General features: G+C 43.0%; 1 protein-coding gene and 1 pseudogene across 1 annotated transcript; one reads left to right on the forward strand and one right to left on the reverse strand.

The window, feature by feature from the left end:
• Window positions 1-12,831: 12,831 nt before the first annotated feature.
• On the forward strand, window positions 12,832-77,918 carry LOC148453756 (carbonic anhydrase 6-like). The gene is made up of 9 exons (XM_088461764.1): window positions 12,832-13,059; window positions 13,882-14,064; window positions 39,019-39,167; window positions 39,270-39,365; window positions 42,624-42,690; window positions 43,894-44,051; window positions 66,296-66,419; window positions 74,859-74,960; window positions 76,691-77,918. Exons 1-9 carry the CDS (start codon window positions 12,981-12,983, stop codon window positions 77,311-77,313), a joined length of 1,581 nt encoding a protein of 526 aa, XP_088317890.1. The 5' UTR covers window positions 12,832-12,980; the 3' UTR covers window positions 77,314-77,918.
• On the reverse strand, window positions 16,130-16,248 carry LOC148453757 (5S ribosomal RNA; annotated as a pseudogene).
• Window positions 77,919-144,179: the final 66,261 nt, after the last annotated feature.

Genomic DNA, 144,179 nt, shown 5'->3' on the forward strand with positions numbered 1-144,179 from the left:
GTCACAAACGAAGCCAATGTCAGAAACAGGTAATGGAATATCACAGAAACACTGGTGTATGGTAAATGAGCCTATACTCTGGCACAGGAATGCTCTCCTAGACTTCCTTAAATAGACAGGGCTTGATTTTGGTGCCTTCTGTGGCTTACACTAAATTGTGTGAATGTCAATTTAAAGCCCATGCAGAGCAGCGAACGCGCTCCTATGGCCGCCGCGGCCGCCTGCACACAGCCACCGGAGGAGGAGGAATTGGACATCTGACAGCGGGCGCAGGGATCCCCCGCCCGCTGTCACACGCCAGCCTGGAGTCCAGCGTTGCCGGACCAGGTAAGAGGGACCTGGATTCGGCGGTGCTGTGACAGCGATTGCGCAAAGGATGTCGGACTGGTGGATCAAGCCCTTGATTCACTTAACCAGGATCCACGAGTCACCAATCTATTGAAATCTGAAACATATATTTTGGCGACCATTCTGGACCCAAGGTATAAGTCCTACCTTGTGAGTTTTTTTCCAACAGACCGAAAACTAAAACTGTGCAAAGAGCTGTTAGTAAAAAAATTGGCAGCTGCAGCCACATGTGAAACGCCATCATCTTCTCCTTCAGTTTCAGCAGCTGCCAGGAAAAAAAGATCAATTTTCTTTACAGAATGCCTGCTGGTCATGCAGATTGTTCACCAAAACATGACATCTGGTCGAGCCTGAGAGAACTGCCTACTAGTGACTTGTCTTCTACTGTGACTAAGGGCCTCATTCAGAGGCGGTCGGAGGATGCAAGTGGTCGCTTAGAAACTGGGCGGCCGCTTGCATCCTGACCGCCCACCTCTGTTTCGGTCGTTAGGCTGTGGGTTAACACCCACAGTTCTAACGATCGCTCCGGTGATGGTCGCGATGGTCAGAGGTCATCGGGGCTTACGACGAGACCCGCGTTCCAAACGGGGCGAGCTGTCAATCAACATCGACAGCTCGCCCCCTTTGGATCGAGACCCGCTACGACCGGCGCTGTCGGTCGTAGCGGGTCTCACGCATGCGCACGACGGCGCTGGCGCCGTCATGTGCATGCTCTGTGGGGGGCCATCGACCCGGTCCGAGCGCATCAGCGCTAACGACCGGGTCTGAATGACCCCCTAAGTGTGATACAGTCTCCATTCACAGAATGGTGGAGGACTATTTCAGAGATAACATCCTAATAGGCATGTCAGACAGTCCCTTTCAGTACTGGCAGGTAAAAGAGGCAATTTGGAGTCCCATACACAAACTGGCTTTGCATTACTTAAGTTGCTCACCCTCCAGTTTGTACTCTGAAAGAGTTTTCAGTGCAGCTGGCAACCTTGTCAGTGATCGGCGTAGGAGGTTACTTCCTCAAAATGTGGAAAAGATGATGTTCATTAAAATGAATTACAAATTCCATGAGGCAGACCTCTTCCAAAAATCACATCCAAAAATTACAGAGGCGCCTATGGTGGATTCCAGCGGGGACGAATTTATATTGTGTGAAGAAGAGGATGTACACACTGATGGGGATGACGAGGACGAGGATGACAACATCTGATGTAATGTAAAGCCAGTTTGTGTATGGGTTCATTTCCATGTCCAATGCATATTGGCAGCTTATTTTAAGGGGGTCGAAACAAACCAATCATTTCAGCCACAAGTGGCAGTCCTTGTCGCTGAAATGATTGGTTTGTTAAACTATGAATGTCCTGTTTCATATACAACATAATTCCAAGGACTATTCCATCTTGCACATTTTTCCTTTCCATTATGTGCTGGTTGGGGCATTGCTTCCTGACATTTTAAATTAATGTTATGGTTGGTTTAGGAACCAATGATTTGTTTTTAAATTAATTTATTATCAATTTTACAGCCAGGGGTTGCACCAATGAATTTATTTTTATTATTAATTATTCAGCCTGGGGCTGCACCACTGAATTGTTTTTTAATTAATTTATTATCAATTTTACAGCCAGGGGCTGCACCAACTATTAACTATCAATTCTTCAATCCTCAAGGGTATCCCAACCATCATCTTTGCACAGTCCTCAACTCTATTAATAATTATATCAAGCAGGATGCAACCTTTTGCCCCTTTAACTAGATGAAAAAAATCAATATTGTGAGCTGTGAGGTGGTCAAAATTGGCTGGAAACGAGTGGAAATAAATGTTTTTGAGGTTATTAATACTGTAGGAACAAAAAAACGCCCATTTTATGTGTTTTTATCTGTTTTTTTTATTTTTTAAGAAAAAATCCTTATCCAAAACCAGAACCAAAACACGAAAACAAAACACGGAGGTTAGGTTTTGGCAAAACCAATCCAGATCCAAAACCAGGGGAGCTCCAGATTCAAAACCAAAACTAAAACACGGGGGTCGGCGCACATCTCTAGTAAAAAGTCTTTAGTGCCTCAGTTCCTGCAGCCATTCTGCGCAAACTATAGGCTTACTGTGAAGGACGATTATTGACTGAACTGCGACTGATGCTGCGTCTTTGTACGCAGTCATCTGGAGTTGCAAAGCCGCCGGTGGACATCTCAATACAATTCCTGGCGGCTGCGACATTTGCATATTTTTGCACAGCCGCTGCGTACAGATTCACAGCTGCAGTGGAATTAGCGTACCTCTCTGAATCAGGCCCTCAATACTCCAAATACTTCAGCTTCAGCGTTAAGCCTCACATCTTAAATCCAATACTCCTCCGTTGCTGTTGATTTCATGTATTTCTGTATTATAATTCCAGGTAATTGCCCCTATTTGGAACAAATGCTAAAATTACTTGGTACTTGATATGTCAAAAATAGATGGAATAGATGTTTATAGACAATCCCGTTGTCTGTAAACATAGAGCAGTATTCGCTGACCTGTCTTTGATGACTATTTAGGTGGATAACCATGCAGATCAGAACATGCCATAAAAAAGGTGCACATAGACACAATCCCTTATCCTGACACCATATGTTTTATTGCAGATTGAGACAGTTATAACAGTAACTAACAAGATAATATTGAATGATTTGCACCAAAATTCTTTTTATGTTTGAAATGTATTAAATAAATCAAATAAAAAATAATAGAGTAACAGTCTTAATACATGATATATTTTATCTGTATAAACCTGTATAAAGTAAATTCTTATATCATTACTTATAATTGTGAATTCACAATTCTTATGTTTTTTATGTATTTTTCCCCCACTATTTACACTTCTCCAGTTACTTATGTCTCTTGCATTAATAACTGGGAAAGTATGTATTCAAAACAGGAAGATAGAACAGCATAGCAATGCCAATGCCTAGTTAAACCCTTGCATTCAAAGAGCCACATAATATCAGTGGTGGGAAGCTTAGTCTAAGCCTGGACTGGCAATCTGGCTTTCACACATCGGTATCCAGGTCCGCATTACCTGGTTCGGCAGTGTCAACTGTATATTTGAGACCAGTAGTCACTTTTCTGTTAATGTGGCAGGGGTTCCACTCCGGTAGCTCCTGCTACTCTGCATCAAAAGCAACACCATCTTGGACTATATCACATGATCCTTTCTGCCTAATCAGCTCCCAACTCTGTGGTCACATGTCTCACCCAGCCTATCAGTACTCAGGGTGTACTATTAAACCAGGAACTGCTTACAGCATATTGCCAGTACAACATCTCTCTCTGAGGATCAGTACCCTGGCTCCTGGTTCAGTAACTGCTCTAGTATTGCTTCACAACTTTCTGTTCCAGTGCAACCCAGAAAATCTGCTCCAGTATTTGCTTCACAAGAATTCTGCCCTAGTGTGTTCCAGCCCACCTGCTCCCATGATTACTTCACAGCATTCTGCTTCAGTGTGTTCAAGCTCACCTACTCCAGTAATAAGTTTCACTGCATTTCTCTCCAGTTTAATCCAGCAAACTTGTTCCAGTATTACTTCACAGCATATATCACAGCACTCTGCTCCATTAGTGCTCCAGGACTTAGGACCTCATTCAGAGGCACTCGCTCGGGAGCGATTGGTAGCACCCAAAGTGATTGAGAATTTGCAAAACAAGCGCTCAGTCGCAACGCACATCGTACGCGCAGAAACACCCACAACAATGAAAGCACACCTCCTATCTCTACGGCCTAATTCAGAGTCGGTCGCAGGCGGCAACCTACGTCAGCACGATTAACACCTGTTACAGTGTTAATTGCCTACAGACATCGGTTGAGGCAGAAACCATCACCTGCACTCGCAATGCTTAAGGTAGACCCTGGGCTACCTTTAGCACTACGAGCAGTAGCATCGTTAGCATCGTTATTGCAACGAGATGACGTGTGTGATGACTCGCTCAGTAAAATATGCACGCCCTTAAAATGCCCTTTTTAAGGTCAACCACGCCTGCATCCGCACCACCACACCCCCTTTCACAAGCACCTTCCCCTGTAACCACCCACAAATGGCACGAAATCTCAATCTCAGTTACGACCTCGTAGTGACTAACGAGCAAGAGGATTGCAGTCAGAAAGACAGGCTTGCGCACTGCAATGTACACGCATGCGCAGTTGAAAAAATCATCACTCGCTACAACCAATCGCTCCGTGTGACTGCCTCTGAAATGAGGTCCTTAGTTCCAGTGTTTTCTGCAGCCTGCTTCAGTTGTGTTCCCGATACCCAGTTCCAGTATATTTGCAGTCTGCTTCAAGATAACCTACTAATGCTACAGACACAGGATATCTTGCTAACCTGCACCTGTTCTCAATACCAGTTCTGCTAATCACTCTTCAGCATCAGTACTTTACTACTCCTAGTGGCCTGCATGTGGAATAGTGTTATTATGCCATCCAGCTTCATTCACACTTCAGCATATACAGCTAGCCCAAAGGGGTCCTGACTGAAACAACAAACCCCTAATGCTGTGACACTAGCTAACATGCATTTGGCTGAAAGGCTGATGTACCTGAGAGTTATAGTGCTCTATTTATAATTCATATAATTAATATAATTCATTCATATCAATGCTATCGCCAGAGAGAATTATGAGAATGGAGATAGTGGCGGAACTTCATTCTCACCGCCTGGAGGCAATAGACAGTGCACGGCCTAAACTACAAAGACTACAAAGATGCTGGACCAATATCCAGTGCCCTACAGTAGGCTGCTGGCCTCGATATTCTGTGTATAAAAATGTAAGCTAATGTGCTTTTTGTGGTACCGCAGTGTATTATTGATAAAAAATATTGATACATTTTAAGTGGTAGTGCAGTGTATTCATAAAAAATATTGTGACACTGTAAGTGGTAGCGCAGTGTATTATTCATAAAATATATTGTGACACTGTAAATAGTAGCGCAATCATAAAAAATATTGTGACACCGTAAGTGAAAGCGCAGTATATTATTCATAAACAATATTGTGACACTTTAAGTGGTAGCGCAGTGTATTCATAAAAAATATTGTGACATTGTAAGTGGTAGCGCAGTGTATTATTCATAAAAAATATAGTGACACTAAGTGGTAGCATAGTCTATTCATAAAAAATATTGTGACACTGTAAGGGATAGAGCAGTGTATTATTCATAAAAATATTGTGACACTAAGTGTAACCGCAGTGTATTATTCATAAAATATATTGTGACACTGTAAGTGGTAGCACATGGTATTATTCATAAAAATTATTATGACACTAAGTGGAACCGCAGTGTATTATTCATAAAACATATTGTGACACTGTAGGTCATTGATACCGCAGTGTAATATTTAAAATTGGTCCAAATTGACGTGTGTGCTGTACCCCAATTCATTCGTGTTTGTTGATATGGTGAATGATCAGTTGGATACTAGTGCTGGGGCTGCTGCCACTACCACCAGTCATGACTATCCAAGTCCATCTACATCATCTACCAAAACCGATGCCCAAGGGCATACAGGGCTTAAATCAAGGCATCTAAAATCAAAAAAACAATCTTTTACTTTGGTAATGAAAAAAACATCAAAGGGAAAGTTAGCTGCAGAGAGACATAAAATTGGCAATATACCTTTCACCACACGAAGTGGCAAGGAAAGGCTAAGGCCTTTATTTATGACTGGTGTTTCTGCCTCTTATGATGATGTAAGCACAAGTGAACATGCTGACATAGAAATCGAGGATGCTTCTGTAGACATGCACTAGGATGAGGTGTAGCTAATGCTAATAAAGGTTTTGGTGATGAGGATGTTGATGATGATGATGTTGTTGATGAGGATGTTATTGACAAGGATGTTGTTTGTGTAAATCAATCACCAGTGGAAGAAACAGTTGTTGCCCATGACAAGAAAAAGCCCATTGTCATGTCTGGGCATAAGACAAATTAATCCACTTCTTATATGTGGAACTATTTCTACCCAAATCTGGACAATTGTAAAGCCATCTGTACCCTTTGTAAAGCCAGAGTAATTTGAGGTAGGGACCTTAAACATCTAGGAACCTCCTCCCTGTTAAGTCATCTGCAGCGCATCCATCCAAAAAGTTTTTGTAAAATTCAGAAACTTTGGCTAAAAAAGTCACAAGCAGTCCAGCAACAGCTAGCTCCATTCTTTCTGCTAGATTGAAGCACCTGCCTTCTTCAACACCAACACCTTCATCAACAACATCCTTAATTATGAAGCGATTGGTTTGTTTGGACCCACAGAAGACAAGCTACCAATGTGCAGCTAATATTGCTGGCAATGATCTCTACATGCACAAACTGGTTTTACAGAGTCGCCATCATCATCCAATTCCTCACCCTCATCAGTGTCTACATCATCTTTCTTCACACAATATCAACTTGTCCCTGCTGGAATCCACCACTGCAGGTTCCTCTGTAAATTTTTGACGTAATTGGCGGTAAAGGTCTTCCTTGTGGAATTTGTAGTTCATTTTGAGAACATCATCTTTTCCACATTTTGAAGAAGTAGCCTCTGACACCTATCATTGACAAAGTTCCCGGCTGTGCTGAAAACTCTTTCGGAGTACACACTGGAGGGTGGGCAGTTCAAGTACAGCAAAGCTAGTTTGTGCAAGGGCCTCCAAATTGCCTTTTTGCTGTTCCTCCATCTGCTGAAGCATATAAATGGTGGAGATCCACCTTGTAACTACCTCTTGCTTCAGCTTGTGGCAGGGCAAATTCAACATTTCTTGCAGGTGCTGCAACCTTCTACATGCACCTGCTGAATGGTGAAAATGTCCAGAATTTTTTCAGGCCACAGAGAGCATCTCCTGCACGGCTCTGTCATTTTTAAAAAAAATTTGCACTACCAAGTTGATTGCGTATGAAAAACATAGGACGTTGGATTCACCCAGCTGTAATACTTTCACAATATTGATGGCGTTGTCAGAAATCACAAATCCTGAGGAGAGTCCAAGTGAGGTAAGCCATTTTGCAATGACTTCCCTGAGTTTTTCTTAAAGATTGTCAGCGGTATGCCTCTTAATGAAACTGGTGATACACAGAGTAGCCTGCCTCTGAATGAGCTGCTGTTTCTTAGATGCTGCAGTTGGTGCCGCTGAAGGCAATACACCCACCAAGTGGGCTGTTAAAGTCATGTAATCTTACATTTGCTGTTCCACTCATTCCCCATATCTGTGGTTAAGTGGACAGTGGGTACAGCGGCACTTTGGAGGACACTAATTTTTTTTAACATCCCTGTACAGGCTGGGAATTGCTTTTCTAGTGAGTGGAATCTAGATGGGATTTGGTAGCGGGGACAGAACCTCAAATAACTGTCTAAAACCCACTGAATTATTGGTGGATATTGGACACACATGTAATACCAGCATAGCTGTTATGGCATCAGTGATCTGCTGTGCAATAGGGTGACTGCTGTCATACTTGCTCCCCCTTGCAAAGGATTGTTTAACAGTCAATTGTTTTTTCTAAAAACTACTAGTAGTGTTCCTAGTCCCCTTCTGGGTTGAAGATCCACTCTCAGTAGCAGCAGGCATAGCACTCAAGGACTGATGTGAATGATTTAAATATTTTTTGTATTTTTTGTAAATGCCTCCCCTCCTCCCTCATAAATTTGCTTCGAAATAAAAAAAATGAAATTAAATTTACTACTAATCAAACTTTCCTTTCCCTGCCTTTAACTACATACATACTTCAACTCCCTCAGGCCTCTTAAATAATAAACAATATGTTTCCTGATGTGCCATGTTGGAAGTTGAACTGCCACAGCTGTTGCAATCCTTGACATGCGGTTGCTGAATGCCGAAAATGTCCACAAATGTTTATGGCCACAGACTGCATCTCCTGCATGCCCCTTTAATTTAAAAAAAAAATTCTGAAGCTGATTTTGTGGGCAAAACAAGGGACATATTATTCACCCATGCTCTCCCTTCCTCCCTCATAAATTTCCTTCCTTTTCCTGCCTTCAACTACATACATGCTCCATCTCCCTTAGGCCTCTTGATCAATGAAAACACTGCCCACTGCTGCCGCTAGTCAGTAAGCTAGCTTGCTGCAATTTTTGGGTCTAAACTGGATTAAAACTATATTGTGAGCTGTGAGGTGGTCAAAATTGACTGACAATGGTAGGAAATTAATGTTATTGAGGTTAATACTGTAAGAACAAAAAAGGCCATATTATGTGATTTTAGCAATTTTTATACATTTTTTAAAGAAAATACAGATCCAAAACCAAAACACTCAAGAGCAGTTTTGACAAAACCAAATCCATATCCAAAACACAAAGGAGATACAGATTTAAAACCAAAACACGGGGATCGGCGCACATCCCTAATATATTATAAGGGCACGGTCATACCCTTATATTAAGGTGGAATAAAAATTCCGAAGGGGGGTCAGGGTGTTAAAGGGGATACACCTCAAAAGCTATTGGAGATAGCGGGGGGAAATTGGGCACGGACAGGTAGAACTGTCGCTCAGTGCTGCTTGCCAAATTTCAGGGCACAAACATAAAAAATGAGGATTTGGGAGTAATCTAAGGCTCCAACTGTCACTTTTTTCTGACATTCTGAGTTAGGACCAGTTTTCTGCTATTCTCTATGGGGGATTTTTGGGAAAGCATAACTCAGGGTAGGGGGCAAATTTAGACTTGGGGTTTGTTTTATTAGGTAGCTATTGTTCCAGAATAGGGCATTTTTTGGTTCAGGTAATTGAGAAAATTACAGTTTTTAAACTATTACCTCACAAATCCGCCATTATACAGATAGGAAGTTTAAATTCCTTGCGCAGCCTTAGTAGGAGCCTTCAGCAGGTGTACTCACTGTGGCTTCACTTGAGTGCACCAAGATGGCTGAACTCTGCGTTGGTAGCGGGGGCCGGGCCCGGGGGGAAGGAAGCCGGCATTTGCTGTGGCTGGGATGTGGGGGAGAGGGGGTATGGGTTAGCGGTGGTGGAGTGGCGACAGTGCAGGCGGCGGTGTAGCAGGCGTTAGGACCCGGGGGAGGTAGCAGCTCAGATCTGGAATGTCCGTAATACCTGCTTCTTTGTTTAAAAAAGCAAACACAGAAGCACTGACGGGATCAATGGTGAGAACCGAGCGTGCCCTTTTCAAAAATGGTGCCTCAGCGATATTTTTTGAGTCTGGTGGTCAGCTGATGAAGACTTCTGGTTGATCCAGTGGTGCTTCTGGCAGTATTGCTAACCCTAACCCCTAAACCTAACCCTCCCCCTAGTGCAGGGGTGGGCAATAAGTTGCTCTCCAGCTATTGTTGAACTACAAATCCCAGCATGCATTGCAACATTTTTAGCATGGCCGAATAGCAAAACTATGACAGGGTATTTTGGGATGTGTAGTTTTACAATATCTGGGGGGCTGCTTATTGCCAACCCCTACCCTAGTGCCTAAGCCTATCCTCTCCTCCCGCAGCCTAAATGTAACCTCCCCTCCTGCAGCCCAGTGGCGGGCAGGGGCAGGGTGCCATCTGCCCCCCGGGCCAGTACGATTTTACTGTTATGGGGCCGCCAGTTGCGTTAGGCACCCGGGAGCAGTGGCGGATCTGACACTTTTTCAGAGAGTTTCTGACACTATTTTTAATCAAGAGAACAGTGTCAGCGAGGCACTGAAGTGCCTGCAGTGGCATTGACAGTGTTACTACTAATGAGTCTGGCTGACCCATACGCTGAGGCCGGCCGCGGGCTGTAACTAAGGAGGAGGTCCAGCCGTAGCAGAGGAAGGTGACCACTTCTGTTTCCTCCCCTCTGCTTAAGCTCCTCCTCTTTTTGACGCAGCTAATTGCCGCGGCTCCGACGTCACAATCTAGTGACCGGCCCCGGCGCAAAAAGGTTTGGAGGGGCCAAGCCGAAATTGACTGCTGCGGCCGCCCCTCTGTAACCAACAACTTTTAGAAGCCACACTAGTCTCTGCCACAACGGTCACCTAAGAGGAGCAGGAGGCGAGCGTAACAGTAACCGGGCACAAGCAGCAACATGCAGCACTGCCCGCGCTGCACATCAATTGCAGCAGCACCGCTGGGCCTGGCACTTACTATACTCCCCACCCATGAGACAGAGGAAGTAGAAGAGATGACCCTGAGTGACACTGCCTGCATCATCAGTGACAGTCCGCTATGTGTGGTAAGTGACAGTGTATCTCTCTCTCTCCCTATGTATTAAGCACACACATATGTTGAGTGCGCCCCTGCTGTTAGCCATTTGACCGTGAGTGCAATATATATATTATCAGGGCCGGCCCTAGCCCAAATTTTTTGGTAAGCAAGTATATTTTTTGGCGCCCCCCTATGCAGTGCCCCTTTTACAGTGCCACCGATAGTGGTCCCCCCTGTGCAGTGCCCCTTGTGCCCCCAGTAGTATTCCCCTTATATAGTGCCCCCAGTAGTAGTCCCCCTATGCAGTGCCCCCAGTAGTGGTACCCCTATGCAGTGCCCCTTTTACAGTGCCCCCGGTAGTGGTCCCCCCTGCCCTGTGCAGTGCCCCTTGTGCCCCCAGTAGTATTCCCCTTATATAGTGCCCCAGTAGTACTCCCCCCCTATGCAGTGCCCCCAGTAGTGGTACCCACTATGCGGTGCCCTTTATATAGTGTCCACAGTAGTGGCCCCCCTTGTAGTGCCCCTAGTAGTAATCCCCCCTTGTAGTGCCCCCAGTAGTATTCCTCCCCCCTTGTAGTGCCCCCAGTAGTAAGCCCCCCCTTGTAGTGCCCCCAGTAGTATTCCCCCCCCTGTAGTGCCCCCAGTAGTATTACCCTCTGTAGTGTCCCCAGTAGTATTACCCCCTGTAGTTCCCCCAGTAGTATTACCCCCTGTAGTGTCCCCAGTAGTATTACCCCCTGTAGTGCCCCCAGTAGTATTACCCCCTGTAGTGTGCCCAGTAGTATTACCCCCTGTAGTGTCCCCAGTAGTAATCCCCCCTTGTAGTGCCCCCAGTAGTATTACCCCCTGTAGTGTCCCCAGTAGTATTCCCCCCTAGTAATCCCCCCTTGTAGTGCCCCCAGTAGTATTCCCCCCTAGAAATCCCCCCTTGTAGTGCCCCCGCAGTAGAGACGTAATGAAAATTAAGAAAAAAACACTTACCTGAAACCCGCTCCTGGTCCCGCCGCAGATACCAGCTCCTCCATCCGCCGCTTTGCATTATGGGAGTGACGTCACGTCATGACGTCACTCCCATTACCCACTGCGGGAGCCGGAAGATGTCCGGCTCTGGCAGTGGGAGCAGCAGCAGCCGATGAGAGTCTGTCTGACTCTCATCAGCTGCTAAAGCAAACACACAGCTGCCGGCGCCGGCGGCTGTGTGTTTGTGCTGTGTAGCGCTGACCGAACTCCATCCGGTCAGTGCTACACACGCGGTGCAGCTGTGTCACAGAGACACAGTCTGCATCGCGGCCCGCATGGTACGCAGCTGAGACGCCCTTCACTATGTGGCGCCTTACGCAGCTGCGTACCATGCGTAACGGGAGAACTGGCCCTGTATATTATATATGTGTATACATATAAATGTACTGTATACATTTTGTGATAAATTAATTGGGGGTCGAGATGGTGGTGTGTGTGTGTGTGTGTGTCCATTGAACCCACAAAGAAACTAAAAGGCTTCTCTGCACTTTTCTTCAAAGTAAATTTCTAGTGGTAGGCTTTCTCCACCACTAATGCTTGACAAAAGTCTGTTTTAAGTTTAATAATTAGACCACTTTGCACCATTTTTTTGTCCATGATTCACCTGTTAACCGTAACCTAACACTTCAGCCCTTTCACGTTCCTGCATATATATATATTTTATATTCATTCACAGGTTGTTGTTTTATTTTTATATAAAGCCTGGGCCACTTGCTTGTGTTGCCCCCCAGGCTGAAAGTTGCCAGCCAGCCCCTGCTGCAGCCCAACCCTGACCCTCCGCTGCCAGTACGAGCAGATCGACGGCATTTCACATGTCGATATTGTGAACATGTCGATGTTCTGCACATGCCGACATTTTAACAATGTTGACATTATAACTGTTGACATTTTCACTACATCCCTTGTCGATTATTGTGGCACTTTACCAGAACAATGGCAGTAATGGCATCATGTAGATGCCCGCCCCCCATTCAGTTAATAAACACACACACAAGATACACAGTCCAAAGGGCGTGTTCTGCATGTTGAAAATGTGTGTCTCTATAAAAGCAATTATCAGTTGCAGTAGATTTGTGCCAAGTAGAGAACAATGAGATGTAGTGAATATTTGGGTACATAAAGTGAAAACTTGCAGTAGAGCAATGTTTGCTGGGTAAATTAATAATAACACAGGGCAGGATGATGACACAAACTCTACAAACCAGGCTGACAAAACCTGACAAGCTTGTGTGTGTCAATCAATAAAAACCTCAGGGCAGCTGTGCAGTTCATCTAATCTGTAGTTCCTCTGGTGTAAGATAAAAGCACACTGGGGTGTGGGGAGAGGTGGTAGGCCTGTTTGTGAAGTGGGAGGGTGAATCTGGATTCATAGACTTTTTAAATTATTATTTACACATATACAGAGCTGTAGATTAAAAGGTAGATCACAACTCCTACCAAAGGCACATGCACAGCACCAGCTGTGGGGAAAACCATGGCTCTCAATGTGTACCTGCTACTATCTCTTTGTTTTATAGTCTGTAGATCCCATGTGGTAGAATGGACTTACCAAGGTAAGCAGACAATCCTGAGCTTAACATTATAGGTGTGGGACCTTTGTGAAATGATCTCTTGCACTATTATAATGCTGCAGTAAATGTCAAGATGTGATACATTAAGACAATGTATCTTTCATACACTTTAATAGTGAGTTCATTATGCATTGGAGATGATTTGTAGTAGTAGATCTTATGGGAATCTGGAAAGATGCTTTTATAACTAGACTCACTGGTAGCTCTAATGATCAGGTTATCAATGTATTCTCACATGCTTGGATTTTACATCTTTGATACTTAAAGTATTCTAGTATGCTTGGATAACTAGAATTGTACATGTTTTTATGTATGTTGCTGTAGACTTTGCAGTTTGGTTGGTCATAGGTTTTGCTTAACATGCACTGTACCCTTGTTTCATGCTCTAGTTTAATATATTACTCTCCCCTGTACAAAACTGTATGTAAAAAGTGCACTTTTTGACCAGCTGCTTTTTTCTTCTGTGTTGTGTGCTATTTTTTTGTTATGAAAAAAAAATGTACAAAAATTCATAAGGTTGATTATTATGCCTTATGGTAGAAATACAACATTTACTAATGATATTTTGTACATAGGTTTTGAATTAATTTTTTTTACAATGGACTGTGACCGAAAGCTGCTTGTTTCTATTTTAAGCTAGTTTGACAAATTTCAAGTTGAAACCGTTAAACAATATTGATGCAGATTGGTTAAAACAATACTCACAAGTACATCATTTCAGCCAAAGAAAGTTAATGTAACTATGAATCGGGGGTAGTTAAGGTATTTTTTTTTCTTATGACATTGACTATGGATTTTACACAGAAGGAGAAGTGGATGAAGCAAACTGGGGGAAAAAGTATCCCTTGTGTGCAGCAAAGCACCAGTCTCCTATTGATATCCAAAGGAAGAAAGTTGTTCATAATAAGGAACTTGCACCTCTGGAGTTAGAAGGCTATGATGGACCATTGCTTGGGACTTTCAAGGTGTCCAACAATGGTCACTCAGGTAAGTTGGTGACTTTAACTAGCTTTACATGATATAATAGGGTCTTTTGTAAAAACAAGTAATAAGGGTAGTGAGATGAGTTTAGGCCCCCATACATCAGACGGATCACTGCGATCCAGAGATGGCAGATCGGTGAAATCCAAAATGTTGGATTTCACAGATTTGCCGATCATGATCGTGATTGGCAGATGACTGACATTTTACATGTAGAATTTCACTGATCATGTGACGAATCGCGGAACACCGATATTCGCCGGTCGGCATTTCCAACCGGCGGATCGGTGTTTCCCGATCGCCGCAATCCATCTGATGTATGGGGGCCTTTACATCTTTCTAATGTGTTTGAAATGTGAAGTTTATAAAGTTACATACAAGATTATAACATGTCACTGCTATATTAAATGTATATTTGTAAAAGTAGATTCAGCCTTTGTCTTCCCAGTTGTGTTGACCATGTAAATTTATGATTGGGTGGAGTGTACAATAACTTAGTAACTAGATAACTTATTAAAGGTGCAGGATATTGGGATAATTCAGCATGTTGTACTCCGTATGTAGATGTTGGGTCAGAATGAGTAAATACATCTTAGGGGTCTATGTACTAATAATAGCGGCACTACCACGATTATTATGTATCTATCTCGCCGGGAATATTTACATTTTTAATGAAAATATCCCGGCTATGTACCAAGGGGAGCTTGCAGGGACAGTGGTTGTGGTAACCAATGTCCTTGCTGAGTTATATCCCCAGCATTTAGATTTCTTTCACAGAAATGAAAGACTTCCCGGGGGAAGCTGACACTGCGCATGTGCACAGTGACCGCTTCCGGGGGCTGTGGGGGAGAGAGAAAGATTTCTCTCCTGCACCTGGAGCCCCCATAGGCTTACAGTAGTTTACACCATCTGAAGATGGTGTAAACTACCAGGGCTAAACTCCGAAAAGCTTTGCTTTTTGGAGTTTAATACATAGGGGCTGAACGTAGTCCCCATTGATGATAATGGGGACTACGATCTCCAGCACTAATTAGCACTCCTGCAATGTGCTATTAGTACATAGGAGCAATACATAAATAATGCAGAAACTGCAGTTTCTGCATAAATTTATGTAAATATAAGCTTGATATATAGGCTCCTTAGTCCCTTTTTAATGTCCACTTTACACAGATGTGCAAGTCAACAGTTACTAAGGTGCATGTTTATCACAGGGCCCTATTGCTGGCAAAAAAACAATATTTTCTCAGGTGACTGTTGTTGTACAACTCCTCAATATGCATACCTGCCAATATTGGGCAAATGCTTATCAGATTGGGGTCTATGACCATATTGTAGGTGCAGCCATGCCTCTAGTTGTTGTTGTCACATCTCCAGTGGGTCTTTTTACAAGTGAAACTCCTTTTACAGTATTCTATTGCCAATGTAAGCTTTCTCCAGCTCTGTGAGGTGGGTGAATAACTATTACATCAAATAAAAATGATCAATGTCTCTGCTTGGTCATAAATGGGACCATTAGTCCTTGTCACTGAATAAAGATATTCTTAATCCACAATGTACACTAAAAATAATGGGCCTATGTACTAAGCTTTGGAGAGAGAAAGTGGACAGAGATAAAGTATCAACTAATCGGCTCCTAATTGCATGTTACAGGTGGTGTTTGAAAAATTAGATACACAAAAAGAGAGAAAAAGAAGGGCTAATTGTTGGGGCACTCTTATGTAATATTATTTAGTGTGAGTATAAAATAAAATAACTTTAATTTGGGTATCTTTAAAAATTGCATAGGGACCCATGCTGCACAAACATTTAATAACACATAGACAAATTGATAATTGTAAAATAAGTATTACATTTATAAGATGGTGAAAATATTTGGAAAGAAGGTAACAAATCTCCTGTAGTTTAATATAATCCTTAAATCATTACGATGTGGGTTATATACAGGCAGAAGAGTACCTAATTATCCCCAGACATGTACCAGCACCATGGTAAGTTATGGATCAGAAGGAATAAACAAAGATAGATGAACCTCTTCTGTGTCACCACTGTATCCCAATACACATTATTATTCAACCTACAATACCTGGTATTCCCTGGTGGTCTCCCATCCAAGTACTAACCAAGCCCAATACTGTATAGCTTCCAAGATCAGACGAGATTGGTCGCATACAGTCTGGTATGGTTGCAGGTATGTGAAAATTCGGGGGAAAGGTGAAATGCCCAGGTAAACACAAAAATTAGGTAATTGTAGGACTTCCCAATGGAAGAGTCCACTTTGTTAAATTTGCACAATTCGAGGAAAAGTATTTGCATGGGCATACTTTAATTGATCCGCAATGCATACAACATGGGTGTTAAATCAGTCAGATTTACTCAATGGTATCACGAAAAATAGTATTGTATAATTGTAGATAGTGGTTTCAGCAATTTAATTATATTACTATATACCGTATATTTATACGTAGGTGCTTAAAAACTCCAAAAGGGGTATATTATATACCTAAAAATCCTGGCTGCAATAGGATTGTCTGAAAAATAGCTAACCATTCAGAATGTCAGAGTAAGTAAAACTTGCTATTGTTAACAGATGTTTAAGCGGCTAATAAGAAAATAACAGTGACCATCTTAATCTTGACGCTGAGTGTGTATAATACTCTTTACATTTAAAGGCTATAACATCAGTGGTAATCCGGCATTTACAACGTCTTTTATGCAGATCAGCATGGTAGCATGTAGAGGGTTAAATACCCTTTCAGTCATATCATATGCTAAGCTACACCATGCATATTAAACGTATAGTGAACAAGCTGAGAATCAAATATTCAAAACAAAAAAATATAATTAACAGGCAGCCCATGCACTGTAATATAGTATAATAGCTTAAACTGGCAAGACGGTCAGTAAGCTGCTGCGAATAGATAATCTCGTCTGATCTTGGAAGCTATACAGTATTGGGCTTGATTAGTACTTGGATGGGAGACCGCCAGGGAATACCAGGTATTATAGGTTGAATAATAAGGTGTATTGGGATACAGTGGAGACACAGTAGAGGGTTCATATATCTTTGTTTATTCCTTCTTTCCAAATATTTGTGCCATCTTATAAATGCAATACTTATTTTAAAATTATTAATTTATCTATGTGTTATTAAATGTTTGTGCAGCACGGGTCCCTATGCAATTTTTAAATCTACCCAAATAAGTTATGTAATATTTAGTGTGAGTATAAAATAAAATATAAGTGCCCCAACAATTAGCCCATCTTTTGCTCTCTTTTTTTTTTTTTTTTTGTGTATATAATTGTACATTTGTACTATGGGAGCACCACCGACGCTTTACAATAATCTATCAGGATAAAGACGTTATAACTTGGTTGGTTTATATCTACAGGGTATAATAAAACCGGTTCTGTGCGGAATCTCTTCTCCTTTCTCCAGTACAGGTGTTTGAAAAATGACAGGAGCGAGGGTAATTTATCTCTCTCCACTTTCTTTCTCCAAGGCTTAATACAATTGTTGGGAGGCTTCCAGCGAAGTCTTGCATGACTCATACCCGTGTAATACTGTAAATTAATATTTTATAAAACTCCATGTACAGTAGGAATCATAGAAAAGTAGACTTTTATTTTATTTTTTTATTAAAGGTACATTTTATTTCTTAGAAATCAATAGAAAGAGAGAACAAAGGAAGACAGCAGGGAGAGGGGAGTATTACAGCCACAGTATGCTTTTATCCAGAGGGAGGGGGGGGGGGGTTGGTGGCTGTATGCCGCAGATCCCTCCCATACCTGTTCCCGCTAGCATCATGTTTCCATAGAGATTTTCAGAAAGATGGCACATGCACAGAGCCAAGAAAAGGCGTTGGAACAGTGCCTCTGCTAACTCTTGTGCGGAGCCATCACCAGAAGATGGTGATGGCTCCGCACAAGAGTGTATGAGTGTAGGTAGGGCACCGCACGGGCAGTCACAATGGTTGATCTTGACGATGGACATGGTACTGCATTTAACTTTAAACTTTAAGCCCGTTCTTCATGCGTTTATATTTGGTGTATATTTCTGGAAATTGCAATTGTATTTAAACCTGAATAATCTCTTGTGTTTTTTTATTTTCTTCCAAGGCATAACAGTGTTGGGTTTGTCAATTTGTGACTGCAAATCTAACAATTGAATTGGCCACAAACTTAAACTACAAATCAGGTTGTAATAGCACAATTTTTACCCATACAGCAATAAGAACCATTAAAGCCAAAATACATATTCCCTTACTTCCCTTTCAGCATTTTAGTAAGCGCACAAATCTCTTACATCTGTCTACCCTATTGAGTACCTATTAGCCCCACACCCAGTCACCTGCACAGTGTTGCAGTTGTCAACTAATAATAATAATGTTGCAGCACTTTCCCAGTCAGTGCGGCTACACTGGAAGTACGGATGGAGGGTAAGGGGGTTTCAGGTCGATAGAAGAACCTATACAAGCCTTAATCCAGCCATGCAGAGTATATCTTGTTTTGATGTTTGATCATTTGCATCACAACAGGGGGGGCTGCTTACCCGCACCAGGTGTCACTCAGAGGGGTTGACTCAAAGCTGGCTCCTTCTCAGTGACCGGGAGCTGGGCACTGCGCTGTGATGTTGTGCAGCTCCCGGTTACTGAGGAGGAGTCGGCGGGAGTGCTGGGCATGTCCCAGTGTAAGTGTGTGTCATGAGACCATTCCCCTTTTTGGACGAGAACACCTTTAACGCGTACAGAGGGTCTATTTTGCGCATTGGGTGTCACTACTCCAGTGATGCCACTGTGTCTGAATACTCCTGACGCACGTTGAAATTATGAATTTCTGATCGGTGAAGGAAGAGAAGGGGGGAGAAGAGGGTCGCACCAAGAAAATATCTATACAAAATCACCCTATTTTAGATATCGCATTGATACTCAAATTTTATCAATACTTATTCTTGTAGGGGTGCTACTCCAGGACAGATCAATATTCACATAAAAAAATGAAAACAAAGAATCCCATATGAGTGCACATTGTCTTGCAATCTATTAAATTAAAACCTAACCTTTATTATTGTTGTTCACTACAGTGGTTACTTAAAACACAGCAAAATAAAGAACAAAAAAAAAAAAAAAAAAATACTCATTAAAATAATCTAAAATCTACAGTTGTGCTCAATCCAGTGTCATTTATACACGTAATAGTGTTATCGCGTATGTGTCCAAGTCTGTATCAATTAAATACAAAGTGACATACCCACTGATGTCTCAATCTTCAATAATAGTCTTTGAATATATAGTGAATTAGATGCCTATGGAATATTTATTTATTTTTTAAATCTTTTTATTAATTCTGAAGCACAAGTATCAGATATGCTGGGCATACACTGCCAGATAAAATGTCTGTCAGACCGACAGACATTTTATCTGGCTGGCTGCCAGCTGCAGATGTCCGCGGCATACACTGTGAGAGAAATCTCAGTGTATAGCCCGACATCCGCGCTCCGCCCCCGGGGGAGGAGACATTTCCCTGTTCCTTCCATAGGAAGGAACACAGGAAATGTCTGTCTGTCGGCCGCGCTGGGCATACACTGCCCGATGCGGCCGACAGTTTCCCGGGTAAATATCGCATCGGACGGGCATGCTGGACAATCCAGCATGCCCGACCGAGCAATATTTAACCCTCGGTCGCCCGCATACACGCTGCAATTATCGCGGCGATCCGCCGATATCGGGCAGATCGTCCCGATAATTGCAGAGTGTATGGCCAGCATAAGTAAAACTGTCAACAATTTTGCAAGGCATACAAAAACAAATATACAGCCACGACACAATGAATGAGTTACATTGACAAAGTACAACAATAGAGCTTGATACAGTATGTACAGTACAGCAACATTCGGTTTGTAGTACAGAAGATAAAAAGGGACAAAAGTATAAATTAAAGGTACTGCAGACGAACAGTACCAGAGCAGAAGTGCTTCAGAATAACGCTTTTTCTTAATTTTCTCAACCAATGAACTAACCTAGTGTGCCAGGGATTACACCGACACACCAGATAAATTAAAACAATTCAAACTGGATGCACCAGAGATCACGTTTTCATACCAGAACAATCTAAACAGTGTGGGTTGATTGGTATAAATTATCCCAGAAGTGTACAAAAACATAACAAAAAGATGTTGAAAACACCAAATGCAATATATAGGCTAAGAATATCAATGTACTGTAACAGTGTGGAATTAAGATGTGTATTTGTAAGCCTCAGTACTGTATATCATGCTGTCGTAATCGTCTCAGTCAATTAACTAACATAAAACACCAGGGATAATGTTGGTTCCCCAAGATAACCTAAGTGGCTCGCATAGTGACCAATAGTAATGATAGGGAGGCATCTACTAATCACTTTGAAGTGGGAAATACTAATTATTTAGAGATAGAAATGTGTCCCCATTAAATTATAGAGTCAGAAAGGCGGAATAATATATGTGACCCTGAAAGCAGTAATAAAGACATCAAGTAAACACTTATGTAATAAAACCTAGGAGGCCAGCGAAAAGGTATAAAGTTAGCTCTGTAATGATTTGCCTTTCCTTTCTGGTATATAAACACACAGCAGTCCTATGGGTAAAGGAGAGATTATAATGTAGGTACCAATAAAACAAAACTTGTAATCGCTGTGTATCCTCCAGTTGGATAAAGAATGGGCAGTGTACAGTAGGTATGTACCCAAATCAATATGTGGAGCTTGATTTTCAAGAAGGGAGTCAGGATTTGCCGCAAGACTAAAATATTCAACCCAGTGGGCAGATGATGCAGGGGCAGTAATAGAGACAGTAGTCTAAGAAATATGCGTAGGCATAGGGCCAACAGCCTCAGTTCTAAGGCTAGAATAGGTTGGGTCCCCAATCTCAAAATCACTTTGTAACTGAATTTGAGTAGTCTGAGAGGAAGCCAGGTCATTCATAACAATAGTCACTGTCTAAAAGAGACATCAAACGATTAAATCTGCTTTCTATGTAGGGTAATAAGATCTTTGATAACTCGAGCGCCAACTGAGTGGCGAGAGCTTCAGTGTCAGACACTGAGTACATGACCTTCACCGCTGGTGAGACAGAGGAGAGGGAAGTTAGTGAGGGGCTCATGTCCAATTCAGAATTCCCATACATGAACATATTACAAAATGCAGTGTAACATATATAACACTATAGATACAGCTGTATAACGGAAGTGAATATATACAGTATACCAGAAATATACATCAATAGGTATCAGTGATGTACAGGTGCAATGAAAATTTGTATAAGATGCTATGTCAAATAAATTTTACTATACAGAATAGTTGCAGATATAGAAAGCGCAGAAATATTTAGTCAGCAGCAGTCACCACTAACAGCTTCAGCACCAGTATACTAAAACAAGGAAGAGGGACAACAGAACAAATAGCCACCATCACTGCACCAGCATCCCTAAGACAATCCACTTCTAATAATTTCCAGTTAGTGTCCAGAGCAGAGGATCAGTGAATATGAGGGTGCAGATAGAGACACGAATGTCAGCTCCAATGTACCAAAAGACGCAGCGCCTCACCTAACAAGAGTCCCAGGGACAAGATGATCGGCACCTGTAGTCCGGCCCTGGTCTTTGATAGGAGCCAGGTATCCAGCCGAATTCCGATGATATGTCCCTGGCAGGGTCAGGAGAAAAAGCACCACTTTGCTCTATGGCAATGATTTGGCAGGGGGACACAGGGAGGAATGCTAAGCTCAGTGGAAGATCAGCGAAGGCAGCAGTATAAAGTAGAAAAGTGCAAGTATTTATCCTAGTCCACCCCTACAGAGGTCAGGTCACTGCAGATAAATCAACTATCCCAGACAGGAAGAGATACAGGAGTCTTTGGCAGTGACGCAGTCAGTGATTTCAAAGAAAACGGGAGCTTCACAGGTCAAACTACGGGACCCGGGTCCTGTGGCAATGGGAGGAATTGTCACGCGAGGTCCCCAGATGCACCTCGTCAGAAATAGCTGCAGACAGGAATCAATACAGCTATCGGGGGTCCATAGGCAAGGGTGAGTATAAAGTTGCAATGACTGGAGAGGCAGAAGAATTTCTCACTCTCTCAATTTTCGTGCCCTAAAAAATAGCTGCGGGCGGTCATGTGCGCCTGAAACTATGCAGGCTCGACTCCAGTGGATAGTAAGTGGCTCCAGACCCGATACCTGGATTAAAATCTGCACCAATGTTTAGGTGTAGTAGTTCTCAGCTGTTTAGAGTAATTACTGGGGTAAATATGCACTTGAAGAGCTGATTTAACAGGGGCAGGAGCCCATATAAAAAGCGGCCACTCTGGGTGCCCTGCCCACCGGAAGTCCGGAATATTTATTATAAGGCAATTTATTTGATGATTTTAATTTTTGCTCAGTGTAACCTGTTGAGACCTATATCACTTCAATAAAAACATGATATGCTCTTCAATGTTACAAAGTTATTGGTAAAGTGATAATTTTAACACTAAGGGCTTTATTTATTAACATTATTTTTACTAAAATAAAGTGAAAAAGGGTGTTTTCACACCATTTTCACATTATTTTAGTATCACCAAAAGTTACTAAAGGGCAATTGGAGTAGAATTCGTAAAATTCTACTCCAAACCCTAATTATCACTTATTTTTAGTAAGCAGATTGCATTTCCCCTAATTGTAATAGGAAATGTGATCTGGCCAAAGTTACTAAAAATAAATTGTGAAAAAATACCAGGGGAAAGCCCTGTGATAATAACTCCACCTGGAGGTGGCATTATCCAAGGTCTTCCACGGTTACCGGACTTCTGCTCTAACAGGCAGAGCAGAGCCCGGAGCCAGCCCCAGTGATCAGCTCTGTGGTCTAAACAGACCACATGCTGATACACTGGAAAGAAAAAAATGTAGTTAAAAAAAAAACAACTTACCAGAGAGTGGGGCTCCGGTGATGTCCTCCCTCCGGTCAGCTGGTCTCCCATCTTGCACTGGGACCCAGTCATCAGCTGACCGGGTCCCAGTGCAGGATGGGATGTCAGCTGACTGGAGCCAAGGATGACATCATCGGAGCACCGATCACCGGAGGTAAGTGTAATAAAGGGAGGGGGATTCGGGGGGGAGAGGAAGGGTCATGGGGGGTGCGATGGCGGGGCTTAGCGGCCGGTCGGCGCATGCACAGGCACTTGTCAAAGGTATTTTTTGCAAAAATACCATAAGTGTGCGGAGGGGATTCGCAGTTACAAACAAACGAATTCAGTCGGTAATATATCACAGTACAATCTGCATTCAAAATGCGAATTGTAGTAAATAGAGCCCTAAATAACCATGCTTCCAAATATAGGACAAACTTATGGTATTTTAATAACTCATGTGTACCACAATAGTCAGGTGATATATAGGTCTCAGGTTGTACATATATTTCATTAAGTGTCTTCAGTTTTTATTTCACTTACATAGCATTCAAAATATTCATTTGATTTACTTTGATCAGATTGTTTAATTGGTTCTGTTTTCACATTTATAACTCCCATACAACACTGACACAGCTCCTTATCGTCCTTTCACTATGGGGCTGTTAGGATAGACAGTAAAGATAAGCAGCTGACTGCTAATACACTTTCTCTCACGGAGCTGTCAGCGTGCCTATCACTCGAACTGTTGGCATGAGCAGCAAGGTAATAACTGCTCGTATTCTTTTCAATACTAACAAAACACAGAACTTAATGGTTTCCTCCTGGAACTCCTTAATGTTGTTCTGACAAAGAACTACTTCACTTTCAATGAGAAGTTCTATCTACAAGTGTGGGGAACCACTATGGGGACTACATGTGCCCCTACATACGCCAACCTATATTTAGGTTGGTGGCAATGTGAGGTAGTATTTACAGAGGACAACTTAATATACACAGAAAATGTGTTAATGTGGTTGAGGTACATAGATGATGTACTCATAATTTGGGAACTGGAACAAGAGACCCTAGAGGAGTTCATAAACAAGCTGAACATTAATGCATTGAATCTGAAGTTGACAGCTGAGGTGGATCCAGTTAAGGTTATTTTTTTGGGATTTAACAATCCAGATCAATGAAGAAGGTAAATTAATAACATATCTACAGAAAACAGACTGCTACAAATAAGCATTTTGCATCACCAGAGTTCTCATTTTCTAGCCACAAAGAAAAGTGTCCCAAAGGGAGAATTTCTAAGAATGAGACAATTGTACTGAGGATGAAGCATTTGATAGAAGAGCCAAAGAACTTGGCGAGAGTTTAAGAGGATATAGTAATACCACTACAAAAAAAGAGCACATCATAATGCAAAAATGACCAACAGAGACCTCTTGATCTTCCCAAACAAGATGAATAAGTCTCAACCCATTCGGTTTATTGGGACTTTTTGTAACCAGTGGAGTGAGATCAAGAATGCATCACAAAAATATTGGCATGTCTTACAAACAGACGAAGATTTGGCTCAGATTATTGGGAATAATGTACACATCAGTTGGAGAAGATCCAAAATGTAAAGGATCATTTCATGAGAAGCCACTTTGTGAGAAACAATAAAAGCAATTAAGATCAGAGGTACTTACAAATGTGGACACTGTAGAGCATGTACATTTATCAATAAGAAAGAAAGCGTAATAGACAAATTTGGTAAGGCGTGGGAAATCAGAGATTTCATTAACTGCTCCACACATGGGGTGATATATTGCCTCATATGTCCTCGCCAGAAATTGTATATAGGAATGACGAAGTGCCAATTAAAGACAAGCATATTGGAACATTTCTATAACATTAACAATGCGAGGAGGGACACTGAGAGAATGAAAACTCTTACCACTGTCTCCAAACACTTTTTATACCATTGTCACATTGTCCCGGACACTGGTCATCACTTACCGGGTCCGGCAGCACTGATTCCCTAATGGGCAGCGGGTGGGGAGAATGGGATTCTGCAATTTCTATCGCCAGTTCATCAAAAACTACTCAACCATAGCAGCCCCAATCACTGCACTCACCAAGAAAGGACAAAATACCCGGAGATGGTCTCACGTAGCTGAAGAGGCCTTTGTTCTATTAAAACAGTGCTTCATGTCAGCTCCTATTCTAAGACAATCTGACTGCAATCTGCCTTTCTTCTTGGAAGTGGACGCTTCCACGGTTCGAGTTGGGGCTGTACTGTCACAAAAGGATAAACAGAGCAAGTGGTACTCCTGTGGGTTCTTTTCCCGTAAGTTTTCTGCTCCAGAGAAGTATGCAGTTGGGGATAAGGAGTTACTAGCTATTAAGCTGGCGTTGCAAGAGTGGAGATATCTGACGGAGGGGGCAAAATATCTGGTGACAGTTTACACAGATCACAAGAACCTCACTTATCTCAAGACTGCTCATTGTCTCAATTATCGCCAGTCCAGGTGGCCGCTGTTTTTTGACCGTTTTAAACTGGTTGTTACCTATCGTCCAAGTTGCAAGAATGTCAAATCTAATGCCCTGTCTCAAGCATTCAATTCTGCCCAGGAAGATTAAGTAAAGGAAGACGACAAATTTTAAATCCGGGGTGCTTTGCTGCAGTTACTAAGGTCAAGATCCCGCCAGGGAAAACATTTCTAGCACCTGAACTCCGATCTAAGGGCCTGATTCAGACACACTCGTATATACAGGACCAGCGATCACAGTAATTAGCCATTAAATGCGGCAGTAGGGCCATCCTGCCTGAGCTGAATGCTTTTATTTTAGATGTGTGCTCCATTCCAGAGTATTAGAGCAAGTTCGGGAGCCTGGGGTAGCAGCAGAAGAACATAGCACTGCCCTGGACATATATGTACATATTGGGCTCTATAGCAGTGCATCCCTAACAGTGCATGTTTTCCAGATCTCCTAGTTGGTGCACAGGTGTATTTATTACTGGCTGATACATGTTAAAAGATCCACAGGTGGTGCTAATTATTTAATTTATGATACTGAGAAGAACATGCAGCGCTAGTAAAATGCCATTATATTACTATTTCTGTTGTGGTTATGGTGTGGGCTGGGGAGGGAGGTTTCCAGGCTGACGTAAACCCCCCCCCCCTGCGTTTGCCTATGGAGTCTGTGTCGACGGTATTCACCAGGGACCCTCGCAAAAAGGTATGGACTTGGCTGTGTCCGACACACAGGTCGCGGCCCTCGGGTAAGGTTTCCCTGTACAGGTTCTGGTGTACTTAGTTGGAGTGCAGAAGATATTAGTGTAGTCGACAAGCCGGGTCAGAACCAAACAGACGAGATGGTACCAGGCGTAATCGGGTCACAGGGAATAGCCGAGGTAAGAACCAGATAATCAGGATATGCACAGGAACGCTGGGGTATGGAATGGAGGGTATGGAATGGAAAAGAGGCAGAACTGGATGACCTGTCAAACATGCCTTAAGTACCTGCAGGGGCGTAGGGTGAGTGGTACCAGTGGAGCGCAAGCTCCAGGCGCCGAAGGTGCATGAAGGCGCCGCCCGCTGTGTACCCGGCAGCTGTCTAAGCTAACAGCCTGCCGGGCAGAGGCAGGCTGGGCCGGGGAGCAGAGTGCCATGTGCCCCCCGGGCTGCGGGCAGTCTGTGTCTGACACAGCTGTACCGCACGTGTAGCGCTGACCGGATGGAGTTCGGTCAGCATTACACAGTGACTGACAAACACAGCCACCGGCGCCGGCAGCAGTGTGGTTGTTTTAATTAGCAGCCAATGAGAGTCTGTCAGACTCTCATTGACTGCTACTGCGCCCACTGCCGGAGCCGCTCCATCTTCCAGCTCCTGCAGTGGGTAATGGGAGAGATGTCATGACGTGTCTCCCATAATGCAGAGCGGGCCGGCCTGGGAGGATGGACAGGCGGATGGCGGCGGGAGCGGTGATTCAGGTTAGTGGGTTTTTTCATTATTACGTGTGTCTACTGGTGGCACTACAAGGGGGAGACCACTACTGGGGGCTCTATATAAAGGGCAATACTGGGGGTATGGCATGGGGGGGCTACAACTGGGGCCACTATTTAATGGGCACTGCATAAGGGTTACCTCGATTAGGGGCACTGCATGGGGGGGCTGCTACTGGGGGCACTATATAAGGGGCACTGCATAGGGAGTACCACTACTGGAGGCACTATATAAAGGGGATTACTACTGGGGACAGGGGGGCACTGCACAGGGGGGACCTCTACTGGCGGCACTGTATAAGGGGCACTGCATAGTAAGGGGGGATCACTACTTGGTGCACTACTGGAGGCCTGCATAAGGGGGTCCTCTCCTGGGGCACAGGGGGCACTGCATATGGGCACCACTACAAGGCTGCCCCCAATCTTTATTTTTACTTCACATTAATCCCATATGGACCCGCCTCCTCCCTGGAACACTTGAGTGAGGGGGGCGCCGTAGCACGCACGTGCTCCGGGCACCCTGGCTACACGCTACTCTTAAGATTATGAGTACTTGCATCCACCTATTACAAGCAATCAGTGTGATTGACATTTTTATCAGGTGCCATATAAAGGATAATAATAATAATAAATAATAATAATATGCCTCTAAGTCACAATATTGAAACAAATTATCCTAATACAGTGGAGCATATTGTCTCAAGATTTCAGTGTGAACTGAAACTAGAATGAACTCAAATCATCATCTGATTATAGTGCCCTTGTAAGTACAAATCCTTATAACAGTAAATAGCCAACTTGTATTACTGCATATATCCATAACTCTATACACTATAATTTCTATACCTCTATAAATTTATCTACCCCACAAGGATTATCTATTATTTAAATATAACGAACATATTTGTCCATTTTATGTTCTTCCCCTGAGATTTTGTATCCAACCCACACTGTATAACACACTGTATCCGTGTTGGAAATTAGAAGCTGAACTGCCACATGTTAGTGCCGCCCACTGTCACTTAGATTAGTCAGCCAGCTAGCTGGATGCAACCTTTTGGCCTTAACTAGATGAAGCAAATAATATTGTGAGGTGGTCAAAATTGATTGGAAATTACTGGAAATAAATGTTATTGATGTTAATTATACTGTAGGAACAGAAACAGGCCAATTTTATGTGATTTTTAGCTGTTTTTATGGTTTAAGAAAAAAATCCACAACCATAACACGAAAACAAAACATCAAGGAAATAAATCCAAAACCAGATTCAGATCCAAAACCAGGGGAGATCCAGATCCAAAACCAAAACACGAGGGTCGGCGCACATCTCTAGTTATTACCTTGCTGTTCATGCCAACAGCCCGGGTGATAAGCCAACAAGAGGGGAATAAATAATGTGCAATTGTTTGTGTTTACTTCTCACACTGACAGCTCCATGAGAGAAAGTCAGCTGCTTATCTTTACTGTCTATATACCAACAGCCCCGTAGTGAAAGGACAATATATGGAGCTGTGTCAGTGTTGTATGGGAGTTATAAATGTGAAAACAGCACTTCTAATTAAACAATCTGATAGCATTCAAAATATTGATTTGATTTACATCTATGTAAGTGAAATAAACTCTGAAGACACTTAATGATATATATGTACAACATGAGACCTATATATCACCTGACTATTGTGGTATGCATGAGTTAGTAAAATACCATAAGTTTGTCCTATTTTTAGATGTATGGTGATGGATGGGCCTATTTATCATACCTAAAAAACTGATGGAGGTAATTAGGTTTAGAACTCGCATGGAGTTCTACCTAATTACCAGAGGAATTCATCATTCCTCCTCCCCATAACTATCTATCATTTTTGCAATTACAGCTTTTCGGGAAATAGTTTTCCCTCTCTACACTACCTTACCGCAGCTGCAATCTATGCTGCGCATGCGCTGTTACATCCGTAAAACCAGTGCATGTGCAGCACTGCCTACAGCTGCGGTAATGTTTGTGTGTCCCCCCCAACCCCTCCTCCCCCTCCGCATACCAGCCCCCTGTCCCCGACTTACCTGGCCACTGCAGCGCCTCTGGCTCCGGAGGCTGCTCTGACACGTGTTCTCCCAGCAGACCACAGTACAGTTTAGGGAAAAAAAGTGTTTTTTTTTTTTAAACTTTATTGTGTTCTGCTGGGAGAACACGTGTCAGAGCAGCTTCCGGAGCCAGACGATGGACCTGAGCGCCGGAGGGAGAAGCCGGGGGACCTGCACATGCTGGCAAGTTTTACCTGCTATTCGCCACCTCACAGTGGCGGATAGTAACTCCATCAAATTCCGGAAATACATAATTTTCGGAATTTGATGAATACCTTAATTTCCATATCCCCATACTAATGTATGGGGAGTGTGGAAATTAACGCAGACTGACTTAACACAGGAGATATCACTGATATCTCCTGTGTTAAGTCTCTTCATGAATACTAAAATAATGTTAATTAAGGAAAATAGCCTTAAAAATGTTATTTTAGTGTTGATGAATATGCCCCTTATTGTTAAAATTATCACTTTACCAATAAACTTTGTAACATTGAAGAGCATATCATGTTTTTATTGAAGTGATATAGGTCTCAATGGGTTACACTGAGCAAAATTAAAATATCAAATTGCCTTAAAATAAATAATCCATAGGCATCTAATTCACTATATATTCAAAGATTATTATTATTATTAATAATAAAGATTGAGACATCAGTGGGTATGTCTCTTTGTATTTAATTGATAGACTTGGACACACATACGCGATAACACTATTGCGTGTATAAATGACACTGGATTGAGCACGACTGTAGAGTTTAGATTGTTTTAATGAGTATTTTTTTTGTATAAAAGTGGACAACAATAATAAAGGTAATGTTTTAATTTAATAGACTGCAAGACAATGAGCACTTGTATGGGATTCTTTGTTTGCCTTTTTTAATTGTGCACCGTGAAATATTAACTCAAGATCCAAAATAGTACAATGGGCCTGATTCATGTTTCTACGCAATTGCGATTCCTAAGCTACGGAACTGCTAATGTTTGCAAGTGAAGCTGATGCTAAATGTAAAAAGACTCCCACCGAAGCTATCACAAAATAATTTGCAATTGCTATACCCATCAATGAGACCAATGGCTACACAGACTGGACAAGGCAGTAACGACGCAGGTGCCATGTTTTTGCAAGGACGAGCTTGCAGCTGACGGCAAATACACACCCCAAAAACTGCCATGACCACTCCCCATTAACGTCTCCAAACTGTCCCTTTCTGTCAATCACACTGCGATTACATCCTCACTACAAGTAACATCGCTAAGGTACTTTGCCGCGTGTGATCACGGTGCATGTGCAGTCGCCTGATCGCTCGGTTGCGTGAACATCGGCATTGTGCACAAACATGAATTGGGCCCAATATCTCTTAATAAGTGATCCCAAAATATGAATATTTAGATTTTTTGAAAGTGCATAAATGCATTTTTTTATCCAATTCACCCAAACATAGGGAAGCCCACTGCTGCCTTCTCATCTCCGTAGATATCGCTTACTTGCGTACTTAGCGGTAACATCGACGCACATCAAGCAGCCATCTTGCCCTTGCAGTAGGTCTGCCTAGCCGCAAACACTGCAGCTCTCCCCACCTGCACAGCAACAGACTGACTTACGCAGAGGCAAATTGCAAGTGGGTCATATGTAAGTGACCACTCTCTGCGGGTTCCAAGTGTCAAATTTGTTGACCAAGGCTATTTTACACATGATCAACTGTAGTTATTCAAATGAATAAAATTAGTACCTGTGCCTTTTTTACTGCCCTATTTCATGCCCAAAACCTTCTTTTGGAAGACAAAATACAATTGAAATTTGTGCATGGGACACAATTTTTAGTTTATACAATGTGAACTTGGTGATCTAACTTGATTGTTTTAATATAACGGTCTAAATAAGAAGCTGGAACATGAATAAGAGAACTTCAGCCTCGTGATAGGAGTTTGTATTAACTAAGAACCTGCTTCTCAATCTGTCATGAGCACAAAGACTGTTACAAGTAACAGTGAGGCAACAGGTGCTTCCATTGAGTTGGGAAGAGATATACTGTATACAGCGGTATGAGGACCTGATTCAGCAGTGCACTCCCGTTGTTTGGGAATCTGCGCAGGACCAATTCTGCGAGTACGCAGACTGGGTCCTAACTCGCTCTCAGACTGTTAGTGATTGACAGTCTGCTGCCGTTTGTGGGAGGGGACAGTGATAATCTTTGTTTCCCAAATCTGAGGCGTGTCACCGCCGTTGCGGGGGAGGGAAGAAGTTGGATTTCTGGGCTCTTCCTCTAAACTGCGGCAGCTGGCTACAGGACCCCATGGGTCACCGCAGCCGGCCGATGTTACGCAGATTATCCACAGTTTTTATATAATTTCTTGTAAGGAGGAATGGCAATGCCTCCTTACATTAGACTACGCCACTTGGCAGTACTCTGGCCCAGTGACGTCCCTCCCTACATTGTCACCTGGTTCGGGAGGGACGTTGTTTGCCCGCTGCAAAGCTGTGCGGTGCCAAAAGGGGCGTGGCCTCACGGCTGAACCCCTGTGGTCCCATTATCACTGGGAGGCAGGGGGAAGGGGGGGGGTGCTGTGCCGGCCAGCTCCCTTAGTGTCAGGAGCCAAGTGCTGCACTTAATTATACAGTGCAGCACCCGACTCCTGTCACTGAGGGAGAACCTGCACCTTGGTGTCACCCGTCGGGTGACGCCGGGGTGTGGTCCGCACCCCCGTTGTGATGCCACTGCCCGGCCAGGCTCTCTACGGTGAAGCTCCCACCGGTACCATGACATTCTTTTAATAGCAACTGCGCAGTTGCAGATTGAATTTATTTAAAGAAATACAAAAAAAATTAATTGCACTGATTGTAATGTCTAACGGTGTTGGCCCAAAAAAATACAGTAAAACATAGTTAAGCCCTTGTTTCTTTGCCTCTCTGGACCTTTGAATATAAAAGTAACAAAACAGTTAAATTTTGCTTCAGATTATAATCCATCAAATCCTACTAATCGGTAGTATGCACTTCACCTTGACGTAGTGCCAGTATCACAACTTTTGTCTAGCCTCCATTTCTCCCAACACAGCACCTAGTAATGTCTTGCATAGTTCATTAGCGCCCTCTCCTGCACATCTTGCAAACTGTTGAATTGGAGATTACAATTGTGTTCAAACTTCATATCTTTAATGAAGCTTTTATTCTTCTGAGGAGTAACACAATAGAGTATTAGAAGCACTTCTGCATAATGTTCTCATGCAAGTTGGTTGATGGAATAAAACCGGGTGCTTACTACTTACAGCGGGGAGGCACTCGGAACTCGGAACACAAGTATTCAGCTGCCGGCTTCACCTCTTCCTTCTCCTTCTGCACACAATTCAGTATTGGTATCTTATGGGAAGATTATTTTAATGTTTGTCCTTCATATAGCATGTGTCTATTGCACACCCAGTAGGCTGTGTAGAGCGCTTTCTGGGCAAAGGTAATCTCCCCCAAGTGTGCCTGAGTAAAAATATATATGCTAAAATTATCCAAATATTGCGACCCACCACCTGTGATCTGGACCCTGCCTCAACCAAGCTTCTCATAGGGTGTATGGACATGATTTCCCTGTAATTGCAAAAATGGTTCAATGCTTTTGGCAGACAGGCATTTTTCCAGAACCACTAGAGCAGTCCCTTACCTCCTGGTGTTGAGACACATCAGAGGCTGCTGCAGGTGAAGATCTCGTCTAACGTTTCCTCACTAAGGCGGCCAGGGCCATATCGTCTGTTGCAGGGGACGGGTGGTAAGACGCACTACAGCGCACTAGTCAACATCTTGCTACCTTGTAGTTCAGCGTACCCGGGCGTCAACATCGCAGTTTAGGGGAGATGAGGCAATCCCCCGGCCGCTCCTCCCCTCCGGATTCCGGGGTCTGGTTTGCTATAAATTGACCACCTCGTGTGTGAGACGTGCGCAATTTAGCGTTGGTCTATCCACAGCTGTAGCATTTGGTCTCGGAGGTTTGGTCTGTCTCTCTATATACATCCTGCCTTGGGTTTGGCATATAGCTCACTCTATATCCTACCATCCCCCTCCGGGGGCCGGTCAGTTGATCCAGAGTCCATATTGCTGTAGCAATTGTGCGTCTTTTTTGCATTGTATGTGACTATGCTAGCTGCTGTATGTACACTGTCTGGTACATCTATTACTGTTTCTCTTTATCCCTCTGAGGATAGGGTGTGTCATTGATAGAAAGTCACATTGCATTTAGACATGCATACCTTATACCATTTATACATTATTATGTCTGAAGGTAAAGATGAGGATGGGAGATATATATCTGGTACACCTGCACCAACACCGGAGCCGTCTTGGATGGCCATCACACCTGTGGTTCTATCCTATTTAATAGGCAGGGCCAGGGAGGTAAGTGCTCCAGCTGCGGTGGTGCCTCAGGCTATGGGGTACCCACAGCATGTACATCCTATGTGCTTGTCCCCCATGAATCCCTATTGGGTTTATGCGGCTGCTTACTCTAGCCAGAGTACACTACCATCTTCAGCCTCTCCGCAGGTGGAAAGACCAGTGGTAGTAAAGAAGCAGGGGCATAAAAGACATTCTCGTCAGGTGTTGCCTCAGTAGTCTGGCTCAACCTGCTCGTCAGACGATGATTCTCAGAGTTCTGGGTCAGTCTCAGTAAAGGAGAATACTCAATCCCTTGTGGATGTTCTCTCTCTAGTAAGAGTGTTAAGGTCTGTCCTCAATATTGAGGAGGTTGCGCTGACATCTAAGGAGGTGGTCTTTAGACGTCAAGCAGTGTCTAAGGATTATTTCCTGCAATTGGGGCAGTTGACAAATCTCATGTCTGAGGCATGGGTACTTACTCCTAGCTAGCATTTCATGCCACAAGGAATGTAACCTCTCGGTTTCCATTCACACCAGGAGCGTGTAATAAATGGGAAATTCCCCCAACGATAGACGCTCATGTCACAAGATTAATCAGGAGCGCTATGTTGCCTATTCCTGCAGCATCCTTTTTAAAGGAGGTTACAGATAGAAGGCTTGATAGTGAAAACATTTGATTTCAGATGACTATCTGGGGCCATTACCAGGCCGGCCATGGCTGTAGTTTGGGTGGCCAAGGCTATGGGACAATTGGACGAAGTCTCTAGGGGAGACTATAGTTGATCCAACAAAAGAGCAGCAGTCTCTTCTGGGCCAGATGCAGGAAGCGGCTATGTATTTGGGGGAAGCTGGTATTGACGCAGGCATCCTGGTGTCTAGGGTCTCGGCTAACTCAGTGGCAGCCCGGAGAGCCCTTTGGCTAAAGACCTGGCAGGTAGATCCAGGATCTAAAAAGGCTCTAAAATATTTGCCTTTCACAGTCAAAGTACTGTTTGGACCAGGATTAGAGGACCCAATGACCTTGTTGGCAACACCCAGGTCTGCTGAATTACCATCTACGTCTGCTTTTAAAAGGCAGTAGTTGTCTCGGTCCTTTCAGCCACACAATAGGACAAAAAAACAGTCTTTGGCCAGACAGGGTCAGTCTCGTAGAATGCAGCCCAAGAGATCTTGGTCAACCAAGCGCCCGGCCTCCAAGCCAGGCGGTAACCCTACTGTCTGATGGGGTGGGCCTCCCCCCTGGAGGATGTCGGGGTCGGAGGCCAACTGTTACAGTTCTCCCAGGCCTGGCAGCAGACAACTATGGATGCTTGGGTATGAGAGCTGGACTCTCAGGGTTATGCCATTACATTCCGAAGGCATCCCCCTCCAGAGGTTTGTTCTTATAAACCTTCCTGCAGACTCGGTCAGAGTGTCGGCCTACCGGGAATCTGTGGGGGCCCTTCTGGACTCGGAAGCCATAGTTGCCAGTTCCTGTGACACAACAGGGAAAGGGTTATTACTCAAATTTATTTTTTCTTATAAAACCCAATGGGTCGCACCGCCCTATTCTGAATCTAAAATCTTTCAACAGATTTGTCAGGGTGCCAAAGTTCCGTATGGAAACACTAAGGTCAATTATGCTGGCGATGGAGCCAGGATACTTTATGGTCTCGCTGGATATTCAGAATGCATATCTGCATGTCCCAATTGAAAGATCCCACCAGGCCTTTCTCAGGTTTGCGGTGGATCGGCAACATTATCAGTTTCAGGCTCTACTCTTCGGTTTGACCACAGCCCCTCGAGTATTTACAAAGATAATGGCAGTTATGATGGCTCATCTCAGGCGACAAGGAATCAGGCTACAGCCATATCTAGACAACCTTCTGATATTTGCCCAGTCTCAGGAGATGTTACAATGTCATCTATGGATGACCATTGTTTGCTTACAGGAGCACAGTTGGGTGATCAACTGGAAGTCTTCTTTCACCAACTCAGCGGATGATACACTTCGGGGTGCTGCTGGACTCTCTGGAACAGAGTATCTTTCTGCCGAATGACAAGATAGTGAACACGAGACTGTAGTGCTACAATCTGCTGTGCAAGCACATGGTGTCAGTTCACTTTGCTATGCAGATACTGGGCTCCATGGTGGCCACATTCGACATGGTGGCTTATGCCCAGTTCCACTCCAGGCCCCTACAGCTGTGGATCCTGGCCTAGTGGGATGGTCCATATTATCGGATAAAGCATCAGATGATTCTTATCTCATCAGAGGTTTGGCTCCCCCTTGCTTGGTGGCTGGAGATGACTCATTTAGACAAGGGTCGTCCGTTATAGATCCTGGAATGGGTACTCCTCACCACAGACGCAAGACTGCGAGGATGGGGAATAGTGATGGGTCGTCACACCTTTTCAGGGAAGGTGGACAGACCAAGAAAGTCATCTACCAATAAATATATTGGAACTTCGGCAAGTGCGCAAGGCACTCATACTGGTGCAGGACCTTCTTCAGGACAGCCCTGTCCAGATTTAGTCCAACAATGCGACAGCAGTGGCCTACATAAACCATCAAGGAGGCACACAAAGTTCAGCGACCATGACGGAAGTGGCAAAGATCCTGCTGTGAAAAGAAGGCCATCTTCCAGCAGTCTCGACAATTTTCATCCTATGTGTTCTCAACTGGGAAGTGGACTTCCTAAGTCGCCAGGACATACACGCCGGTGGTGTTCCAACTCCTGTTGGACAGGTGGGGGTTACCAGATGTAGACCTCATGCTGTCACGTCACAACCACAAGGTCCCTCAGCTGCCTTCGTGGAGGCTCTGCCAGTGAGATGGAACTTCAGATTAGCGTACCTGTGTTCTCCAATCTCCATCCTCCCTAAGAGTCATCAGAAAGTTCAAGCAGAAGGGCAGCAGGATGATACTAATGGCCCCTGCCTGGCCCAGGAGGCATTGGTTGTCCGAGCTGACGCGTTTGTCAGTAGACAGTCCACTTCCACTGTCTCTACGGCAGGATCTGCTAATGCAGGGTCTCTGTCTTTACCAGGATTTACCTCGGCTGGCTTTTACAGCAATCTGTCTTAAAGGCCAGGGGTTTCTCTGCTTCTGTAATTCAGATGATGCTGAGAGCAAGGAAGCCTGCTTCTGCTCGCATCTATCACAGGATTTGGCACTCATATTTTCTTTGGTGCTCCCACAGAAAATATGACCCTAAAGTGTTCAAGGTATCTAGAGTACTTGCTTTTTTGCAGGCAGGATTAGACTTAGGTCTTCGCCTGGCTACCTTGAGAGTCCAAGTTTCGGCTTTGACAGTTTGGTTTCAGCGCAAGATTGCCCCTCTGCTGGATGTTAAATTATTTCAGGGGTTTCTTCGGCTGCAACATCCCATTTATCCCACCGGTGGCACCATGGGATTTGTCTTTGGTTCTCAGGTCACTGCAGGCGCATCCCTTTGAACTCTTAGATAGGGTGGACTTGAGATGGCTGATGGTGAAGACACTTTTTCTCCTTGCCATTTCTTCAGCTCACAAAGTTTCTGTCTTGGCAGCATTGTCATGTTGCTCGCCATATCTGATTTTTCATCAAGATAGAGCTGTCCTCCGTACCAAGGCAAGATACGTCCCTAAGGTGGTTTCCCGTTTTCACATAAATGAAGAAATTGTAGTACTGGTCTTAAGTCTTCAGACCTGTCTACAGGTAAAGCTTCCTTGGATGTGGTTCAAGCTCTTTGTATTTACGTGGACCAGACCAGCTCCATCAGGAAATCTTAGTCTCTTTTTGTGTTATATGGATTTCATAAAAGAGGCTGGTCAGCGAACAAACAGACTTTGGCTCGCTGGCTTCGTATGACAATTTTGCAAGTCTATACTCTGGCTGCTCTCCCTGTCCCTAACAGGGTAACAGCACATTCCACTCGGTCAGTGGGACCGTTGTGGGCAGTAAGACATGGCGCCTCGGCTGAACTCTGTAAGGCAGCCACTTGGTCTTCTGTGAATACGTTTATCAAATTCTATTCTTTTGATACGTTTGCCTCCTAGGATGCTTCCCTTGGGCGTCGGATTCTCCTCTCTGCGCAGTAGCGTCCCCACCTGTAAGGGAACTGCTTTAGGATGTCCCCAAGGTCATTTCTGTGGACCCTATGGAACCCGAAGAAGAAATACAGAAATTATGGTATAACATACCTTTTTAATGAAAAAGAATTGAGGTCCACAGGGTTCCCACCCTGATGCACCTGGCCTCTGTTGGGATCTGTTCTTTAAGCCTGTTTGTTCAGATTCCCTCTTCGGATGATTGAGTGTTTCTTGTGCAATTTTTCTTCCTTCTCCACTCTCCATCTCTTTCTGCAGCAAACTGAATGGCTGGGGGTGGCGTATATAGTGAGGAGGACCAGTGCATGCTGGGAACTCCAAAGCTTTGCTGTTTGGCGCATTGGATGCGATCCAAATACATACCCCAAGGTAATTCCTATGGAACCTGAAGAAATGTGCATTTTCACCTGCTTTTGTAAAAATTAAGTGATGATGAATAAGCCCCTTTTGAGTCCTTTAGGAAAAAAGTGCTCTATAAAAAATTATTAATAATAACTACATTTTCCTTTAAGTTATTACAAGTTTTAGTACTTCCCCCTTGAGCGGCCACTTCCCAATAAAATACTGCAATGCTCAGTGACCTAATGTGGCTCATTCATTTTCTTTATTTTTACCATGGTCAGTGCTGGCCACTGACATTAAGGCCAGAATGTACTAAGGGTGAAAATGCGGTAAAACTCCTGAAAATGAAATGCCGTTTTCGGGGTTTTTACTGCATTCCCCAAATGTACTAAGCACTGGAATGCATTCGTCCCAATAAGTAACGCCACCTTCAGGTGCCATTACCCAATAGAAGCCTATGGGTTTCTTACCGGGATGCTCCATGGTGGGAGGGATCAGATTGGATCCCTCCCATAACCCCCCCTCGGCCTTCTGCGCATGTACACAGATACGCTAGAGGGACTTCTTGGTGTTCAACCTGAAGGTCACTCTGTCCAGGGCCATCGCAAAGGACAGCTCTTAACGGGAGAGTTGTTCTTTGCCATATTCTTGGTACATACTGCGGTAATGAACCGTGGTATGTACCCGAAGACAGGGGGGATGTACCACATCGCGAATACGATGCTTTGTACATCCCGCCCTAAGGGGTTGGCATTGGCAGCGTCTTACCTGTGACACTATTGGCTCCTGCTCCTCATGATGTAATGTGTTAGGTTTAGGCAGCATAGTGGGGTTAGGTTTTTATTGGGAGGGGAGGTTAGGGTTAGGCACCCCTAGGGGGGAGGGTTAGGCACCAATGGGGAGGGTTAGGGTGGAGAGGGTTACCAACAATCAGGATGTCTGTATTTTGACAGGAGGCATCCCGACAGCCGGCATTACGTACCGATTCCTTGCTGACGCCCCTTAGTGTACTCTGTTTGCAGGTAACACCCCTGATAATGTATTCTGTGTTCTAACTTGGATATCTGATATTTATTACAATTCCCCCCCCCCCCCCATCATTCATTTGCATCCATTTACTAGGCTGTGACTATTGTTATCTTTCACTTCAACTGCATTTTAGTCTTCCACTCCCTAAATTTCTCATACATAATGTATTTTCCTCATGTCCAGTGCAAATAGAACTTCCATCTACAATGAAAATTAAGGCTGGACTTCCCCACACCTACACTGCAGTACAAATGCACTTGCACTGGGGCGGTCTTGATCTGGAAACCAGCGGCTCTGAGCACACTATTGATGGGTTGCGGTACATGGCAGAGGTGAGTGCTGCAGCTCTGAGTCCAATGTCTGTTCCTTTTAGCTTCCGTTGTGTTGACCCTGATGTCCCTTTACTTTCTTAACTTGTCATTGACTCATTACAGCTGCACATTGTGCACTATAACTCTGACTTATACGAGACCTTTGATCTGGCCAAGAGTGCGCCCGATGGGCTAGCTGTTCTTGCATTTCTATATGAGGTGAGTAATGCAACAGCTTGTACTGCTGAAAAGAGAGTTCTAATAGACCCATTGTTGTGTCAACCTTTTGTACCTGTCTAGCTTCATCCATGTCGACCTTTTGTTGTGTCAACCTTACTTGTCTATTCCTATATACAGTGTGTGTGTGTGTGTGTGTGTGTGTGTGTATATATATTAGTTTATTAAACAAAATAACAGGATGGACTGCGCTAGTATATTGGAGGATAAATGGATATATAGTACCTAATCAGTAACCCATCCTAACAAGAATTACTATATAAAAAGAATGGAACATAAATTCATCTATAGCATGTGAAGAAATGTCAATACCTCTATAATATAACCGCCAGGCGGAAACTTATCTCCATATTCAATTTTGCCCACTTTTCGCGTAAGCGGAAAGTTAATGCAATTCGCCTCTGAATAGCAGGAGAAAAGAAGAGCAACATTTTTATTTTGGGGTGCAAAGGTGGGGAAACCTCTAAGAACCCTTGGAACAGCCCCCCAAAGGACAACTGCGTCAAATTCCAGAAAAATTAACACCCCAAGAAAGTGTTCATTTTGGGGGCGAAAAAGTACAAAGTGGGGGGACTAACTTAAAAACTAGTGAAATAAGGTTCTGGGGGTGCTCTAAGAAGGGGCCAGGTGTTTTTGGGATTGCAGGTGCTTTTATGATGGAGGAATTTTTACCTTTTTTTTTTTTTTTTTTTTTAACTTTACTTTAGAGACATTAACAGATGCTTGCACCCATTTTCAGAAACCCCAAATTTGGCAGGAATACTTATTTTCTCCAAAAAATACTGCTTTTATGCCATTCTTCACCACTTGTGCAAAGACGCTAATTGGAGGCAATTGTACCAACTGAAGTACCCCAAACTGCTTTATTAGGACTAATTGGGCACTACTACATTGATCCCCAATGTTTTTGCATTCTTTTTGGGGAGGTTCAGGCCGATTTCCCTGATTCTGACACCACTTTCCACCTGTTCTGACTTTGCGTGTCGCCGTTTTTCGCGTCTTTTGGAATTGAATACGGCGAATAGCGGGGGTGCGCACGATAAGTTTACGCAGCCAAAAATGCGATGTAGGCAAAGTCCGGCAGGCGGAACTTTTATCGCAGGTGCGAAACTAATTGAATATCACCCTTATTAAATTGAGAGAGCGCAGTGTTACATTTATTGCTGCATAAAACAAATAACCTATCAAAACATATTGTGCAATGAATATTACAAGTTAAAAAGTAAAAAAGAAAATAAAAAATCATTTAGGTGAGTGCCAAAGCAAACAAAAGGATCCTGTATGGTATCCTGTTAAAAGATCCTAGTCCAAATGGCAATGATTAGTTGCTAAGTATAGTCATTGGCCTCTATAATGGAAAATCCAGAATATTGTTCAGCTATAGTTATAGCATACTTGCCTACTTTTGAAAAAGCATTTCAGCACCTATGAGCGTGGCTGTAAAGTGGGCGTGGATGGCTACATCTGAGGGGCGTGTCATAAAATTGATTTACATACACATGTAAATGAGCCCCAAAGTAGTTAGTAAGATCTACTTGTTGATGAAAACACACTGATCACTTCTCAGAAAATACATGTAACCATAGGGATCATTGTGCCTTTTAACCAATGCAGGGAAATTATACTAATGATCCCATTTGAATGTACATATCTCTGTTTTTTCTTTTATATAACAGTGTCATAATGGGGGGTAAGGTGAAATGAGGGAGATTGGTAGACTCTTCAGGGAGACAGGGAGATTGCTGCTATTTCAGGGAGTCTCCCTGACAATGAGGGAGAGTTGGCAAGTATGAGTCATAGTTACCAGCCTTGAAATGCAGAGGTAAACTAGCAGTAGCTGTGGTACAATTAGTTAGTTACATTCAGAGGTATTTAAAGCCACCATTATGGACCAAGGGGATTATACTATTGAGGAATATGTGGGTCTTCCACAATGAATCGCGTCTAGCGCCCCACTGGTGTCGTCCAGCCACATTGGGACCTCCTTGCGGACCTCCGACTGGCACCTTCTAACTTCACAGCAGCACCACTCCAACTTCACATCTCATGGGCCTTATACTTAAAAGCTAGGATGTAACTTTGCATTACAAAGCTGGTAACTATAACTATAGCTGGACAATATCCCAGATTTTCCCATTATAGAGGCCAATGACTATACTTACCAAGTAATCATTGCCATTTGGACAAGGATCTTTTAACTGGATACCATACAGGAACCTTTTGTTTGTTTTGGCACTCACCTAATTTTTTATTTTCGTTTTACTTTTTAACTTGTAATATTCATTGCACAACATGTATTGCTGCATACAACAAATAACATAAAAACATGTAAAACTGCGCTCTCTCTCAATTTAAGCCGTATAATACAGTCATATTATGTGTTATGCTATATATGTATTGACATTTCTTCACATGCTATAGAATAGATGAATCTATGTTCTATTCATATATTGATTTTTGTTAGGATGTGTTGTTGATTAGGTATATATCCATCTGTCCTCCAATATACTAGCGCGGTCCATCCTCTTATTTCACTGGAAAAATGGTGCGGCAGTAATTTTTCCTGCGCTTTCCTACTGCGTATGTGCATAATGTTGGCAAAATGGCCACGGTGGCCACTTTCCAGGCTTTTTTATTTTTATACAGTGCTGATACCTCTCCAGAGTCCCACGTCGGCGCTAAGTATTAAAAATATGCAGTGGCGTCACAAGGTGGGTGCGGGGGGTTGGCACAAAGGTGCAGACTTCAGTGACAGGGGCAGGGGTGCTGCACTGTATGATTAAGTGCAGCACTCTGCTCCTGACACTGTGAGGGAGTCGGCTGACACTGCGCCCAGGGCACTCCGCACCTCCTGCAATACCGCCCCAGGACTACGGGGGTTGGGCTGCAAGGCCACGCCCCTTCCTGCGTGGGTTCGCCTCCTTTTCAGCGGCACACTACTTTGCTGCACGTACAGCATCCCTCCCCGCACCGAAAATATGGGTGCAGGATGCCCGAGTGCCCTCCAATCTCAGCACCCATTATAGATACGCACCTGACACTATTTACTTACTAATGGTTATTAATATAATGGAAAACATTTCTAATATAGTAGTAAAGAAGTTTACGCCTAAAGCAACAAATTACATATATAATTTTTATAGTACAGCTTATAAAAGCATATGTGTGAATGGCTGGTTGAACATGGGGGCTCCTTTCCAACAGCTCCAATCACTTTATTTTTCTTCCTTTTATCTGTAGGACGGCCATTTTGAGAACACGTATTACAGCACGGTCATTTCCACACTAGCCAAGATTCGCTATGCAGGTGCTGATCTGTAGTGCACAAGGTTTCTCACACCTAATTTCTTTATGTACATGGGGTGCTTTTATTGTTCCTAATGAATTACACATTTTATAAGTCAGATTGTATTACTGTAACACTTCTATTCCTCTCTGCTGGTAAAAACCTAATGGTTATGTGAGCTGCTCTACACTACAAACTTTTTATTGTTAGGCCTTTGTCTTCAGATGTTGATGCAACAGTGTGGAAGAGATTCTGCTATGGATTACAGAGACAGACAGAACAGGCTGACTAATTGACTAATGTGCTTGTTCCTTTCCAACTCTAGCAGCACTCAAGTAAATAATGGGGGTGGGATGTAAATATTTTATAGCTTGGTGCTTGTGGCATGACCTTTTAAAATTTGTTAAGGATATTTTTATTTTACTTTTAAGTTATGGCTTATACTGTTGTATGGTCCTGCACTCGCACATTAGGCCAGTTAGAGTCATGCATTTTTATATCTGCATATTCTCTAACATCACAGGAGAACAGGGTTGCTCATTGCATGTGAAAGACTTCCAGAACAGGGAATAAATTTGTCAAACTCTGTGCCAACTTTTTTTGACATGTATCAAGCCTTGGGGAAAGAGATAAAGGGGGTGATGTATCAAAGCATGGAGAGAGAGAAAGTACCAGCAAATCTGCTCCTCACTGTAAATTTTCAAACCTAGTCTGTGACGTGAGTTAGGAGCTGATTGGTTGGTACTTTATTTCTCCCCTATTTATCTCCCTCCAAGATTTGTACCAACCAATCGGCTTCTAATGCTGGGTCCACACAATATGTCCATGGGGTACACATTGAGCGATGTAATGAATGATCCCTCGTTCCGTCTTACATTACCTGCAACAGCGCCGCATGCAATATCGTTCGGTTGGCCGTGCAGCATGGCCGACAAATGATATCTCGCGGGATCGCGCAGATAGTCTGTACACACTAGACTATCCGGCCGATATGTAGTTTCCTGCCTAATCTGAATGACCTATCGGCAGACTTCGTCCTAGTGTGTACCCAGGTTACAGACTGTACTTTACAAATGACAAAATATGTATCCACTTTCTCTCTCCAAGGCTTGATACATCTCCCCATAATTTAAAATGTTTCATATGGTTTTCTTTCCTAGTGTCTCTCTAGGTGTTTTACAGGGGTGTTTTTTTTTTTTAAATAATTTTTTTATTTGTTCTCAGGCCAGGAGACTCAAATTAAAAGGCTCGATCCTCTGGCCATGCTGTCTGAGAATCTGAACAACTACTATCGCTACCAGGGTTCCCTCACGACTCCTCCTTGTACAGAGAATGTGCTGTGGACGGTGTTTGACACTCATATCCAGCTTTCTCATAATCAGGTAAAACTAGGGTTCCCACCTTCTTGCAAAATACAATATGGGGCGGGGGGAGATTGGGGGGAAATTTTTTGTTTTTTGGCCGGTGCTGAAATTACTTACATGGTTTGCAGTGCTTTATGCAGACAAAAAAACATAAGCACTATGATTTACTTACACAATGTCTGCCTCTTGCAGACATGGTGAAAATCCCTTCATGCATCCCGAGGTAATCGGTGAGGCAGCAATGTTAACTTGAGTCATTGACATGCTGTGCTCCCCTTCTGTTCCAAGGGCATCAGGTTTGCCAGGGCTGAGGGGGTAACTGGAAGAGGGAGCCCTGGGCCTGGTGCAGGGTGTTGGTGCGTCCTGTGAAATGGTTCTCTTTTGATGGCAAAAGTAGTTGACATCGGCAGGCAACCATCGATGTTTTGTAGACGTCGATGGCCATCCCCAAGGTAGACTCTGTACTCCAGGCGCCGGGTTACCTTACATCGCAGCCAGTCATCACCACCTCCTGCACCAGGCAGTTAGTATATTCCTAGCATTACTCTCATAGATAGTTACCTTCGAATATACGTTGGCTTGACAAAAAGATCTGCAAAAGATCTGCAATCTGCCTATCATGAAGACAAATGCAATTTATTGCACCAATTTATTGGCCAGTCACCTGGCCAAATGACAAAATATAATCAATGTAGTACCACTATTTGTTGGCATACTGGCAAAGAAGTTGGGAAGAGTAATCCAAATTAATTTTAAACTGTGCCACAAAGAGGTTATCCTATGTCTGTGTATATTATTAGGACACCACTGCCATTCCTCTTAGTACTCGCCCCTTAATAACTGACTATTGGTTACTAATGGTGCACACACACGGTCAGATTTTTCTTCAGATCTGAACGATAACTATTTAAAAAATCATTCAATCGTTCATATCTGAAGGAAAATCTGACATATCTGTCAGATGAACGATTTGAACGATGCGCGTTCCCGATGGTCAGATAACGATATCTGACATCTGCTGTGTTTGCAGTCAGACTTGGACGATTCCATTCATTTTAATGCAGTCAAAAATCGTTCAATCATTCAAATCTTTGGTAAAATCATTCAAATCGTAGATCCGACAGATCTGACAAATCTGATCGTGTGCATGCTCCATTATTTGTCAGCAATAACCATAAATCCAGTTTAATGTCCATAGGCAAACACAGGGGGGTTTCCGTCTGCCTGGTAACCCCCCTCCCCAGCCCATGCCATGACCACAATAGATATAGTAATAGAATAGAGTATTACTAGCGCTACATGTTCTTCACAGTATCACAAATTAAATAATTAGCACCACCTGCGGATCTTTTAACATGTATCAGTCAGTAATAAATAACCTGTGCACCAACTAAGAGATATGGAAAACATTCACTTTTAGGGATATGCTGCTATAGAGCCCAATATGTACATATATGTCCAGGGCAGTGCTAGGTTCTTCTGCTGCTCCCCCAGACTCATGGACTTGCTCCCATGCTCTGGAATGGTGCCCACATCTAAAATAAATACATTCAGCTCAGACAGGATGGCCCTACTGCCGCATTTAATGGCTTACTGTGATTGCTGGTCCTGTACATGCTGGAATTCTGAAACACAATATACTTTGTATGACGCATATTAAAGCTGGTTAAGTGCTAATTATACCCTCTTCATGGACTGGCCACACTCACTCTAAAATCAAGCATTTGGAAACCCCCCTGTAGAAATCCTGCGTTTGCCACTGATGTCCATTAAAATGTTACCACTAACAATAGTGCTCACTAATATGTTCAGCAGTAACAGCAATGCCCATTAAAATGCCACCATCAGAATAGTGCTCTAAATATTGCAGCGGTAGTAGTAATATCCAGTAATATTTACTGCGATAACCATAATGCTCTAGTTATATACCAACAATGGGATGTAGTTAGGAGACCGGCGGCCGAGATGCCGCCGGTCTAAATCTCGACGGTAGAAGCCCTACACGGGACTTAAGATAGACGTTGAAATGCCGACGCCTATCTTAATCCCGACGCCAGACTCCAGCCCAAACCAGGTAAGTCTGGGGTGCCTTAGCAGGGGGGGAGGGTTAGGCTTAGGTAGCATGGAGAGTTTAGCGTTTAGTTTTTTTTGGGGGGAGGAGGTTGGAGTTTAGGGTTAGGCACCCCTAGGGGGGAGGGGTTGGGCACCATTGAGGGGGGGTTAGGCACTAAGGGGGAGTGTTAGGGTATGGGGTGGGGAGGGTTAGGGTTAAGCTACAAGAAGGGAGGGTTATGGAAAGAAGGGGGGGTTACTATAGTTACCCGACCTCTGTCGGGATACCGACCATCGGGATGCTGCTGTCAGTATTTTGGCAGGAGGCATCCCGACTGTCTGTATTACATTCCACTAACAATAATATGACCAATAATATCTAATGGGTCGTAATAATGCCAATCATATTCCACAATTACTAGTATTGCCATGTAATATGTGCCTAGTTTATCAGTAATTGCACCTGTCCTGCAAACAAATTGTGGTGGTAGCCAAGTGGAGCTTCATCCTATGTCATGTGGCATGATGTGATTGTTGCAATAATGATATTTAATTGGTCTCTTCCAGTAAGAAGGTAGAGGCACAAACTTTATGACATGCAATTAATATAAGTAGTACAAGAGTGCAACTGTTACGGTCTTACACAAGAAATTCGCCAAAGACAAATATTATTCTCCTTTCTTCTGTTTTCTGCTGCCCACATCTTCTGGGGGATCGTGACCGCTTGGCAGCATAAAAAAAAATAAATTATAATATATATATATATATATATCGTTTTTTCAGGAGGCACAACATGCCTTAGCCTCGCTGAAATCTATGATCATAGATTGGCTGCCCACCCCCGAGACGCGGAGGTGATTGTGCCAGGATGCTCCTACGTAAGGAATCACTGTGGATACACAAATTGGATACCATCTACCCAAGAGGACTTAATGAGGCAATACATTTGGGTATATTTTTAGATTGACCCAACAAATATTAAATCCAGGGGTGCACTACCTATAACCATATATATTTTTTCATATATATTTTTTAATTTTTTTATTTTTTTCACTTTTTTTATTTTCATTTTTTCTGGTCAGTATGGCAAATAAATAGAGGTTTGTTGTGGCATAGCCTCTTGGACAGGTTTATGACATTTTGAAAAGTTAAGAGGTTTCTATGTATTTTATTATGCACTAGTACTTTTGGTCAGCGAATAGTTAACAGCTAGCTATAGCTTGCTAACTTCTTTCCCCTATTTGTTTACCCTCCTCTGATAGAAATTTGAGGATTATCTATTTTCTGCCATTCAGCTATTGACCCTAGAGACTGAAATCCTCCACAAGTTTTAACAGTATAACATGCATGGGGGTTGCTTAGCAACCGTCACGTGATCCCGCAGCTTGCTGTGATTGAGAACAGAGCAGTTATGATGATACGCAAGCGTGCGTTACAATAGATAGGAAGTAGGAAGCCAGTGACACGCACGCGGACGGTTCCCATTATACTCCCAGAACAGCGGGGAGGATGGATCCATCTCATAGAAAGAGAAACCACTAAATTTAGACAAGGTAAGGAGTTTCTCCTCTGCTCACACAGGAGCCTGCAACATAGATACTTGTATAATGTGTATTGTAGAGTCAGATACTGATGCATAGCCTAATAGGTACACTCCCACCGCAGGTGTGTTGATTTGGCAATCAGTAAGGAGGGTACATAAGGGATGTTAGTTGCTTGTATTGTTATCTTGACAAAGGTCCATGGTTGGGACTGAAACGTTGATCCTGTATTTACCTCTAAATGTTGGAATAAAGGACTTTTTTAGAAGACTGGTGAGTGCACCCCTTTCTTTAAAGGTTATACAAAGGACCTGAAGGTCCCTTTTGGGCAGCTACCCCAGCACTCTTGGGCTACAAAAACGTGAGTGTGGACATACTTTGACTAGATATATATATATATTTTCCTGGACAAAAGTCCAGGCATGATGTTCGTCCGTGCAATGTGACGTTTTGCCTCTTTCTGAGTTCTGTTTTTTTAGAGGGAAAAATCCAAACTCAACGTGCAAACTCGAACCTATCCGAGCCTGCACATCCCTAATAAATATATATATATATATATATAATCTCATAGCTTAAAGTAGTCCTGGAGAGGTGGTGGAACTCATCTCTCCAGCCACTTACTCATCCACACGCCCGCTAGCTAGTCTGACAAGCCAAAACAAGGGTGAAAACTGTTCTGTACACTAACACACACACACACTGTTGTGTACAGGAAACGGTAAAGTGAATGGCTGAGGGCCGCCTAGGCACTATATCAGTGTTATTTTTCTGCCCAATGTTTTTTTGCAACCCCTATGTATTGCCTTCGCTTTATTCTTTTCTTACCTATATGCTGGTGTCTCTGAAATAAGGGACCTCTGAAGAAATTGAGCCTCCCTAGGCAGAGAGTGAGTGGCTCTCTGTTGGACTTCTGTGCAGGGACTTGGTGGAGGTGGAACTAGTTCCACCTACCATTAGAGGTGACGGAACTCAGTTCCACCCCATTCCTGCTCACTTTAACCCCTGTATGTATGTGTTCGTGTATGTATGTATTATATATATATATATATATATATATATATATATATATATATATATATATATATATATATATATATATATATATATATATAAATTTATATTTATTAGGTGTGAGCGGGTTCGGATTTCTGAAATCCGAACCCCCCCGATCCGAGTCAGGCTCGACTTTTCCCGCCTGACTCTGATCTGAAATCGAGACAAAACGTCATCATCCCGCCTTCCGAGTCTCGCGGGTTTTGGATCCTATATAAGGTACCCGCGTCGGCGCCATTTTCTCACTCGGCTGTGAAGAGGGAGGGTGGGAGTTAGGGCTGTGTAGTGTAGTGTAGTGCTGCTGTTGTCCACTACTTCAAAGTCCATAGGGGCTGGCTGTGTTGTGCTGTGCTGCTGTTGTTAATAGGGGCTGTGTCCACTACTTCAAAGTCCATAGGGGCTGGCTGGACTGTGTTGTGCAGTCAGTTCTCCATAGGGGCTGTGTCCACTCCAAAGTCCTGTGCAGTGTCCCAGTCCTAAAGGGGTGCTGTAGTGTTGTCCAGGGGGTGCTCTGTCCATCAGGGGTGCTCCCCCCAAGTGCTAAAAAAATAATATATTTTCTGTGTTTGTGAATTGTGTGCGCAGTAGCCGCACGTGCATCAACAAAGTAGTGCCAAGCGTGCGCCTGTGTCATAAGTAAAGGGCCGGCTGGCTTGACCGTTAAAGGGTGCTGTAACCCCCGAAAGTACACTCCAGTCCAAACCAAAAAAAAAAATATTTTCTGTGTTTGTGAATTGTGTGCGCAGTAGCCGCACGTGCATCAACAAAGGAGCAGCGCCAAGCGTGCGCCTGTGTCCCATAAGTAAAGAGCCGGCTGGCTCATTTCTTAAAGGCTGGTGTAACCCACAAAGTGCACTACTCTCCAGCCAAAATAAAAAAATATTTTCTGTGTTTAGCCGCACGTATATATCAAATCGATATAACATAAATGGAGGACCAAACTTTCTCCGATAAAAATAAAATAGAGAAAGATCAAGAACCACTTCCTCCTAGTGCTGAAGCTGCTGCCACTAGTCATGACATAGACGATAACATGCCATCAACGTCGTCTGCCAAGGCCGATGCCCAATGTCATAATAGAGGGCACATACAATCCCAAATGACAAAGTTCAGGAAAATGACCTTGAAAAAACATTTAAATCAGCTGAAGAGAAAAGTAAACTTGCCAATATGCCATTTACGACACGGAGTGGCAAGGAACGGCTAAGGTCGATCCCTAGTATGTTCATGACTAGTGGTTCAGCTTCACATGACGATGGAAGCCCTCCTCCCACTAAAAAAATCAAAAGAGTTAAGCTGGCAAAAGCACAGTGAAGAACTGTGCTTTCTAAGAAGATATCACAAATCCCCAAGGAGAGTCCAAGTGTGGTGGTGGTTGCGATGCCTGACCTTCCCAGCACTGGACGGGAAGAGGTGGCTCTTTCCACCATTTGCACGCCCCCTGCAAGTGCTGAAAGGAGCACCCACAGTCCACTTGCTGATATGCAAATTGAAGATGTCACTGTTGAAGTACAACAGGATGAGGATACTGGTGTAGCTGGCGCTGAGGAGGAAGTTTGTGAGGAGGATTCTGATGGTGATGTGGTTTGTTTAAATCAGGCTCCGGGGGAGACAGTTGTTGTCCGTGGGATGAAAAAGGCCATCACGGTCATGCCTGGGCAGAAGACCAAACATTCCACCTCTTTGGTCTGGCAATATTTCTATCCAAATCCGGACAACAACTGTCTTGCCATATGTACCTTATGTAAAGGTGGAATAAGTAGGGGTAGGGACGTTAACCACCTAGGAACATCCTCCCTTATACGGCACCTGCAGTGCGTTCATAATAAGTTACTGTCAAGTTCAGAAACTTTGGCTAAGACCGTAAGCAGTCCAGGGACACCTAAATCCCGTTGTCCTGTTGTATCCAAGCGCCTGCAAACCACACCGTCAACTCCCTCCTCGTCAATTTCCTCCTTAGTCAGGATCGGAAGTAGTCCTGCAGGCCATGTCACTGGCATGACTGACTCTCCTATCCCGGATTCCTCCGGAGGATCCTGCATTGCTACGCCTCCTGCTGCCGCTGCTGCTGTTGCTGCTGCTGGGAGTCGTTCATCATCCCAGAGAGGAAGTAGGAACACCACTACTTTTACTAAACAATTGACCCTCCAACAGTCCTTAGCGAGGAGGATGAAGTACGACAGCAGTCATCCTGAAGCAAAACGTATAACTGAAGCCTTGACTGCTATGTTGGTGTTAGACGTGCGTCCGGTATCTGCCATTAGTGCAGTGGGATTTAAACAATTGCAGGAGGTAGTGTGTCCCCGGTTCCAAATCCCGTCTAGATTCCACTTCACTAGGCAGGCGATACCGAGACTGTACAGAAACGTCAGAAAAAGTGTCCTCAGTGTCCTGAAAAATGCTGTTGTACCCAATGTCCACTTAACCACGGACATGTGGACAAGTGGAACAGAGCAGACTAAGGACTATATGACTGTGACAGCCCTCTGGGTAGATGTATCACCTTACGCAGCAACAGCAGCAGCGTCACCAGTCGCAGCATCTCAGAAACGCCAGCTCGTTCCAAGGCAGGCTACGCTGTGTATCACCAGTTTCAGTAAGAGGCACACCGCCGACAACCTCTTAGAGAAACTGAGGGAAATCATCGCCCAGTGGCTTACCCCACTTAGACTCTCCTGGGGATTTGTGATATCTGACAACGCCACCAATATTGTGCGGGCATTACATCTGGGCAAATTCCAGCACGTCCCATGTTTTGCTCACACAATAAACTTGGTGGTGCAGAATTTTCTGAAAAGCGACAGGGTCGTGCAGGAGACGCTTTGGGTGGCCCGAAAAATTTCAGGCCACTTTCGCCATTCAGCGACTGCGTGCCGAAGACTGGAGCGCCAGCAAACACTCTTGAACCTGCCCCGCCATCACCTGAAGCAAGAGGTTGTGACGCGTTGGAACTCAACCCTCTATATGCTTCAGAGGATGGAGGAGCAGCAAAAGGCCATTCAAGCCTATACATCCACCTATGACATAGGCAAAGGAGGGGGTATGCACCTGACTCAAGCGCAGTGGAGTATGATTTCCGTATTGTGCAAGGTTCTCCAGCCCTTCGAACTTGCCACACGTGAAGTCAGTTCAGACACTGCCAGCTTGAGTCAGGTCATTCCCCTCATCAGGCTTTTGCAGAAGCAGCTGGAGAAAGTGAAGGAGGAGCTAAGACGGAGTGATTCCGCTCGGCATGTGGGACTTGTGGATGAAGCCCTTCATTCGCTTTGCCAGGATTCCAGGGTGGTCAATCTGTTGAAATCAGACCACTACATTTTGGCCACCATGCTCGATCCTAGGTTTAAAGCCTATGTGGTGTCTCTTTTTCCGGCCGACACAAGCCTGCAGAGGTGCAAAGACCTGCTGGTGAACACACTGTCAGCTGAAGCGGAACGTGACACGTCAACAGCTCCTTCTTCATTTTCTCCCGCAACTGGGGCTGCCAGGAAAAAACTTAGGTATCCTAAGCAACCCGCTGGCGGTGATGCAGGGCAGGCAGGACCAAGTTTGGACATCTGGTCCGGCCTGAAGGACCTGGCAACAATTTCTGACATGTCTACTGTCACTGCATATGATACTGTCACCATTGACAGAATGGTGGAGGATTACATCGGTGACAGCATCCAAGTAGGCATGGCAGACAGTCCATACCTGTACTGGCAGGAAAAAGAGGCAATTTGGAGGCCCCTGTACAAACTGGCTCTATTTTACCTGAGTTGCCCCCCCTCCAGTGTGTACTCCGAAAGATTAGTGCAGCCGGGAACCTTGTCAGCGAAAGGCGTAGGAGGTTGCTTCCACAGAATGTGGAGAAGATGATGTTCATCAAAATGAATTATCAGCTCTTCCAGGGAGACCAGCCTCCAGAACGTACAGAGGGACCTGTGGTGGTGGATTCAAGTGGGGACGAGTTAATACTTTGTGAGGATGAGGATGTACACACTGAAGAGGGTGAGGAATCGGTGGATGAGGAGGATGAGGATGACATCTTGCCTCCGTAGAGCCAGTTTGTGCAGGAACACATTAATTGCCAGCTTGTTTTGTGGGGGCCCAAACGAACCAATCATTTCAGCCACAGTTGTGTGGCAGACCCTGGCGCTGAAATGATTGGTTTGTTAAAGTGTGCATGTCCTGTTTATACAACATAAGGGTGGGTGGGAGGGCCCAAGGACAATTCCATCTTGCACCTCTTTTTTTTTCTTTGCACTATGTACAGTTTGGGGCCTAGTTTTTCAAACTGCCATCCTGTCTGCCACTGCAGTATCACGCCTAGATGGGTCACGTGTTTGTGCCGCCCACTTGTGTCGCTTAGCATAGTCATCCAGCTACCTCGGTGCAACCTTTTGGACATAAAAACACTATTGTGAGGTGTTCAGAATAGACTGGAAATGAGTGGAAATTAAGGTTATTGAGGTTAATAATAGCATAGGGGCAGAAAAACCTACAAATTCTGTGATTTTAGCTGTTTTTATGCTTTTTTTTCAAAAAAATACAGATCCAAAACACAAAACCCAGAACCCAAAACACGGAAGGGTGGTTTTGGCAAAACCAATCCAGATCCAAAACACGAAGAAAGATCCAGATCCAAAACACAAAACACGAAAAGTGGCCGGTGCACACCCCTAATAGAGATATATATATATATATATATTTATATTATATTATATTATATATATATAATCAGGCTTGCCTACCCTCCCGATTTGGTCGGGAGCCTCCCGAATATCGGGTGCCGCTCCCGAACCCCCGGAAAGGCAGACAAGCCTCCCAGCTGCTGCCTACCCACCGGACTGCCACTAAATGACCCCGCAGCAGGGGGGAGCCCGATAACGCGATTTGCGCTGAATCGCGTCATCGTGGCTCCGCCCCCTGCTTCACAATGCCATTTTTCTGGCATTGTGAAGAGGGGGTGGGGCCACGATGACACGATCGTGCGGTCACGTCCCTGGCCCCGCCCCCAAAACTACATCATAGCCTGGCCACGCCCCCCCCCAGAATGCAGGCATTCAGCTCCCTCCTGGAAGGAGGGAGCTGAATGTTGGCAAGGTGTGTGTGTGTGTGTGTGTGTCTGTGTCTGTGTCTGTGTCTGTGTCTATCTCTATTTGTGTGTGTTCATATATTTTATTTATTTTTTGCTGGGGCTTGAGTGGTGAGGGTTGGCTTGCACAAAATAGTGAGAGATGGGGCAGACAGGGGGCTAGGTTGTGCTGATTTTTGGTGGATCGAAGATACTATTTAATCGGGTTTTGTTATTTTCACATGCTCAGAGGTATGCATGTCAGATGTCCTGCACAAATGCAGAGGCCATATCTACTAGGTAGATTCCTCCAACTAGACCAGGGGTGTCAGACTTGTGGCCATTCAGCTGTTGTGGGACTGCATATCCCACCATACCCTGCCACAGTTTTAGCATGCCCTAAGACAGTGGTCGCCAACCTTAATTAAGGTGTGAGCTACTTTAGTAAAATCAAACCTCCTGAAGAGCTTCTAAAATTGTAGAAAAAGAATCTGGCTAATAACCGAACAATTGAAGGTCATTTAAGGAAAATTTTAAAATGTTGTATAGAAAACAATAATGCATTTAATTATTACTGTGATATTATTGTAGTTAGTAAATTTAAGCACAGGCACATTTCACTGTTAATTACCAGCTCCACGAGGTACGTGCTTTAGAGGAGCAAAAGATATTGTATAGGCAGGGCTGCTGTATGATTTTTCCGGCAGGGCTGGATGCCGTACCGTAGAGCCGTTGGTGGAACCACAGGGAAGCACGTCAGGTGATTGCTATAGAGGCTGCGGAAATCACCTGACGTGTTTCCCTGTGGCATCACCCATGGCGTCGACAGCACGGGGGAGCGCACGCCAAAGGTCACTTCCTCCTAGTTTACTCTGCAGTACTGCAGCTAGGTGAGCTACCAAAATTAAGACCGCGAGCTACTGGTAGCTTGCAAGCTACGAGTTGGGGGCCACTGCCCTAAGTAGGGGCTTCTTTAGAGAGGAGGGGGCCCATGTGCATTCCCCGTCTGGGGCCCCCTTCTCTCTAACCTGTGACCCACTGGCACGGCTGACCACCGGAGCATTAGTAGACTCTGGGCACTAGAGTGTGCCCAGAGTCTACTGCACATGCGCAAAACGCCGGAAAAATGGCCGCATTGGCCATTTTTCCGGCTTTTTGTACAGCATTGAGACCCGGCGCGGTACCTCGGAGAGGTAAGTTTTTTTAAAATAATATGGGTGCAGGGTGTGCACTTCGGCACCCCCTGGACCCGGGGGCCCGTGTGCACTGCACACCCTGCACCCATTATAGATACGCCCCTGGCCCTAAGGGCAACACTAGCAGTGCATGCTGGGATGTATAGTTCCACTACAGCTGGTTGGCCCAAGTTTGACATGAATGATATAGACTATACACACTGGAATATTATACAGTGCTAATATTGCATTAGCACTGTCTCCTCACTGAAGGGTTAGAAGACCTGTAGACTTTCAAGCTCAAGACATTATGTTTGTCACATACTGTAGCTTGATATAGGCTTATTGAATAAAGAAGTGCAGATAAAACTTTTGGGGGGGAATTATTGGCAACCAATTATGCATTAGTTTTAATATTCCTGCTTTAGGCAGATAAAATCTTTTGATTAACTGCTGAGTTACAGCATATTGCTAACCTATGCTCCACGCTATTGAATAAGCCCTCTTAAATCTGCATATTTATAGACTGTGAATATTTCAGTATAAGGAAAAGGTGGATGAACAGCGTTATCTATTCGTTTTTTACATACCTGAAAATTAGTTGTGCATAGATAACGCCTTTTCTTCGAGGTCCACAGGGATACCATGGGGGATATTATTGTTGGAAGACCAGACACCAAACAGTTAAAGCTTTGGCTCTCAGAATGCCCGAGTCTTCCTCCATACCCCGCCCCTAGCCATAGGACTTCAGTTTAGTTAACAAGCCTAAAGGCAGGAGAATGAAAGAGGAGAAGAAAGAACAATCGTACACCAGAAACACCTCTTACAGAAGATGAGGGAATCTGTACGAAAGAAAATCACCCAATGAAGCCAGGTGCATGAGGGTGGGCGCCCTGTGGACCTCAAAGAAAAGGAGTTATCTAGGTAAGTCTACCATAACTCCTATATTTCTTCTTCAGGGTCCATAGGGATCCACAGGGATACCATGGGGATGTCCTAAAGCAGTACCCTTAGGGTGGGTGACGCTCCTGAGCAGAAAGGAGAACTTGTCCACCAAAGGAAACATCCTGGGAGGCAAAAGTATCAAAGGCATGTAACCTAAGAAAAGTGTCGACAGAAGACCACATGGCAGCCTTGCACAATTGTTCAGCAGAGGCACCATGACTGAATGCCCACGATGGCCCTACAGAAGAATGTGCTGTCACAGGCTGATCTTCCTGTTCCAAGCACGGTGTTTACACCTGAGAGATGGTCATGCATAGCCATCTTGCCAGAGTCTGCTTATTAGCTGGCCATCCTTGTTTGTGAAAACCATATAATACAAAGGAAAATCAGATTTTCTAACAGTTTGTACCCTCCACATAAATATGGAAAGCAGGAACTACATCCAGAGAGGCTTCACATACAAAGGTTTGAAGCCTGAAAAGCTGGAACAACAATTTCTTTATATAAAAACGGGATACTACCTTAAGAAGGTAACCCTCCCTTGTATGAAGAACAGCTTTATCCTGGTGAAAAATCAAAAACGGGGAGCGACAAGAGTGCTGCCAAAGCAGAGACACTGCGAGCAGAAGAGATGACAAGAATAAAAATAGTTTTTGCTGTCAACACTTCAAATCTGCAGAGTCTAAAGGTTAAAATAGGGAAGCTTGTAATCCCTTAAGAACCAAAGACAAATGCCATGGTGTCATCGGTGGAACAAAAAAGAGGCTGAACTCTCAGAACTCCTAGGAAAAAAATTCTAACATCTGGTAATGAAGCAGACTGCGAGTGCAGGTTTCTGGAAAGTCAATGTGGCCAGATGGAGACAATTGTCTAACCCTGCCTGCAGAAAAGCCAGTATCCTGGAAATCCTGAACACCCTAGGATCATATTCCTTATGAGAACACCATTGATCAAAAGAATGCCAAAATCTGTAATAGATGCGGGCATAAACGGGCTTCTGTGCTCTAAGCATGGTTTGAATTACAGAATTGAAATATCACTTGGGTTTTAAGATGGAAATTCAAGAGCCACGCCGTCAAAGTCAGACTGGGCAAGTCCAAATGTCGGCAGGGATTCTGCGTTAGCAGATCCTGCTGTAGAGGAAAGGATATGGACTGTCTACCGACAGATTCTGTATGCCTGTGAACCAATGACTTTTAAGCCAAGCCGGAGTCACTAGTATTACTGCTCCGCCTTTCTGCTTGATTTTCCAGAGAACTCTTGGGAGCAGGGAAACTGGAGGAAAGAGATATGCTGACTTGAAGTCTCATCTTACTGCCAGTGTGTCCATAATGCTGCTGATAGATCTCTGGACCTGGCCCCGTACCTCTGGGGACCTCATGGTTGTGGCGTGACACCATCTATCTCTTGTAGACCCCATTTGTTTACCAGGAGCTGAAACACTCCCGGATGGAGAGACCACTCTCTGTCGTGTATGTCCTGGCAACTTAGGAGGTTTGCTTCCAAATTTAGCACTCCCGGTATGAATATTGCCGAAATGGCTGAAAGATGATGTCTGCCCAAACCAGAACCTGTCACTTCTTCCATGTCTGCATAACTTCTTGTGCCTCCCTCATGAATGAGGTGGGCCATTGTAGTCGCGTTGTCGGACTGGATCTGGACCGGCCTACCCTGGAGTAGGTCCTGTGCCATGATCAGTGCTCTGTATACTGCTCGTTGTTCCAGAATGTTTATTGGCTGATTACTTTCCTGATTTTGTCCATCTTCTCTGAAAGGTGTGATGATCTATCACTGTCCCCATCTATGAAAGCTGGCATCCGTGGTGAGAAGCACCCAATTTGGAATCCAGAACGGGAGCCATTTGTTTTGATCCTTTCTCAGCCACCACAGGAGAGAGTGACGAACCTCTGGAGTGGAAGGGAAGGATCCTCTGAGACTTTTATAAGATGATGCTGTCTGTTCCTCCTGGAGAGAATCCATCCTTGTAGAGGCCTGGATTGTAACTGGGCATATTCCACCATGTTGAAGGTGGATACCATGGACCATAGGACCTGTATTGCTCAGTGAATGGATACCCTCTGATTTCGGAGCAATTTGCTCACCAGCAATTGTAGAGTCAAAAACCTGTCCACTGGTAGAAAGATCCTTGTACCAGGGATTTAGTAGTGCCCCCAGATGTACCATCTTGTTGGAGAAAGGGAAAGACCTTTTACAATTGATTATCCAGCCCTGCTCCTGTAGACAAGCAGTGTTCAGCTGGAGATGATGTTGTAAAACCTCCATAGACTGTTAATATATGGAGGTCGTCCAAGTATGGCAGTATCCTGACTTCTGAAATGAGCAGTTATGACCGACATTATCTTGGTAAACACCCGAGGGCCTGTGGACCAACCAAAAGGCAATGGTAATGTTGACCAATGGCAAAACTCAGAAACCCTTGGTGTATAGTGCAATAGGTACATGCAGATATTCATCCTGTATGTCCAGGGAACCATGAAAGCTCCCATGTTCCATTTCCAGCATAATTGACCGTAGAGTCTCTATACGGAACTGGGGCAAATGGATGAACCTGTTGAGAGATTTCAGATTCCGAATAGAGCTAAACCCATTTAGCTTCTGAATCAAGAACAAATCTGAGTAATAACTCTTTCCTTATTAGCTAAAGGAACAGGGAGTTGTGCAAACAACCTTCTGGGGAGTAACCACTTAGAAAGGTGTCATGCAAGAATTCCCAGTAGGGAGGGGGGATTTCCCACCTAATACACTCTCCCTGTGTAAAAAGATACTAATCTTCTTGGAATCTGGAACGGTCTACCTGGAGTGTTCCATGCTTCTCCCATAAACTCAGTGAGCTGTTCAGATTGGGGGAATTCAGCATAAATCACCCTCTGGTGCTGAACACCAGGTTTATCAGGGTTTAGGAGCCGGTACTTCATATTCTATAATGAAAATTGAATAACCGCCCCTGCTAGAGAGGAACCTCCACTGATGAATGGTGCTCCTCCTCTCTGCGATAGGCCCAGAGAGAGAAACTGTGTATCCTCTGCTTCCTCAAATGATATATCTGAACAGGGTGGACTGAAGGAATGATGCATACAGAAAAGAACAGTCTTACAATATTTGTGCTATGGATGGTCGCAGAAATTCTTCAGATGTAGAGTTTCTTCCAAATGTTGTTTTCCAATATGTAAAAAACATAAACAAATATACAATGGTGTGATAAGGTTTAGAGTCCAAAATCTTTTACACCCTTCGTGTTAAATTCTACAGAAAGTGGTGAAATAGTCCTCATCCAAGAATATCTTTATCGTTATTGTATCCAACTTCCTTAGAAGGCACCCAGTGTGCAGACAGTCCACCATACAGTAAGAATGCTTACCATGTATGCTTACTTGTTAGCAATATGATGCATACACAAAGTCTTTGTTCATATATATCACCATGAGGAATTTGGTCGTATAAACTGTGTCAAATAAAAGAAGGAATGGAATCAGATGGTGTGGATATTGAAGATAAAAGTATATTTTATTGATAAAAACTTAAAGGGGCATTGTATACCATGTGTGGTTAACACCAAGTACACTGTAGGTAGATGGAGCCCGGGAATATCACTACAGTGGCAATGTCAATCCAGACAGGCATGCGATCCCCCCCAATGTGAACAGACACTCTATCCGCGTTTCAATGCACTGCGGCATCTTTATCAAGATAAGTGTCTCTAAAACTACAACAATACATGGGTATAGGTAAACCATAGAGCCAGCAATATAATAAAAACATAGGTATAAATGAACCATAAATCCAGCAATAACTGCAGTGTTATAAAAATCCATTAGAAATTACCACAAACTTCAACACGTTTCATATAGCCACCATATTGTAATGATAGAATAAAGTCTTAGCCGGATGGACAACCCAGTATGCATAGCAGCCTTTTTAAATGCTATGAGGTTGCTAGGTGATTTTAATTAGGGCACTAGAAACAGGTGAATCTATAATTGTGGCTGGTTCTAACCAATGACAGCAATGTAATAAAAACATAGGTATAAATAAACCATAAATCCAGCAATATAATAAAAATTTCAGTATTATAAAAATCCATAAGAACTTAGAAACAAACATCAACACGTTTCATATAGCCAACATATTGTAATGGTAGAATAAAGTTTTAGCTGGATCGACATGCCTTTTTAAATGCTATGAGGTTGCTAGGCGATCTTAATTAGGGCAATACAAACAGGTGAATCTAATTGTGGCTGGTTCTAACCAAATAACAGCAAAAATGCAAAGGCTTCTGGCGTTCATTATTTATATACAAATCTCCATATTCCAAGCCATACTTAATATGTCAGATATGGGGGGTGGACTCATTCTTTTTGTCTTATACAATGCCACTAAAAAAACGTACATCCTATATCTAGCCATAATCTCTCCATTTTAAAATTATGAACCTCCTCTCATGCATTGGTCTGACACCATATTGCACATAACATATACTACGGACAGCCTGCAATAAGCATCCCAGTCGTCCTGAAGTTTGCTAAGCAACCGCCGACTAGAATGTAATATAACGTGAGTCGTTGCCTAATAACCTTCAGCGTGTATAAGATAAATTAATAAATACCCAGTCTGTATTGATATATATTCAGCTTCCATCTATAACATGATATCATGACTAGATACTATAATATAATACAAATCATTCTATATGAAAATATAATTAAAAAATATCTCATTCTACAAGTGAGATAAAGTCAGATGAAAAATTTGGAGGAAGAAATATCACAATGTGAACTCCTAATCAGTCCCTTTCACAGATATGGAGTACTATAAAATATTAGAAACCAGAATTATCCATAAAATTAAGAAAATTTAAATTCAATAGGGATAAGATTTCTGTTTCAGAGCAGCAGATAACCCATCAGGAAAAACACAAAGGACCCAAATATAATAGTCAGTTTTTCCCTAAACGTAATTTATTAAATCCACATACAAATCATAATATTAGAAGGAAATTACCCAATGAAGTCTATGAACCCCACCGGACTGTCCAAATTTTTTTTTTTTTTTACACAAAACACACTCCCATACGTGGAGGATTTAAATCTGACCCATGGACCCATAGGCAGAAATATAATTATCCAAATATGCGGAACGGACAATACAAGCAACGATCTTTCGATAAAAAGGTTTGGGGTTCACCCATTACATTTAAACATGGACCACCTATTCCAACTTCAAATACATTTGACATTTTGGGGGAAGATCAACCTCATCATTCACGTGATCAGGAATTTTTAGGAATAAGGAGGTTCCAAAAAAGATACCAATAAAGAGAACACATTTTATAAGAAACAGAAACCTCAACATCGGAAAAGAGGCTCCAGAGCAGGAAAAAATGTAAATATGTAGGTAGAAAAAAGATAAAACCTTGTATCTCTAAAAATACACTTGATATACAGACAGAAGGTCTGGAGGTGTAAAAATCTTTAATCTAAGCACATATGTCCTAGATCAGTGGTCTCCAACCACTGATCTACCGTTAGCTTGCGGTCTTAATTTTGGTAGCTCACCTAGCTGCAGTACTGCCGAGTCAACTAGAAGGAAGTGACCTCTGACAGGTGCTCCCTGTGGCATTGACACATGGGTGGAGCCATAGGGAAGCATGACAGTTGATTGCCACAGCCTCTACAGCAATCACCTGACGTGCTTCACAGTGGTTCTACCAATGGCGTCTACGGCGGAGCGAGTAACTCACGCCCAGCCCTGCCGGAAAATCACCCAACAGCCTGGCTTATATCTTTTGCTCCTATACTGCACGTACCTCCTTGGAGCTGGTATTTAACAGTGAAATGTGCCTGTGCTTAAATTTTATTTACGAACTAAAACAATATCACTGTAATAATTAAATGCATTTTTATTTTCTGAATTTTTTTTTTTTATTTTTCATTTTATTAAATTATCTTCAATTGTTCTGTTATTAGCCAGATTTTTTTTTCTACAATTTTAGTTGCTCTTCAGGAGGTTTCAATTTTCTAAAGTAGCTCACACCTCAATTAACATTGGAGACCACTTAAGGTTCTAAAAAAAGGTCTCAAATTTTCACCAACTAATGATGTTAATCATTTTGATCTATATGTGGACCTCCAAAAATGTATTCAGAAATTAGCTCTCAAAAGATTTTTTTGGAGTACCTTTTGAACCTGAAATAGTAGACAAAAATAATGTACTTAAGAAAAAAATCTATATTCTACCCCTCCCATAGTCGAGAATGTTTTGTAGACATCTTTTACAAGAGTGTACTCAATGATTTCAACAAAATGAGAAGCAATGCTCCTAACCATTGTAATAACCTGAACAGGAAAGAAATTTATGAGAAAATAAACAAATTATAAATAAACCTGCAGATAAGAGGGGGGGGGATTGTTCTTTTAGATAAGGAAAGTTATATTAAAAAAAGGTCTATGACTATTGAATGATGGCATCACATACTTAAAATTAAAGGGTGACCCATCAGTTAATATTTTCAAATCCTATCAATCCCTGATCCATCATTATAAGGAATCGGGTGCTCTAGACGCTAGTGTTTCTGAATATTTTGGTTAAAGAAAATTTCTTGGTTCCTGTATTATATCTGTACCTCAGATACACCATTATTTCTCACACTCAAGGTATAGAGGCCATCAACACCACCCTAGAGTGTGAAAATATGGATATGACCTTCTTTAATTTCCTTATTGAGGGGATAACATTCATATTACAAAACAATTACTTCAATTTTGATGGAAGTTTTTTTATAAACAATTGGTCGGGACTGCCATGGGCACCAGGTTTGCACCCAGCTATGCTAACATATTCATGTCCAGATGGGAGCAGTCCCATATCTGGGTGGGGCATGGCTAGGGTGCAAACCTGGTGCAGTGGTGGCATTCTATAGACTACATTTTCTTCATATGGAGGGGAGATGTGGATATGCTCAATGATTTCTGTGAATATTTGAACAACAACCCCTTCAATATTGTCCTGACTTATTCTATCAGCAAGAAATTGGTAAATTTTTTGGATTTACAATTTGTTGTCATAAATGGGCAGATAGAAACAAGTAATTTTATAAAATCTACAGACCATAACACCTACATAGAGAGAACAAGTAGTCACCTTACACTTTGACTTAATAATGTCCCCAAGGGACAATTTATGCGCTTAAGGCGCAATTGTTCTAGGGACACTAGTTTTAAAAACAGGCAGAAGAAATGTAAAAAAAAATTAAGAAAGGGTACAGTCCGTCTAAATTACAAATATATACTGTATGAAAGAAGTGGAAAAGGTGGACAGGACCTCTCTTTTAGAAGATTCTGATTTAAGGAAGAATAACTTAAGTTTCCTTCAATACACAGTTCTATAAGCAATTTAAATGTATTGAGGGGATCATTAGGAAACATTGGGAGATCCTCCTGAGGGATGATATACTTCAAAAAATATTACCGTCCAAACCGACTGTCATATACAGAAAGGCAGCTAATATTAAGAATAGTGTGGTTTCGAGTGCATTATCCACCTTCTGCTAAGGAATAAATGGTTCTATCGATGCAGTGATTGCAAGATGTGTAAATCCTGCAAAAATCACTGAATTCATGATAAATGATAGAAAGGTAGTATTTAGTGATTTTATCACATGTCAGACTAGTTATGTCATATATGTGATTGTATGCACATGTAATCTAGCATATATAGGCAAAACCAAAAGACAGGTAAAAATACAGTGGGCGGAGCATGTACGCAATATCAGCAAAGGCTGTATTAATCATCCATTCTCCTTACATTTTAAAGATCATCACGGTAGTTACGTTAAGGGGTTACAACATTTTTGTGGTCTGGCATGGGTTAAAGATGATTGGCGTACCAAAAATGGAGACCTCAGACCACAGAAAATGGAAATGCAATACATCTATGATTTGCATACACTTAAACTAGGGGGTTTAAATCATGATTTTGAAATGAAGTGGTTTTTATAATAGCTTATGTTTTATTATATTTTCATATATAATGATTTGTATTATATTATAGTATGTATTCATGATATCATATGTTATAGATGGAAGCTGGATATATCAATACAGATTGGGTATTTATTCATTTATCTTATACACACTGAAGTTTATTAGGTAACGACTCATGTTCTATTACATACTAGTCGGAGATTGCTTACCAACCTTCAGGACGACTGGGATGCTTATTGCAGCCTGTCCGTAGTATATGTTAAGTGCAATACAGTGTGAGACAAATGCATGAGAGGAGGTTCATAATTTTAAATGGAGAGATGCCGGCTAGATATAGAACGTAAGGTTTTTTAGTGGCACTGTATAAGACGAAAAGAACGAGTCCACCCTCCACGTGACACGGCCTTATATCTTATTGGATTATGGGTGATTGTCTCTTAGCGACCACATATGCGATGAGTTCCTGCATAACGTGTTTTTGATGCCCAAGTCTGACATATCCAGCTATACCAGGTGTGTCTTGAAGGTTAAGTATGGCTTGGAATATGGCAGTTTGTATATAAATAATGAACGCCAGAAGCCTTTGTGTTTTTGCTGTTATTTGGGTAGAACTAGCAACAATTATAGATCAGGGATGCCTACCCTCCCGATTCGGCCGGGAGGCTCCCGATAAACGGGTGCAGCTCCCGACCCCACGGAAAGGCAAGCAAGTCTCCTGACTGCTGCCGATTTCCCACCCCCCCCTGCAAATACCTGTTAAACCCCCGCAGCGGGGGTTGGGGGGGGGGACAGTGACGTGATTCACACTGAATCAATGACTGTTTTATCGGCATTGTGTAGCGGGGCCAAAATGATGCAATCGCGTGGCCCCGTCACATCCGCAAATGATATCCGTCCACCCGGCCACGCCCCCTGCCCTGCCAATCTGGCTGCTCCCTCCCGGAAGGAGCAGCCAGATTGTCGGCAAGTATGTTATAGTTTCACCTGTTTGTTTTGCCTTAATTAAGATCGCTTAGCAACCTCATAGCATTTAAAAAGGCTGCTATGCATTCTAGGTTGTCCATCCAGCTAAAACTTTATTCTACCATTACAATATGGTGGCTATATGAAACGTGTTGAAGTTTGAGTTAAGTTCTAATAGATCTTTATAACACTGCAGTTATTGCTGGATTTATAGTAGGGGGGTGTCTGAGTGCTAGTAGTGTAGGAGGGGGTGCCTGGGTGTTCATAGTGTATGGGGGAATATCTGATTGCTTTTTAGGTGATGATAGTAAATAAAGGGGTATGTCTGGGTGCTGCTATGGTGTTGGTAGTGAATAAGGGTTCCAATAGGAAGAGAATTACCCGCACAGAGATATACAAATAGCAAATAAATCAAAAATATTCATATAGTCCTTCCCTATACACTCCAAATATAATAAATATATATATATATGTAACTGTGATATTATAAACCACCTGTATGATAATAATAAACTTCTACAATTTTGGTTAAATTGATATAGATAAAAATATCCCACACTACCTAGAGGTCTATTCAATGAAAACAAAGATACAGGTGGGCTGAATTCCTTGTGAAATATCATTAGTCACAGCAGCCCACATTTTGTCTGTTAATAAGATAATATATCACCTATTTTGGGCCCAATTGAGTGTCATTAGTTATATGTCACTTCAAGAACCTTACTACATCTTCGGATGAATGTAATTTATAGAGATGTTCATCTCATTGCATGAGGAGATTATTAGTCAAGCACCTGTGGAAATCAATATTTAGCAACCGTGACCTATCATATATATTTCTTTTGAGAGACAATAAATGAGACACTGTCCATTTGAGTAGTCATTTATTAAAAACAGTTGTGATATTTTATTATATTTCATATTTACATTTATTATCAATTATCACATAAATGCACATTTTGTTTATTATGATTTATATTTTGCTGCTGCCCATTTTAGGATAATAATAAAGGTTATGTTTTTTAAATTCTGTTTTTGTGGATTGGCAATAACTTCTACTCATTGACAAATGAGTCATATAATACGATTTTAGTCCATGAGTGCCCCATATAGGAATATCTTTCCTCTGACTTGTCTTGTTAGTGAATAAGTGTTGTCTGGGTGCAGCAGATGTATTAGCAGTATACGACGGTAGGTGCTGCAGGGGTGGTGTTAGTGAATGATGAGGGTTGTGTCTGTATTGTGTGTCGGTGATGAATGTAAGAGGGTGATTGAGTGCAGCTGGGGTGTCGGCGGTGAATGACAAGAGAAGTAATTGGTGAGTGTGTATGTGTGTGTGTGTGTGTTTTTTCAACTATTATTGATTTGGGCCCCCACAGACCTTAATCCATCCCTGCAGTGACTTAGCTAGTGAAACAAAGAGATTTATTTCAACTTTGTTTTCAACCAAACACTTTTTTTTTTTTTTAATTCTCTGCAGATTAAGTTGCTGGAGGGCACTTTGTTGGATTGGCATAATACTACGTTACGTAATGATTACCGTCATACGCAGCCATTGAATGACCGTGTGGTGATAGCTTCTTTCCCGTTAACAATGACTAAAGGTGAGCTCAATAGACCGGAGCTTTTCTGGCCTATTTTTTAAATATGTCAAAGCATTGAAGACTCTCCTGAAGGCAACCTGTCATTACAATGACTAATAAGATGTTGTATAAACTGTGATGTAATCTTTCTTCATTTATTTAAATATATTGTTTTCCTGTAATGTTCCTCTTCTGTGTGCTAGGACATATTTCTAAATTTTGTTGTACAAGTTCACTGAACGACTGATTTTAAAGTTGACCTATCACCTATACACAACAGCACATTAAGCTAAATCTGATCAGACATCCTAATACATGTTACATGTAATGCATGTTACAGCCATATTCATCTGTATTTATTTCTTAGCTTAAGTTATACACCTCCTGGACAGCTATAATAAATAATCAAGACTATTAATGAGTTTGAACATCATCTATATTGAACTTTTTTGCCAGGCGGTTGCAGGTGGAGCTCCCCCAGCTGAAAAAGTCTTAAAATGGCACTCATGTAGCTTGCCATAGGGTCAGTATCAGTTTCTCCACTTGCGCCACCCTTGTTACGCCACCGAGGATGGGCTCTTATCAGAGCTGCTGTCCCAGAAGGAGTATTTTGTTAATGTCTTATGGCTGCAATATGCAGTGATGGGAAATTACTGTATATATTTCTGGGCCCCACTGCCCAAATGATAGACACCTTAGACTTGTGCTAGAGCTGCACTGCTAATGCTACTGTTTCACAGCTAAATGACAGATTAAACGTTAATGTAGCAGCATAATTACAAAAAAAAGTGGAAGGTAGAGATGACTTGCAATGCAAGTCACCTGTAGGTTCTGCATGCGACGTCACTTAAATCTTATGGTGAATGTCGGGTATTGTCACTAATGTTCTCTCCTATCCTTTTTATAGTGGGAGGAAATTAAGATCTAAAATGTTTTAAATCTCAGGTTATGTGATGTTATTGCATTAGATATGCCTAATGTTTGTAGACACTCCCTAACTTGTATGTGAAAGCCTGGATCTTCAGTGATGGTCCCTAGGACCATGGGGAATGTTGGGAAGTGGGTGCAGTCTGGTGTACTGTATGTCTATAGTTTGCAAATGGCTGAATAAAGAGCATAGCAGTTGAAACCCATGCATCAGTGTCCATATGAATGCATATACAAGCATGCAAACAAAACAGGTTATGTCAGACTATAGTCACACACTGCAAAATATACAAAAGCATAACATGTTTACTTTAGTAGAGATGAGCGGGTTCTGTTCCCTGAGAACCGAACCCACGTGAACTTAGCAGATCCGAGTCCGATCGGAGCCGTCTCGGGTTTCCCCGCCTGACTCTGATCTCAAAACGAGGCAAAGTGTCATCATCCCGCTGTCGGATTCTCACAGGTTTGGGATTGTAATAAGGTCCCATGATTTCCGCTATTTTTCATTCCAGTTGTGGAGAGTAAAGAGGGAGCTGGGAGCTGTGCTGCGCTGCTGTTGTGCATAATAATTGTGTGGCTGGCTGGCTGTTGTCCATAGGGGCTGGCTGGCTGTTGTCCAATCCATGCCATAGGGCTGGCTGTTGTACTGTCCATAGGGGCTGCTTAGCTGTTGTTCTGGCCATAGGGGCTGGCTGGCTGTTGTTCTGGCCATAGGGGCTGGCTGGCTGTTGTCCTGTCCACAGGGGCTGGCTGGCTGTTGTCCATATTAATCCATATATTTGCTGGCTGGATGTTGTCCTGTCCATAGGGGCTGGCTGGCTGTTCTGCTGTGTTGTCCAGGGGGTGCTCTATCCATCAGGGGTGCTCTTCACCCCAGTGTAAATAAAATAAAAACATTTTTTTGTGTGTGTGCATGTTAGCCACACCACCAGTGAAAAATAAAAACAATTTTTTGAGTGCGTGGTTGGTTGTGTGCGTTAGCTGCACTATAATTGCTTGGTGACACTACAAAATGACAAGGAAAGTTATAAGGCCTTGGCCTTTATAATTTATGACTAGTGATGATTTAAGCCCCTCTGCTTGTAGGAGAGGTACAAAAAAAAAATTGTTAAGATGAGTAAGACAACCATGTGCTCTGAAAAATCACAAATCCCGAGGAGAGTCCAAGTGTGTCCGCGCTTGCCATGTGTGAGCCTGACCTTTCTAATATTGTACTTGAAGAGGATCCTACTTCTACCATTTGTGTGCCCTCTGCAAATGTGGGGATGAGCAGCACAAGTCAACATGGTGACGTAGAAATCGAGGATGATTCTGTGGAATTGCATGAGGAGGATATTTATGTAGTTGGTGATAACAACAAGGATGATGAGGATGTTGTTGGCGAGGATGTTTGTGTAAAAACTGTAAATCAGGCAACATTTGTTGCCCATGGTGGGAAAAATCTCATTGTTGCCATGCCTGGGCAAAGGACCAAAAAATCCACACCTCATGTGTGGAATAATTTTCCACCCAAATCCGGACAACCTTTGCGAAGCCATTTGTAACCATTGCCATGCAACAGTGAGTAGAGGTAAGGATCTTAACCATCTTGGAACCTCCTCCCTGTTATGTCACTTGCAGCGCATTCTTCAAATTGGAAAGGGTATAGAAACTTTGTGGACAAAAAACCGAACAACAATCAGTCCAGTGTCACATATCTGCTCCCTTCTATCTGGATCCAAGTGCCTGAAATCTCCTCCACCAACACCTGCATCATCATCAACATCCTCATTCGTGATCGGACATATTCCTGCATCCAATATCATAAGGACTGACTCCTCTCCTATCCGTTGTTCCTCCGAAGGACCCTTGAGTGTTACGCCTACTGCTGCTATGAGTGGATCTTCATCCCAGAAGGGGACCTGGAAGGAGACTACTTTTTAGCCGTTCAAGTTCAACCAAACAATTGACTGTCAAACAATCCTTTGCATTGGCGAGCAAGTTTGACAGCAAACACCCAGTTGCACAGCAGATTACTGACGCCATAACAGCTATGCTGGTATTAGATGTGCATCCAGTATCCGCCATTAATGCAGTGGGTTTTAGACCATTAATGGAGGTACTGTGTCCCCACTACAGTGTCCCTTCTAGATTCCACTTCTCTAGAATAGCAATTCGCAATCTGTACAAGGACATTAAAAAAAAAACTTATTAATGTCCTCTGAAATGCCGTTGTGCCCACTGTCCATTTAACCACAGATATGTGGACAAGTGGGACAGGGCAAGCTAAAGATTACATGACTCCAACAGTGGGTAGGTGTATTGTCTGTGTAGGTGTATTGCCTCCAACTGGGTAGGTGTATTGCCTCCAGCAGTGCAAACAGCAGCAGCATCAGCATCTAGCAAACGCCAGCTCATTCAGAGGCAAGCTACTCTGTATCACCGGTTTCACTAAGAGGCGTACCGCTGAGAACCTCTTAGAAAAAATCACGGAAATCATTGCAAAATAGCTTACCCCACTTAGACTCTCCTCGGGATTTGTGATTTCTGACAATGCCAGCAATATTGTGCGAGCATTACATGTGGGCGAATTCGAACACATCCCATATTTTGCTCACACAATTAATTTGGTTGTGCAACATTTAAAAAAAAAAATGACAGGGGCATGCAGGAGATGCTCTCGGTAACCCGAAAGATTTCTGGACCTTTTCGACATTCAGTAACTGCGTATCGAAAATTGCACCACCAGCAAGAACTGTTGAATTTGCCCATCAGCTGAAGCAAGAGGTAGTAACTAGGTGGAATTGTACCCTCTATATGCTTCAGCGGATGGAGGAGAAGAAAAAGGCCTTCCAAGGCTTCACTGCGGCCTATGACATAGGGAGAGGAGCGGGAAAGCACCTTAGTAAAGTGCAGTGGAGAATAATTTCCTTGTTGTGCAGGGTTCTCAAACCCTTTGAACTTGCCACATGTGAAGTTAGTTCAGACAGTGCCAGATTGAGTCGGGTCATTCCCCTAATCCGACTTTTGCAAAAGCAGCTGGAGAACGTGAAGGAGGAGCTGAAACTGAGTGATTCAGTTAAGTATGTCGGACTTGTAGATCAAGCCCTTCATTCGCTTCGACAGGATCCAAGGGTCGTCAAGCTCTTGAAATCAGTTCACTATATTTTGGTGACCATACTTGATCCTAGGTTTAAATCATACCTTGTGTCTTTCTTTTCGATGGACATACAGTAAATCTGAAAAGATGCAAAGAGCTGGTGGTGAAAAAATTGTCAGCTCAAGTGGAAAGTGACACGACAGCATCTGCCAGGAAAAAAATAAATTTTGCTAGGAGACCCACTGCTGGTGGTGATGCAGATCAGTCAGCAAAACCTCATGACATCTGGTTGAGTCTGAAAACTGGCTACAATGAGGGACCTGTCTACCATGACTTTCTGATACCGGCACCATTCAGAGAATGGTGGATGATTATTTTAAGGATAGCATCCAAATAGGCATATGAGACAGTCCAAATTGCCTTTTTTTTCCTGCCAGTAGTGAAATGGAGTCCCTTACACAAACTGGCTTTGCTGTACTTCAGTTACCCACCCTCCAGGGTGTACTCTGAAAGAGTTTTCAGCGCAACCGAGAACCTTATCAGTGATCATTGTAGAAGGTTACTTCCCCAAAATGTGGAAAAGATGATGTTTATCAAAATGAATTACAAATTCCACCAGGAAGACCTTTACCAGTCAAAAAAATACAGAAGCGTCTGTAATGGTGTATTTCAGTGGGGACAAATTCATATTGTGTGAAGAAGAGGAGGATGCACACACTGATGGGGATGATGATGATGATGATGACGACGACATCTAATCTAATCACAGAGATAAAGATTCCCTCCAGCACACTGCAGCAATAGCCACAAAAATACTTGAATCCTGCATGATAGAAATTCAGAGGTACTAGTTACATACATTTCCAAATATATGAATAAGCGCCAGGCCAGCGTCAAGGCTCCTCTATACTGGCGTCCCTAACATTAAGGTGTTCACATCTGAGGTGAAAGGTACCCTAAAATATTCCAGCCAGGGACCATCCCCAAGGCATCACACGAAAAGGGGAAAGAAGGTGATATATTTGCAGATGTATGTAACTAATACCTCTGAATTTCTATTATGTAGGATTCAAGTATTTTTATTGATATTGCTGCAGTGTGCTGGAGGGAATCCTTCTTTTTTTTTTTTTTCTGTGGTTCAGTGTAAACCCTACCCTTTACAAGCACCTGTACAATGTCATTAAGTTGATGTGAGCGACCATCAAACTTTTTGTTGACATCTAATCTAATGTATTGTAAAGCCAGTTTGTGTATGGGATCATTGCCACCAATGTCCACTGCACATTGGCAGCTTGTTTTGTGGGTGATCCAAACAAACCAATCATTTCAGCCACAAGTGGAAGTCCCTGTCGCTGAAGTGATTGGTTTGTTAAACTGTGAATGTCCTGCTTCATATATGGGTGGGTTGGAGGGCCCAAGGACAATTCCATCTTGCACCTTTTTCCTTTCCATTATGTGCTGTTTGGGGTTTTGCTGGCTGCCTGACTTTTTTTAATGTTATGGTTTATGAATGTCCAGAAATTGTAATGGCCACAGGAAGCATCTCCTGCATGCCTCTTTCATTTTTTTTTTAAAAAAAAAATTCTGAACCAACAGCGGCTTGTTGTGTTAACCTGGTGGCACAAGTCGCACAACAGTGACATTCAGGGTTAACAGCCCTCAAGGCTGCTTCACGGCCCAAAGACCGCATCCTGCTTCACGGCCCAAAGGCCACCTGTTGTCGCTCCTCACCAGCCCTCAAAGCTGTAATGGGTGCAGCCCTCAAGGCTGTTGCAGAACTGATTTCTTCCTATTCAAAGCTCTGTATTCCACTACTACGCAGCCCGGAGGCTGCATCAACAATTAACTATCAACTATCAATTCTTCAGCCAGCGACTGCACCAATTATCAAGTATCAACTCTTCTTACTTCAGCCAGTGTCTGCGCCAACTATCAATTCTACAGCCAGTGACTGCACCAATTATAAAGTATTCACTCTTCTTACTTCAGCCAGTTGCTGAACCAACTATCAACTATCAATTCTTCAATCCTCAAGGGGTACCCCAACCATCATCTTTACACAGTCCTCAACTCTATTTATCACTCTGCTTTGAGCCAGCTAGTTGGATGCAACCTTTTGGCCCTTAACTAGATGAAAAAAATCAATATTGTGAGGTGGTCAAAATTGATTGGAAAGTTGAAACGAGTGGAAATAAATGTTATTTGGGTTAATAATACTGTAGGAACAAAAACAGGCCAATTTTATGTGATTTTTAGCTGTTTTTATGGATTTTTTAAGAAAAAAATCCAGATCCAAAACCGAAAAACAAAACACGGAGGTGAGGTTTTGGCAAAACCAATCCAGAGCCAAAACCAGGGGAGATCCAGATCCAAAACCAAAACACGCGGGTCGGCGCACATGTCTACTTTATAGTGCATGGCAAAATGTATTGTGAATGTCGAAATGGTCAACAAAGACATAGGGGCCTATTTATCATTAAATATTTGCAACATATTCCCTGGAAACACCAGTTTTTTGGGGATACTCGCAATTATTCAGTATTACCCCAATGTACAATGGATATCTGCTGCTGTTCCTCCATTCCGACGGCAGTAGTAGCCCCCATAGGTTTCTATTGGGAATGAGATGTTGTCAGATTTACCAAGCTCTGTAGTTTGGTCCCTGTAGCTAACTCCACCCCCTTCCCCTGGCAATGACCACACGCGCGTGTGATCAGACCGTGCAGGAGCCCCGGCACAGGAGTGAAGAGACAGGCTCTTTTTGGGGAGACCTTCCTACTATCCCTTTCGAGCCACTTAAAGCATTGAATGTACAAAGCAAAGCAAAATGCAGATATTTGCCTGTATGCTGAGTTGTAAGCATCTATGACCGAACTGCCCTTAACCATTCAATTTATTTTACAGCTCATCATTTTCATTGTGCACTTGCACCAGCCCTATCTTTGGTACAAGAGATGCCTCTGACCTCAGACAGACCTCTGTATAATTATGACATGTGCTTGACACACTCTCACTAAATTTAGCCTGTGTGCCAAAATGTATGCCTATTCAGCCACAAGCGGACATGCCACCGAGTTGCGCACAGATATGGATAGCCTGTAGATGTGTGCACTCTTCTATGGAACATGCACTGTGCTAAAGAATGCAAGATCTGTCCGTAGAACGGACTTGCGTGCAAAATCCTCTTAATGCCTAAGTTGTGAATAACGGAACTCTATTTCATGTAGCCCGTTTACAATTGAATGTTTTCATTACATTAGTATTTGTGCATTTCCAGCTCAAGTGCACCTGGATGGTGTAAATGACACACGTATCAAACTTAAGGCCAATATTCAATAGACACCAACTTTGGGGGTGTTTAAAAATAAAAAACAATTCTGAAACTAAAAAGGCTCTACAACCACCAGCTAAACCAAGAATACCACCCTTTAATGCTTATTAAAGTGTCTCTCGCTTCCCTTACAAAATCTAATTTTTAGTATAACCTATATATCACACAACAACAAGGAATTGAATCCACACTATAAAAAAGTCTGCTTTCTCATTTTTGCATGTGAGTGCAGAATCTGTTTCCATGTACAGATGTTGCCCTCTACAGCACTGAATTCCTCCCTCATCCTTGAGGGATGGCTTAATTTTTATTTTTTTGCTATCTATGCAATGTATGTGGGCAACCCATTTAAAAAAGTAATCCTTTTTACCAAACCAAACCACCTGTTTGAATCAAAACTATGGTTTTCTCAAATCTTTGCTATCCCCAATTCTGCTCCATACTTCCTCCACCCACAGCCCCTATAGAATGTAAGGTTTTGCAAGCAGGGCCCTCTCTCATTTTGTGGTCTCTGTAATTATGTATTCTGTGGGTTGTAATTGTGTATTTTAGTAATGTTGCAAACTTGTCTTATACTGTCCTGTTTGATCACCCTTGATTTTTGTAATGTGACTATATTCTATCCATTGTATGGTGCTACGGAACCCTTGTGGCACCATATAAAGAAAAGATAATAATTAGAACCATACAAAATGATTGTTTTAGAGTAACTGTTTCCAAAATAACTCCTGTAAGTACAATTAACCAACCATAACTTTCACACATGCTACAGAAGTGTTGTTGGCTGTAAAGCATAAGCTAATGCATGCCAGAATTACTGCAAAACAATAATTTAACACACACATGTTGTCTGTTTTTCTGCTGTTGTGTTTCAGGGATTGCACATGGAGAGGTCATGAATGCAGCGTAGGGATCATGTGGTCAAGGAAGAGGGGCTACAGTGAAAATGGAACTTCTGCTTGTGTGGTGCATGGCTTGTGTAAACCTGTGAGGATGGTTGTCATGTATTCTCATCAGTCAGAATTGTCTTCTATGTACAGAACAATAAGTTTGGTATAGACATGAGAAGGATACGGTAGATGCGGCAATATGCCTATTTAAACAAGCTATCATTTTTTTCCAGAACTCTGTCAGCAAGAGATCCGCAATAAACTGACCCAGATAGAGACTGAGCTTTTAGATGTGAAGAGGAGGGTGGTACAAGAACCCACGAAAGGCCGAACAGGTAATTTAAAACGTAACTGGATTATATAACCATTTGAACTGTTAGCCCTCAAAAAAAATCCCCAAACAGTTTCAGGTAATGTTGCCCTTACTCCAGGTTATTCTTCATCCCAAATTCACATATTAAAAAGGAAAAAGTTCACACTCCTATATTTACATTTATCCTAATCCAGATATCGTGGGTGCCAGGGGATAGGGAAGATCGGGCATCCTATGTATCTACTCTTATTTCTGCAGTGGAGGTTGAGAACATAACCACTAAGAGACCACATCATTTTGAAAGTGTGGATGCCTCTTTCAAATGATGGTTTCCCTGAGTTTATTGAAGCCAGGATGGGGGAGATACCGCCGTCTCACCTGGGCTTCATAATTTCTGCAGTGCTGGGTGTTCCCTGGTGATCCCATTGTGACACACACAAGTTATTTTCTGTTGATCATATGTGAAGTGTTGGTGGGGGAAAGTGATTGTGTAGATGCACAGTCAGTGGCGTCCCTCCCCGCAGTGACACCTGGTGCGGGGAGGGATGCCTTGTGTGCAGCGAAGCAGCGCACGCCCCCCCCTGAAAAGGGGGCGTGGCCACGTGGCCTGAACCCGGTGCCCGGCCCGTGTAGATTATGGAGAGTGGTGGGGGGTGCGGGCAGTGCAGGCTCCCTCACTGAGAGAAGCCGAGTGCTGCACTTAATGATATATTATAGCACCCGGCTCCTGTCACTGAGGGGAAGACTGCACCTTGGTGTCACCCCTCGGCGGGTGACACCCGGGTGCGGCCCGCACTCCCCTTGTGATGCCACTGTGCACAGTACAAAAATACAAAATATGTATGTTACACAAAAAAAAAGTGTCCAAGTTTCATTTTTATGCTCTGATTAACTTTATGGCCTATAATCTGTGATCTTTATTCGTGATTTTCATTTGTAAATCTGTCTGTTGAAAGGGTCAGTGTCCGTGTCCGTTACTTGTAATCTTATGGTTTTACTCATCGGCCATTGAATGTGTTATTCAGATATTAGAGGCATGATTCTTTTACTACTTTGTGCATTTTACCATATAAAAATATTTAACGTCACTTAATATAAATCAATGTTTTAGGACCTTACAATTATAATTTCTTATAACCGCTATTTGCGGCAATAACAAATTGTTTGCCATGATATATTAAAAAATATACAATAGTTGACATGGGTTCCTAAAGGAGTCCATCCTTGCAGAGTGTTAGAGGAGTTACAGTATGTTATCACATTATATCTATCAGGGCCCCACAGTGCTATGAACATGTGCTGTCTACTATCCGGCACATGTGCGGTGACCACTACTAGGGAGGGTTCCTACAGTACCCTCTCACAGTATTTTGTTCAGAGTAGTCCATAGGCTACACCCCAGATGGCACTAGCTGCTGGGGCCAAGCTATGGAAAGCTTTGCAGCCCCCGTGGAAACCTATGGGGGACTGCTGTTGCAGAAATATGAGTGACTGTGGCAGATATCGGAGATAATTGCTGCGGTCCCTCCTTGGAACATCCAGGAGATGATCATTTGAGGGTACCCCCAGAAAACAAGTGTTTTTGGGGGATAATCCTGCTAATACTATTTTATACATAAGCCCTTTTATGAGAAGAGCATGATCAAGTATCAATCTGAGAGATCCAGAGGAGTGTGTGTTAGTTTTTTGTTTTATTTTTTTTCAATTCTTGTCTGGCTAATTTGCCGTGTTTACATTTTGTTCTTTCTCCAGGAGGTTCCCCTGCAATATCATCATACTATCCCTCCTTCTACTTCTCCAAGAACTACCCAGCTGCTCACGTGGAAGTTAATCTTCTAAAACCTTTCCAGCTGAAACAATTTACGCTCTGTATGTGGGTGAGAACCAAGCGTGAAGGCAACCAGAAAGTCTTTTCCTACTCCACCCCAAATAGTGACCATGAACTTGCCCTGAGTGTTGGTTCTAACCTATGGCTATGGGTTGGAGGGAAGTCTGTTGACTTTAATCTGCATCATACATCAGAGGATTGGGTACATTACTGTGTGCAATGGGACTCCACCACAGCAAAGGCAGATCTCTGGGTAAGTGGGCTGCAGGGAAAAGAGAAGAATGTCCAGCCCGGGTATGTGGTAAAACCTGGAGGTATGGTTCTTCTTGCCAAAGACCGTTATGATCTGTTGGGACTGTTTAACAATACTTTCTTCGGGAGACTAAGTCATCTCCATCTTTGGAGTTCTCTCTTGAGTGCTCAAGACATCATGACCTTGAGCAAGTGTCAAACATCAAATCTTAAGGGGGATATAATATCTTGGGGTGAGACGACTATGAAGATATCTGGAGGTGTCATTCTTGAGCCTGATAACAGCTGTTGGTAAACTATTAATTCCAAATTTCCCAACTAATTAGTCATGGTCTTTAAATGTTTTGAAAGTCAATGTTCCACAAAAGGTTATTGCTTAATTCTACTATGTTAAGGGACCTCTATGTCACCTCTCACTAAAGCCACATACTGTATGTACTGTCTGTAATTCCATCTGGCATATTTTGTTCAGACATTTCATCTTATTCCTATTTATGTCAGAAACCTTGTGGACAGTACATTATGTCACAGGATCTATGGAATGGGTCTGGTATGTTGTGTCCAGTCATTATGTAAACCCTAACGTCGATCCGGACAAAAGTTTGACAGCCAAATTGTCAACTGATACATAATGTTGACACTCAATTTTAGGCCTAATCCTAACATTTCTATTGTCAGCATTTTGACTGTTTACATTTCTTTCATATATGTTGACATTTTGTAGGTGTCTACATTTTAACCATGTAGACAATTTGACATTCAACATTATGGTGCCGACCTTATGAATTTCCACATTGTAATTGTCGAAACCTGATTACATCACCTATGGAAGTTGGTAATGTAATATGTCTGTCATCATGCCTCCCGAGATATATGTAATTCGGTGATAAAAACATTAAAGCTGGGTGAAACAAAATGTATTTATTATTGCTCATCTCATAACATTCTGGGCCATATTCAATTTGGAGCGAAATGTCGGAATCTGCGATAATTTATCGTTGATGACGTCATTTTCGGCTATTTCAATTATCCCCAGTATTCAATTTCAAAGTCTTTCGCAGGTTCGAAAAGTCTTTGAAAAAAAACGGGTATAACTTTTCACCACTGAAAAGGTGGCAAAGAAAGTGCAGAAATGGGGTTTAGGGGTGCAGGCGTAAAAAAAAAATAGCCTGCACCCCTGGGAATGTCATTTAAAAATAAACTGTGCCAAAAAAAAGTAAAAAAAAAAAAAAACGGGACACCCCCAAAAAATGTACTTTAATTTTGGGGGTAAAAAATAAATAGGGAACACACTTCTAAAATAGCCAAATTAAATTCAGAGGGGTTCCTAAGTATGCGGCAGGTGTTTTCTTCATTACGGAAGTAGCTGGAGGTGCATTTTTGCAGAATTTTTAAAAATCATTTTAGGGACTTAAAAAACGTTTATCCCATTTTCATGTACCCCAAATTTGATATCAATAGTTATTTTTACCAAAAAAAAAATCTAAGTGGTATTCTTCACCCCTTCTTCATAGTCGCAAATATGCACCTTCCGCGGCTATTAGAAACTCCGACTTCCTTCAGCAAGTAAAAACAGGGGTACCCATAGTGATCCCCCATGTCTAGACATCTTTAGGGGGGTTCCTGGAATATTTCACGAAAATTCCAGTTTTCATTGATTTCTAATTGCATACCATAAAGGAAAAATGCGCCCGATACTTTATCCCGGGAAAACCTGTGATGTGGAGCGAAAAGTCCAGCACTGACTTTTCGCTCCCAAATTGAATACCCCCCTATGTCTAGATGCACAATTTACACTAAACCACAGCACCCAGACTTTCTTTCATTGACTACCTTGAAGTAGACCGAAATAAAGATTGATGTGATTGAGTGAAAATTGATGCAGTGTTCGTGTATAGAAGCCATATTGTCTGGTTTAGAACCTAACCGCAGCATACACAACAGAATGACATGTAGGGACTGTTTTTAATTAATTGTACATATATGTTAAGAAACAGGAGTATCAATTATTCCATTCATAAATCCTAACTATTAAGTAAGGAAAATATGGATGAGAGAGCATATTCCAATGCTTTCCTTCATATTTTTTCTCTTCAAAGATGCTTTGCAGGTCCATCTGCCAGAGGAGTCGTCGGGACGGAACTGCAGCATACATGTATGATAATGAGGTCATTATTTCCATGTAGAATGTGCACCATCCGCTCTCCTCCTCGCTGCACCAAATACTCTAATGGTGCATACACACGGTCAGATTTTCTTTCAGATTTGAACAATAATGATTTTAAAAAGCGTTCATATCTGAAAAAAAATCTGACGTGTGCCTGAAATGATGCACGTTCCAGCTTCTCAGATAACGATATCTGACATCTGATGTGTTTGCAGTCAGATTTGGTCGATTTCATTCTTTTTAATACTGTCTGAAATCGTTGGTGAAATCGTTCATCTGACAATATGTATGCACCATAATGGTGCATACACACGGTCAGATTTGTTGTCAGATATGGAAGATAACGATTAAAAAAATTGAAAGAAAATCTGAAGTGAGCCTGCAACGATGAACGATGCGCGTTCCCGCATATCAGATAACGATATCTGACATCGTCTGTGTTTGCAGTCAGATATTGAGGATTTCATTCATTTTAATACTATCTGAAATCGTTCAAATCGTTGGTACAATCGTTCATCTGACAGATCTGATGTGTGTATGCACCATTAGTCACCTTTGCAGTGAAAGATGTACTTCTAAAAATAAGTGAAATAAAGCAAACTTATGCAGAGCTGTGCTGACCACTATAACTAAATATTCTATATGGCTCTACTTTGTTCCAAAAGCTCCTGGTTGTATCTATTAGGGATGTGTGCCGACCCCCATGTTTTTGGTTTTGGGATCTGTATCTCCTTGTGCTTTGGATCTGGTTTTGCCAAAACCGCCCCTTGAGTGTTTTGGTTTTGGATCTCTATTTTTTCTAAAAATATTTTGATAAATACAGCTAAAATCACATAATTTGGCCCGTTTTTATTCCTACAGTATTATTAATCTCAACATTTATTTCCAGTCAATTTTGACCAACTCGCAATATTTATTGATTGCATCTACTGTAGTTTAGGCCAAAAGGTAGCATCCAGCTAGTTGGCTGACTAAGTTTAAGCGACAGCAGTGGACGGAACTAATATGTGGCAGTTCAGCTTCCAACATGGCACAGAGTGGCACTGCAGTGGTAGACAGGATGGCAGTTTAATAAACTGTTTTTCTTAACTAGGTCAGAGGCCCGTCTCTCTTGGAATATGTTTATGGACTGAAGACAGGGAAAGGACGGAAGGATTGATTCATTTTTTATTTATTTATCTTAATGTTTTGATTCTTAAAAAAAAAAAAATGAAGTAAGATCAATCTAGGATCAAGTTCTTCAGTTCCTAAAAGGACATTTTTGATCTGGAGGAGGTTTTTTAATTTTTATATAGCTAATAGAAATGAGGTGGCCTTGCTTGTGGAAGTGCTGCAAGAACATACTGTAAACAGATGTTGTTAGGGATAATGGGACCAAGACTTGCTGTTTACATCAGAGGAAAGCACCCCTAATTGACAGAGCACCCCCCCTGGACAACACAGCATCCCTTTATGGACTGCAGCCCTAGCCTGATGGACAGGACAACAACACAGCAGCAGCCACAGTAAATTGACAGGACAAGTGACACAGCAGCTACAGCACCCAATGAAGTAAGCCCCCCTTTATTTACTGCAGCCTAAGCCCCTTTATGGACAACACAGCAGCAGCCTACAGGCCAAGAGCCCGACTGGACACACACACTGAGTGACTGACAGTGACTGACTACGTCTGCTAGCTTCTCTCTCTACAGCCGGAGTGAAAATGGCACCAATTGCGGGGACCTTTATATAATCCAATACATGCGAGAATCCGACAGGAGGATGACGCGTTTTGCCTCATTTTGAATCCAAGTCAGGTGGGAAACCTAAGCCGGTCTTGGATCCGACTTGGAATTGCAATGTTTGGCTGGGTCCGGCTTTTAAAAATGTTTGTAATAGATTGGAATGGACGGAGTAATAGCATCCATGCACAGATTTTCATGATGATAATACAATGCTTGTAGGAGGTGTACTGTGTCATAACTGGCTATTCTGCCTGACTGCCCAGACCTGTTCTTTTCAGTTGTCTAAGTAATACATACAGAACGCAGTATAGGGCTTATGTAATAACCTGCGATGTGCAGGCATGGGCGCGGTTCTGGTGATGCCGCTTGTATTTTTAAAGCCGCAATAATGTAAAATGCAAAACCAACCTGGTTTTGCCTTTTTAAATTATTATTGCCTTAAAAATAGGGGCAGACTTACATAAGCCACCATGACTCTCTGCCATCCCTGATAGAATTGACCAACAGAATCTCTGTGACCACAAAACTCTAAGGGGTCGATTCAATTAGGGGAGATGCATGGGCGATACCCACAATGTGTCATTGGAACGCTGGCAACGGCACCCTTCATTGCTCCTAAATCTTACATTTTAGTTTGAATTTGGTGCTTAGTGGTGCGTACTGATATGCATGATTTAGGGGATACCGTATGGATGCACGTTGCATCACACACAATTCAATGAATTTACACATTTATGTACAGTACATTTAAATGACTCAAAATTCCCACCACTCCACACTCAGGGCCCCAGTTGATAATGAGTCTTATTAAATGAAATATGCTGCTGGTAATATATCAGTAATACTAATGAATATGTCACTGGTATTCATAATTATCCCTCCGAGGTCCAGTGACATCCTCCCCTGCAGCATCCTTTGTTCTGTTGCTGGCAGCCCATCTCCTCCAGTGACTGGCTGCTGTGTCATGTGCATGTATGAAGGCCAGTCTGCACATGTGCATGAGTTTCACCCAGTGGAGACATGGCAAAGCCTGGAAGACAGGCTGTAGACAGAAAGGATGTTGCTGGCAATCGGAACCATATCTTTTTCGCCATCTAGATATGGTGTAAACAATAGTGGCAAACTGTGGTAATCTTAGTTTCTTATTCAGGGTCCATAGGGATCCACAGGGATACCATGGGGGATATTATGGTTGGAGAGATCCAGGCACCAAACAGTTAAAGCTTCAGCTCCTAGGATGCCTCGGGTCCTCCTCTATATATAGCCATAGGCCTTCAGTTGTTTGATGCGGCAGGATCAAGATGCACCTTGTAACAGGGGACTGCTTAGGCAGTCAAACTTTTATTTTATGCTTTATATTATTTCTATGTTTTTGGGTTTGCAGTACTAAGCGTCTGAATTAAAATGCATTTACTGCGACTCCATCTGCCTCTGGTGGGTCGTGGCTGAGCTTGCTAGCAGCAATGCTGCGACCCGGACTGAAACCAGATGCACAGAGATGTCAGGTAAGGTGGTCCCTTGCTTATGGGGATAGCGCGCGGCCGTCCTTGCTTCGGATGTCAGAGACTCGCCAGAAGCCGCTGCAGTCAGTGCCCGGAATTGTCCGCATCCTCACTAGACCGCCGGGGCCTTATCGCCTGACGCCCAGGATCAGCAGCACACTCTTCTGCTGCCACGAGGCCAGCGTGCCCGCCGGTTGACTCAGCTTAAGGGAGGTAGGTGCTCCCGGCAGCTCCACCCCTGACCCAGACGCAGTCCCTACGAAGGTTTTCGCAATCTGGGTTGCTCCGCTGTAGCTGTTGGTCTCAGGAGGGTTTGGGTCAGTCTCCTTGTATACCTCTCCCATGGTTAAGGTATATAGGGCTTTTATAGCTTACCATTCCTGGTGTTTTTGTAGTTGATTTAGAGTCCATTGTAATTATATTACATGTGCATTGTATGTGACTGTTTGCTAGCTGCTACTGACACTTTATTTCAGTCTGTCAATTATAACTGTCACTATTTTTTCTCTCCATCCTTTGGGGTGGAGGTTTGTCTTTGAGTACTTCGCATTCATTTAAGATTTTGGGAAGGCTATCACATAGCATTGCATTTCTTACCTTTATTGAACATGTCAAAAGATAAAGGGAAACAGGAGGGGGAGCTCCTTGTGCTGGTTTCATGTAAATCATGTATAGCCTATGTGTCCTCTTAGGCTGTAAAGGATGGTTTGTGTGTTGTCTGTTTATAAAGAGCCACCTCACCAGTCCAGTTTACCTGTCTCTGGACAAGAGCCATATTTGGTATCCTCTTTGTCCCAGGTAATGAAGCAGTTTGTGGATTGTATGGCTGCTCCCACGATGCCTCCTTGGATGGCATGACAACAGAATGCTATGTTTGCACCTCCTATGCATCCTTCCTGGAAGGATGTTTTTGGCCTTTCTAGTCAGAGTATGGCACCATCTAATGTTGAAAGCAGATCGGTAGTTAGTAAGGCGCCTAAGCGCAAGTGATCTTTTTATTAGTCTGCTCAACATATGGACTCAGACGTATCATCAGAGGAATCAGATTATGCAAAAGGGTTCCTCTCCAGGGTCTAGCTTGGGGGAGAAGGATCATTCGTCTACAGTGGATGTTCCTTCTTTGGTGAGGGCGGTTAAATCAGTCCTAGATATTCAGGATGATGAACCAGCTCATAGTAAGAAGGCTCCAATGTTTACTCACCACCGGAAGGTGGCCAACATGGAGTTTCCCGTATCTGAAAAGCTCACTGATCTTATGGATGAGGCATGGGGTAACCCAGATAAACTATTTTATGTGAATAAAAGAATAACATTGTTGTATCTTTTCCTAGCTTCTGTATGTACTAAGCGAGAGGTACCTCCTACTGTGGATGCTCATGTACCGCATTTAATCAGAATTGCTACATTGCCCATTCTGTCAGCATCTTCTGTGAAGGATTCCACAAAATTGAAGCATGCCTTAAGGCAATATTTTCATCATCTGGAACTGTTACCCATCCAGTTATGGTTGGAGCCTGAGTAGCTAAAGCTGCTGGATGGCAGCATTACAAGACTTTCTACCAGATGCTACCAGAGAACAGATGATCTATATATCCCACATATGGCAAGCGGCTTCCTATCTGGGCGGAGCTGCAGTAGATGCTTTAGAAGCTAAAATTCCAGCATCAGCAGCTTCAATAGTGGCATGCAGGGCCCTTTGGTTAAGATCCTGGAAAGCTGATACAGGATCAAAGAAGGTGCTGGAAGTCTTACCTTTCTTTCAGAGTTGGATAAAATAATAGCTACTCTGGCGGCTTCAAAATCAGCAGGTCTGCCATCTACGGCGACTATAAAGTCTAGGCAGGTTTCTTTTTGGTCATTCCATCCTCAGGAACAAGCAAGGGAACAGTCTTCCTCTACGCCGACTAGTTTTCACAAGACAACAAACTAAGAGGTCTGGCCTGGCAAGACGTCCAGCTTCTAAATCGTCCGTCAAACCCTCGGCCTGATGGGGTGGGTCACCTCCTGGGGGATCCTAGGGTGGGAGGCCGACTTCTTCAGTTTGCAGATTATTGGCATCAAACAGATGCCTGGGTCCAAGAAGTGGTCTCTCAGGGACATGCCCTCCCTTTCAGGAGGCATCCTCCCCAGAAATGTTTTTCATTACAATCTATCTCTGGTTCAGAAACTGAATCTATATTAAATCTAAAAATCCTCAACAGGTTTATCCATGTAACCAAGTTACGTATAGAAACTCTCCGGTCAAATATTTTGGCAATGGAGCCAGGGGATTACATGGTTTCCCTGGACATTCAGGATGCATATCTTCCTATTATATCATCCCACCAACAATTTTTATGGTTTGCAACATTACCAATTTCAGGCTCTACCATTTGGCCTATCTACGGCTCCCTGGGTATTTACCAAAATAAATCTATCTCAGGCGTCGGGGAGCAAAAATTCTGCCATATCTGGGTGACCATCTGATATTGGCACATACTCACTCCAGTTTTTTACAAAGCCATCTTCATCTGACCATAGCCTGCCTACAAAAGCACGGCTGGATAATCAATTGGAAGAAATCCTCACTTTCTCTAACACAGCAGATGGTACATCTGGGAGTTTTGCTGGATTCTCAGGCACAAACCATATTTTTGCCAGAGGACAAGATTGTGGCCCTGTCATTGCGAATACGCAAGTGAAGAGTATCCATTATGTTAGCAATGCAGGGTCTGGTATCAATGGTATCCACCTACGACATGGTGGGGTCTGCTCATTCCATTCCAGGCCTCTGCAAAAGTTGATTCTCTCTCTCCAAGTGGAACAGACCGTATCATCTAATAAGGTCGCAGAGGATCATTCTCACTGCAGAGGTTTGTCACTCTCTCCTGTGGTGGCTAAGAAATGACCATCTGAACAAAGGGCATCCATTCTGGATTCCAAATTGGGTGCTTCTCACCACAGGATCCAGTCTTCATGGATGGGGGGCATTGACAGGTCATCACACCTTTCAGGGAACATAGACAAATCGGGAAAGTCATCTGCCTATAAACATTCTGGAACTACGAGTAGTGTACAAGGCACTTATCATGGCACAGGACCTGCTCCAGGGCAGGCCGGTCCAGATTCAGTCCGACAATGCGACTACAGTGGCCTACCTCAATCACCAGAGAGGCACGAGATGTTACGCAGCCATGAAAGAAGTGACAAAAAGTTCCGATTTGGGCAGAACGTCATCCTCCGGCCATCTTGGCAATATTTATACCGGTCGCCAGGACATACACGCTGGAGAGTGGTTTCTTCATCTGGAAGTGTTTCAGCTCCTGGTAAACAAATGTGTCCTACCAGAAAGAGATCGCATGGCCTCACATCACAACCACAAGGTCCCCAGGTGCGGGTCCAGAGACCTATCAGCAGCCTTTGTGGATGCACTGGCAGTAAAATGGGACTTCAAGCTGGCGTATCTCTTTCCTCATATTTCTCTCCTCCCAAGAATTTTTTCAGGAAATTCAAGCAGGAAGGTGGAACCGTAATATTGGTGGCTCCGGCTTGGCCCAGATGTCATTGGTTCAAAACATACAGAATCTGTTTGTAGACATTCCGTATCCTCTTCCTCATTGGCAGGATCTGCTAAGTGTCCCTGCCGTCATCTGGACTTGCCTCGTCTGGCTTTGACGGCATGGCTCTTGAATCTTCCATTCTAAGAGCAAAAAGGTTTTTCCAGTTCTGTAATTCAAACAATGCTTAGGGCATGGAAGCCTGCTTCGGCCCGCATCTATTACAGAGTTTGGCATTCTTTTGGTCAATAGTTTTCCCATAGGAAGTATAATCCTAAGGTTTTCTTCAGGTGGGATTAGACATCTGTCTCTGCCTGGCCACTTTGAGAGTGCAAGTTTCTGGACTATACACAAAGAAGAAATACAGGTGCACAACTCCAAAGTAACTGATTATATATAAATAAATACATTTTGCAGTAAATACAATAGAGGTTTTTGGCATAATCTTGGCCAAGGTTATGGGCCTGCCCACCATATCCGGGTAACCTCTTGTCGGGCAGGTCCCTAACATACTAAGGCTCAAATCCAGAGCGCAGGACACCCCCAAACTAGCCCAGCCAAACCACCCCAAGGCACCGCGCTAATAAGAAAAGTGAAGTGTTAAGAGCAGCCGCTGGCCGCATATAAAGAATAAAAATAAAAAAGTGAAATACATATATATAAAAGAAACAGACAGTGAGGTATTAAAATGTGTTAAAGGAAAATGTGTTATACTGCGGTGCCCTGAAGCAGATCAGCAAAGCAATCTAGGGGGACCCACACCCCAAAAATGAACAAAAGCTGCACTACACAGTCTAAATATTAGCAGGACTTACCTATTATTGTGCCTCTGACTGGTGTGCATATTACATTGCCAGACTCCATGCTGTAACCCATGTAGTAGAAGTGCTAGTCTGAGTGGGAAGTGGCTCAGGCTTCCCAGGTGTGCAAATCAATGCACTAATTAGTTTACACAGAATATGGATCTCAGACTGCACATTCTGGACATATATATATATAATTGGAGGTGCTACCTGTGGAGACCATTGATATATACACAAAGAAGAAATACAGGTGCACAACTCCAAATTAACTGATTATATATAAATAAATACATTTTGCAGTAAATACAATAGTTAATTTGGAGTTGTGCACCTGTATTTCTTCTTTGTGTATATATCAATGGTCTCCACAGGTAGCACCTCCAATTATATATATATATATATGTGCAGTCTGAGATCCATATTCTGTGTAAACTAATTAGTGCATTGATTTGCACACCTGGGAAGCCTGAGCCACTTCCCACTCAGACTAGCACTTCTACTACATGGGTTACAGCATGGAGTCTGGCAATGTAATATGCACACCAGTCAGAGGCACAATAATATGTAAGTCCTGCTAATATTTAGACTGTGTAGTGCAGCTTTTGTTCATTTTTGGGGTGTGGGTCCCCCTAGATTGCTTTGCTGATCTGCTTCAGGACACCGCAGTATAACACATTTTCCTTTAACACATTTTAATACCTCACTGTCTGTTTCTTTTATATATAAGTTTCTGGACTGTCAGGTTGGTTCTAGAGGAAGATTGCCTCATTACCAGATGTTTAGAATTTTTTCCAAGGAGTTCTACGTGTTCAGCCTTCTTTTGTTCCACCGGTAGCACCATGGGATTTGTCTTTGGTTCTTAAGGGGCCCCCATTTGAACCACAAGAGACTGTAGATTTGAAGTGGTTGACAGTGAAGACACTGCTTCTTCTTGCATTCTCTTCTGCTCGCAGAGTCTCTGATTTGGCAGCACTTCCTTGTCACTCCCCATTTTTTATTTTTCACGAGGATAAAGCTGTTCTTCATACAAGGGAGGGTTACATTCCTAAGGTAGTGTCCCCTTTTCATGTAAATGAAGAAATTGTAGTTCTAGCTTTTCAGGCACCAGATCTTTTTGGAGGTGAAGTCTCCATGGATGTAGTTCGCGCTCTCTGTATTTATGTGGAGCATAGAAACTCTGTTAGAAAATCAGATGCTCTTTTGTATTATATGGTTTTCACAAATGAGGATGGCCAGCTAATAAGCAGACTTTGTTGAGATGGCTATGCATGACTATCTCTCAGGTGTACACAGAGGCTGATCTCCCTGTCCCAAGCACGGTGACAGCACATTCTACTCGGGCTGTAGGGACATCATGGGCATTTAGTCGTGGTGCCTCTGCTGAACAATTGTGCAAGGCAGCCATGTGGTCTTCGGTCCACACTTTTCTTAGGTTCTATGCCTTTGATACATTTGCCTCTCAGGATGCTTCCTTTGGGCGGCAAGTTCTCCTTTCTGATCAGGAGTGTCACCCACCCTAGGAGAACTGCTTCAGGACATCCCCATGGTATCCCTGTGCATCCCTATGGATCCTGAAGAAGAAAATTAGAGTTATGGTAGACTTACCTAGGTAACTCCATAGGGTCCACAGGGCAACCACCCTGATGCACCTGGCTGCATAAGTAATTTTTTCTTTCGGTCACAGATTTCCTCATTTTGTGTTAGTGTTTCTGGTGTACAATTGCTCTTCCTTCTCCTCTTTCCTGCTCATGCCTTGAGGCTTGTTAACTAAACTGAAGCCCTATGTCTAGGGGCGGGGCCCCTAGTTCAAATTTATTGGTAAGCGAGTATATTTTTTTTTGTGCCCCCAGGCATGTTGTTGCATGTGCCCAAACAAATTAAGGGGCCATGGTCTCATGGAAAAAGCCATAACCATGACACACACCCCTTTCTCGTCACTCTGGGAACAGTCCTTTCCATTCCATATGTACCTTAATGCAGTCCCCCTAGTAGTGCCCCTTATACAGTACCCCCAGTATGCAATGCCCCCAGTAGTGGTCCCTCTTATGCAGGTCCCAAGTAGAGCCCCTTATACCATTGTCCCCAGTAGTGGTCGCCTTTATGCAGGCCCCCATTAGTGGTCACCTTTATGCAGGCCCCCAGTAGTGATCCCCCGTATACAGTGACCCCAGTAGTTGTCCCCCTTATGCAGTCACCCAGTAGTGCCCCTTATACAGTGCCACCTGTAGTGGTCCTCCCTTAGAGGTCCCCCTTATGCAGGCCTCCAGTAGTGCCCCCAGTAGTGATCCCCCTATGCAGTGCCCCTTATACAGTGCCCCCAGTAGTAGTCCCCCCTATGCAGTTACCCCAGTAGTGGTACCCCCTATGCAGTGCTCCCAGTAGTAGTCCCCCACCATGCAGTGCCCCCAACAGTGTTACCCCTTATGCAGGGCCCTTTAAATAGTGGCCCCAGTATGCAGTTCCCTCAGTATTGCCCTTTATATAGTGCCCCCAGTAGTGGTTCCCCGATGCAGTGCCCCCAGTAGTGGTCCCCCGATGCAGTACCCACAGTGGTAGTCCCCCCCCTTGTAGTGCCCCTAGTAGTGGTCCCCCCCTTGTAGTGCCCCTAGTAGTGGTCCCCCCCTTGTAGTGCCCCCAGTGGAGGTCCCCCCCTATGCAGTTCCCCGAGTAGCAGTCCCCCCCCTGCCTTGTAGTGCCCCTAATAGTAGTCTCCCCCTTTTAGTGCACCCCCCCAGTAGACACACACATAATAAAAAAATTAAAAAACACTTCCCTGAATCCCCGCTCCGGGTCCTGCTCCCGCCGCCGCCATCCGCTCCTCTGCCCGTCCTCCTGGGCCAGCCCGTTCTGCATTATGGGAGAGACGTCATGACGTCTCTCCCATTACCCACTGCGGAAGCCAGAAGATGGAGCTCATGATAGTGCTCCAGCCCAGCTTCGGCAGTGGGCGCAGCAGTCAATGAGCGTCTGACAGACTCTCATTGGCTGCTAATTAAAACAAACACACTGCTGCTGGCTGTGTGTTTGTCACTGTGTAGTGCTGATCGAACTCCGTCCGGTCAGCACTACATGCGCGGTGCAACTGTGTCACAGAGACAGTCAGAACGCATGGTGGCAGCTGAGGCACCCTCCACTTTTTGGCGCCCTACTCGGCTGCGTACCATGCGTATGTATAGAACCGGCCCTGGGTATATATGTAGGAAGACCCGATGCATGCTGGGAGCTGAAGCTTTAACTGTTTTGTGCATGGATCTCTCCAATCATAATATCTTCCATGATATCCCTGAGGACCCTATGGACATCGAAGAAAAGGCGTTTACCGCTGTTTGTTAAATATTGAAAGGATACTACTAGAGATGTGCGCCGACCCCATGTTTTGGATGTGGATCTCCCCTGGTTTTGGATCTGAATCTGGTTTTGGATTTTTTTTCCTTGGTGTTTTTGTTTTTAGGTTTTGGTTTTGGATCTGTATTTTTTTCCAAAAAAATATATAAACGGCTAAAACCACATAATTTGGGACTGTGTTTCAGGCATTTCTAGGCATTTTTAAGCACATCACAGCTCACAATATTGATTTCACTATTTTTCCCAAATACAGGCCAAAGGCTGCAGCGAGCTGGCTGGCTAAAGTAAGTAACAGAGCAGCAGCACAAATGCACGGCAGTTTAAAAAAATATAGGACATCTACTGTATGAAACATTGCCACACAGCAGATGCAGACAGGATGGCAGTTTAATAAACTATAATAATGTCAGTCGGCAATGCCCCAAATTGTGCCAAATGTAAAGGAAAGAGGTGCAAGATGGAATTGTCCCTCCCACCCACTCTTATGTGCAGGGGCAGAACTATGGGAGACAATGGAGGCGCCTGCTGCCGGGCTCCAGCACTGAAGGGGCACCTCCTCCATTGCTCACAATATATTCACCCCTCTTAGGGCTGTAGTGTACCGTTACTGACACCCAATACATGGCACCTCTTCCTGGCAACTAAGAAGCCACCATACACTAGTGGAGAGCTCCGTGTCAGACCATCAGCTGCTGCCTCCGTCTATCTATAGCCCTGTCCCTACTCATTGGTGTTGCTGCTCCTCAGCAGCTTCTTTGTCAGTGTAACATGTCCGGTACCCCCCTCACCAACAACTCTCGGTCTCATTCATCCATACAGTGTCAGCAGCTGTGACAGAGGGTCACCAAATAAGAACTTGCCTCCGGGCATCTGGGATGAACTAACGCCACTGCTCATGTGGGATATTAAAAAGGACATGCACAGTTTAACAAACCAAGCACTTTAGCCACTAGGATTGACACTTTCGTGGCTGAACTCCTTGGTTTGTTTGGGCCCCCACAAAACATTTTTTGGAAGGACTACCTTCAATCATTAAGGAGGAGGTTGATGATGAGGGTGTTGGTGGTGGAGATTGCATGTGCTTTTCAAAACTGCTGGTAGCTGATAGTGGACTGTTCGTTATTAATTTACAAATTATAATTTTGTTGAACAAATCGCATGAACTCGCTGCAAATGACTTAACAGGGAGGAGGTGCCTAGATGGTTAACGTCCCTTCCTCTGCTAACTTTGGATTTACAAATGGAACAGATGCCTTCACAACTGTTGTCAGAATTTAGATTAAAATAATTCCACACCCAAGACCTTGCTAATGATAAAAGAAAGACAGAAAAGCAACAAAAGCTGCCACTGGTGGCTGATTTTACACAAACCAAATCCTTTTCATCAACATCCACAATAGCGACAGGTAGGACACAAATTTCCCCCTCATCCTCCTTTTGCACTTCCTCCACACTATCATCCTCATTTTTTATTATTTCACCATCTAATACTAGCACAGCCGTCTTGGCGTCAGTGATCCGCTGTGAAACTGGGTGACAGCTGTTATACTTACTTCCTCTATCAAAGGACTTTTTAATAGTCAATTGTTTTTTTTTAAATTACTTCCGATCACGAATGAGGATGTTGATGCAGGTGTTGGTATTGGAGAACGAAAGGCGCTTGGATCCCACAGAGAGGGAGCAGGTAGGTGACACTGGACTTGTTACGTTTTGAGTTTTGGAACTTGGCGACATACACTTTGATATTTGATGAATGCGCTCCAAGTGACGTAACAAGGAGAAGGTTCCTAGGTGGTTTAGGTCCCTCACTCTACACACTCTTGCTTTGCAATGGTTACATAAGGCTTGACAACTGTTGTCCGGATTGGGGTGGAAATAATTCCACACGTGACAAGTGGATTTTTTTGTCTTTTTCCCCGGCATGACAACAATGGACTTTGGCTTTTTCAATCCATGGGCAACAGCTGTTGCCTTACTTACACAAAGGACATCCTCTGCATCAACATCCTCATCACCAACATCTTCATCATCAACATCCTTACCACCTTCAACTACCAAAATAACCTCCTCCTTCATGTGCATTTCCACAGAAGCATCCTCACTGACTACATCTGCAAGATGTTGACTGCCCTTCCCCACATTTACAGAGGGCACACAAATGTTGGAACTTGGAGGATCCTCCAGTACACTAGTATTTAGGTCTGGCTCACACATGGCAACCACGGACACACTTGCACTCTCCTCGGGGATTTGTGATTTCAATTTCTCAGGGCACACAGTTGTTTTTTTTTTCAGAATCAGAACCAGCAGTCTGCATAAAGAAAGGCCAAGGCCTTATGCAATTCACTACACGAAGTGGCAAGGAAAGGATATTTCCAATTTTTTGTTTATCTAAAGGCAAATTTCCTTTCAATTGTTTTTTCTTAACTTCAGTAAAAGTAGCTTTACCATATTGATGGCGTGACTTAAGCCCTGGGGCATGGGCCTTCATAGAGGACGAGGAAGTTGATGGTCTTGTTCTGCTGGCAGCAGCTACAACATGTGGTTCTTGGCCTTGCTGTCCTTTCATGTGACAGCCCTCCATATTTTCTGTGGTCTTGAAGCAGTGTCACAAGCACTAATGGTGTAGCCAAGGTGCGGTAACAAAATTCACACACGTGCAGTCATGCGCACACAGAAAAAAATTGACAAGAAAATACACACGGTTTTCTTTTTTTTGCCGGTCAACAACTTGGGCCCAGAGCAAAGATTGATGGAGTTGGGCAGCAATAGGTTGCATTGCCGACTTGCTAGATCTTGTGTGGTTAAGCCACACAAGACAAATATATATTACACCAAAAAATATTATTTTTATTTTTTGGGGGGGTCCAGAACTTGGGCCCAAATGGACACAGCACAGCAGACAGCACCAACCCAGATGGATCAGCAACAGCCCAGATGGACACAGCAGACAGCACAGTGACAGCAGTAGCACCAGCCCTGATGGACCAGCAACAGCCCAGATGGACAGAGCAGACAGCACAACAACACTAGCCCAGAATGGATCAGCACCAGCTCAGGACACAGCAGACAGAACAGCACATCACCTCTCCCTAGCCCTACACTACCCATCCTCCATGTTCAGTCTCCACAGCCGGAGTGAAATGGCGCCTGCCGAGTCCCTTATATATAGAGACGAAAGCTCGCGAGTCGTGAGATTTTGTCTCTATGGTGTTGCCTCAATTTGAGAGATCCGAGTAAGGCGGGAACATCCGAGCCGGCTTGGATCCGACTCTGATCTACAAAATTCGGGGTGGGTTCGGCTCTCTGAAAACCGAACCAGCTCATCTCTAGATATTACGCCTTTAGCACTCGCTAAAAGTGGTAATGTACTGTTGTTAAATAGGGCCCTTGGTTCCTGGTTGAGCTCTCTCACTGGTTTGCAAGTACATACATAGACACTAACTGTATCCGAGCTCTACCCATTACAGATTCTAGAGCAGAGGAGGAGTGAGGTGAAAGTACTCCAAGCGCTTTCATGGCCAATGAAATACAATAAAGTGCAACACAGAGGTTGTGGCTCTGAGTGAATATCAGTGGGTGTAGCTATAAAAGTATTTTTTTTTGGATTATTGAAATAAGAAATTACCTTTTGAATTGCTATTTTGTATAATTCAGCACATAGCAGTAGTTTGATTAATTATTCTTTCTTTATAACTAAAATAAAGCTTTACATCTTCACTTAAAAGGTATATGTAACTGTTCTACACTGACAACCTAATGAAACAGAGTAATGCAAATATTTCAATGTTACTTTAGAATACCTTAATATCACTTCAATGCCATATACACATAAATGTTTTGTGAACACCCAGGGCTGGCCCGAACCTAATTTTTTTTGGTAAGCAAGCATAAATTGGCACAACTTGGTGGACCCTAACCACATACAGTATGCATACATTTTACATACACAAAAAGGGGATATATGCACCAAAATCTCAAGTGTTCCAGATATAATGTACGTTTCCCTTCAGAGATGCAGTGCCGCTCCTTCCAATATGTCTCAACTATAGGCAATTCAATTCAGTACATGAAAAAGATGGAGGATGCACAAGTAAGTATACTTATTAAACAACTTAACTTTACTACAAAGTAATGACCACTTACATAGAGAAAAATAACAGCGAGTATGGTACACAACCATAGTTAAGGACAGGAGCGGATCTAGACTTTTCATTTAGGGAGAGTGGTTTAAGAATTAATCCTGAACCCGACCCTATCTACTAATGCCTCCTCCCACTTCCAGTGTTGGCTCCTCCCATCATAGCTCAAGGCTGTATAGATTCACAATATATTGTGTAGTGTTTCTATCTGGCCCATTTTCATCAACTATGCCCTGTAAACACACATTTGCTGATAAAACAGCCCTCGGAACTCCAGTATCTGATATAGCCCCAATACTTGAGTCCAGAAATGTAGCACCTGTGGACAATCCCATACCAAATTTAAGAAAGACGAGTCATCTACCCTGCATTTAGGGCACTTACGAGTTTGTACTACTGCCAAATTTATGTATTGGAGTAATATATGCTATATACACAGTTGGATTTGTTGAAAACAAATAGAAACCGTAGATACCTGTGGGCATTTCAATGCCAATTTCCATTCATCCATTCACTAGGGCTCCCAAATCATTAAGATCCAATAACTCCACTAAATGATAAGCATCCAGCAGAAAAAGAATAAAAATTGGATAAAGATCTACAGTCGTCAGTAGACATACGCTTTTTTAAAGAGAAGTTAATATCTGGAGAGACCCTCTGAAAGTTGGGCAGACAAGGCATGCCTTAACTGAAGAAATCTAACAAAATAAGCAGTGGGAATGCTAAACTCTTGTTGTAACTGGGAGAATGATTTTAACACCCCTGAAAAGTATAGTTGACCCACTGAGACCATTCCCCACTCACTCCAAACCTCACAGACCTGAATTCTCTCTAATTCAAGCAACATCTTGGAGTGCCAAAGAGGTGTATTCGGATCCAAGCTCCCTTCACCCAACAGCTTCCTAGCGTCACCATGTTATTACCGTCCAAACTCGAGTCACCATATTATTACGAAACACCTTAGCACTCAACAACATCTGTAACAAGGTGTTTCGTAACTACTAGGAATTTCTCACACTACCACTCAACAACATCTGTAACAGTGTGTGAGAAATTCATAGTTGTGCAACCATTAATTTAGGCAAGCCTTACAGATCCAGATCTCTAATCCATCACCATAGGTGAGCCAACTGGGCGACACGATACCCCATTTTCATGTATGTTATTATAAGTCCACAACGTTTTCTAGTCCTTGTCAGTAAGTTCAGTTTTATACTGGCCTGCTTCTTAGCCCAAATCAGAGACAAAACCATACTATCTATCTGTCTAAAGATTGCTATTGGGAGATATATAGGAGAATTACAAAAAACATACAATAGTTTCGGGAGTATCACTATCTTGATTAAATTAACGCCACCCCTCACAGATAAGAGTAGTTTTATCCAACTTCCCGCCTTTGTTTATAAATATTCCAATTGGGGTTTAACGTTTCAGTAAAACCTTTCATTAAAGTTTTTTGATAAATATACTCACTCGTCCCACTACAGCTTTTTGCTTTATATACGTGTGTGTGTATATATAAATAATATTAGAGATGTGCACTGAACCCTATGTATTTGTTCTAATTCATTGGTGGTTTTTGTAAAACCAAAATACTACATCACGTGTTTTGGTTTTGTATTTTTTTTTAATGATTAAACAGCTAAAATCATATAATTTTGCCCTTGTTTTGTTCCTACAATATTATTAACCTCAATAACATTAATTTCCCATCATTTCCAGTCAATTTTGACCACCTTACAAGTCACAATATTGTTTTCACTTTTCACCAATATAGGCCAAGGGCTGCAGATGAGCTGGCTGGCTAAACTAAGCGTTAGAGTAGCAGCACAAATGCACGGCAGTTTAAAAGTATATAAAACATTGAAACACAGAATTTGATGGCATAAAAGAACCACTTTGCCCATCTAGTCTGACCCATTTTTAAACATATATTGTTACCTCAACCCTTATTGATCCTTACTTCTTCTGAAGGATATCCTTATGTCCATCCCATGCATGTTTAAATTGCTCTACTGTCTTAGTCTCTACCACCTTTGATGGGAGGCTATTCCACTTGTCCACTACCCTTTCTGTGAAGTAATTTTTCCTCAAATTTCCCCTGAACCTACCACCCTCCAGTTTCAGAACATGTCCTCTTGTTCTAATACTTCTCTTTCTTTGAAGAATGTCTCCTTCCTTTACCTTGGTAAAACCCTTTATATATTTGAACGTTTCTATCATGTCCTCCCTTTCCCTTCTCTGCTCCAAACTATATATATATGTATATATATATATATATATATATTAAGATCTTTTAGTCTTTACTGGTACGTTTTGTGGTGTAGACCTTGCACCATTTTAATTGCCCTACTTTGTACAGTCTCTAATGTATTAATATCCTTCTGGAGATATGGCCTCCAGTACTGAACATAGTATTCGAGATGAGGACGTACCAATGACCAATACAGTGGTATTATCACTTCTTTCTTTCTGCTACTGATTCCCCTCCCTATGCAACCAAGCATCTGACTTGCCTTCCTCATTGCTTTGTTACAATGTTTGCTTGCCTTTAAGTCACCTGAAATAGTGACTCCTAGATCCCTTTCCATCTTCAGTAGTTTTCAGTATAGTGCCATTAATGCTATATTTAGCCTTTGGATTTTTGAGACCCAAGTGCATGATCTTGCATTTTTTGGCATTAAACTGTAGTTACCATGTTTTTGACCATTCCTCTAGTCTAACTAGATCATCAATCATTTGTTTTACCCCTCCTGGTGTGTCTACCCTGTTACATACTTTTGTATCATCTGCAAAAAGGCATAGTTTCCCTTCAATACCATTTGCAATGTCACAAATAAAGATATTAAAAAGCACTGGTCCAAGTACAGATCCCTGAGGTACTCCACTGGTAACATTCCCTCTTGAGACTGCACTCACTCCATTCACTACAACTCTGTTTCCTATCCTGCAGCCATGATCATATCCATTCAACTATCTTTTTTTTTTTAAAGATCTGTTTTGGATTTTCAAAAATCAAGTGACAGAAAAAATAGAAAATGTTACAGGCAGATATCAATAACAGTAAATCACAATGTGCAATAGTTATATAAAGGTAACATGGAAAAAGCAAACTGGTGTATAGATTCAGCCGCTACATTAGGGAAGTAGAAATATAGTCCCAGTTCAAATAACAATTGTATAACACTGCAAAAATAGCCAATGAACAATATTATAATATCCAAAGAAAAGTAAAACAATACATATGGATATCTGGATCAAAACACAAAAATAACAGCAAAAAATACAAATATTAGAAAAAAGGAGGTGGAGGAAGAAAGAAAGGCAGCGTTGCAGTAGAATCAATGAAGAGAGAATATGTGGTCAATATCCGGGTGATGTATAGAGCATGTCCCCTGAGCATCCATACTATATATAGGAACATCCAGGTTTACAATTGATCAAAAGGAAATACTATACATAAGAATTTCCGTGTCAAGATAACTGTCTGTGTAAATACCATGAGGTAGTCTCAAACATCTTCAAAATCTGAGCTTGTGTAGAGGAGTCGAGTGATTCAATATATGCACCCCATATTTTATAAAAGGATGTAACCCCCGCTTCCAGCGCAGGGAAAACTGCTTGTCTATCATAATACAGGGTCTGGAGCCTAATGGACTTAACCGTTCCCAAAAAGGGAGGGGAAGGAGAGGTCCAAGCACATAAAATTACTTTTTTAGCTACAGTGACAATGACAGTCAGTAATGGGACTATGCGAGATTTATCAGGGCCCAAATCCCAGTTTGTGAAATTAGCACATAATAAGGCCAGCGGATCACTATAAAAAAATGAAAATAGAGTTAATAAAGATCATTACCTTACCCCAGAACTGCAATCTTGTGGCATGTCCAGAAATTATGAAAAAACTTAGCATTCGGGCGCCTGCATTTTAAGCAATCACCCGTCTCCCCTTGCACCATAAAGCTCCTGCGAGCCTGCAAAATATATGTTCTATTAATAGTTTTTATGTGAACCTCTTGTAGCCAGAAATAGTGCAAAAATGTAAGAGTAGCATCATAAGTATGCAACAAGCATCCATGAAAGTGACAGTAGTCAGGTCTCTGCTCCATGATAAAAATGTATGTTTCCATACCTTGTCGTGCGAACTTCCCACCAGATCTGTGGTAATATACTTAGTCTTATAGGGGTGTAGCACCAGAAAGGATAGGAGACTGTGCAGAGGATCAGGCAAATTGGAGGAATGAACCGGGAATTTAAGACAATGAGCATAATGTGTGGCTTGAAGGTACATATAGAATTGTCTGTGTGGAATATGGGCATCAGTATGGAGGGTAGAGAAAGGGAGAATAACTCCACCTGGGTCGAAAATGTCCTTAATTAAGGCAATACCCTTCTGTTTCCACTGGCAAAAGCCAGAGTTATCTAGTCCTGGTGGGAACATAGGGTTACCAGTACAAGGGATATTCTTCGAGGCGGTATAGGGTCTAGATAGTTTGGTGCAAATAGCTCTCCAGGCCAAATAGGTATCATGAAATAAGATATTACGAAATATGTAAGTTGAGATAGATTTTCTAGGCATATGCAACAAAGCAGCAGCTGAGTAAGGTGAAAACATAGCTACCTCAGTAGGCGCATGGGTATACGTTTCCCTGTTCAACAACCAATCACCAATATACCTAAAATGCACCGCCCTAGTAAATGTGAGAATATCGGGGAGCCACAGCCCTCCATGAGACCTAGGAAGAAGTAACTTGCTCACTGCCAACCGGGGTCTGCCATCTCTCCACAGGAATTTGGTAAAGAGCTTGGTGCAGGTATTTATGTCTGTTAGTGACATGCTAATCGGGAGCATTTGTATGGAGTAATATAATTTGGGAAACGCTACACTTTTAAGCAAAGCGATTCTACCAAGTAGGGACAGGGAAAGCATCTTCCAGGCATCCAGCAATTTAGTCAGTTGGGCAATAATAGGAGTATAATTAAGACGATATAGGGAGGAGGTAACCACAGGAATATTAATACCTAAGTATTTGAAATGGGAGGCTGTAACACGAAAATGTTGATAGGCAGGATCCCTCAAATACGCTGCTGTGATATTCGCAATAGGCATCAATTCTGATTTGTGTAAATTGATTTTATACCCTGCAAATGATCCAAACTGGGCTAACAGAGAAATAATACTTGGTATAGATGAAGCAGGATTGGAAACAAACAGAAGCATGTCGTCTGCAAATAGTGACAATTTAAGCTCGGCCGAACCAATACATATATCTGTAAAGCTATGTGACTGACAGAGCGCTACAGCCAGGGGTTCCATGGCTATCGCAAATAAAAGGGGAGACATAGGACAACCCTGACGAGTGCCTCTGTGTACATAGAAGGAAGCAGATAGGAAGCCATTGCTGGCTACCTGGTTGTAGAGGCAGTGCATAAAGCTTTCAATAAGGAAATAAATTTAGTAGGAAAACCACATTTCATCAAAGTATAGTACAGGTGATCCCAGGTGACTAAGTCAAATGCTTTCTCCACGTCCATGGAAATAATAACCTGTGGGCAAGACGAGACCACAGTCGACGGCAGAACAGAAACCACTTTGCGAATATTCACAGTGGACTGGTGACCCCAGATAAATCCGGTCTGATCTGAACCAATAACATCAGGTAATAAAAGTTTCATCCTATTAGAGATAATTTTCATGAATAGTTTATAGTCCACATCTAGCAAGGCTATAGGCCTATAGGAAGCAGACAGTGTGACATCTCTACCGGGCTTGGGCAGAACCCTAAGTGTAGCAGAGTTAAAATGTAAAGGTATAGAAGCTTCAGAAAGAATAGCATTATAAAATTATACCAAGGGAGAGCATACATGGGAGGAAAGGATTTTAAAGAATTCCCCTGAGTATGCATCTGGGCCAGGAGCTCTAAGTGCCTTTAAACCCTTAATACCATTGGAAACCTCATCCTGGGTGATGGGAACAGTAAGGGATTCTGCTTGCTCAGGGGAGAGGGTCGGCAAGACCAGTATATCCCAGAAGTCCTGCTTCTGAGCATGATCTATGACAGGATCAGAATATAAATCAGTATAATATGCCTCAAAGCAATTAACAATGTCCTTCCCCTTTCTGGACACAGTGCTAGAAGGTGTCATGAGTGAGGTAATAGAAGAGGGGGTGGAATGGGTATGCAGCAGATTAGACAGCAGCCTCCCTGACTTATTGCCATGTTTATAAAAGTGGCAGCGATTCCGATAGGTCTGGCGAGCAGCAGCCTGATCCCGAACCCCAATTAAGTGATTCAGTTAGTTCTGCCTGGGCCTTTAAGTACAATTTGGAACAATCTTTCCTATATTTAGACATGTAAGTGATTATTTCTCCCCTAAGAACAGATTTGGCGGTTTGCCAATATATAGCCGGGTTATCTATATGATCGGCATTATTCGTGGCATAGTCACACCATTTTGCATCCAGCATATTACGAAATGTAACTGAGTTGGCTAGGTAAGACGGAAATCTCCAAGGCTTATAGGATCCCGTATCTACCAAAGGGGTCAGCGTGAACCAAATCAGTGCATGATCGGATAATCTGATGGGCTCTATACCTGCGTCATCCACTCTGGAAAGCAAAGAGTCTGAAAGTAAGGTGTAGTCTATACGGGACAGTGTGGCATGGGCAGCGGACAAACAAGTGAATTCTCTATTGGTAGGGTGGAGTACTTGCCACACGTCTATCAGGCGTAATTCCGATGCCAGGGAAGGGAGGCCTAGGGACGGGGCAGCACGGTGTCTGGAAGGAGGCTGCTGTCTATCCATGTAAGGGGAGAAAACCATGTTAAAGTCTCCACTAAAAATAAGTGAGGAGTCCATATAAGGGCATAATTTACCCAAAAGAACCTGAAAAAAACATCTGGAGTACTGATTGGGAGTGTACAAATTACATATTGCAAACCTCTCACCTGCTATACTAACATCAGTGATTGTATATCTCCTCGATGGGTGTGAGTAGGATAAGTGAATTTGTGGGGCCAATTGTTTCTGAATCAGGGTAACCACACCATGTTTCATAAGTTGCATACACACACAACGATTTAGTAAATGAAGGATTTTAGTAAACGATTTTCATTCATTTTTTCAAGGGAAAAATGACCGAAAATTTAATTTACTAAATGTAATGAACGATTTTTTAGAACTACAACCGATTTTTGCATATTCCCTTACAAACGTGAACGCGCATGAACGATAATCATTCATCGTTTTAACTCAGAAAGTGAATGATTTTTTTCAACGATAGAACGATAAACGATATCGTTATGGATAATCGTTCAAAAAATTGTTGTGTATGTATAACCTTTAGAGTTATAAGAGGCCGAGGCTAATACAGAAAATCCCATGGTGTCAAGTTTTACGATTTCAGGAGGCAGTAATTGAGTTTCTTGTAACATAACCCCCCACATTCCAGGAACAAAATTTGAGATTAGTCATAATGCAATCTTAAGCATAGAAAAAGACCAGGGACAATGCAAATAATACATGAAAATATGTAAATATGTACCCAAGGTTCATACAGCCACAGGTTATGAAACATGACATATTGCTGATAATATAACCATTTGGAAATAGTAAAATCTCTAGAGACTCTGCGACATTTCTGGGATAGGGAAAGGGAGTACAAAGTAATAATGAAAAAAAAAAACATACATGAAAAAAAAAATAAAACAAACCAGGGCAAGGTACATGAGTCCTTGCAAGCCATCAGGCCGGAAATTAGGACTTCCCTGTGTAAATAAGAAATATATCAGTAAACACTAATAGAAGAGCAGTGAATAAGGCTCCAGGAAGCTGCAGCTAATTCTGAGCAGTCCACCCATATGCATAAACATAGACCAGCCATCAACATAAACTATTTGGATGGCGCAATGTGCAAACATATCGTCATGACAGTCACCACCGCCAGCGACAATAATATAACAAATTATAAAGGTTTAAATAATTCAAGTGACGAAGCTGGAGTTGTCATCCAGCGAAACGCGTCAAGCAATCATTTATCCTCTCTATAGACGTTGGTACTATCTGACTGCGGATCCAAGGAACCTTGTGAATATACCAGGCTTTATTTTCATATACAAGGAGACAACAGTTTCTACATCTATACCCACGACCAGCAATACAGTGTTCTGCTCAGCGGACCTAATCCTGAGGGACTGCTATCCCGAAGGACTTCAAGCTGGTAATTATTTGTGGCTATTTGAACCTTTATAACATTGTCTCCTGACTTTATCATCTGGATACTATCTCATAGATTCATACCCAGGATGTCCATAGATAGTGATTAATCGTTTGACTCACCATCGATGCTCCACAAATAGTGATTTTACATTGATTTATTTCCTTATTTTTATATATCCTTTCACTGAATATGTTATTTATATGTCCAATTGTTATTAAATGTGTCTAAATATGTTTTATTAGACTTCCGCTTCCTACCCATTTTTTTCATTTTCATTATCTAATATTTATAGCGCCAGTCATTTCATTTTACTCTATAAATAAATCAAGTAACTGAAACAATTACATAAAAAAAACAGCAAAAAAATAATCACATACATAGATCAAGAAATCGGGAATAACCTACTGTATATAGAGGTCTAAACCTCTGCGATAATAGGCAATATAAAAAGGGAGAGGATAATGAAACTTATGGACTCTCAGGGCTGACATATAGTTTCTATATCGGAGCAAGAAGAATCATCAGCCGCCATTTCAGTTTCCTCACAAAGAAATGCAGCAGCGTCCTCTGGAGAGGAAAAGTCTACGGAGGAGTCCCCAGTAAATATACGTAGAACAGCAGGGCAAAGCGGCAGTTGTCCTTAACCAGGTTAGCACACACCTGATTAAAAGCTTTGCGGGCTCTCGTGACCTCTGCCGAATAGTCCTGGAATATGAAGATCTTGCAACCATCCCATGTAAGCGCAATGCTTTCTGGAAGCTTGCCATATTGCCTTACAGTGGAGAATATTCAGACAGCGAAAGATGGTCACTCGAGGCCAAACCTCCGGTTTGTCTCGCAGTGGGCCGATACGGTGAGCACGTTCTATCACAAAGTCGCCACAGGAGTCCCGTATATCAAGCATATCCAGTAGAGAGGTGGTGAGAAAACTAGTAAGTGCGTCACCTTTAAGTGACTCTGGGAGGCCGACTATGCACAAATTGTTTCTCCTCGAGCAGTTTTCTAGATCATCGAGCTTGTTCAGAATTTGATAATGTTCTTTCTGTAGGGCATCATGTTGTTGCTTCAGTAAAAAAACATCATGGAAAACCTCCCCCACTTTAGTTTCATTAGATTGCACCCTCTGTGTAAGCTGCAGTATATTGTGATTAGCTTCCTGGAGTGCTTGCTTAAAAGACTCAGCTTGTTCCTGCATCAGATCAGAGAAGCCATGGTTGTTTTAATAGCTTGAACTATGTCAGCATAAGTGGCTAAAGCATAAGGGGGGATTTCCAGGGCCTTAGAAGCAGTCTGTGAGGAAGAGGGAGAGGCAGAGGTGGCTCGGTGTGGTGACTGTGTGTGAGTTGCGGCCATCTTGGATTCACCCCTCACCTTTTCTTGCTTCTGGCGCTGCTATTTAGGGGGCATGAGAGGTGTAAAATACTTCTCCATGCACAGCCAAAATGTTCCTCACAATAGCGGTCGCAAAGTTTTTTCAGACCCTCAAGAGGTCTGGGAGCAGTGTAAAAGCTGCAGTGTAAGGGAGCTGTTTCAGACTGCAGCCATCTCCCACGGGGGTGGAGCCTGAAGTCCATTCAACTATCTTTGTATCCAATCCCATGATTTCCAGTTTATTTAACAGTCTGCGATATGGAACAGTGTCAAAAGCCTTACTATAAAGTCTAGATAAGCTATATCTATGCTATTTCCTTAGTCACCCAGTCAAAAAAGTCAATAAGATTTGTTTGCCATGATCTTCCCCCAATAAATCCATGCTGTTTGGGATCCTGCAATTTACTGGATTTGAGATTTTCTTTTTTCTTTTAAGAGTGTTTCCATCAATTTTCCTACTACTGATGTAAGGCTCACTGGTCGGTAGTCGCTTGCCTCTTCCTTGCTTCCACTTTTGTGCAGTGGGACGTTTGCTCTTTTCCAGTCCTCTGGAATTACTCCAGTAGCTAGTGACTGGTTGAATAATTCTGTTAATGGTGTTACCAGCACCCCTTTAAGCTCTTTTAGCATCCTTGGATGTATCCCATCTGGCCCCATTGATTTATCCACTTTCAGTTTTGAGAGTTCTGTTAGGATCTTCTCCTCTGTAAATGTGCTTGTTCCTACCTCATTTTTCAGGTAACACCTGCAACTTAACTGTGGCCCCTTGCCCTCTCTTTCAGTAGTGAATACTGAACAAAAATAATTATTAAGATGATCAGCTATTATTGTCTCCCTCAACAAGACTCCCTCTTTCTGTCTTTAGTCTTTTCATTCCACCTTTTGTTTTTCTCCTTTCACTTATATACTGTAAAAAAGTTTTGCCCCCTTTACCAACTGACTGTGCCATTTTCTCCTCAGCTTTTGCCTTTGCACATCTGATTACTTTCTTAGCCTCCTCCTGTTTTACAAGATACACCTCTTTGTCCTCATTATTTTGCATCTGCTTGTATTTCCTAAAGGTCAACTTTTTTGCTTTCACAATACTTGCTTCCTCTTTCCCAAACCACACTGGCTTCCTTTTCCTTATTGTTTTAAAAACCCTTTTTATACAAAGGTCTGTTGCCTTTAATATTGCACTTTTTAAATTTTCCAACCTCTCCTGCACTCCTTTCAATTTCCTCCACTCTGCCAAAGATTCGCTTACACATCTTCCCATCCCTGCAAAATCAGCCTTCCTAAAATCTAACACCTTTGCTTTTGTATGGGGTGAGTCAGCATCTGTCTTAATTATGAGCAATACTGCTTGATGATCACTGGATCCCAGGTTTTCACACACTTTTACATCAGATATTCTGTCTCCATTTGTAAGTATTAAGTCTAATATTGCAAGTGGGCTCCCTTCCCTATTGCTGGAGGGAGGCTCTGTGAGGTTCTGGTTTTGTTGCGGGCCTGGGGTGGTGACAGGAGCTGACACAGAAGCACATTTAAAACAAAATGTGAAACTTTTAATGAGTGGTTTGGCAGACATGAACAATGGGCCATAACTCCAGGGCTACAAAGGTCTTCCCAGTAGGGGGCTGTATTTGTATGGTGGCAAACACTCTTGATTCCAACACAGGAGCACTACGTAGGGTCTCCGAATTGTCATTACAGAGGAGAGATAGGGCATCTGCCTTTTGATTGAGAGCTCCAGATCGAAAAGTCAGGGTGAACTGGAAAGGAGCAAAAAATATCGCCCATCGGGCCAGACGAGGACTCACACACTGTATATTCTTGAGGAAGAGGAGGTTCCGATGGTCAGTGAAGACAGTGAAGGGAAATTTAGCCCCTTCCAGTAGGTATCTCCACTCCTTCAGCACCAACTTCACTGCCAAGAGTTCTTGTTCACCTACAGCATAATTTCTTTCAGCAGGAGAGAATTTTTTGGAGAAGAACCCACAAGGGTGAACTCTGTTATCTTCATAACGCTGGGATAGGACCGCACCCACTGCCTCTGATGAGGCATCAACCTCTAATAAAAAAGGTCTGTCCGGGTCTGGTTGTCTTAGGACTGGGGCTGTGATAAAGGCTTGTTTCAAAAGATGGAAGTCTGTCTCCGCTTCGGGTTACCATAGAGCAGGATTAGCGCCTTTATGTGTCAGAGCTGTAATGGGAGCCATCAGTGAGGAAAATCCCTTGATGAAGCATCTATAATAGTTGGCAAATCCGAGTAGTCTCTGGGTGGCTTTCAAGGTTTGAGGTCGGGACCAATCCAGGATCACCTGCACTTTTTTGGGATCCATTTCTAGGCTGGAGCCGGAAATGACATAACCAAGAAATGGCACACTGGGCACACTAAAGCCACATTTCTCCAGTTTGCAATAGAGGTTATTCTTCCTCAGATGAGACAGCACTTCCTTCACATGTTTATGATGTTCCTCTGGAGAAGACGAAAAATCAATATATCGTCCAGATAGACAACAACTGAAATGTATAATAAGTCCCGGAAAATTTCATTAACAAAGCCCTGAAAGACAGCAGGGGCATTGCACAAGCCAAAAGGCATTACAAGGTATTCAATATGTCCATCTCTGGTATTAAAAGCGGTTTTCCACTCGTCACCTGAGCGAATCCGAATAAGATTGTAGGCCCCTCTCAGATCTAACTTGGAAAATATGATGGACCCTTTGACTCTGTCGAATAATTCTGTGATTAGTGGAAGTGTATATAGATTCTTGACCGTTATACCGTTCAGGCCTCGGTAGTCTATACAAGGTCGTAAGCCACCGTCCTTCTTGGCAACGAAAAAGAACCCAGCTCCGGTAGGAGAGGTGGAGGGGCGAATAAATCCTTTCTCCAAATTCTCCTGAATGTATTCAGACATCGCTTTGGTCTCAGGCAAGGACAGAGGATAGGTGTGACCATGAGGTGGCATCTTGTCATGTAACAGATCAATTGGGCAATCCCATTCTCTTTGAGGAGGTAAGATATTTGCTTGTTGTTCAGAGAAGACATCAGTGAACATTTGATACTCCTTAGGAATTGCTGGAGATGCTAATGAAGCTGTTTTCCTTACAGGTCGTATCTTGGGAAGACAGAATTTCTGACAGTCAGCCCCCATGAAATAATTTGCATAGAGCATCAGTCTATCCTAGGATTGTGCTGGCGTAACCAGGGTAATCCTAGAATGATGTTTTGGGACGCCTCAGGTATCACTAAGAACTTCAACGACTCAAAATGGAGAGCTCCAATATGGACTAGAACTGGTTGAGTTTCTTTGGTGACAATTCCATTGGCCAGAGGCCAACCATCTACGGCAGTGAAGGAAATCGCATGATTGAAAGATGAACAGGAAATCAATAGTTTGTCAACTAGGCTGGAGGTTATAACATTTCTGGCTGCTCCAGAGTCTAGTAGAGCAGTAACAAAGGCAAGTTTAGGCTTGGGGTCTATAACTAAGGTTATTACGAAGTCTTTATTATTTGAGGACGGACTCATTACTCCTAACTTGATGTCTCCAGTATCAGTTAGGATCGGGCATTTCCCGATTTACAGGAACAGGAGACCACCAGTGACCCGAATCTCCACAGTATAGACAGAGGTTTTTTAATATCCTTCTCTGACGTTCTTCTTTGGAGAGATGGGTGTAATTCACCTGCATAGGCTCTTCATCCATAGGAGGAGGGGATGGATGGGTAGCCAAGGGAAGGGTAGATGACCTTTGCCTGTCAGGCCTATGCTTTTCAGCCTGATGTTCTCTGAAGCGTAGGTCAATCTTGTTACAGAGCGAAATCATATCATTTAGGTTGGTAGGAAGCTCACGGGTGACCAGGTCATCTTTTAATCAGTCCGAGAGTCCATGCCAGAAGGCAGAGGTGAGGGCTTCCTCATTCCACTTGAGTTCTGATGCCAAAATTTGGAACTGTACAGCATATTGGCTGACAGGACGGATTCCTTGTCTCAGGGTCATGATACTGGACGATGCTGATACTGTACGTCCAGGTTTGTCAAAAATCCTCCTGAATGATGATACAAATCCTGCGTAGTTATCCAGCAGAGAATCTGAATGCTCCCAGAGTGGGGAATCCAAATCCAAGGCCGAACCGGACAACAGGGACACTATGTTGCTTACTTTAGTTCTTGCAGTGGGAAAATTATCAGGCTGTAAGGTGAAATGTATATCACACTGATTCAGGAACCCGCGACAGAGTTTAGGGTTGCCGTCGAATTTGCTTGGCATAGGGAGGTGTAAGCGAGGGGATGCCCTGCTTCCTGTATTACCCGGCATAGAAGTGGGTGTAGTTGCTGTTACCCCAGAAGTGGATAAGGATGTTTGCAGATTATCCTGTCGTTTAGACATTTCTTGCAAAAACTGAGCCATTTGGTGTTGCATGGTTTCCAGACGACCAGCAATGCACCGAAATAAATCTACTCCAGACTCCTGTTCCATGGCCGGATCCATGGGGCCAGTGCAAACTGTGAGGTTCTGGTTTTGTTGTGGACCTGGGGTGGTGACAGGAGCTGACACAGAAGCAGATTTAAAACAAAACGTGGAACTTTTAATGAGTGGTTTGGCAGACATGAACAATGGGAGAAAATAAAGTCCAGGGATGGCAACAAAAATGCAAATGGGAAGTGAGGTGAAGCAATGAGTAAAAGTCCAGGTAGTGGCAGATAGGAGCAGTCCAGTAATCCGGGTCTTGTGAAGCTGCAATGAATTTGCAGGTTGAAGTGATTTGCAGGTAGAAGAGGTGAATTGCAGGCTGAGGTGAATTGTCCAGAGGAAATGTGAGAGGAGGCAGGGTGCAGGGTACAGCTGACACAGGTACTCAGGCAAGGGGAAGGTAATGGAGGATGCAGGGTAGTCCAGTGGGGTTGAAGCAGACAAGCAGACAGGCAGGTAGCGTATCACAGGAAAGCAGATGGTGAGCACAGGGAATTCTCTCTCAGCTAAGCTGAGAAACATGTTGCACTGGCAATGAAGTGAGGCTCTGAATCTCCCTAAATACCAAGTGCTGTGCCGTGACTGGCCACAGAGAGCATGTGACAAACCAGGATTGGGCGATTAGGTCACATGACCGGAGGCAAGATGGCGGCGCCCATGCTGGAGCAGAACGGAAGCATCACCAGGCCTCACCAGCCCAAAGTAACAACATGCCTGCACAGAACCATGCACAGCCAATACCCCTCGCCAAACACCAGCGCCACCGCCAGACGCCCCCCGCCATAATGACCTCACTGGCAATACCGTCGACCACCATGCCGAGGAAACTCTGGTCGTGACAGTACCCCCCCTTATCGGTGGTCTCAGGACACTCACCAGGCTTTTCTGGATGAGCAACATGGAACCTCCTGACTTGGGCGGGGGCATGGATGTCTCAAGTATCAGTGCAACAGCGTTCTTCCGGGCCGTAACCCTTCCAATCCAGAAGATATTGTAATCGTCCTCTGTGGATACGGGAATCCAGGACCTCGTACTCCACGCCTCTCTCAGTCTGGATGTGAGGGGGAGCAGGAAGGGCCTTGCGAAATTTATTCAGTATTAGGGGTTTTAGGAGGGAGATATGGAATGAGTTGGGAATTTTCAGGTAAGCAGGCAACTGAAGGCGATAAGCCACAGGATTAATTATTTGGGTAATGGAGAAGGGGCCGATGAAATGGGGAGCAAACTTCATTGAAGGCACTCTAAGGCGTAGGTTCCGGGTGGACAACCAGACCTGGTCCCCAACTTGCATGCATGGCATCTTCCTACGTCTCCTATCTGCCTGAAGTTTGTAGCGAGAGGATGCCTTCTCCAAATCAGTACGCACTTGAGTCCATATGGATACAAATCTTCGTACAGTATCATCCTCCAAGGCTGGCACATCAAAGACAGGTAGACTTTGAAATTCAGGAATCCGAGGGTGAAGACCGTAGACAATTTGGAATGGAGTTTGGTTGGTAGCAGAATGATAGGAGGCATTGTGTGCAAATTCCGCCCATGGCAGTAGTTCAGACAAATTGTCTTGGGATGAAGACATGAAGATCCTTAGGAAGGTCTCAAGGTCTTGGTTAACCCTCTCCGTGGATCCATTGCTTTGGGGGTGGTAGGCCGTTGACAAGTTTAACTTCACTTGCAGAACGGAACATAGAGATCTCCAGAATTTTGTCACAAATTGCACACCACGATCAGAAACTATTTCGGTAGGAAGGCCATGGAGACGAAATGTGTGTTGGATGAACAAATGAGCCAAGTCAGGAGCAGAAGGTAGTTTCTTTAGAGGGACATAATAGGCCATCTTGGAAAATCGATCCACCACAACCCAGATGGTGGTGTAGCCCTGAGAGCTCGGCAAATCCATTACGAAGTCCATGGATAGATGCATCCATTGACGTGATGGAATAGGTAGGGGAATCAAATCACCAGCTGGGGCTTGACATGAAGATTTATGCTGAGCACACGAGGGGCATGAAGAAATTAATTCCAACACATCAGCCTTCATGGATGGCCACCAGTAACTTCTTTTTAAAAGTTCCAGAGTTTTCCGAGTACCTGAGTGACCTGCAAAGCGAGAGGAATGAGCCCAGGTGAGGAGCTGCTTCCTTAACTCCAGGGCCACAAAGGTCTTCCCAGTAGGGGGCTGTATTTGTACAGTGACAAACACTCTTGATTCCAACACAGGAGCACTACGTAGGGTCTCCGAATTGTCCTTACAGAGGAGAGATATAGATAGGGCATCTGCCTTTTGATTGAGAGCTCCAGATCGAAAAGTCAGGATGAACTGGAAAGGAGCAAAAAATATCGCCCATCGGGCGAATATCTCCTGCATATTCTTGAGGAAGAGGAGGTTCCGATGGTCAGTGAAGACAGTGAAGGGAAATTTAGCCCCTTCCAGTAGGTATCTCCACTCCTTCAGCACCAACTTCACTGCCAAGAGTTCTTGTTCACCTACAGCATAATTTCTTTTAGAAGGAGAAAATTTCTTGGAGTAGAACCCACAAGGATGAACTCTGTTATCTTCATAACGCTGGGATAGGACCGCTCCCACTGCCTCTGATGAGGCATCAACCTCTAATAAAAAAGGTCTGTCCAGGTTTCGTTGTCTTAGGACTGGGGCTGTGATAAAGGCTTGTTTCAAAAGATGGAAGTCTGTCTCCGCTTCGGGTTACCATAGAGCAGGATTAGTGCCTTTATGTGTCAGAGCTGTAATGGGAGCCATCAGTGAGGAAAATCCCTTGATGAAACATCTATAGTAGTTAGCAAATCCGAGTAGTCTCTGGATGGCTTGCAAGGTTTGAGGTCGGGATCAATCCAGGATTGCCTGCACTTTTTTGGGATCCATTTCTAGGCTGGAGCCGGAAATGACATAACCAAGAAATGGCACACTAGGCACACTAAAGCCACATTTCTCCAGTTTGCAATAGAGGTTATTCTTCCTCAGACGAGACAGCACTTCCTTCACATGTTTATGATGTTCCCCTGGAGAAGACAAAAAAATCAATATATCGTCCAGATAGACAACAACTGAAATGTATAATAAGTCCCGGAAAATTTCGTTAACAAAGCCCTGAAAGACAGCAGGGGCATTGCACAAGCCAAAAGGCATTACAAGGTATTCAATATGTCCATCTCTGGTATTAAAAGCGGTTTTCCACTCGTCACCTGAGCGAATCCGAATAAGATTGTAGGCCCCTCTCAGATCTAACTTGGAAAATATGATGGACCCTTTGACTCTGTCGAATAATTCTGTGATTATTGGAAGTGGATATCGATTCTTGACCATTATATCGTTCAGGCCTCGGTAGTCTATACAAGGTCGTAAGCCACCGTCCTTCTTGGCAACGAAAAAGAACCCAGCTCCAGCAGGAGAGGTGGAGGGGCAAATAAATCCTTTCTCCAAATTCTCCTGGATGTATTCAGACATCGCTTTGGTCTCAGGCAAGGACAGAGGATAGGTGCAACCACGAGGTGGCATCTTGTCAGGTAACAGATCAATTGGGCAATCCCATTCTCTATGAGGAGGTAAGATATTTGCTTGTTGTTCAGAGAAGACATCAGTGAACATTTGATACTCCTTAGGAATTGCTGGAGATGTTAATGAAGCTGTTTTCCTTACAGGTCGTATCTTGGGAAGACAGAATTTCTGACAGTCAGCCCCCCATGAAATAATTTGCATAGAGCACCAGTCTATCCTAGGATTGTGCTGGCGTAACCAGGGTAATCCTAGAATGATGTTTTGGGACGCCTCAGGTATCACTAAGAACTTCAACGACTCAAAATGGAGAGCTCCAATATGGACTAGAACTGGTTGAGTTTCTTTGGTGACAATTCCATTGGCCAGAGGCCAACCATCTACGGCAGTGAAGGAAAGCGCATGATTGAGAGATGAACAGGAAATCAATAGTTTGTCAACTAGGCTGGGGTTATAAAATTTCTGGCTGCTCCTGAGTCTAGTAGAGCAGTAACAAAGGCAGGTTTAGGCTTGGGGTCTATAACTAAGGTTATTACGAAGTCTTTATTATTTCAGGACGGACTCATTACTCCTAACTTGATGTCTCCAGTATCAGTTAGGATCGGGCGTTTCCCAATTTACGGGAACAGGAGACCACCAGGTGACCCGTATCTCCACAGTATAGACAGCGTTTTTTTAATATCCTTCTCTGACATTCTTCTTTAGAGAGATGGGTGTAATTCACCTGCATAGGCTCTTCATCCATAGGAGGAGGGGATGGACGGGTAGCCAACGGAAGGGTAGATGACCTTTGCCTGTCAGGCCTATGCTTTTTCAGCCTGACGTTCTCTGAAGCGTAGGTCAATCTTGTTACAGAGCGAAATCACATAATTTAGGTTGGTAGGAAGCTTATGAGTGACCAGGTAATCTTTTAATCAGTCCGAGAGTCCATGCCAGAAGGCAGAGGTGAGGGCTTCCTCATTCCACTTGAGTTCTGATGCCAAAATTTGGAACTGTACAGCATATTGGCTGACAGGACGGATTCCTTGTCTCAGGGTCATGATACTGGACGATGCTGATACTGTACGTCCAGGTTTGTCAAAAATCCTCCTGAATGATGATACAAATCCTGCGTAGTTATCCAGCAGAGAATCTGAATGCTCCCAGAGTGGGGAAGCCCAATCCAAGGCCGAACCGGACAACAGGGACACTATGTTGCTTACTTTAGTTCTTGCAGTGGGAAAATTATCAGGCTGTAAGGTGAAATGTATATCGCACTGATTCAGGAACCCGTGACAGAGTTTAGGGTTGTCGTCGAATTTGCTTGGCATAGGGAGGTGTAAGCGAGGGGATGCCCTGCTTCCTGTATTACCCTTCATAGAAGTGGGTGTAGTTGCTGTTACCCCAGAAGTGGACAAGGATATTTGCAGATTATCCTGTCGTTTAGACATTTCTTGCAAAAACTGAGCCATTTGGTGTTGCATGGTTTCCAGACGGCCAGCAATGCACCGAAATAAATCTACTCCAGACTCCTGTTCCATGGCCGGATCCATGGGGCCAGTGCAAACTGTGAGGTTCTGGTTTTGTTGTGGGCCTGGGGTGGTGACAGGAGCTGACACAGAAGCAGATTTAAAACAAAACGTGGAACTTTTAATGAGTGGTTTGGCAGACATGAACAATGGGAGAAAATAAAGTCCAGGGATGGCACTAAAGTGCAAATAGGAAGTGAGGTGAAGCAATGAGTAAAAGTCCAGGTAGTGGCAGATAGGAGCAGTCCAGTAATCCGGGTCTTGTGAAGCTGCAATGAATTTGCAGGTTGAAGTGATTTGCAGGTAGAAGAGGTGAATTGCAGGCTGAGGTGAATTGTCCAGAGGAAATGTGAGAGGAGGCAGGGTGCAGGGTACAGCTGACACAGGTACTCAGGCAAGGGGAAGGTAATGGAGGATGCAGGGTAGTCCTGCACAGAACCACGGAAAACCAATGCCCCTCGCCAAACACCAGCGCCACCGCCAGACGCCCCCTGCCATAATGACCTCACAGGTAATACCCGTCGACCACCATGCCAAGAAACTCTGGTTGTGACAGGCTCCCTGCAATGAATTCAGGATGTCCCTACTTCTAACTTGCCACAGACAACACCCAGTTTATATCGGGTAGATTAAAATCTCCCATTATTATAACCTCTCCTTTTAATGCCATTTTAGTGATGTCCTGCAATAGTTTATTGTCCAGTTCCTCTTCCTGACCTGGTGGTCTGTAGATCACCCCAATACGAAGAATCACTTTCTCCCATGTTTCTATAGTCACCCAAAGGGACTCGGTTTTGTCTTCAATACTATGTATTAACATAGTATTTATGCTTTCCTTGACATACATTGCTACTCCTCCTCCTATTCTTCCCATTCTGTCCTTCCTAAATAAAGTATATCACGGTATAGCTATGTCCCAGTCATGATTTTCATTGCACCATGACTCCGTAATAGCCACAATATCCAGATCATCCCTTGTCATTATTGCAATTAGTTTGGGGATTTTATTTCCTAAGCTCCTAGCATTTGCACACATTGCTCTTATAGTTTTGTTTTTTTTTGCTTACTTCTCCTGTTCATCTGTCTGCCTATGTTTATTTGGTTTTGTTCTGAATTATCTTCTGTTGCTGTGGATATACTTCCTGTTCCATTTGCCAGCAGAAATAATACCTATTCGTTGGGTGAGCAGATTTCTTTTTTCTTGTTTGGTTCACTGTTTAAATAGTTTAAATAGTTTAAATAGTTCTTGTTGAAACTTTCAAACTGGTCACTCAGTATTCTAGTTCCTTTTGAAGATGGGTGCAGGCCATCATATTTGTATAAGCTTCTATCTTGCCAGATGGCATGGGTATGGACTGTCAATCCAAATCCCTCCTCATAAATCCACTTCTGTAGCCAAACATTGAAGTTTCTGATGCAATGATTTATATCTGCCCCTCTGTGTACTGGCAGTACTTCTGAAAAAGTTACAGTGGTTGCCACCTGTTTTAGAGCAGTCCCTAACTTCCTGAATTCATCTGTTACTGCCATGACTTCAGCATTGGCCAGGTCATTTGTCCCTAGGTGGACAATGACATCCACCTCTCCATCTTTTCTTGCTGCCTTCACAATTCTCAGCATGCGCTCTTTATTCCTTGGAGCTGTGGCTCCAGGTAAACAACTTAGGGCATCTATGAAACACTGCCACACAGCAGTGGCAAGCGGGATGACAGTCTGTGGCTGAAGTGACTGGTATGTTTGGGCCCTCCACAAAACAAGCTATCAATGGGCAGCTAACAGTGTTGTTAATGATGGGCTTAAGGTAGCTAACAGTGGTGTTAATGATGTGCTTAAAGCAGCGAAGCTAACAGTGCTATCAATGATCTCTACAGGGGCAAGATGTGGTCATTATCATCCTCACCCTCATCAGTGTTTACATCATCTTCACACAATGCAGTTTTAACTAATCCCTGCTGGAATCCACATAATTTTTTTTTTTAAATTAACCCTTAAAACAATATATTGATGCATAAAAATACACAGATCAACCTGATCTGTATATTTTTCAACAAAACACGCCCCTCAGGAGGTGGTCTATTTGAAACTTCTATTTAGGTCAGAGTTTGCTACAATTATACCTGTAATTGTAAACACGATAAAATCCTGAGTTGTATACTTTTCAGGGAAAGTTCTTTTGAGTGTGGCCGATGGTCATTTAATCATGTTTGCAATCCCACCCGAGTGTTTTAGAGTAAACAGAGAAATCTCCCAAACTCACCTGAGTTTGCCTTTAGTAAATTTGTAAGTTGAAAAAATGCCTGAACACAACGAAGATTGCAATCTTGACCAAATATGATTCTTAGTAAATTTACCCCTATGAGGAAGATACCATTAGTAGCAAGTTTTTGTCAAAACTTTGCACACTGATGTAACGCTGGTTATCTGGCAGGAAAACCTAGCTCGTTTTTCCTTAGAGGTGCTAAAATATCTAGTCTTGGCCTCACTATTAACTTGAATTCAATGTATAAACTGCATAAAACAGTATTTATATTTTAATTATGTATTTTGGTATTATTTCTATCTCTTGCTTGTTTTCTTTTTTTTTTGTAAATATATGTCAATAGCATCTTTGACAAAAAAAAATCAATACAATATAGAATATCATAGAAATAAAAACATGGATACAAATATCACATAGTAGACAAATTGTAAGATGTAACTTTAAATCAATCAAACATAAATCTAAAAAAAAACAATATATAAATAAACAAGAATAAAATAAAAAATAATAAAAAAAAAAAAATATATATATATATAGCATGTCTCTTGCTCCATAGAACAAAAATAGGCGGCACTCCTCCGGACTTGGTAAAACAAGAAAGTGGTTTTAATCCAACATAAACCGACGTTTCAAGGCCCCAACGGCCTTTTTATCAAGGTGTGATTAACAAAAGTTGAGTAAGTGCTTACCTTAAATCTAGTGAACAAACGAATGAGGTCTCTTGTCCGGCGGCGCGCCTCCGTGTGGCGAGTGTCGCCCATTGCGTGACGTCATCAAACGGCGTCGTGTAGAAGGAGGGGAGAGACAGGGCAAAAGCTGTCTCCATGGTAACTGCCAAATACAGTCCAACAATGTAAGCGGCTCCCGCTGCGCACGGAGGGTAGCGCTGGGGGACAAAGTGAAATAATAATTGGTGAAAAATGCATGAACATACTTAAAATGATGCTAATAGCTTAGCTAAATGGTAACATAGTAACATACACTTACCTTAAGGACACTACTTAGTTTCTGATTAAATTAAAGGATCTTACGGCAATACCTCAAAAATGCACTCCTGTGCACACTAGACGTGAAGAGTCTTTATACCGTCATCCCCCAAACAGAGGGTCTGCAAGTAGTGGAACGGTTTCTACTTAATAATGCCTTTGATCAATACAATATTGACCTGTACATCAAATTGCTAGAATTTACCCTAACGCGTAACTATTTTTACTTTAACTGATAGTTCTTTAGACAGAAGAAGGGATGTGCGATGGGATCGAACGTAGCGCCATCGTTCGCGAACATTTACATGTTCGAAAAAGAACATCAATTTTCTTCACGGATCCTGAAACGTCCAAATATATTTTTACATACACACGATATATAGACGACCTTTTCTTGATATTGATTGGGAGTAAGGAACAGTTGACCGATGTCATTGACAGGATCAATCAAGATAATACCCCGATTAAATTCACTTTCAATTGTAGTCCAGTTTCAGTACATTTTCTTGATGTATGCATTACCCTCAATCAAGGCAAAATCTTTACTTCACTGTATTCGAAAAAAACGGATAGAAATACCCTTTTGGTTTCCAACAAGCTTTATCCGCCAGCACTCAAAAATGGTCTTGCCAACTCCCAGATGATGAGGGTGGCTCGCATCACCAATACCTCCACACAGATGGAGATAGAAATAGACAAAATCATTCAGAAGTTCCTTGCTAGGGGATATAATAAGGGTACACTCTTAAAACATAAACAGGAAGTATTAATGATGACAAGAGATCAACTGCTATACCCAACAGCAAAATCCACCATGAGGGATAGTATTCCATTTGTCACTGAGTTTACCCTCAGTAGTCCGATGGTCTCTAAAGCTAACAAAGCACTATGGCCGATAGTCCGTATGGATAAAGATCTTGCCTCATTGTCTAAAACTTCCCCTCTCATCAGTTACAAGAGAGGTAGAAACCAAAAGGACATTTTGGTGAAAGCAGACATAACTTCACACTCCCCCATGTTTACTCAAAGTGGAACTATGTATAAAAAACCTGGCTGTTATCGTTGCGCCTCCTGTGTCACGTGTAGCTACATGGTACCTTCCACCTTTTTTTGTCATCCTCATACTGGAAAGAAGTACTATATACAGCATGTCTTAACCTGTACGTTCAGATATCTGATATATCTACTCTCATGCCCTTGTGGCTTGAACTACGTAGGTCAAACTAAATGGATTACTCTACTGGACACAGTACATCCGCGAGGCCTTAACGAGAAGATATCCTGGGCATTATGCGGATAAGGATACCTTATTCTTTTGTTTATAATAACCAATAATCTATAATAGAATTTACAACTATGTACTGATACCACCATTCGGACTGCCTGTGAGTTGATTTGTTCCTGCGTTTACCAGTCAATGTCTTGTAGGTCTAATATAGATTATTAGCCCCGATGGGTGATTTCATACATATTTAGCATTACTGTATAAGATTCTTTTCTGCAATCCTAAATCGCATTGTATGTTACTATGTTACCATTTAGCTAAGCTATTAGCATCATTTTAAGTATGTTCATGCATTTTTCACCAATTATTATTTCACTTTGTCCCCCAGCGCTACCCTCAGGGGCGGAGATAGATCAAAAGCACTTTTGCAGAGAGAGGCTTCTTGGATTTACAAACTCGACACAGTAGCCCCTAGAGGACTCAACGAACGTATTTCTTGGAATACCGTATTATGATCTACAATATTTCTCATTATGATTAACGATATATGATATATATTTTTTAAGTTTACTTTTCTGGATCTCCCTGTGTATCTTCTTTTTTTTGCATAGCCATTTTTTTAGTTACTCCCTGTTTAGCCCATTTAATAATTTTTTATATATAATGAGTTTTGTATATGGTTCTAAACTTTCAATATTGAGTTAACATCTATTATTATTGTACCCTTTAAGGCTTTACTATTTGGAGTAGTGTATTTATGGTGTTTTGTATTTTTACCCTACAGCCGCTGGGTTCCGGTATCCAGCTTGGTGTTGCTTAGCAACTGTCTTCCTGAGGACGGCTGACGTCATCATCGGCCGCCGCCCGCCGGAAGCTCGCTGGAGTCCGGAGCCTGGACGGAGAGTGGGAGCAAATCACATAGCGTGGTGAGGGATATAAGGTAGGCATTATTTGTTTGTCTTTTTATCTGTATATTCACCTGGGGACGGGGTTGCGGACCCCGAAACGTCGTGGAAATAAAGACTTTTTTCAAGACCTGTAGTGCCGTGCAGTGCTCTTCATCCCCGGAGGGAGAACACATTTCTGTGTATTTTAATTTGAGCAAAGGCACACAGGCAGTATCACACGTGGATTGGAGTGCCGGTCCAACAGCATTCTATATATATATATATATATATATATATATATTATACAAAATTGCAAAGGGAAACCTAAAAAAACATAAATTTGAACATAATCGTGCCGTGCGGACTAGGGAACCCCTAACCGTGAAATAGGAGGGTCGTTATCTATTAGGTGCGACAAATGCCACGAGGTGGACGAAAAACATTGGATGAGCAACCACTGAGTTTGCGATGGGAGTGTAACTATATAACTTTCCCAGACTTTAAAATTTTTTGACACTTTAGATTCTTTACACAGAGAAGCCTCCACCTAATCCATTCTAAACAAATAAAATAGTTTTTCCTTGAATAAAGAGAAGAGTGGCATCCCCAGCTGAATCCATACCAGTAGTATAGTCTTTTTAGCGGCTGCACTCAAAGCAAGCAAGAGTTTTTGACTTCCAGGAGACACTCTCTGACCTTGAGGTAGGATCCCTAGTATTGCCCATTCAGGAGTAAAGGGAACAAAATTGAGCAAATGCCCTAAAGCAAATCTACGAATCTGGAGCCAAAAGGCTCTAACTAAAGGGCAAGACCATAGACAATGATATAAATCTGCATTATCATCCCCACAATGAGGACATCTATGGGAATGGGAAGAATCCATTAAAAAGCCCCGATGGGGGCCAATATACAATATGTTCTGTGGAAAACATTTAAAAATAATTCCCTATAAGAGCCCATAGGAAGGAGACAACAGGAGTCATCAAGGGCCTTGAGCAATTGGTCAATTGTTAAGTTTGGGAAGTGTTGTAACCATTGAGGCAGGCCTGATTGAAGTTTGGTATTGTCTAAATTATCCTGTAAAAAAGCAGAGTAAAAAGAGAGAGCTTTACATTTAGGAGTGGGACACGACAAAAAATTATCCAAGGGATTATCCCAATCCAAATCAGAAAAATTGCAAACAACATGACTAATGTAACGATAAGCCTGAAAATATGCAAAAGGGTAGGAAACTAAAAAGTCATATTTGTCCACCGCCTGATGAAATGTGAGGGGCCGTTTATTACGTTTATCAACCAAACACATAATAGAAGTAATATCCTTTTCAGACCATAAAAGGAAGGGGTTAGAGGACGAGTCCTTTTGGAATTCTGGGTTGCATAGAAAGGGAAGGAAAAGCATATTATATGCACTGAACCCATATTTATGTCGCAATATGTGCCCCACTTTATGTGTACTCCAGAGGAGAGGATTCTCCCTTAACTGCAAGGGGCTTTCGGCATCATGGAGATGGAGAAAAGAACACAAGTTCCATTCATCTAAAAAATTAGCTTCCAATACCAAGTCGGTGTAGACACTAGAACCCTGCAGCCAATCACGAAGGTGGCGTAGCAGGGCAGCATGATTATAATTCATTATAATGGGAAAATGTATACCCCCATGGGTTTTTAGCTGTTGTAAATGAATCAGGACAATTTTATGCAATTTTTCCAAATAAAATTACTGAAGGTTGTGTTAAGTTTTTTGGTGTCTGCCACAGTGAGTAACAGAGGGAGAGATTGAAATAAATACATCAATCTAGGAAAAGAAACCATTCTAATCAAACTGGCCCTGCCCAAATAGAAGAGCTGGAGATGACGCCACCCATCAAGATCCCGAAGCATGGATGCCAAAGCTTTAGAAATATTCAAAGAGTATAAAGATGAGGGGTTCTTGGTAATTTGCACTCCCAAATAAGTAAAACTTCTATCCCATGCAAAGGGAGTTGTAGCCAGCTAGGTCGTATAAAGCCTGGTTTAAAATAAAAAGCGACCGATTTTTCTAAATTAACCTGTAGGCCAGAAACCGCTCCAAAGTCCCTAAGCAAAGACATAGAATTCTGTAGAGAGGACAGGAGATGGGAAAGATACAGCAAAATGTCATCGGCGAATCTTAGTTTCTCTGCAGCCTATTCGAATGCCATGAATTATCGGAGATTGATGAATTAAATGGAGTAAGAGGTCCAGAGAGAGATTAAACCGTAACGGCGACAAGGGGCAACCCTGGCGAGTGCCTCTACTCATGGTTATGTCACCTCCCCGCAGACCATTCAATAATAACAATGTTAATGGTGAAGTAGTAAAGAAGCATATCAAACCAATAAAATCCTGACCAAAAGCGTGGCAAGTCAAAATTTCATACAGGTTCGACCAAAGGAAAGTATCGAAAGCTTTATGGGAATCGGGACTGAGAAGCATGTTGGAAGAGGAGGAATCCTGTTTAGAGGCTATAGTAGCAGCGATGGCTGTGCGAATGCCTCTGACCGAGTGTGGGCCTTTTACAAAACCTAACTGATGTGGTGTAAGGAGGTCAGGGAGAATGGACTGTAGTCTATTGGCCATTATCTTAGCTAAAATTTTAAAGTCCAAATTGAGCAAAGTAATCAGGCAGTAAGAGGCCACCAATTGGGGATCTTTATTTGGCTTAGGCAAAAATATGGTGTGGGCATTACTGAATGAGGGATAAGATGGGGACTGCCTATGAATTGACTGATAAAGATCTAACAAAATAGGGGAAATACTATGACACAATATTTTATAATACTCGCCTGTAAAGCCATCGGGGCCTGGGGCTTTATTAGAACGGAGACCAGCGATGGTGTTAGTCAGTTCTGTCATAGAGATTTCTTCCTCCAAAAGATCTCTCTGGATCTGGGAACCTGGGAAATCTGACTTCAACCAAAAGCCTACTCTGGAGAACAGGATCCATGGATTTTGCTCTATATAACTGTTCATAATATTGTTGAAATTTTTTAACCAAGTAGCAGCTTGAAAATTGGAAAGTAGACAGAAGCTTCCAATTAATGAAATAAGAAAGCGGTGATAGGAGCTGATTGACTGAATGATTGGATGCAGTAAAAGAGAACTTTGGTGAATATGGAGATGGTAAAGGACAGATGTGTAATAAATGGCAGGTGTATAATGGGAAGCAGAGGTGATGGAGGAATATAAACATATCACACATCGCTAGAGATTATGTTCTCTCCTTTATGGAATGTAGACCATCATAGAGGTCATACTGTGATGTCATAATGGTAACTCTTTGCTGTTGCTGCCTCTCTCACACACCCAGGACACTGACATAGCATTATCATTGCTGTCATTAACATACTCACTATACATCTTTTGCAACCAGATATATTCCTCATATACACCCAGACCACAGGGGGAAAGATGCCCGTGAGGTAAGTATCTCGTCAAAGACAAATGAGCCTCACTTAGATGTGCCTGCAGACTTTGAGCTTGACTACCTTAAAATATGACTTTGAGCTTGTTTATTTCTTCCATTTGAGGTTCTAGTAGGACAACACAGCTATCGCTGTATCTTAGCCATTGGTGTAAATTTGGTGCTACTCAAATGAGGATGACCGTCCTCTTCAGCAAATTGTGCAGCTTTGCAAGGAATTTAAATTGGGTAGTGTTAGGAGATGTGGACAGGAGCTATATTAATGACATCAGTCAATGTTAGCTATTAGTATGGTGTATTTGTATAAGTTTGATAATGTAACTCTGCATAGCCTCTTAGTGCCCAGAGGGACGGGCAGTCCTTCATGCCAAGGGTCACCAGAGGTTTCCTCCACAGTGGATTTTTCCTCTCCTGAGTGCTGAAGGATGACTCTTTGTGAGTTAAGAGGCTTCCACCAGCTTGGCTGTCTTATAGGACAAGCTTATAACCAGTAGACAATCTTGGTCAATAATTTCCTAATTCTGTAATGCATATACAAAGAGTGTAATTTTACTTGTGGCAAAAACTCATAATAAATATATTTTAAAATATATTTTGCTTGATTTGATCTTTATTTTATGAGTGGAGACCCTCAGAATGTGAACAGGCTGTGAGGTCCAACAAGGTCAGCGAGACCAGAGGTAATGGGTACAGAGTGGGTACAGTAGTTGGGAGTCTGAAAAGATGAAAGTTATGCTATACATAGTACAAAGCATGGGTACAGGTGTACAATTTCATGATGCTAAAAATTAAGACATTTATGAAAAAATATGAAACTGTATGGATGCTTCTGATGGAAAGGGTATATAATACCAGCAGTCAGGATGCCTCATGTCAAAATATCGACAGCTGCATTCTGATGGTCGGTATCCCGACAGGGGTTGGGTAAGTATACTAACCCTTCCCCCTTCTCCCTATAACCCTCCATTCTTGTAGCCTAGCACTAACCCTTCCCCCTGCACCCTAACCCTCCCCATTAGTGCCTAAACCTAAGTCTCCCGCCTTCATGCCTAAACCTAACCCTCCCCCTTAGTGCCTAACTGTAACCCCCCAGGTGTGCCTAACCCTAACCCCCCCAGGTGTGCCTAACCTCCCCCCCAAAACAACCTATCCCTAACCCCGCTATGCTGCCTAACACCTACCCCCACGTGGCTCACAGCTAAGACCCCCCCCACAGCTTACTTCATTTGGAATGGCATCTGACTGTATTCCAGCAATGAGATTAAGATAGGCGTCAATATTTTGATGCCTATCTTAAGTCCTGTGTCGGCTTCCTCCGTCGGGACTTAGACTGGCGGCATCCCGTCCACCGGTGTGATAACTACATCCCTCTTCATATATGCGGTCAAGAATTGGGTCGGCTACACATGCGTGATCGGAGGTCATACATGCGCAAAGCTGCCGGGGAGTCCGTGAGAAGATGGCGGAGGGATCCCTCTTCACATCCCCGGAACTCCTTCCCATAGGAAGGAGCAGGGCTACGAGAGCAAGCGCCGTCTGAAGATGGCGCTTGTCCTTGTGAGCAAACTCTGAAAACTTTCAGTTTTCAGAATTTGTTGAATATCAGGGGGTCCTATGGGACCCATGATTATGAATGGCCCAGTAACTAAAAACTAGTGTTTCCGCATAGTTACCGGGCCATTTTTCGATGATGAATAGGCCCCATAATGTGGCAATGTTTGAGATGTAGAGGTGGTAGATGATGTCATTGGAGTTGTGGTCAAGTCCAGAAACGTCACAAAAAAACATATAGGAGGTGCGATATAAATAGCATAAAATGTTATCCAACATATCTACTCTACTGTGCTAGACCAGTGGTTCCCAAACTTTTTGGAATCACGGCACCCTAGAGTATCACATTGTTTTCACGGCACCTCTAAGTTTAAGTTTGTTGTTGAGAAATTCAGAAAAAAAATGAAATTAAGTAGTAAAGTGAAGTTAATTGTGCTTATCTCTCATCATTAGGTTCAGTTATGTGGTGGTGGACAGGTTTGCACTTCTGTTTGCCCAGATATTTAAATTACATTAACCATAAATAATATGATTTGGGTTATGGCGCACAGTTTGGGAACCACTGTGCTAGACAAAATAAAGGAAAGAAAATTTGGATGGTTACATTCAATTAAATTAGGGATGTGCGCCGACCCCTGTATTTTGGTATTTGATCTTTATCTCCTTCAAGGTTTTGGATCTGGATTTGGTTTTGGTTATTAAAACCCAAAATTTGGATTTAAAATCCGAATCACAAAAATATCAGAACCGCGACCCGGATTTACCCGGGTCTCCTCAGGAGATTAGAACCGCGACTCGGATTTATCCGGATTCACGAAATTAGGGTGGATTCTGATTTCTGGAGAACCAACCGACCACACATCTCTAAATTAAATAGTAACTAGTAAATATATATATATAGATATATATATATATATATATATATATCATACAAACTCGGCACTCACTTGCTTTTCAAACTGCAACTCCTATGAATACAGGGAATGTTGGTTCCAAAATATTGCAATAATTTGTTAAACTGATCACCACTTCACGGTCATTCCCATCTGGCCAGTCCCTACACTGATTCTCAGATAAATGATCTTGGTATGCCACCTTTGGCTCAAGCTTGCATACAGTTTAAACATGAATATGGGTCCTGGCTCAAAGAGACAGGACCACACCCAGGGATGTCAGTTAATAAGCACCTGGAGATAGACAAAAAAAAGTTTGTCTTACATTTGAAAAACAGGGTGCCCTAGCAAGTGTGACCACAAAATTTAAATAATGACCGGCTTAATCCATGGCACTCAACCATCTGGGGTGCCCATGGTATGTGACCACACCATCTACATAAAAAAAAATCATACAAACTCGGCACTCACTTGCTTTTCAAACTGCAACTCCTTTGAATCCTGGAAATGTTGGTTCCAAAATATTGCAATAATTTGTTAAGATGACCACCACTTCACAGTCATTCCCATGTTTTTCAAATGTAAAACAAACTTTTTTTGTCTATCTCCAGGTGCTTATTAACTGATATCCCTGGGTGTGACTCTTTGAGCCAGGACCCATATTCATGTTTAGAATGTAGGGTTGCCTTGAAAAAACTGTCAAATAGTGAAATGTACGTCGGCGGAACAACACGCTAACCACTTGTGCTGCTCTGATTTATATATGTGAATTTGTGATAATATGTGAAAATAATCAATGTGGACAGCTTAGATATCAGTCCCAATTGAAACGCGGCTGCTGCAATCTGCATGCCAGAGAGGCATATTCTGCACGGCAGTTTTGGCATCTGTGCACGGGTGCTGGAACACATGGGATACAGTGGCTTTGTTCCCAAATTTTGAATATTATAGAGACAAACTGTGTCCACTAGACAAGCATTGAAACATACATTAGAATGTGTGGGGTTATTCAGGGGACAAGGGTTCTGGTTATAACACGGAACGCTAACTAAGAATCTACAGCGTGTGTGAAGCCACGATTTATTACCCTGACAGGAGCTTTATGCTAAAGTTAAACGTATACCTCTGATGAACATTGATGTTATTTAAGCACTAACATCAGAAATATTATTAAATAAATGTTATATGTGTCCCTTGACAACCGTAGTAGAGATAACAGTTGGACATTAATAACAGGGGTTTGAAGATCCTATAATATTAACAGCACTAAGAGATTTATTCATTCACCATTTCATAAGCTGCTATCCACTTTTTGGGTAATAAAGACCCCGAATAGGATAACCAATTCCTAGACACTATCACCATATATTAATGTGTCTTGGAATTAATGTGTATGTGTGGATAAAAGATACAGTTTGATTCTGTATTAGCAGCTTATTTTCTATTTATTCTGATACTTCCTATTGAAACATATGTATCAGTTTATGTGGAGGAGAAATTCAGTATCCAAATTATGCTGGCCATACACTGTCAGATAAAAATATCTGTCTGACCGACAGACCAATTTAAAAGCAACAGATATCTTGCCCACACACTGACAGATAAAAATATCTGTCTGACCAACAGACCAATTTAAAAGCAACAGATATCTTGCCCATACACTGACAGATATTTTAGCACAACCAACAGATTTTTTCAAGCAAAAATCTGCCAGGCTCTGTCATATTTTTGTTCCCTCACAGGGGAGGGACAAAAGAATTTGCACTTTAGCAACTATAAAATATGCTGACCCCCATTTTCAAGTACCCCAAATTTGCTGGGCATAGTTATTTTTGCCCCGCAAAAATTCTAAATGCTCTTCTGCATCACTTTCTTCAAAGTCACATTTATGCACTTGCCGCGGCAATTATAAACCACGACTTCATTCAGTAGTTATAAATGGGGGACCCATAGTGATCCCCCATGTCTACACATCTTTAGGGGGGGTCCCTAGAATATTTCCCGAAAATTCCCGTTGTTGTTGAACCTGTAAAAAAAAGTAGCAAAAATTTACAAAAAAAATGACATAAGGTCCCCCCCAAAAGGCAAACCAGCCCCAGGCTTGCCAGCCAGTGGTGGTTTCTAAAAATACGGGGAACAAAATGTGTAGGGTTCCACTGTATTTTAGAAACCAACACCAGGCTGCAGGGACTAGTGCTGGTTTTAAATATAGGGGGCAAAAAAGACGTGGGGTACCCCCTATATTTAAGACCAGCACCAGACCCAACCGACCGGGGTGTAATGCCACAGCCCAGAGACCCAATCACCGGGGCTCCAGGTCCAAAGCATTACACCCCAAGTCGGTCAGCGCAAGCCGGTGATCTCGGGGGAGTCGGGGGCCCCCCAAAAAAGGGTCCCCCCTCTCCCGAGCACCACAGGCTTACGCTGAAGCCTGGGGATCATCCCCATACCCCTGGAGCGGTAGGTATGGGGGTAATAGGGGGGCCAAATAATGTAGCACTATTGTACTTTACAGTGGAACTACAAGTGCCAGCATGCCTGCCATTTTGCACTTGTGGAACTACAAGTGCCAGCAGACATGCGGCACGTGTAATTTCACTGTAAAATAAATAGGTTAAAAAATCCAAAACACACACACCGTGCCCAGTATAAGTTTATTACATACACCTACCCATTCACACATACTTACTTATACCAGATGTTCTGTCCCTTTCTCCACGTAGAATATCCAAAAAAAATGGGCCTGCAAAAAAAGATTTCATACTCACCTACATCCAGCGCTGGTCTCCGCAGTAATCCATGGGTGTTTAAAAACAAAAAATGTCCTTACCCGATCCACGGAACACAGCTATGTGTATGTGTGTTGTCACACATACACATAGCTCCCGAATGGCAGCTCTCGGCTCTTCACGGGGCATTGCAGTCCCGTGAGCCAATCAGCGGCAGCGCTCACTGTAGAGCGCCCGCTGATTTGCTCCGGCAACTGACAGTTCCCACGTGGGCTGAGTCACACCACGTGGGAACTGTCAGTAGCCGGAGCCAATCAGCAGGCGCTCTACAGTCAGCGCGACCGCTGATTGGCTCACGGGACTGCCTAGACTTCAACTAATCTATGACGCCGGAAGTGAACAGTGGCTACCCGGAAGTTCGTCCGCTCAGCGCATAGCTCTGCAGTCGCTGGGGATAGAAAGGTGAGTGCATGCACATGCAGAGAACTGGGGGAAAAGTTGGTCGCTCGGGCAGTGACTGCATACACTACCCGATGCGGCCGACTACAAGCTTGCAAATATCGCATCAGTCCGACATGCTGGTCGATTTAGCATGCCAGACCGATCGATATTTTAATCTTGGTCGCCCCCACACACAGTACAATTATCGGGGCGATCCGCGGATATCGGCAGGATCGCCCCGATAATTGTATAGTGTATGGCCAGCATTAGAAGTGCTGTTTGTATGTCGGGTAATTTGCAGTTGGTAATAACTCAGTGCCACTACTTACATCTTAAACAATACTGACTAACAAACATACAATTTAAATAAGTGGTATATACTGGCTATGTTCACCTATATCATGATGATCTAATACAACCATATTGATTGTAAATGAACTCTCACCGCTGATTGAAGATCTACAGAGCGTGTGTGAAGCCATGATTTATTATCCTTATAGAAACTTTATGCTAAAGGAAAATGCATACCTTTGATGCCCTTAATAGATGAACATTTTAACACCTAAAACATTATCAAATTAATGTAATATGTGTCCCTTTACAACCTTGGTAGAGATGAAAGCTGGACATTAATAACAGGGGTGTGAAGATCCTACGATATTAACAGCACCAAGAGATTTATTTATTCACAATTCCCTAAGCTGCTATCTATCTTATAGGTTAAGTTTGATTCTGTATGAGCCGATAATTTTCTTTTTTATTCTAATACTTCCTATTGAAAGTTAGGGGTATTTTGCAGCTGGTAATTACTTTTTGCCACTGTTTATATCCCAAAGAACACTGACTAACAAACATAAAATTTAAATAAGCGATATATACTGGCTTAGTTCATCTATATTATGATAATTTAAAGCAACCACATTGATTGTAAATTAACTTTCACATTTAATCCTCCTAAAATTATCATCAGTGTTTACAAATAAATTACAGTCATATATTGGTATTGGATTTTCTTAAAGGAGGGATGAATTCGATCATATATACTAAGTATAATGAGTGAAGGGTATTTATATATTTATATACCCATAATATTGAAACAGTTATTCACAGTGGGCCTAATTCAGACCGATGATGCTCTAATGCGCATGCGCACGATGGAGGGAGATCCGTCGTGCGCATGCGCGAGACCAGCATAGTATGGGTCTCGCACCAAAGGGGGCGTGCTGTCGATGGTGACAGTCAGGTGCATAAATATTGGGACATTTACAGAATTTTCATATTTTGGCCTCTATTCACCACCACAATGGCTTTGAAATGAAACAAACAAGATGTGCTTTAACAGCAGACTTTCAGATTTAATTTGAGGGTAATTACATCCAAATCAGGTGAACGGTGTAGGAATTACAACGGTTTCTATATGTGCCTCCCACTTTTTAAGGGGCCAAAAGTAATGGGACAAACTAAACAATCCTAAATCTAACTTTCACTTTTTAATACTTTGTTGCAAATCCTTTGCAGGCAATTACAGCCTGAAGTCTGGAACGTATAGACATCACCAGACGCTGGGTTTCATCCCTGGTGATGCTCTGCCAGGCCTCTACTGCAAATGTCTTCAGTTCCTGCTTGTTCTTGGGGCATTTTCCCTTCAGTTTTGTCTTCATCAAGTGAAATGCATGCTCAATCGCATTCAGGTCAGGGGATTGACTTGGCCATTGCATAACATTCCACTTTTTAGTCTTTGAGGGTTACACCACCCTTTAACAGACAGACGCACGCTTGTCGCTGCTGCTTTGAGGATGCAGGTGCGGCTACTGCGCATACATTTCACACACAAACACAGAAAAAAAGATTATTTTATTTTGTTGGAGCGCACTTTGGGGGTAACACCACCCTTTAACAGACAGACGCACGCTTGTTGCTGCTGCTTTGAGGACAGTATCATATGCAGTGACAGTAGACTTGTCAGAAATTGTTGGCACGTCCTTCAGTCTGGACCAGATGTCCAAACCGGCCCTTGACTTATGACACAGGCACACGCTTGGCGCTGCTACTGTGTTGATGCACGTGCGGCTACATCGCACACAAGTCACAAACACAGAAAAAATATTGTTTTTTATTTTTTGGAGCACTTTGGGGGTTACACCACCCTTTAACAGACTTATGGGACACAGGCGCATGCTTGGCGCTGCTGCTTTGAGGATGCAGGTGGAACCTAGACGGGATTTGGAACCGGGGACACACTACCTCCATCAATTGTCTAAATCCCACTGCACTAATGGCGGATACCGGACGCACGTCTAACACCAACATAGTAGTCAAGGCCTCAGTTATACGTTTTGCTTCAGGATGACTGCTGTCGTACTTCATCCTCCTCGCTAAGGACTGTTGGAGGGTCAATTGTTTAGTAAAAGTAGTGGTGTTCCTACTTCCTCTCTGGGATGATGAACAACTCCCAGCAGCAGCAACAGCACTAGGAGGAAGTGGTTCTTGATCTTTCCCTATTTTATTTTTATCGGAGAAAGTTTGGTCCTCCATTTATGTTATATTGATATATACGTGCGGCTAAGGCGCACACAAACACAGAAAATAATTTTTTATTTTTGTTGGAGACTAGTGCACTTTGTGGGTTACACCACCCTTTAAGAAATGAACCAGCCGGCCCTTTACTTATGGCACACAGGCGCACGCTTGGTGCAGCTCCTTTGTTGATGCACGTGCAACCACAGTGCACACAATTCACAAACACAGAAAATATTTTTTTATTTTGTTTGGAGTGCCCTTTGGGGGTTACAGCACCCTTTAACAGACAAGCCAGCCGGCCCTTTACTTATGGGACACAGGCGCACGCTTGGTGCTGCTTTGTTGATGCACGTGCGGCTACTGCGCACACAATTCACAAACACAAAAAAAAAAATTTTTTATTTTGTTTGGAGTGTCCTTTGGGGGTTACAGCACCCTTTAATGGACAAGCCAGCCGGCCCTTTACTTATGGGACACAGGTGCACGCTTGGCGCTGCTCCTTTGTTGATGCACGTGCAGCCACAGTGCACACAATTCACAAACACAGAAAATATTTTTTTATTTTGTTTGGAGTGCACTTTGGGGGTTACAGCACCCTTTAACGGTCAAGCCAGCCGGCCCTTTACCTATGACACAGGCGCACGCTTGGCGCTACTTTGATGATGCACGTGCGGCTACTGCGCACACAATTCACAACACAAAAAAATATATTTTTGTGTTTTGTTTGGAGTGCCCTTTGGGGGTTACAGCACCCTTTAACGGTCAAGCCAGCCGGCCCTTTACTTATGACACAGGCGCACGCTTGGCACTACTTTGTTGATGCACGTGCGGCTACTGCGCACACAATTCACAAACACAGAAAAAATATTTATTTTTTTGCACTTGGGGGGAGCACCCCTGATGGACAGAGCATCCCCTGGACAACACTACAGCACCCCTTTAGGACTGGGACACTGCACAGGACTTTGGAGTGGAGACAGCCCCTATGGACAACTGACTGCACAACACAGTCCAGCCAGCCCCTATGGACTTTGGAGGAGTGGACACAGCCCCTATGGACAATAGCAGCAAAGCACAACACAGCCAGCTCCTATGGACTTTGGAGGAGTGGACACAGCCCCTATGGACAACAGCAGCACAACACAACACTACACTACACAGCCCAGCCCTAACTCCCACCCTCCCTCTTCACTGTCCACAGCCGAGTGAGAAAATGGCGCAGACGCGGGTACCTTATATAGAATCCAAAACCCACGAGACCCGGAAGGCGAGATGATGACGTTTTGCCTCGATTTCAGATCCAAGTCAGGCGGAAAAAGTCGAGCCTGACTCGGATCGGCCTTGGATCGGGAGGGCTCGGGGGGGTTCGGATTTCAGAAATCCGAACCTGCACACCCCTAATATATATATATATATATATATATATATATATTGTACAAGTATAAAAACAATGCCCTTGTCTTGCGCTACAATGATGCAGCACCTCAATTAGCTCCCCTGTTAGTGGGAACAAAAAATAACAGAAATAACAAAAATAACACTTAGAGGGCGCACTAAGCGGCATATGTATCAAAGCTTGAAGTGAGATAAAGTTGTGAGATATATATCACCAACCAATCAGCTTCTAACTTACATTTTGCAGGCTGTGTTTAAGAAATGATAGTTTGGAGCTGATTGGTTGGTGATATATATTTCACAATTTTATCTCACATCAAGCTTTGATACATATGCCCCATAGCACGTAAAAGTCACTATATTGTAGCGATAGGGGAAGGATCCAATCGGAAATGTCAATGCTGGATGTGAGGAATATAGCGATATGGCACATAGTGTGAATTATAGTTTTCACATCATAACAGATTGGTAATTAAAAGCCATAGAATCACTGGGCTTTCTCGTCAGGGCGATATGGGTGAGACGCTTGAGGAATGATCTGGTAGATCATATCCCCGCGCCTCTTCTTAAATGGGGAGGTGTGAAGAATTATAGATTTTATTTGATTGGGTTTGTTCCATAATAATTTGTTGTTGAGCTCTGGCCCCTCACTGATCAATAAGATGCTAATGTCATGACTCACATGGTAATTATTCTTTTGAAGTTTACAAGTCAGGAAACCTGTTGGTTAGAGTCTGCCCAGGTAATGAATTTAACAGATACAGGCCAAGTCCCACTAGCCTGGTAATGAAATTAGGAAATACAACACAGATTTGTCTAGCTTAAGGTGCCCACACACATAGCGACATTTTACACGATTTGGCCAATTTCGACGAATCGTGACGACGAATCGGGTAAAAAAAGTACAAATCGTGAATTTATACTCACGAGCACGATGCCGATGCGCGTCCCCGCTCGTCGTATATCGCATCTTCTGATCTGCCGTGCTGTAGGGCAGATTAGCCAACCATGAACCCGATCGACGCCGATCGTGAGGGTTTTTTTCCTCACGATGAATCGTACGATTCATCACACAATGCAGAATTTGACTGACAGAAGCCTGGACACGCCCCATCGCCATCTTGTGCAGCATCGTGTATGGAGCAAGTCAGTCGCACTTTGGGAGCCTGCACACTGGATATTTGTTTTGTTGGATATTTGGTGAGTATTTGTACAGTTTGCAACCACACTGACCACCAATATGTGCTCCCCACTGCCCACCAATGTATGCCCCTAGGCAATAAATGCATGACCCAGCCACCGCCCGCCGTATTGAGGTGGGCGGTGGCTGGGTCATGCATTAAGCTCCCCCACTGCCCACCAATGTGTGTAATACCTCAAATAAATAAATAAACACGTTTTTTCCAAAAAAAACACCATACATTACATTTAAAAACACACATTATTTCAAGCTGGGGGTCTTCTACCTTTCGGTCTCCAGCTGTTGTGGAACTACAGATCCCAGGATGACCTGCCACCCACCTTTGAAACTATTTTTAGGGCATCCTGGGATCTGTAGTTCTACCACAACGACAGGCCCAAAGGTGGAAAACCCATACTGTCAAAGAAAAACATTATATTACCAAGCAATAAACACATAACATTCCTGTAAAAGAAAACATGATTAGAATACCATAACAAACCTTTAAAAACCTGTAAAAAAGAAAATATTAAAACATTAAAAATGTGAACTATAACAACATTACATTTTACAAAACTATATACACAAATATTTAAATGTCCTTTTTTTTCTTATTCATAGATAATGTCCATGGATTCTGAACCTGAATTTGTTACAGGATTCATTGAAATCCTGCACTCGAAAGACTGTCTGTGGAAGATCAGTTCTCAGAAGTACCACAATAAGTCGCAGAAGTTGGCCGCACTCGAGGAACTGTTGGTGTATACAAAAACATACATATCTGATGCAGACCTGAAAACTGTACGGCAAAAGATACAAAATCTCAGGACAGTATACATCAAAGAAAAAAAGAAGGTGGATGACTCCAAAAAATCAGGAGCGGCTACAGATGAAATATATACTCCTGCGCTGTGGTACTACCAAATGATGTCATTCATCAGTGAACAAGAGCCTCAAAGGGAATCAATCATCTTGATGTCTGAGCGTGAGGGAGATGAGGAGGTTGCAGAAGTCTTGGTAAGTAGTGACACAGTTTAAACCAAAATCCTTAATGTTTTTGTTGTTAAATCCCAAATGTCCAATTTAGTCAGTAGTTCACAGATAGTCCTCCTGCCATGGTACAGCACCTGGTCCATTGAAATAGGTCATGTACTCCTCCCTCACTTCTTTGGCACATGCGGTGGATGTTGTTGTAGTTGTTGGTGCAGACACAGATGTCAAATGTTCAATGTCCTCCAGGGGTCCTACATCTTCTGGTCTAGCTGGGACTGGTCCTCGTTGAGTAGATTTTCTTCGCAGAAAGTTGTGCAGCACACAGCACGCCATCACGACCCAGTCTATCTTCTCCACATGTAGATTGATGGTGGTGTGGAAAATGCGGAAGCGGTTGCTCATTATTCCAAACGCATTTTCCACAATGCGCCGTGCCCGGGATAGACGGTAGTTGTATATCCTTTTCTCTCTGGTCAGGCCCCTGTGTGCAAATGGCTTCATCACATGTTCATGTAATGCAAAAGCCTCGTCTGCAACGAAAACGTAATTTAGGCCGTGCTTTGTCTGGTCCAGTGAGGGCAGGTTGAGGGTTTTGTTGGCGAGTCTCTGGTAGAAAGCCGTCTTTTTGAAGGATCCACCATCTGAAGCACGCCCATTCTTGCCGACATCCACAAACAGAAATTCGTAGTTGGCATTCACCACTGCCATGAGAACGATGCTGAAGAATCCTTTGTAGTTGTAGTAATATGATCCGGTGTTGGCAGGTGGGTTGATGCGGATGTGTTTCCCATCGATGGCTCCTCCGCAGTTAGGGAAATTCCAACGTTGTTCAAAATCTTCCGCGATGCTAGTCCACTCCTCCACGGTGTTAGGAAACTGTAAAAATAGGAAAAAAGATGTTAAAACATGACTATAATATTTTTTATATCTTTTTTCCCTATATAGACTCCCACCCAAGACCCTGATTTAACATCCACACCGGACCTCAGTCTGCTCGGTGGCGATAGTGATCCGGAGAATAGCACACAAGTGGAAACTCCAATTCCACCTGGACCCTCATCTTCGCAACAACCCCAAAAAAAGAAAAAAAAAGGCAGAAAGGAGAATTTTACAGAACGAGAGGACCATTTTTTACAAAACGCAGAACGGCTGCTGCAGAAACCCCCAGATGCAATTGATGATTTCACAGCTCATGTGAACAGCACATTGAGAAATCTGGATGCAGATATCCCCAAAAATTTTTTACGGTTAAACTACGACCTCTTGAGTCGCTGTATGAGCAAAAATATCTCAAATTCGACATACATTGCAGATCCAATGCTATTTTCCCCTGCCCCAAATAGGTATGTCCGCCCCCCCCCTGCCCAGTTAGATATTACTCCCCCACCAAGCACCCCAAGCACCAGCACCACCTTGTATAATGCTCTGCTGGATGCAGCAGATGAGTCGTCCCAATATACAGAGATGTAAATTTGTTCTATATTGTAATATCACCAAATTTTATGAATTCCAATCGGTGCTGCTGCATGGGATAGGGTGGTGATGACGCCATTTGAACAAGGTCACTACGCACATGGCACAAGTACACATAGCTGGAAGCCGGGGGCCACAATGTGTACTTGTGCCATGTGTGTATTGGCCTGTTCAAACTGGCGTCTGACCCACCCTATCACATACAGCCGGCTACCTATTGGGATTCATTAAATTTGGTGATATTTAATTTGGTTGTTTTCTTGTCTTGATTTTAATGTCACCAAATTTTATGAATTCCAATCGGTGCTTGCTGCATGGGATAGGGTGGTGATGACGCCATTTGAACAAGGTCACTACGCACATGGCACAAGTACACATAGCTGGAAGCCGGGGCCACAATGTGTACTTGTGCCATATGTGTATTGGCCTGTTCAAACTGGCGTCTGACCCACCCTATCACATACAGCCGGCTACCTATTGAGATTCATAACATTTGGTGATAATGTTCTTTTGTAAAAAAAAGTATTTTGCACACAGTTTAGTGCACACTTTCAGTTGCCTGCAGGTCAGTGCACATTGTATTAAAAGAAGGCAATTTCTTGCTTTATATGTTGAGTAAAAAATAAATATAAAAATGTTTCTTTGCACAAGAAACCAATGTGTGGTGTTTTTTTTTTAACTTACCTTGCGATACTGGTACTGTAGCACTTTTACGATGGCTTTGCAGGTCTCCGGAATGATGACGCCCAAAGACTGTGGTGAGATGAGTGTCCCAAACTTTTGGTCTTCCAGTGACCTTCCTGTAGCCAGGTATCTCAGGGTAGCCACCAGTCTGTCTTCAGCAGGGATTGCCCTCCGCCACCTTGTGTCCTGTCTCTTGATGTGGGGGGTCACCAGATGCAGCAATTCTTGGAAGCTGGCGTCATCCATGCGCAGGTAGTTCCGATAGTCCTCCGGGTTGTTCTCCTTGATCTCTATCAGCAGGGACATGTGAGAGCAGGTATCCCTTTGTAGCAGCCACTCCTTGGTCCAGCATGCTCTCGTCCTTCTTCGCTGGGCCCTCTTCCTAATCTCCCGGACCCCGGCTTCAGCGACCAACACTTTATACTGATAGGGACGCATCAGTACAGAATTCAGGAACAGGATAGAATGCAGGTAGGTAGCACACACTTGCAGGTAGAATAAACTTTGTATAAGGCAAGCCAAATACAAAGAGCACAGTAGCAATGTACGGGATTCAGCAGGAATACACCTAGCCTCATCTAGTAGCAGAGCAGAATGTACACAGAGTTTAAAGGGTTCCTGCTGTTTATACTCCCTAGATAGCCCCTCCCATTGTTATGGCTATTTAAATTTCCCACCAATAGTCAAGAGCCTGTTTTTTTTTTTTTTAAACTCACGATTTGTTATGTCCAATCTCACGATGCGTACGATCTGATAGATCGTGAGATCGTAAGACAGATTGGGTGTCTTTTTTCCCAAATCGTGATCACGACGGCAAGGGAGCTCCCGTGAAAGTTCATGAGGAAATTGGCCATAAAATCGTATCGTGAGCACATCGGTATATGTGTGGGCACCTTTAGAGCCTATATGTGTTTCCTTTCAATTATGATAACGTTGTCACCAGGACATGTAGATTGCTCATCCCTTTGTGTTTGTGGCTATAGGAAGCAAGCACCATAGGGGGTGTATAACAAAAGAGTAACAGGCTGACATTCAGGTGTATGAGATATGGCAGATCAATGATCAGTCATATTTGGATGGTTTATGTGACAAAAATGATGTATCAGTGATAGCTGGAAGCTTGGAAAATTATATACATATAACTGGACTCCATATCCAGGTTGTGTGCAATTCCCAGATCACTGAGACATACAGATTTGAAGATATGAGATATCTCAGGAATGCACTATGACAACCACATCATATTTACACTTGTATAACAGATAAAATATGGACAAGTATTAGGAACACTCCATATTGTAGGTAGTCCATCCACAGGGGAAGTTATTAAGTTTATTCTGTTATAAGTTTAAAGATATTTAAACTTAGCTGGGAGGTTCCTGACCTTCAATTAGCTAATCCACCAATCAGAAAGGATGTGATGACCTCACCTGAGGTGTGATACCCTTCTGATAAAATGGATTGAAGCCCTGTGTTCTGTGTTCAAGCTGGGGGATCAATTTGTCGCATTGAAGTTTAACCTGCAGTCTCTGCATTTCTTATCATTCCTCCTGGGCGGAACGCTATGTGTTTCTAACGCAGCGTGTTTTCCGTAAGTCTACCTTTACCATTTTTATTTTATATTGCTGTATGTACCTTTGTAACCATTCTTTTTTCTGTAACATTCTTTTTTAAGCATTCCACTACCTTTTGTGTAAATAAAGTATTCTCTATTAGTTTATTTCATATATGCTCCGAAACCTCGTCTTTGAAGAGATTGTTAGTGATGCTACACATATTGTTAAGTACAGGAAGCAGAGGGTTGGTCACAGCAAACTGTGTGGTCATCTGGGACGCCTAGTCTGCACAATTGTGGAGAGGTTAAGCGACAGATTAACTGCGTGGGGATCTTGTTGCTGAGCCTGTGCAATTATTGGGATTTAGAGGACCGGTGGCCTCTTTAAATTGTTCCATCGGTGGTGGCAGTTTCATAAGTAAGGCATTTGTATCACGGTGCTCTGTCTATAGCAGAGGTGCACCCCCCCACGTCAGGGATACTGGGTCCAGGTCCCTGACACTGGATATTGATGAAAGTGCTCCTTTCTTTGAACAATCTTCTGTGAATATTTCAGACACTTTTCAACAAAGATTCTAAAAAAAGACCCTCTCACCAAAGAACACCAAATTTCTCAGCAACTGTTTGTGCACCACTTAGCCTGCCTCATCATTTGCATTTATTTAATCTAGTAGTGTGCGCCGGCCACTTTTTGTGTTTTGGTTTTGGATCTGGATCTTTCTTTGTGTTTTGGATCTGGATTGGTTTTGCCAAAACCACCCTTCCAGGTTTTGGTTTTGTATCTGTATTTTTTTGGAAAAATGCATAAAAACTGCTAAAAATCACAGAATTTTTTTTTTTTCCTACACTATTATCAACCTCAATAACATTAATTTTCAGCCTATTCTGAACACCTCACAATATTGTTTTTAGGCCAAAAGGTTGCACCGAGGTAGCTGGATGACTATGCTAAGCGACACAAGTGGGCAGTACAAACATGTGGCCCATCTAGGAGTGGCACTGCAGTGGCAGACAGGATGGCAGTTTGAAAAACTAGGCCCCAAAGAGTACATAATGCAAAGAAAAAAAAGAGATGCAAAATGGAATTGTCCTTGGGCCCTCCCACCCGTCCTTATGTTGTAGAAACAGGACATGCACACTTTAACAAATCAATCATTTCAGCGCCAGGGTCTGCCACACAACTGTGGCTGAAATTATTGGTGTGTTTGGGCCCACACAAAACAAACTGGCTCTACAGAGGCAGGATGTCGTCCTCATCCTCATCCACTGATTCCTCACCCTCTTCAGTGTTGTGTACATCCTCATTGTCGAAGCTGAATAATTGGCTGAGACAAGTTCAGTTTAAAATTGAATCGCAGCGACACCATCTTGCGACTGGCCGCAAGACGCCATTTTGCGAAATGGCTGCCTAAGCGCCATTTTAGATAAACTCACATTTTAGTACATGTGGCGATAATACCATTAGCATCATGCGAATGCATCTGTGACCATTATCATATGTTACGGTGATTCACTAAAAGCCTATTTCATTACTTTACGTATTATAAAGGATGTATTCCAGAAATGGCTTTATAGTATTGATAAGCAAGTGGCCAGGTGACAACTGGCTTGTGTAGATAAGTTTCCTGCATAGTGTTTGCTCACTACGGGTGGTCTGGCTAGAATGTCTCTTGTAGTTTGCATTTTCACACAAGAGACTGACAGAGGTATTTTCCATTTGAACACAGGAAAGGTGGAGGGGGGGCTGCTGACAGGACATGTAGAACTATCTAACCCAGCATGCCACACTGCTAAAATGTTCACTCAGTTAGAGACAAATGCATTTTCATACACACATTAAATATGTCTTTATACCAAACCCTGAATACCCACACATTTCATATTCATACATAAGGTTCAATAAGCTTTAAAGTGTATGATTCAAGAAGGTTCAGTTAGTTTAAATGCTAAGAAATAAAGATATTTGTTAACTAAGGAATTATACAAGATAAACATGTCATTCTTGGAGTTGTTCTGATGCGTACTCTTTCCACAGTTTCCCTGTGCTATCGGTGAGGAGATCGCATTATGCATTCTCGAGTTATGGATCACAGAACCTACAAGCAACCAAAATGTATATTTTAGATTCAACTGTTAGGATGCTGAAGAAGGCGTGAGGAGGAAGACCCCTAGCTGTTAGAGGCAGGGAAAGTCTGTTTAAACCAGCCTGTTAGATGCACTGTAACAGATGCTTCACCTCTGAGAACCAATGACATCAGCAACAGACATACCTATTGTCTTGTTTATACTGGGGGGGTATAAGTATGGGTGCACGGACACTATTTGGGAGTCTTTTGTGCTGAATGCTGAATGATGAGGGGTCTCTTGCTGAAGCCTATCTCTGGGTCCAGAAGCGCCTGCGGACGTATACTGTACTTGTGGTCTGTATGATTTACTTTTGCGTCTAAATTGTGTCTTGATCAATTGCGTGTAACTGTCTGAACTTTTACCTGAATATCACTTGTGCTTTGGAACCACAGGTTCTATGTCTAAGTCTTTATTTATGGTGTGACTGCGTACGCAAATTAGCGTCATCCTTAGAGGTTTATAGGAAGGATTTTAGAAGGTACAGGCAGGGGTACATAGAGGTTCTGATCCAATATTGTTATCATCCTCACAAAGTATTAATTCATCCCTGCTGGAATCCGCCACCGCAGGTCCCTCTGTAGTTTCTAGAGGCTGGTCTTCCCGGAAGAATTGATAATTCATTTTGCTGAACATCATCTTCTCCACATATTGTGGAAGCAACCTCCGACGCCTTTCGCTGGCGGCTGCACTAAACACTCTTTCGGGGTACACACTGGAGGGAGTCAACTTAGGTAAAATAGAGCCAGTTTGTACAGGGGCCTCCAAATTGCCTCTTTTTCCTGCCAGTACAGGTATGGACTGTCTGACATGCCTACTTGGATGCTGTCACCGATGTAATCCTCCACCATTCTTTCAATGATGACAGCATCATATGCAGTGACAGTAGACATGTCAGAAATTGTTGGCAGGTCCTTCAGTCTGGACCAAATGTCCAAACTTGTTCCTGCCTGCCCTGCATCACTGCCAGCGGGTTCGTTAGGATATCTTAAGTTGTTTCCTGGCAGCCCCAGTTGGGGGAGAAAATGAAGAAGGAGCTGTTGCCGTGTCACGTTCTGCTTCAGCTGACAGTGTTTTTACCAGCAGGTCTTTGCATGTCATAGGTGGATGTATAGGCTTGAATGGCCTTTTGCTGCTCCTCCATCCTCTGAAGCATATAGAGGGTTGAGTTCCACCGCATTACAACCTCTTGCTTCAGGTGATGGCAGGGCAGGTTCAAGAGTGTTTACTGGCTCTCCAGTCTTTGGCACACAGTCGCTGAATGGCGAAAGTGGGCAGAAATTTTTCGGGCCACCGAAAGCGTCTCCTGCAAGCCCCTGTTGTTTTTCAAAAAATTGTGCACCACCAAATTTATTGTGTGAGCAAAACATGGGGGGAATTTGCCCAGATGTAATGCCTGCACAATATTGGTGGCGTTGTCAGATATCACAAATCCCCTAAGTGGGGTAAGCCATTGGGCGATGATTTCCCTCAGTTTCTCTAAGAGGTTGTCGGCGGTGTGCCTCTTACTGAAACTGGTGATACATAGTGTAGCCTGCCTTGGAATGAGCTGGCGTTTCTGAGATGCTGCTACTGGTGACACTGCTGTTGTTGCTGCGTATGGTGATACATCTACCCAATGGGCTGTCAGCCATATAGTCCTTGGTCTGCCCTGTTCCACTTGTCCAACCGCATTTTTTAGGACACTGAGGACACTTTTTCTGACATCTCTGTACATTCTCTGTATCGCCTGCCTAGTGAAGTGGAATCTAAACGGGATTTGGTACCGGGGACACACTACCTCCATCAATTGTCTAAATCCCACTGCACTAATGGCGGATACCGGACGCACGTTTAACACCGACATAGACATAGCTGTGAAGGCCTCAGTTATCCGCTTTGAAACAGGATGACTGCTGTCGTACTTCATCCTCGCAAAGGACTGTTGGACTGTCAATTGTTTAGTAAAATAAGTAGTGGTGTTCCAACTTCCTTTCTGGGATGATGAACGACTTCTAGCAGCAGCGGCAGCAGTTGGCGTAGCAATGCAGGATCCTCCGGAGGAATCCCAGATAGGAAAGGAGTCAGTCATGCCAGTGACATGGCCTGCAGGACTACTTCTGATCCTGATTGAGGAGGAAATTGATGAGGAGGGAGTTGCTGGTGTGGTTTGCAGGCGCTTGGATACAACAGGACAAAGGGATTTAGGTGTCCCTGAACTGCTTATGGTCTTAGCCACAGTTTCTGAACTTGACAGTGACTTTTTATGAATGTGATGCAGGTGACGTATAAGGGAGGATGTTCCTAGGTGGTTAATGTCCTTACCCCTACTCATTACACCTTTACATAAGCTATATATGGCAAGGCACTTGTTGTCCGGATTTGGATAGAAATTATTCCAGACCGAAGAGGTGGATTTTTTGGTCTTCTGCCCAGGCATGACGATGGGCTTTTTTATCCCATGGACAACAACTGTCTCCCCCGGTGCCTGATTTAAACAAACCACATCACCCCCAGAATCCTCCTCGTCAACTTCCTCCTCAGTGCCAACTACACCAATATCCTCATCTTGTTGTACTTCAACAGTGACATCTTCAATTTGAATATCAGCAACTGGACAGTGGGTGCTTCTTCCAGCACTTGCAGAGGGCGTGCAAATGGTGGAAGGAGCCACCTCATCCCATCCAGTGTTAGGAAGGTCAGGCATCGCAACCGCCGACACACTTGGACTCTCCTTGGGGATTTGTGATATCCTCTTAGAACGCACAGTTCTTTGCTGTGCTTTTGCCAGCTTAACTCTTTTCATTTTTCTAGCGGGAGGAGGAGGGGTCCCCCTCTCCAGGGCACCCCAGGCCTAGGCTGATAGCCCGGGGCTATCCCCGGTGGGAACCGCAGAATAAATTTTAATAACCCTGCGGCTCTCCATTGACTTCAATGGAGGGAGCCGTTCATTGGCTGAGAGAGGTGGGGGCTGACCTCTCTCAGCCAATGAACGCTCAGATACGGCTCTTCATTCAGGAGGTAACAACCATCATGGTTGTTACCTAGTTCATGGTTCTTGTTTATTAATTTTGTTGTTTTACCAAGACCATGGATGCCTACGGGGAGAAGCGGACCAGTCCAGGTAATGTAGGTGAGTATGTGTGAGTGTGTATGTATGTATTAAAACTTTTACTATCATGGTGTGTATTGTGTTTATTTATGCCTTTCTTTACAGGTGAACTACAGGTATCAGTGGGCCCTTAATGCCCCGCATGCTGGTACTTGTGGTTCTCCAAGTACCAGCATGCGGGGGAGGCTTTCTGAGACCTGCAGTTCTACTGTAAAGACAATGTTTATACTTCTTTTTTTTATACAACAGCTAGGCCTAGGCCAGGGGGACCCCTTTATTGGGGGGTCCCCAACTCCCCATTAAAGGACTAGTGGTCAGGGTTGATGCTGCAGCTGGGGGGCCTGGTGAAAGGGCTCCCCTGGCTGTGGCATCAGCCCCCCCTGCTAGAAAGGGTCCGGTGCTGGTTCTGGAAATTACAGGGGAACCCCACGCAATTTTTTCCCCTGTGATTCTAGAACCATGACCGACTCAGAGCCCTGTGCTGGTTGTGCTTAGTTCAGTGGAACCCTATGCAATTATTTAACTGCACTTACACAACCAGGACTGGCTATGAAAAGTCCAGGGCTGGTTCTGTTTTAAGGGGGAGGGGGGGGCAACTAATTTTTTTTCTAAACTTAACTCTTTCTAAGCACTTTACAGGAAGATACATGCAGGCATCTCACTGATGTATGCATGTAACTGTGTCAATCCGACCTGCTCATGCTAAAATCGAAAGCATAAAGCAGGTCTATTCATTTGGGAATTTGAAGTTCGATTTTGTGTTCGATTTCAAATAGAATAATAGCAAATAAGGGATTTGTGTGTTGGTCTATGTAAAAGTACCAATGTTTTCCGATTTTCGATTTTGAGTGTGATTTGAGTAAAATTCGTTTTTAAGTTCGATTTTACATTTGATTTGGCCTTTAGTTAATATAAAAATACAAAATCGAATGAAAATTTTATGCAAATCAAATGTCAAAATCTAAATCAACCTTTAGTAAATTTACCCCTAGCAATCTCCTGGATTGCACCTTACCCCCATTATGAAGCTGTTCTATTAAAAAACACTGAGCTATATACATTCAATTGAGATCATTAGTATCATGATATCAGTGATCCCTGTGGCTACATGCATTTTCTGAGAAGTATCAGAGTATTTTCATCAACAAATAGATCTTACTAACTGCTTTTTGGCTCATTTATATTTGGATGTAAGTCAGTATTATGACACGCCTCTCAGATGTAGCAGTACACGCCCACTATACCGCAGCGCTCATAGGTATTGCTTTCACAGTCTCCCTGAAATGCTTTTTCAAAAGTAGGCAAGTATGGACTACACATATGCACCAACTAGGAGTTCTGGAAGACATGCACTGTTAAGGGGTCCCTGAGGACTGCAGTTGGAAAACAGTGACCTTTGCACACACAGTTAGGTGTCATGAGGGCACACAATCAAAA

The sequence above is a fragment of the Taudactylus pleione genome, unplaced genomic scaffold (genome assembly GCF_031769625.1).
Source record: "Taudactylus pleione unplaced genomic scaffold, aTauple2 ptg001093l, whole genome shotgun sequence".
Classification (NCBI taxonomy): Eukaryota; Metazoa; Chordata; class Amphibia; order Anura; family Myobatrachidae; genus Taudactylus; species Taudactylus pleione.

What these genes read in the sequence shown, in the direction of transcription:
- LOC148453756 (XM_088461764.1), top strand. Translation starts at nt 12,981, where the DNA reads ATGGCTCTCAATGTGTACCTGCTACTATCTCTTTGTTTTATAGTCTGT. An exon ending in GGTTGCGGTACATGGCAGAG is followed by an intron (nt 39,168 to 39,269) that starts GTGAGTGCTGCA and finishes GACTCATTACAG; the next exon opens with CTGCACATTGTGCACTATAA. An exon ending in ACCCACGAAAGGCCGAACAG is followed by an intron (nt 74,961 to 76,690) that starts GTAATTTAAAAC and finishes TTCTTTCTCCAG; the next exon opens with GAGGTTCCCCTGCAATATCA.